The 122,985-nt window shown below is 37.9% G+C and overlaps 3 protein-coding genes across 3 annotated transcripts; 1 reads left to right on the top strand and 2 right to left on the bottom strand.

The window, feature by feature from the left end:
• Nucleotides 1–39,329: 39,329 nt before the first annotated feature.
• On the bottom strand, nt 39,330–61,174 carry LOC149081260 (alpha-soluble NSF attachment protein-like). The gene is made up of 10 exons (XM_089238099.1): nt 60,984–61,174; nt 55,957–56,036; nt 55,467–55,583; nt 53,815–53,861; nt 52,073–52,150; nt 50,865–50,920; nt 49,452–49,536; nt 47,005–47,109; nt 45,081–45,149; nt 39,330–43,097 (listed from the first exon to the last, which is right to left on the bottom strand). Exons 1-10 carry the CDS (start codon nt 61,073–61,075, stop codon nt 42,948–42,950), a joined length of 879 nt encoding a protein of 292 aa, XP_089094225.1. The 5' UTR covers nt 61,076–61,174; the 3' UTR covers nt 39,330–42,947.
• An 8,494-nt stretch (nt 61,175–69,668) lies between these two features.
• On the bottom strand, nt 69,669–92,829 carry LOC149081259 (E3 ubiquitin-protein ligase RNF115-like). The gene is made up of 10 exons (XM_089238098.1): nt 92,635–92,829; nt 89,352–89,419; nt 88,570–88,618; nt 84,720–84,865; nt 82,041–82,078; nt 80,249–80,273; nt 78,530–78,581; nt 78,292–78,385; nt 76,926–77,041; nt 69,669–72,626 (listed from the first exon to the last, which is right to left on the bottom strand). The coding sequence occupies exons 1-10, from the start codon at nt 92,722–92,724 to the stop codon at nt 72,360–72,362; spliced, it is 945 nt and encodes a 314-aa protein (XP_089094224.1). The 5' UTR covers nt 92,725–92,829; the 3' UTR covers nt 69,669–72,359.
• A 6,273-nt stretch (nt 92,830–99,102) lies between these two features.
• On the top strand, nt 99,103–106,343 carry LOC149081258 (uncharacterized). The gene is made up of 2 exons (XM_089238097.1): nt 99,103–99,417; nt 103,396–106,343. Exons 1-2 carry the CDS (start codon nt 99,333–99,335, stop codon nt 104,655–104,657), a joined length of 1,347 nt encoding a protein of 448 aa, XP_089094223.1. The 5' UTR covers nt 99,103–99,332; the 3' UTR covers nt 104,658–106,343.
• Nucleotides 106,344–122,985: the final 16,642 nt, after the last annotated feature.

Raw genomic sequence — 122,985 nt, 5'->3', positions numbered from 1 at the left:
GGCTCTAGTGATGACCGACCTCGGGGCATTTTTTCGATTACCATGGTCCATGCAAGGAGGAGGAAGGGGTAGCTGTGACAGGAATCCAGTCCTGGGGTCCAACCCCCCCCCCTATTTCTTAGAAATTTATGAGGGTTGTCGATGACGCTCTCACCTAAATCATAAATGCTCAACTCATGACCCACAGGTCAAATGTGGCTATTGAAGTCATCTAATATGGCCCGCGACCTCCGACCTAATTTGGTGAAAACGAACTGAGTAACACATTTCCAGATCACTTGAGTAACCCGTGGCATATTTGCAGATCACCGCGGCACAGTTCGACTACACTTGAGCGACCGCAAGCACGGTTCCAGCACACTCAAGTGATCTACAGTACGGTTCCAGAACATTTTAGTAACACGTAGTACATTTATAGATCACTGAAGTAACCTGCGAAGCTGTTCCACATCACTTAATTAAATGGCCCACGACAAGTTTTCAAATCAATAAAGTGACCCACACTCTCTTAAAGGTTGAACACCCTTGCCCTAAATTATCTTGATCAACATAATTTAACCCCTTTTAAACATCAGACGTCAACCCCTGAACCCCTGAATAACCCCGAGTCACTTCAGTGACACCCCTGAATCGTCGCGACACGTTGATCTGAACCCTACGACTTTTGATTACGCTCAATATAATTTCACCACCAAACTATCTTGCGACACCCTTGATCTAGTGAGGTCGGAGCCGGGGGTGCTGTGGGTGCTCAAGCACCCACGGTAATTTGTGGCATGGGATTCGAGCACCCCGGAATTAATTCCGAAATTAAAAAATTTCCGATATAACGCTAAAGACGAGCACCCACAGGTTCGAAACATTTCCTACGCCCCTGCCCTTGACTGATCTAGGTGACACCCTAAATTGCCGTGACATCTCTGGTTGCTGATCAACCGTGGCAACACCCTGATCAAAATTTATGATTGATCACTGATCCATCACCTAATCAGGTTGAAATAATTTATCCAGAGAAAAGATTAATTCAGAAAAAAAAATTTTCCACGGTTTTTAAATAACCCGAATTAATTTTGGATTTTCCCCATAATTAATAACTAAATTTGACTTGGCGTGAACTTGGCGAGTTTCTTCAAAAAACAAACCCGGTCCCTGGAGCAATTTTCTGTTTACTTCTTCTTCTAAGCTAGGAAATAATTACAACAGTGTTTACCGTGAATGTCTTTACTACTGTTTACTGAAAAAAGAAAAAAGAAAACCCCAGTTTTTCTACTATTCATTCATTTTAACTCTCCCCTTAAGGGCCAAACAACACTTGTCACGTGACAAGGACAAATTGTAGACTAGTGTGAAGATTTTGCTCTCTTTTTCCCCCTTTAAATAAGAATGCATGACAACGTGTTTAAAAAAAAGCCAAAAAAGGGGGAACTGACGTAAAAATTACAGTTTCTTATCCTCTTATGAACAGGGATAACCAGTAATGATAATAATAACAACAATAATAATAACAATAAACACCTTTTTCTTTTCATTTTAATTTGAGACTAGTTGCGAAAAACTAAAGCCTGAGAATCGGAGTAAAATATAGTACGGAAATATTACTTTAGGGATATTCACACCACACACACACATTGTTAGCGACCGAGATGCTTCTTGTTGCAGGCCAGATACATCTTGCTCGCGAGCACCGTGGTGCTCCTCGTAGTAAAGACAGTTACTTGATGCTTATGCCTAGTATTGTACTTACGAAGATGTCTTAATTTCACTCGTACAAATTTAGTTACTCCTTTAAGAATTTATATTATGCAGGTCTGGCCTACAGTTTCAGCATACAGTAAAAGTCCGTTACAACGAGTACGGCTTATAGCGAGAATTTCGATACAATGAGCGATTTTCAGGTGATTTTCAAAGAGCTAATGTTACAAAGAACATTCGTTTATATATAACGAGAAGTCCGTTTTAACGATATGTTTTCCCGTTATTGTGCGCTGTCGTTATAATGGACTTCTGTTGTAACATACTGTTAACCATAACAACCATAACTGTTAACCATAACAACCATAACTGTTGCAACATAACTGATAACCATAACAACCATAACTGTTGCAACATAACTTTTAACCATAACAACCATAACTGTTAACCATAACAACCATAACTGTTGCAACATAACTGTTAACCATAACAACCATAACTGTTAACCATAACAACCATAACTGTTGCAACATAACTGTTAACCATAACATATAACTGTTAACCATAACAACCATAACTGTTGCAACATAACTGTTAACCATAACAACCATAACTGTTAACCATAACAACCATAACTGTTAACCATAACTGTTAACCATAACAACCATAACAACCATAACTGTTAACCATAACAACCATAACTGTTAACCATAACAACCATAACTGTTAACCATAACAACCATAACTGTTGCAACATAACTGTTAACCATAACAACCATAACTGTTGCAACATAACTGTTAACCATAACAACCATAATTGTTGCAACATAACTGTTAACCATAACAACCATAACTGTTAACCATAACAACCATAACTGTTAACCATAACAACCATAACTGTTAACCATAACAACCATAACTGTTGCAACATAACTGTTGCAACATAACTGTTAACCATAACAACCATAACTGTTGCAACATAACTGTTAACCATAACAACCATAACTGTTGCAACATAACTGTTAACCATAACAACCATAACTGTTGCAACATAACTGTTAACCATAACAACCATAACTGTTGCAACATAACTGTTAACCATAACAACCATAACTGTTGCAACATAACTGTTAACCATAACAACCATAACTGTTGCAACATAACTGTTAACCATAACAACCATAACTGTTGCAACATAACTGTTAACCATAACAACCATAACTGTTGCAACATAACTGTTAACCATAACAACCATAACTGTTAACCATAACAACCATAACTGTTAACCATAACAACCATAACTGTTAACCATAACAACCATAACTGTTAACCATAACAACCATAACTGTTAACCATAACAACCATAACTGGTGCAACATGACTGTTAACCATAACAACCATAACTGTTAACCATAACAACCATAACTGTTAACCATAACAACCATAACTGGTGCAACATGACTGTTAACCATAACAACCATAACTGTTGCAACATGACTGTTAACCATAACAACCATAACTGTTGCAACATGACTGTTAACTATAACAACCATAACTGTTGCAACATGACTGTTAACCATAACAACCATAACTGTTGCAACATGACTGTTAACCATAACAACCATAACTGTTGTAACCATAACATTTCAACACTACTGATGCTGTCTGAAGAGCTTACAAATATTGTTACTTTGTCTAAGAAACTTATAAATATCGATGTTGGCTAAGGGGGGGGGGGGCTTATAATATTTTTGCTGTCTGAGGTGCTTATAGATATTTTTTCTGTCTGAGGAGCTTATATATATTGTTGCTGTCTAAGGCAGGCATCTTCAACACGTTGCTCGCGAGCACCACGGTGCTCCCAGAACCACCCACAGTGCTCGCCGCTCGTGTCCGATTTCGTGTTCGCGAGCACTTGATCAACATTCCAATCAAACACCTTGTACAGATGATATTCAAGGATGGAAATCGTCCTGATTTCATTCATTCGCATGTCCTACTTTCTGTAAGGGTGCTCTTCTTTTGAAAATGAGTACAGAGTGCTCGCAGCTAGAAAAAGGTTGAAGATCTCTGGTCTAAGGGATTCATAAATATGGTTGCTGTTTGATGAGCGTATATGAATATTTTTGTCGTATATGGGGAGGTTATAAGTACTGTCGCTGACCGAGGTCTTTTGATCAATCATCAAACTGCAAATGTTGCGTATTGAAATTATATTATTTTTATTTCAACATTGTTTGCTGACTAAGGAACTCATAAATATTGTTGCTGAATGTGGAGCTTATGAATATTTTTGCTGTCTGGGGAGCTAATAAATATTTTTACTGACTAAGGAGCATATAAATGTTATTGTTGTCTGATGAGCTTATAGATATTGTCACTGACAGAGGTCTTTACAAGCAACCAACAGACTGCAAATGCTGTTGCTTGTTGAAATGCTTTCAACGTTGTTACTGACTGAGGCGGTCATAAATATTGTTGCTATTTGAGGAGCATATATTGTTTCGGTCTGAGTTCATAAATATTGTTGTGGTCCGAGGAGCTCGTAAATATTGTGGTGGTCCGAGGAGCTTATAAATATTGTGGTGATCCGAGGAGCTTATAAATATTGTTGCTGTTTGATGAGCTCATGAATATTGTTGCCGTTTGATGACCTCATGAATACATTTGCTGTTTTATGAGCTTATGAACATCGTCGCTGTTTGGTGAGCTTATGAACATCGTCGCTGTTTGGTGAGCTGATGGATATTGTCGCTGTTTTATGAGCTTATGAATATTGTTGATGTTTGATGATCTTATACGTAAATATTTTTGCTGTTTTTGACGAGTTCATAAATATTGTTGCTGACGCAGATACTTCCACAAGTAGTTACTGGTCGAAGTCTTTGCAAGTAATGTAAGGAATGTAAGAGACTGGAGGAAAGTTTCACAAATAATCGTTCACTGATTGATGTCGTTGCTGACCGAGTTCTTGGCAAACATTGCAGTGCAGACTGAGTTACTTGCAAACCTCGTTGCTAATAGAGGTATCTGCAAGCGCGGTCGGTCGCAGAGCAGTTTCTTTCTTCCTAACTACTTATCAAAAGAATCCCCCTCCCCCTTGAGAAAATCCTGATTACGCTATTGCTCTGTTTCACCTGTTTAAAAAAAGTAGTGTCCATGATAGGCGTCTAAAAAAGGACATTTTTATCAATCCATATAGACATCGCCATTTCATGCGACTTAACAACACGGAGGACAGAAATTTAGTGATCCGTTTTTTAACAGCTACAGTATTTTCAAGATTATTACAATGCAAAACTATCCGAATCGGAAAAGAAGCAGCACAGCCAACACTTTTCTCACGCTCCACTTTGACTCAAATCACGTTCTCTCTCTCTCTCTCGATGGACGTTAAATCTAACAAATGACTTTTATTTTTTCCTTCTCGATTTGGTGACTTTTTCTTTTGTGACTTTTTCTGGTTCTCCCTCTTTTTTTTTTTTTTTTTTTTACTAATATTTCGTCATAATGGGATTGGAGGGGCGTGGCTTATCTCAAATCACGAAACGGGACACAACCAGAAATAGTTCTTACTTGAAAGCTAATACGAGTGCAGTTGACTGCACGCATTCGTAAAACTCCGAACGAACTTAATTATTCGCTGGCATTATTAAGCAGTAAATTCCTTCGTATACTTCTCAGAGAGACATTCGCACAAAAGTACGGCATTAGTGTATTTTTTATTATTAAAAGTCACGTGATTTTTCGATACTCCTGTTATAATCCAAAAATTACCATTGAAAATAATTTTCGCACAACAGAAATTTCTTATTTAACGCGATTTCACGAATTTAATTCCTGTCAAGAATTAATTCACTATCTTGTTATTGTGATTTGTGATAAATGTTTTCTTCGGAGAATTCGCTATTCGGGACTCTTTTCTTTTGGTGATTCTTAGATATCGGGATCACAGTTTTGTTGTTCTGATTGGTGAAACTATCTATTTACCATTTTGTTACCTATATGTGAAACATTTTTTGAAACTGTTGTCATTTCGAGAATTTGCTATTGGGGGTGGGGGGGGGGGTCACAAATTTGGCATCGTGATTTGTGAAACGAATTTCTTTGGAGAATTCACTTTATTGTTATTATGAATAGTGAATCAACTCATTGCTGAAAAATATTTCAATCATTACACTTCACTCACTTCACCTCTGAAATATAGATGACATCACTGAAAAATCAAACACAACACTACATACGCACTCAGACCGTTAAGTACACACACTTACACTTCCGGCTTAACTCACTACGTAGTAAATTTGCCATGGCGATAGACCTGAGTTATGCGCGGTTTGAAAGAAAAGTGAAACTCATTTGTTTAGGGAATTACTATCGGGATCATAAGGGCAATTTTTTTTATCGTGATTCGGGAAACTAATTTCTTTTGGGAACTCCCAATCTGCGCATCTTGTTACCGTGATTTGGGAAACTAATCTCTCTTGGATACTCTCAATTCTGCATCACTATCCTGCTATCGTGATTCGTGAAACTAATTTCTTTCGGGAACTCCCGATGCGCATGGCTGTTTTTTATTCCGATTTGTGAAACTAATTTCTTTGGAGAATCGGACTCACAATTTTGCATCTCAATAGAAATGAATTCTTCCAGCAGGATTACCCCGTCCACGCCGCTAGGTCAGAATTGTGCTGTACGGACTTGAGGACCGCAACTAGGGCAGAGGGGGAGGCCAGAAAATAGAGGTGTCAAATCAACCCTTTAACAGTTCTTTCAACAATACGCGGGGGCACCAAAATGCGCGCTTTCCCCTACTCAGTTGCTGCCGTGGGTTTGGGGACAGCGCGGATGATTTCTTGACTTCCTATCTCGCAGGATTTCAATCCTGTTGAACACGGCAGGGGCGCAATGCAGCTCATACTGTGGAGGGGGCACACGTAGCCACTCCCCATCACAATCTAAAAGCAAGGGTGCTCAACCTTTAGGAGAGCGCGGAACACTTGATTGGTTTCAAAACGTGTCACGGGCCACTAAAGTGATCTGTAAATGTGCCGCGCATCATTTAAGTGATCTAGGAATGTGTCGCGTTCCGCTCAAGTGATGTAGTTAACTAAAGTGATGTGTTTGTATACCGTGGGTCACTTGAGTGATCTGTTTCTGTTTATATACCGCGGGTCATTTAAGTGATTTGGCAATGTGCTGCGGGCCACTTAAATTATGCAAAACTACATGTACCACGACTTTCTTAAGTGATTTTTAAATGTACAACGGCTTTCTTAAGTGATATGATCTATGTGCCACCGGTCACTCAATCGATCTGAAAACGGATCGCTTAGTTCATTTTTGCATAATTAGATTTGTGTGCCATCAGCCACTTGAGTAATAATCTGCGAATGTACCACGTACCACTAGAGAGAACTGCAGGTGTGCCGCGGATCACTCAAGTGATTCGCAAATGTGCTCTGGATCGCTTTAGTTATCTGAATATGCACCGTGTTGCCAGCTTAAATGATCTGGAAATGTGCAGCGAGCCACTGAAGTAATCTGGAAATGTACAACGAGTGGTTTGGTTATTTGTCACGAGCCATGTCAGATGACTCCGAGGGGGCCACATTTTGCCCGCGGACCATAGGTTGTGCATATACCAGTATTGAGTATTACATATCACGTGCTTGCAATTCTCTCGGGGGGGGGGGGCGCACATTTTAGCTCTGATCACTTAACAAGGACTTGTAGATCCCATGCCTACAGACGACTTGAAGTTTCATTTTTTTACCCATGTTGTGAAGGGCGAACCAATGGAATATTCGATGGCTGGTCATGTAATGTTTCGGCTGATCGGTGTCTGTTATATTTTTGACTATTTCGGACATCCCTATCCGGAAGTCATTCATTAGCATTCAAAGCAGGAGAAGAATGGGAGTAATAATATTAATAATAATCGTAAAATAAGGGGGGGGGGGTACACTAACAATTGAAATTTATTTTACTATCAGCTGTAAAAGCTTATTACAAAGCTTCTTGATGTGTGCGTATATTATTTCCTTTTTCTCCTTTTTTTTTTCTCCCAAGATCTCTTAGGAACGTGCACGCAACGCACGTAAAATCCGAACTCCATTCCCATTTGCTGACCGTCATGAGAACGAAACGCTTGTCCCTTTTTCGCTTCCTTCTAAACTCAATCGAATACAAGTAGTCTCTCTCTTCAGGTCTTCTTCCAATTAAAAAAGCCCGGCCTGTCTGGTCCGTGGATCGTCGTCTGTGTGATAAAGATAATGACCTTACGAGGCGATGACACAATAATCTTAATCGCGTAATGGTTAATGGTAATCTTTCTCATGGTCTGTATCGGACAGTGTTTGCATGTGGGAAATGCGGCTGGAATTTTTTTTTTTACTCATGTATCAATCACATCGAGGGTTTTCCCGTAATCATGTGTTTTCAGCTGTTTTATATCGCATTAAAACAAACGTTTTAGGGGTAACGAGGGGAAGTTGAGAGTCTTTTGAGATGCCCAGTTTGTGTAGTACTCAACAATCGGTACATTTTGAATAATAGGGCTGATCAAAAGTTGAATTCAAACCCTTGATTTATTGCATCCGGTTATTATGCATAATAACTGACCATTTTGGTAAATTTGATAAATTTCCTTAAATGTATAACTTTTACCGGTGATTATGCATAATACTCAAGGGTACTTGGTAAGCATGATAATGGCAGCGTCAGGTGTGGAAAGTGAAGGGACGTGGGTTCGATTCCCCGCAAAGGCAGTTGAATTTTCTCTTTCCAAAATTCATCTTCGCAACAGCCAGTTGTTAAAAACCTTCGAAAGGAATTCAAGGTTTTTGCATTGTCCCTATGTAAAGTTATCTGGGGGATTAGGACTGGCATTTTTCGCTATAGCGGTATTCGTTAAAACGGGATTTGACTGTATTTAAGTTCCCCCAGTTCCCCAATTAAATATAGTCATACATGCAAGTAAGACAACCATAAGTATTCTTTATGGGCATTGTATAGTATTTTATCATGTGTATATATTGATTGTAATTTTTGTTAATTGCATTTTTAATTGGGTTGCTATATTTTTTTTTTTGGAAACATATGACATCCATATTTTTATTGGCATCTTTTTCTCAGCCACCTCGTGGGCATTTTGCCTGTTGTAGTGTTGTATTTGTATTTGTATCTTTATGCATTTGAGTGTTTCCTTTCGTGAAATACATTTTGTTCACTGCGATTTGTGGCACCCTCCATCCATTTTTGCAGGAATGAGTAAATTTCGCACAAATTACACCTTTTTGCTACAATCAGTAATATCCCGTATTTAGGTATCGCATATTTCCCCCGCATTTTCCTTGATAAGGTATGGTGAACCTAATTATGAAGGCACAATTTTTGAATCCATATGAATAGTTAGTAATATAAATTACAACCATTGAATGATTTTTCACGCAGTTAAGAATCGAATTATCAGGTCTGACTGCGGACCACCTATGCCAGAGAGATCTCCAACCTTTTTTCCAGTCGCGAGCACTGCCTGTACCCATCATCATCAAAAGAAGAGCACCCTTAAGGCCAGTTTGACATACGAATGTATGAAATCAGGATGGATTTGAGTCCTTGAATGCAATTAGTAAAAGGTGTTCAATCGGAACGTTGATCAAGTTGCGCGAAATCCGACACGAGCATCGAGCATTCTGGGTGCTTCAGGGGTGCACCGTGGTGCTCGCGAGCAACGGGTTGAATATGCCCGACCTGGGCCATCGTCGTCCGTGGTCGAGAAACGCCGTTTCAACGCATTTTGAATAGCTGTTCTTCTTTCGGACCATTCCGATGTCGGAATATTTTTTTCCAGCACGAATCAATTCAGAAACCCTATCTCTTCGAGAAAAGCTCTCCTAAATTACTTTCCTTATTAAGAGACGTCCTGTAAATACTGTATTGTTTGATCTCAATCGACCTTCTTCGGAATGAAAAGCACAAGAAAACTAATCAGATATGGGGGGGGGGATGATTCCACATGAAAAAGAATTCACTTCGGCCGGAAGACGGCCGATATGATCGTCTTGGACCGGTCAAGTCTCGTACATACCATGTTAAGAAAAAAACAACGAAGAAAGTCATGGTCATTAACGATCACCCTCCATTGTCTCCATCTTTTAAAAGGTTACCCCTTTCCTGTCTTTTCGGCCACAAATTACGCGATCGGAATATGTTAACATTACAGGGCATTTTTTTTTTTTTTTCACGAATGTCAATGTACTACTATGTACGCATACGCAGGAGGGGTGACGGATCAGTTTAGTTCATTCACTACACTTTACTCCGGTATATTTTGTGGTTGTGTTCACCCCTTTTCTTCATATTTCCCATTGTGTACGTGGGTACAAATGTCTTGCTCTTTCCACTCACCCTTCTCTTCCGGTGAATCACCCTGATCTTGGCCTTTTATTAATTCATCCTTCTCTCACTGTGGGAAAAAATGTATCGGGTTCGGTACAAGGTCGGGGATGTTTTGTGGTGATATCGTTTTACATGCACCACAGAGGGCGCACTTGTTTGTGTGTGTGTGTGTTTCTTGATTTGGTGACAAGTGACCCTAACTTCCATTTTTTGTATCTATCACATCTGGGTGCAACCCCTCCCCCCTCTCCCATCCTGAACTGAAGAAAGTGATGCTCGTATTCATCAGTGTTGATGCGAATTCCCTTCTCACACCACCGACCGGCGGAAATCGAATCGCTGTCTCTTCCTGTGCACACATTACCCACCACAAAGGATCGATGGAATCATTCTTTGAATATGTTTAGATCCTTTCAACTTCCTGGATTCCAGTTTGATAAGTTATTGTCTTGTAATGCGCATGCGCATTGCAAGCAAGACCTTTTTTTTCCCCAACTCTTTAAGCGGCATTGACGAGCTATCTCGCCACTTTGAAAGCCGTTTATTTTAGCATTGAGAAGCTTAGATATTTTGTAAAGTTAATTTCTCAGTGAAACACTTTTCCGTATACCTAGGGATACGTAATTTTCGTATTTACGAAATGAACGCGGTAAATGCAAAATTTGGCATTTTTGGAGTTAAATGTGAAAATTTGATTTTTACCACTTTTCCGCGAAATCATGATAATTTACACTTTGTGAATAGAAAAATAGTAATTTTGCTGAGCACTCGAATTCTAGAACTTCCGATTTACGTAGCCAACTAAAATACTTATGCGGAGGAATGCAATTTTTTTATTTCAAAATATTTTTACGGATGAATGCTAAATTTTTTATTTGGAAATATTTTTCTAGTGAATGCAAAATTTTTTAATTAAAAAATATTTTCCCGGATGAATGCAAAATTTTTTATTTGAATTTTTTTTTGGACGAATATTATGTGAGATTTCTGATTTGGAAATATAGTATTTTTTTTGCGAAATCTATGTATCTCTACCTGCAATTGTAATTTCAGAAACACAATTTCTCAGTATTATTTTAAATTGAAAAAATTATTTCAGAATTGGAATTTGAGAATCATTATAAATGTGGAAAAATTATGGAAGAAATAATTTCAAAATTATTTAAAATTTAGAAATTAAGAAATAAATTCAAGAACCATGAAAAATTTAGGAATGCAACAGTAGAAATGAGTTTCAGAACTATTTTACATTCAGAAAATGATGAAAGAAATTATTATGGGATAATTTTCAATTCAAAAATGATGAACGAAATAATTTCAGAATTAATGAAAAAAAATTCAAAATTTATGAAAAAAATAATTTCACAATTAATGAAAAAAATAATTTCACAATTAATGAAAAATAATAATTTCGGAATTAATGAAAAATAATAATTTCGGAATTAATGAAAAAATAATTCCAGATTCATTGAAAATTTAGAAATGATGAAATAAATTTAAGAACTCTCTATGAAAAATTTAGGAATGTGACAGTAGAAATAAGTTTCGGAACTATTTTACATTCAGAAAATAATGAAAGAAATCATTTTAGGGTTATTTTTGATTCAAAAATGATGGGAAAAAAATCATTCTAGAATTGATAAAAATTCAGAAATGGAAGAAATAACTTTAGAATTAGTGAAAGAAAGAAATTTCAGAATTATTTTACATTCTGAAAAAAAAAATGATGAAAGAAATCTACGTAAAAAAAAGAAATAATTTTTCAGAATTATGTCTATAATTCAGAAATTATAAAAGAAATCATTTCAGAATCATTGAAATTCCAAATTGATGGACAAGTTTCTTCAATATTTAATTTGAAATCCTCATTTGATTCAAGGCCCTGTGAGGGGTGCGTGCACCCTAGGCCTTAAGAACCACTGTACTGAAGTGCGCGGGATATACCATAGGTTCCTCGAGTATAATTTGAAATTCAAATTTCATTCTCAAGGGTGCTGCTAACGCCATGAATAAAATTCATGGGAGATTGAAAAAAAGAAACCGTGGTAAGAGCTTGGGGAAACGGGTGCCTATAGCAACAAGTGCACGGTGAGCTCCAATCCATTCAGGTTCTGGTTCCGACGTGATTTTTCTTACGGTTTCCCAGCGTACCACCAGTCAGTCATACGCTCATTCACCTACTTTCGAAGCACCCCATTCTTAAAAGAATAAAAAATACCCTGAGCAGGTGTAACACGCCAATCTCAGGTACGTATACACACGAATCTGTCTTATATAGTACTCGTTCTTCCCGTTGCGAGCACCGCCGACACGGTGATCACGTGCGGTGCGCTGACTGACTTCCCTTACGGCACCCCCTCCCCTTGCGAATATATATTCGAGTTGGAGATTTTCTTCTATGGAAAAAAAACCATGAGAGTAAGGGTGGTGCGAAGACAGTATTCTTATGGTGTGTGTGTGGCGTGGATATATTTTTTCTTGTCGACGCGATGGCGTGGGAAAAATATCCGCGAATCTCTCAGACTGAGAGGAAATAAAAATTACAGTATGAAAAAAAAAATGGTGCGGTGCACACTCTTCATACTGAAGCACCTTTAAGTGGTGTAAGAGCCGAGACGGACGGACATCTGTGCCTTGGCTGTGGTGGGGGGTCATTGAAGACGTTTGTGGTCGGTTGGCAGGCACAGGATTGGTCAATATAGGTTCAAACAGCATTCAATCTATTCTGAAATTATTTCTTTCATAAGTGTTCTGAAAATTTTCAATTCTGAAATTATTTTTTCATTAATTCTGAAATTGTTTCTTTCATGGTTTCTATAAATATATTTCCAAATTCTCACCTGTTTCTATAGTTATTTCCGAATTCTCACCAATTCCGAAATTGTTTCTTTCGTCGTTTCTATAGTTATTTCCGAATTCTCACCAATGCTGAAATTGTTTCTGAATTTCCATCAATTCTCATCGTTTAAAAATTATTTCTGAATTTTTATCATCACCGAAGACATTTATTTTCTCAATTCTGAAATTATTTATTTTATTAAAGCAAAAAAATTTTCTTAATTTTTATCAATTCTGAAATTATATTTCTGAATTCTCAATAAAATTTAACTTTATTTTTTCCTATCATAATGTCCAACTTCAAGGAAATTCCAGTGATAATAGAGCGGGATTTATATATATATATATCGCTATAAGAGAACTGGCACAAAAACAACACCCACAATAAAAATGTACAGATGGCGTTACATCAAAGCCAGGACCACCGCCAAAAATTCTATACACGTTATTTCCACTCGTAATAAAATGAAATATATATATATATATCTTTATAACAAAAATAATAGTAATAGCAGCATTCTTTCATTACGGTGTATGTAGCAAATATAAATAACATTATGAGCAATGGTCATATAAAATTGCATTCCAACAAGAAGAATAGCCTCCAGTGAATCAAACCCGGGACATTGATGGTTAATTTGTCTCGAGGTGGAACGTGGCATGACTCAAGACATTATTATTATTGTTGTTTAACTGTGTGAGTGGAATTTACCGCAGTATATTACGTATAAACCAACTATCTTGAGTTTGAAATATGTGTGTGTGCCTATTTATTCAGGAGTAACAAAAAGTCCATATTACGTATAAACCAACTATCTTGAGTTTGAAATATGTGTGTGTGCCTATTTATTCAGGAGTAACAAAAAGTCCCTTTGTTCGAGGCACGCGACTCGAGTAGATAGTATACCCAGTTATATGCGCATATGTAGGCCTATAAGCATATAGGCCTACGTATAACAATAAAATTGCAATGGTCAGTCATTCCCCCCCCCCCCTCAAATACCCATGTGCATGACGTTATTGTATAAGCGGCACCTCAGGTACCAACGTTGTTCGAAAAGCCTTGCTTTAAAAATTCATCAGGGAGGAAATATAGCCTTACGAGGTGCCTTTTTATCTTTTGTGAATGTAGTAAAATACAGTACACAGTAAAACCCTTCTTAACGGACACCCCCCCCCCCCAGATGCAGTCACCTCCATTTTTTTACGGCCAAATAGTAATTTTCCTTTTATAAATAAAAAAACATGCATTTCCAAACCACTGATTAACGGCCATCCCTCTTTTACGGACGAATATTTTTTTTGGTCCCGCCTGAGTCCGCAAAAGAAGGTTTTACTGTAGTATGCGACTGAATGTACGCAGTACGACCTCTCCCTGATTTAATAAAAAGATTAGAGCATACCATGATCCGTGGCCCTCGGAGTCATCTGATGTGACCCAACGACGACCTTAAACTTAATGTTGTAAAAATGACTTAAACAGCTTGTAACCAGCTTCCTTACGTGACCTGCGGCACATTTATAGATCACTTAAGTGACCCATGGCATACTTACAAGCCAATTAAGTGGCCTGGGGCACTGTTTTAGATTACTTAAGTGGCTCGCGGTACATTCTTACCTCAATTAAGTGACCTAAGGCACATTTTTCCAGATCATTCAAGTGGCCGTGGCACATTTTCAGGTTACTTAATTGACTCGTGGCATATTACACAGGCCACTTAATTGACTCGTGGCATATTACACAGGCCACTTGAGTGACCCGCGTCACATTAACAGACCACTTAAGTGGCTCGCAGTACATTTGCAGGTCACTTATGCGGCCCGCGACAAGCTTTCAAACAAATGAAATGGCCCGCACACTTCAAAAGTCTGAGCACCCTTGCCGTAGACCAAGGTTGCTCAACCTTCAGGAGAGTGTACGGGCTACTTAATTAGTTTGAAAACGCTTCGCGGGGCACGTAGGTGCTGTGGAAGTAAGCGCGCGTCACTCAAGTGATTTTTTAAATATTCCGTGGGTCACTTAAGTGATCTGGAACTGTTCCGCAGGTAACTTGAGCGATGTGAAACCGAACCGCAGGCCGTTGAGTGCTCTGGAACTGTTGCTAAAGTGATCTGCAAATACGTCGCGGGGTCAATCGAGTGATCGGTAAATGTCCCACGGACTGAAAACGTGCCGCTGGCCACTTGAGTGATGTGGATTTCTCGACGGGTCACTTAAGCGCTATGGAACTGTGCCGCGGGTCCCTCAATGATCTTCAAATACGCCGCAGGTCCCTTAATTGATCCGATAAACGTGCCGCTTAGTTCATTTTTACAAGATTTGGTTTAAGGTCGCGGGCTACGTCAGATGAAACCGAAGGGCCCACATTTGACCCGCGTGCCATAGGTTGAGCGTCTACATGCGGCCATGCCTGGAAACCGTGCGAATAGCTCGATTGAATCACGTACAGGCTAAAAAACACACACACTCTTTAGGACGGATTTTAAGTAAATTCAGTCATTAAAAGGGGGTCACACATAAATATAGAGCCATAAACCTCCTTTTCCTGGGGTTTTTTTTTCCTCTATTTTCCTCCCAACCGAAATTCCTACGGACATTAAAAAAAAGGGAAACACTCCCATTCCAGTGCTGAAATGTTCCAAGTGTTAATAATGTAAACTCATTTGTGTGCCTGAGTGGTGATGTCACGTCAAAAGCTCGTTACCCGAGAAGAGTTGTATACTTCTTTTTCCCCCCAGAGCACGAAATTCCCATTTAGCATTTCCCCCCTCGTGTTGAAATAAAAACATTCGCTCCACAAAAACACGTGTATGCCCATTAGGTTTTATTTAATGTCACGCGTGTTATAAAACAACCCCCGTGCGCAGGGTATAATTCCTATTAATGTAATAAGATTGATTAAATCACACACTCGCAACCGCTTATACGTTAATTCTATTGAAAGTATTTGCTCGTTTTGAATGAATAATTTAAGTGCGTTCGAGGTAAAAGAACGGCGTCAAGTCCCAATATCACATAACAAGCCTTTTTTTTTTTTAACATGCTAACTGTAGGGCCAACGATCAATCTTCATAAAAAATCGGAGGTTGGCAACCCTACTCTAAAGTCTAGAGACAAGGGATCGTCGAACTTTTAGACGCGGTGGGCCAAATTCAAGCTTCCCGCGGGTCACCAACTCATGTAATTTAGTGCCATCTTAATCTTAATACAGTCGAATCCCATTATAACGAACTCCAAGAAACCGGAGAAATCACCTCCTTATAACGAAATTTCGTTATAAAGGAATTCCAGGTATTTGTATTGTTTGAACTTATCTGGTGGATTAGAAAAGTGTTCGTTTAAACGGGATTTTCGTTATAACGGTATTTATAAAAAACGGGATTCGACTGTACAGTTGGGTCGGTCCACTTCATTGGTTTGGAAACGTGTGCCGGGCCATTGAGTTATCTAGAAATGTGCCTCGAGCCACTCAGGTGATTTGAAAGTGTACCACGAGCCACTTGAGTTATCTGGAAATGCGCCTGGAGCCAATTAGGTGATCTAAAGGTGTGCCGCAGGCCACTTGAGTTATATGGAAATGTGTCTCGAGCCACTCAGGTGATTTGAAAGTGTACCACGGGCCACTTGAGTTATCTGGAAATGCGCCTGGGGCCAATTAGGTAATCTGAAGGTGTGCCGCAGGCCACTTCAGTTATATGGAAATGTGCCTCGAGACACTCAGGTGATCTGAAAGTGTGCCTCGAGACACTCAGGTTATCTGGAAGTGTGCCGCGTCATCTAGAAATGTGTTATAGCCAATTTAAATGATATGGAAATATGCTAAGAATCACTTAAGTGATCTATGAAAATGCAGCAGGCTGCTTAAATGTTTGTTCTTGTGTCGTGGGCCGCTTAAATGATTTTTAAGTGCACGGCGAAACTTTCGTGGCCCACTTCGTTGGTTTGGTTACTTGTCGTAAGCCATATCAGATGATTCCAATGGTCACATATGGCCCACGGGTCATGGGTTGAGCATGTATGGGCTAGAATTTAAACCAGTAGGTCCCAACTTTTTTGAGTCAAGGAACCCCTTTTTTAAATTAATTTATGGCGGAGTCTCTTATATATATATAGGCCTCCTATCTATTATTTATTTATTTATTAAATTTACTGATTCATACTATTTTCCTGAAGTGGCCACAGAGCCCCAGGAAAAGTACACAGGTTGGAAAAACACTGCTTTGGACCAATAAGCTCTTCAATACGTGAAGAAAAGGGGGACTGGGAACCACCAGTCTTTGTCAACTGATTCGCAAATGATTCAACAATTCATTTATCCTATCAAAAAACAATGTTAGTTGCAACAATTCATTCAAGTTTTCAAATGTTAGTAGCAGCAATTCATTTAAGTTTTCAAACAATGCTAGTAGCAACAATTCATTTAAGTTTTCACACAATGTTAGCAACAACGATTCATTTACGTCTTCAAACAATGTTGGTAAGTTAGGAAAAATTCGTTTACGTTTTCAAACGATGCCAGGAACAGCAGTTATGTTGCAAAATAATGTTGGAAGCAACAATTACCCTTTCAAACAACTCTCGGGAACAGCTCAAGTCTTCTAAACAATGTCCGAAAAAATTGTTTTCAAACAATTTTTAAAGAAATTGTCACGGCTTCCGAACAATACGCAAAAAAAGTGATTTTCCGAACAATATTAAAAGCAATAGTCGTGGCAAGACTACGTTTCGTACACAATGTTAGTAACCAATTCATTTATATTTTCAAACAAATGTTTGTAGCAACAAATCGTTCACGTTTTCAAACAATGCCAAACACAGCAATTATGTTCTAAAAAATGCCACGAGCAACAGTTATGCTTTAAAACAGTACCACAAGCAACAATTACGTTTCAAAACAGTTGGCGAAGACAATGAACCTCTACGCGCAATACCGAATGGGGAAAAATGTTCTGTCCAAGAAGTGTTTGTTGATATTAATGATAAAGATTAGTATCAAATCATCTGGAAATGCCCATCGGGAATATTCAGCAAAATGAGACGAATGATCCATTAGGTCCATAAATCTCTGGATAATAATAAATACTCGTAAATCATACTTTTCCGAAAAACACCGCAGATGTCGCATGTTCTTAAACCCATGTGTGAACGTATTGTGTAATGTGTTCAGAGAAAAAAATGGCGCACATAGTTGAGAAAGGTCTATCACAAACGTGTCTTGACGTTCGTGCCTGGTGAAAGAGTTTGAGGGATTATTTCGAGTGGGGAGAGTTTTTTTACAATGTCCATCTTTTTGAAAGAACCCTGTTGTCTGCTTCCCTCCAATGTTACGCGTGTCCAAGAGTAACGTTACGATGGTCATTGAGATGTCTTCATTCGGCTTTTACGCAATGGCTTTACCTATGTGGCTGACCGTAGCTAATGCGATTGACAGGGGTGAGAGAGACACATTCATTGGCTCTAACACGGCACGCGCATGACTTGCCAGCTGGCTAAATAATGTTGAACCATTTCTATGCCAACAATATTTTTGTTTTTAGTGATGCCTAAAACGAAAATGTTTCACTTAAATTGAATTTTTAACAACTTTACAAAAACATCAACTATATCACGTATTTTAACAGTGTCAAATTCAACGATGCAAGCAATTTTTTCCCCCCCAAGGAAATAGTTTCGTTTTTGAACAATGTGGAATATATTGCTTTTGAGCGATATCCAAGGGAAGAACCGATCTGTTTTTAATAAAAACAAGAAAACAATATGTAATTGAGCAACGTTCCAGGAAACAGTTTTGCCAAAGGAAGCAATTTGGTATTGTGAAGATGGCCAAGCAAAGGCAATTTGGAAAAAGTGTCTCTTTGAGCAATGTCCGGATATAGCAATAATGTTTTCCAATCAAAAGGTAGATCGCTTTAGGTGGCACTTTTTTTTTTTTAATAACTTTATATTTTCATTTTCTTAATTTTTTTGTTTTTCTTGAAGCAAAAAAATTCATTTACGTTTTCAAGCAATGCCAGGAAAAGAAATTATATTTCAAATCAATGCCAGATGAAACAATTACGTTTTCAGATAGTGACAGAAGTAACAGTTACTTTTTGAAACAACAATGCATTAACACAATTGTGTTTTTAATCAACAATTACGTCTTTAAAAAATGTTCAAGCATTTCAGAGCTCTGAACAATAAGTAAAGCATCATTTGGGGTTAACGAATAATTCGCGAAAATATTGCTTTCTAAACAATGTTCAAAGAAATAGTCACAGCTCTCAAACAATACGTAGGATTTATTGTTTTCCATAAAATCTTTAAAGCAACAATCGTGGCTTAAAATCAATGTCCGAAAAAATCGTTTTTCCAGCGATTTCTATAGAAATAGTCACTTTGCTTCTCTCTTAAACGATACGTGAAAAAATTGTTTTCCAAACAATATTCAAAGTTAATTTGTTTTCTAAATAATGTATAGGGCAACAGTAGTGGCTTCCGAACAAATGCCTGAAAAAAAAAAATTTCCAGGCAATATTCAAGGCAAAAGTTTCTTTTTCCTAATGATGTTCCCGGCAAAAATTATTTTTTGTTGTACAATGTTCACGTTTTTAAAAAATGCAGCAAACAACTATTGCATTTTACAAACAATGCCGCAGATATTATCAATTGCGTTTGCAAACATTGTTAGTAGTAACGATCAATTTTCAAACAATGCCAGTAGCAAAAATATATTTTAAACAATGCCAGTAGCAACAATATATTTGAAACAATGCCAGTAGCAACAATATATTTTAAACAATGCCAGTAGCAACAATATATTTTAAACAATGCCAGTAGCAACAATATATTTTAAACAATGCCAGTAGCAACAATATATTTTAAACAATTCCAGGAGTAGCTAGTAGTAGTTATATTTGAAAGCAATGTGTGTGTGCCACACAAACAAGATATTTTTTTTCGAACAATGTTAGAAGTAACAGTTTTATTGAAAACAATACCATAAACAAAAATTTCGCGGAAAAAATATTTTCCAAACAATGCTCAAAGCAATAATCCCACCTTCCAAACAATGAGCGAAAAACTTAATTTCCCAAAAATGTTGAAGGCAACAGTCGTGGCTTCCAAACAATGCACGAAAAAATTGTTTTCCAAACAATACTCATGGTAACAGTCAATAACAATGTTCAAGGATAATTGGAAAAGAACAGCATAAATGTGGGGAAGAAGCGTTGTCCGTTAGATTTTGCTATTCTTTCCCCAACTTCCCACAGAATTTGGAATTCGAATATCTCAGTGAATATTGCACTTGGAAATATTGTGGTGTTTTTTTTCCTCAAAAGAGACAGGACAACAACTTTTTAATTGGGTTTTTGAGGGCAAAGTGTCCGTATAAAAAGTTAGTTTTCGTATTTTAATACAACCCTTTGCAACATGAATTACGTATATCTGAGGTCTACATGTTGATACTTCGTGTAATTTGAAGTATGCCTCTAGGATCAACGGTTCACCAGTAAAATGTTGTTTAGGGAGAAACTTAAGCCGGGATTACACTTTAAAAGTTTGATAAAGTCCCTTTTATAAAACTTGAAAAATCCAGCCAATAAAGCTCATAGGTTTCGTTACGTTTGAGCAAATGCAACCGATAATATTACTGATTGAATTTCTCAAATTTTATAAAAGAACTTTTAGAAAACTTTTATAGTGTATAATCCCGTCCTTACTCTACCCTGTATATATTCATTGTTAGGATCAATTATGTTCAACAACCCTCAAGAAATTTCAAAAAATTCGGTGAAGAGAAAACGAGGGAATGTACAGTATATATATGTCGAGAACTCTCGATGACACACATAAATCACATGACTACTGGTTGCAACGACGAAAACTCGTTATCTCAACGGCTAGACACTTCAATGAAATCCTAAATTTTCCGAGATTGAATCAATCAACTCAAAGTGATCGTCACATCTGCTCGTTTCAAACTGACTTATACATTATATATGTATGCGTATCGCTTTAGTAGCAGGTGTCAGTCTATTTTTCGCAGGTGATTCTTCGGGTAATTGTTGCGGCTCCGTAATCTTAACAGAAAAAAAAATAGGTGTTTTCTTTTCATCATCATTATTATTATTATTATAACTAGTATCTCAGCTCCTACTTCTTGATATTAACTAAGTAAAATGAACTGAGTCTTTTGGCGAGAAAAAAAGAAGAGCACACACACACAGGTGCAGGGTCTTGGCCCATCGGAAACAATCGATTTCATCTGCAACGAATTTTCTTGTTCTATTTAATCCTTCATCTTCTCAGAGAATCGTGCTCTTAATAAATTCTATCCAATGTATACGTGCTTTGGCTGTAAGTCAATTTGAATGGCTTCGATAGGGCAACAAAGAAAAAAAATCTTTTCTTTAGTTGTATATATAGCTAGCACTCTATATTACAGATGATATGATATAGATGATCTTTTTCCAGTTCCAGAAAATCCTGTTGTGTTTTTTTTCCGGAAACTTGGCCAAAAGTTTATGTTTTGATCGCCAAAAGTATCTCTTTTCCAGCTATTCCGCGTCAAACGGCAGTTTTGTTTGTATGTGGCAAGCTTTTTTGGAAAGTTGTCCGGTGGGAATCGAACTCTCAACCTTCGTCACTACAGCCCTTTACGCTAATCATTGTACCAAATACGGGTTGTTTTGCGCCCGAGTGGTGCAGTGGTAAGATGCTCATCTTCCACTATGAAGGTTGCCATCAAGGTCCACGTGTTCAAATCCGGCCAAAGAACATCAGAAACAAGTTCTTTACCTACCGAGGCTGGGGTGACCACCAATAGATGGCGCCTTCATTTCCTACTCAACTCCACTGGTTGGAAATTACCGTATGGTGATATAGACACACACATTTTTCTGACCTTCTCATCTTTATATACATATGATGAATATATAATATTCTTATAGATATAGTCAGAATTGATATGAATTTCTCTCCCTCGCTCTCGAGGAGTGCTATATATAGGCAGAGAGATCATATAGATTATCACTCAATAGAACGGGCACTGTACGGTCTTGAAGATGTACGGAATCTCTGGTTATATTTGTGAATTTATTGCGAACGAAGTTTGCGTGCTCCTAGAAACACGTTGGAGGTCTGCGTACACCCAGAAATTCATTGGAGGCATATGTGTTATCGTTGGAAATGTATATGATACGAGGCTTGAATGCTACAAGAAATGCTCACGAAGCTTGTTTGCTGCTAGAAATGTGTATATGTAAGAAACTTACTCAAAAAATATCTCAAGAAATGCTTATATATAAGAAGGTTGCCATCCCTAGAAATTCGTGAGTCTTACTTATCTCTAGAAATGGGTACGAAGCTTTCGTACTCTTAAAAATGCGTACAAGCTTCTGTGCTCTTAAAAACGTGTAAGAGAAGCTCAATCATTCCCAGAAATGCGTACAAATCTTGAAACGCCAAGAAATGCATAGGAATCACGCGTTCAGCTAGAAATGCGTAAAAAGTTTCATCTATAAAATATATATTGTGTAAAACGTATGCGTTTCGCAGGAAATTGAATCCCTAGAAATGCGAAAAAAGAATTTGCTCATCCCTATATAGAAATGCGTACACAGCTTTAACGCTCCAAGAAATACAAATACGTACGAGGCTCGCGTGCTCCAAAAAATGTATGAGACGTGAGAATGCTCCAAGAAATGCGCAAGAAGCTTTTAATTCTTAGAAATTCGTACTTGATACGCATTTCTAGAGAGATGTATATGTCAGCCCCACAAGGTGAAGGGACTTCAGCCTGTGATCCTGAGACGATTCTGATTTTTTTTTTCGTGCTATAAATTCACCGTGGGGGGGGGGGGGCAGCCAAGATTTCAGCCTAGGGTCCTTATTGCAGGATGTGGGAACCATAGACAAGGTCGTCTCCCCCCCCCCCCTAAATCTGTGGACGGCCACTTCATGACTATAGTGGAGCTACATAATAACACCTGATGCTATGATTTTTGAGTTTAAGTATGCAACTATGCTACTCATTAGCTGATACTACCAGTTAATGGGCTTCCAGTGGCCCGATGCTGAAAGTGAATATCATAGAACACCACAAGGAAACCCTTGCTGAACTCTAGCTTAGGACTTAGGAGTCAAGAGAGACTGACCTTATTCATAAAATTTTTTGGTTACTGTAAATCAGTGGTTTTCAGTCTTTTGAAGTCCGCGGCCCGGTTGATTTTTTTCGGTGATACACGCGAATAACAGAAAATAAATGAGGAAAAATGAAACTCATCGAAAAAATGAATCACTCATCGAAATGAAAATCACTCGCGGCCCGGTTTGACTGATGCCAGGTCCGGCGGTCGAGAAACACTTCTATAAATGAACTCCGTGGTACACGAGGAGTTGTATCAGTGGATCCAAATAAAAAAAACACATCAGCTAAATACAGTAAATAGACATGATCTCACTTCTAGATGAAAATGAGAGGAGCCCTGAATAAGACGGGGGGCACGAGAAGAAAGGATAGTCTGAGGGGGGCCACAGGCGAGAAAAGGTTAAGAAACACTGTTCTATAGAAGCCATCACGTGACGCCAATTCGTAGAAATTTCCCACCACTAACCTGGATTCATAAGAAAATAATAATAATAAATAAAAACGGGTTTCCTTCTTGCATTTTTTTTATTAAAAGGAAGAGAAGGCAAATAAAATATTACATATATGCATAATAATCAAATCACCGAGCGGAGAATGCGATGTAAAGCGTGACTCCTTGAGAGGTCCACCATCACAAGCCTCTCTCTCTTTCTCATTCTCCATCTTCAGGCAATAACTTGGGAGAAGAAAAATCCATTTCATTTCAAAGGGACAAAACAATAGAGAAATAAATCTTGTTGAGAGATAAGTTGGGGGGGGAGGGGGCACAGAATATAAGAGGGGGGGGGGGCATTTGTTTATTTGATATTAAAATAGCTTGAAGGGGGGGGGAAGGAAGGGAAGGATAGGGCAAATACACATAAGGCTATTTGTTGTGCTTGTCTGGCATGTCACAATTGATGTAAGGTGGTCGGTCACGAGCACCAGCAAACCTTCTTTTTCTTTTGGCTTGCTACTGTACCTTCCTGGGTGAGTAACAATCGGAATGAAATTAATGTATGGGTATATATATATATTGTACGGTGACGTCGTTGGCTTTGTGACGTCATGACTGTGATTGTTAATCAGTTTCTGATTATAAATGGGGTGATTAATGTCCGTGGGATTGGCTTCGGGGAGTGTTTGTGTGTGTCGTGGGAATTAAAACTTGCGATTCGAGGGCGTGGGGGGGGGGGTCGGACGAGATGTTGTGAGATTACGTTTATGTAGTTTGGGGGTTTTGATGAGATTGTGTGGCTCGATTGCAGGGCCGTCCTAAACAGTGCCGTATTAACGCATGGGCCCTACAAGGGAGCCTCAAGAGAAGAGGGGACCTCACAAAAATGAGATCCGGTTGAAATTTTCTAGGATTTACCAGGTAGGGCCTCCGAAAAACCACTTGGCCCGGGGGCCCCCGTGATACTCTTAAGACGGCCCTGGTCCTAAAGAGACACGTAGTTGCTCGGCGTGGAAGTAATCGCGGAAAATGTAAAGATAATCAATGATCATCACAAAAAACCCTTGTAAAGATAAATCGAAAATCCTTCACGGTTCGAATAATCTTCTCTAGTTCTTTATGCAATGGAACTTCTTCGTTAGTGGGCACTTCCCGTTAACGGACGCGTTCATGTGTCTCGTGGAATAGGGCAGCATTTCGTTAATATTGGCTGACAGTCAGGGCCGTAACTAGGTTGGGGGCAACCGGGGCACTGCCCTTGAGCCCGAGCCGAATGGGGCCCACAAAAGTTTACATTTGTTTTGCATAATAATAATAACCCTTTCAAGAGGAACCCCAAGGAAAAGTCTGCCCCGGGCACCCGAGAAGGCACACTACGGCCCTGCTGACAGTTAATAGTTGCCGACAGAATTTTCAGTGCATGATTTCCGTATGGGTGAGCGGGGCATTTGCCCCTAACTTTGGAGCCCCGAAATTCAAACTGAATAGATTTGATGCTAATCAAGAGGGTGAAGGCTGATTCTGGCTTTCTTCCTCACGTCGAATTCCGGCTCCAGGAAAGCCTCTGTCCCCAGAAAAGATGCTGGTTCCGCAGAGAGGTGGCGCCTTTTTTGAGGTAAATCCGTAAAAGCACGTGCTGAAATGGAAAAGGGGTCATTCAAGTATTACGTCAGCATCGATGGGGGGGGGGACTTTCCGATTTTCTGACTTTTGATGACAAGGGGGGAGGGGGTGTTTGGATGATGCTTACGTCATCAACCACCCTTTTTGAAGTTATGAAATATTCTTAATGGCATCTTGTTCGGTGCGCCAAAAACGGAAAAAAAAATTTTCAATAGTTATTGGGCACCTGAACTAACATTCTACCTATTCATAAGTCCCCTAAAAAGAGCCACTTTAATGGTCTTTAAATGTTTCGCGAATCCTTCAAGTGCTCTGGAAATGTTTCTGGGTCGCTTAAGTTCTCTGGAACTGTGCCACACATCACTCAAGTGATCCGTAATTACGCCACGGATCGCTTAGGTAATCTGGAAAATGTTCCGCGGGTAATTTGAGAGATGTGAAACCACACTGGGGGCCGCTTAAATGCTCTAAAACTGTGCCACATGTCACTCAAGGGATTTCTAAATGTGCCACGGATCGTTTAAGCGATTTGTAAAAATGTGCCGCTTAGTTTATTTTTACAAAATTAGGTTTGGGGGGGGGGTGCAAGCCACATTAGGTCTTCGGGTCCACATTTGGTCTTCGGCTCAAAGGTTTACCGTATATGGCTTAAAGTGTGGGTCGCAATGAAATTTTTAAAGAGAAATTTTGAGTTCTTATCCTTCAAATAGGATTGAAATTAACAGAAATAGATAAAAATAACATTTTATAAAATGTATTTTCTTTCGAAATTTTAATTTTTTTTTTAATATTTTTCTTTCTTTCTGGGGGGGGGCGCACGAGCCACTTATGCCCCCCCCTCCCACGTACGTTTCTGATCCCACCAATATGCGTTAGGAGGTAGGGGCAGTGTGACGAAATTTCGCTGACAAGGGGGGGGGAGGGGGGGTCAAAAATGGCTAAAAATTTGCTTACGTAATAATTGAACGGCACCAAATGTAAAAAAAAAAGTAAATTTTCTGCTTTTTTTCATTCTAGGCAATTATAAATTGACCCAAATTGGTGGCCTTTCACACAATTGTTTCACTTCTTTGAAAAAGAAAATTAATATTTTCATTTCAAAAAATTAAAATATCGAAAGAAAATGCCTTTTATAAATTCCGTTAATTTAAATGTTTTTTTGAAGGTTGGTAACAAAATTTGTCTCTTGCAAAGGTAAACCTTTCTCCCCCCCCACCTAATACTGAACAAATGAACAAACAAAAAGCCTAATGACGAAAAATATCTTGAAATTTCTGATCTTTACCCCCGAATTATTCTACCAACGGAGATAAAACGAAAGTGAAATTCTATTGTGTGTTGAGCGCCATCTATGGATGAATTTTCCAACTATCATCGGGATGGATATCGTCGGAAGAATACTAATAACTGTGAAATATAAATAGAGAAAATTTTTAAATAAAAGAGAAAACAATTGAAAAATAACATGAACATAAAATATCTGATCGCACAGCGAGGTAAGAGACACTTGATGCAGTCTCTATGTGTTGATTCATTTTGTGTGCAAAGTTATTTGTAAAATAAAATTTGCACATAGAGCTGGAAATGCGCATTTCCACAGTTGTTAGTGCTAATTATAACAGCATTATTAATCCAGTTGAGTTCATGCTTCCAATTGAATATAAGCTCTAAAGATTTTTATAGTTTCTACAAGGAAAGAAATGGTAAGTGAAACACTTAAAATAGTAGGTCCCTGTCTAATCCTTTGTACGGTATGAGAAACCTGGAAGTCTCTACGTTGAGACAATTGCTCTGATGCCTTTTTATTAATTTTTTCAAATAATTATTATAATCCGTTATTAATAATCAAATGATTATTATTATATTCTCAATAAATAAGATATAAAAGTCATAGCTAGTATGAAACGGGTTTAAATTGCCAAACGAAGGGCTAAGGCTAAAACCATCTGAGTTACTTTAGTGCAGCGATTCTCAACTGGTGCTCCGCGGAGCCCTTGGGACTCGTGCACTCTCCAGGGGCTGCGCGGCCGCTCCAGTAAAATTTAAAAAAAAACAGTAAAATTTAAAAAAATAATTATAAATATTTTCAAATAGTAAAAATAAATCTAACTTTGAGGAATAATTAAAAAATTGGCCTACGCCATAGAATTTTTTTACTTTAAAGGGCTCCGCGCGCGAGTCAAAAAAAGGTTGAGAACCGCTGCTGTAGTGTATATGTGTGCCGTCTACACGTCAACGGTCGATCAGTGTCGTCTTAAGAGCGTCATGGAACCCTGGGCCAAGTGATTTTCTGAGGCCCTACCTGGAAAATTCTCGAAAAATTCAACTATTTCTCGTTTTTCTGGAGCCCATCTTCTGGCCCATGCGTTAAGACGGCACTGCGGTCGATCAGCGCATCTGATCACTCTAGGGCGAAGAGATGCTAATAAATAGAGTGAGAAAGTCGCAAATGAAGGATCGCAAGAGTGATCGGCGGATAAATAATCGCAAGAGCAGGGAAAAAATTATTACTAGGGTGAAGAGACCCGCAGATAAATCTTGACAAAGAGCTGAAGGTGAATGAGTGCCCGGGTTATGAAGCCGCGGATAAATGAGCACAAAGGCAAGGAGCAGCCGGAACACGATCGCTAGGATAAGTTAATGATCGTTTGGGCAAGGAAATCGCAAATTAAACAGTCGCACCAGCCAGTGGAGCATAGATTAAGCAGAGCCTTAACAAGAGGGGGGCAACGGCCCCGTGTGGCAGTTTTAGGTAGCAACAAAAAGAACACTGTTTTATAGAATTATCGAATTTTAAAGTTGTTGAGGCGACAAAATAATGTTTGCCCGGAACAACTGAATCATGTTTGTCCCGGGCGGTAAAAATCCTAGTTACGGCCCTGGAATAAGTGTTAATAATTAGGGGAAGGAGCCTAAACCAAATCACTACGAAAACCCTGCACATAAATCATTACATGGAACCCCGAAAAAACATGACAAGGAGCCGCAAAAAACTATCACAAGGAGTCTCGGGTAAATCACGAGGAGCCTCAGGTAAATCACAAGATGGAGTCAGGGCCGCAACTGGGGGGGGGGGGGTAGCAGGCGAGTCTCGTGCCTCGGGCGCTAGACCCGAGGAAGCGCAAATTTCATCCTGAAACCATCTTCAACATTACAAGAAAGCGTCAAAATGCGCGCTTGCCCCGGGTGACCAAACATCTAGTTGCGGCCCTGGATGGAGTCTCACAAGGAGCCACAGAAGAACCACGACAAAAAGCTGAAGGAAAATCACGACAAGGTAGCTGCTAGGAAATGACCGCCAGAGTAAGGGAGTCGTGAATAAATGATCACAATGGCAAGGAACTATTGTGATCGCCAAGTGAGAGAGTCGAAAGTAAATAATCGATCGCGAGGGGGGAGTTGGGGGGTCTAGTCCCCCCCCCCCGAAACGAAATTTCTGGCTACGCCCCTGATCTATCGCAAGGGCAAAGGATCGAACCATAAATTCTCATCAGGAACGAGGTTATATAGTGTGCATACTATACAGCCCTGTCAGGAACTAGGGCAAGGATCGCAATAGCCACAGGTAAATGATCACCATGGTAAGACCAGCAGGAAAATGATCACAATTGCAAGGCAGCAATGGGATTTGCTCCCTTCTTGCAGGTAAAAAACCTGCGGTGGGGCTGTTTTTATTCTGCTCGCAACAATCGGACAACTGCCCCGGATTTCTTCTGCATTCAAACTTCAGTATTTAACAGGGCGTTAACTTCTGTATTCGATGAAATGATTTTTGTTCAGCGCGAGAAGAAACTATACATTGCCGTGCACACGCGCAGCTTAGAGGCAACGTTGCAAAAAAGAGCCACGGATAAATAATTGCACGGATAAGGGCAAAGCTGCTTTCCAGGGTGGGCGATGGGTGCGGTCGCATCGGGGCCCTGCGATTTGAGGGCTCCCTCGCTTGCGATAATACAAGTGAAAAAATATGCAAAAATCAAATACTTTTTTTTCGTTGTAGCCTAAAAACAAGGTGTCTGAGAATCAACACATTGATTCGATTCCGGAATCTTCATCAATTCTGGAATTATTTTTTTCCGTCGTCAATTCTGAATTTTCAGTGATATTCTGCGGTTTTTACTCCCATTAATTCTGAATTTTCGTTGGTGAGTATATATTGTTCGGCATTCCAGTATATTCTGTGTTAAAATGCGTGAATCTCCTTCCCCACAAAATATATGAAATCGGGGGTAATTAACCTCGAAATTGTTTCACATCTGGCCCCATGTTGGATAAGGGCAACCCTGGACAAGAGAATAGCGAGTGAGAAAGGATTTCTAGTTTCTAGTGCACGGGTGCCGTAAGTGATTGCTAGTGCGAGGGAGCCTAGGGTTTGGTCTAGGTCAATGTTTCTCAACCTTTATGTAAACAAGGACCATTAGAATGTCTGAAACGATGAGACACTTGTGTCCCGTATTACGGGACATTCCTGTAATTTTCGTTGTTCCGATTTTTTGTCCCGTTTTTCAACTATATTTGAATCTAATGTTTATCAAAGTCGTGAATACACACACACAGGGTTTTCATAATATAAATTATATTATGATAAAATGCTGTATAGCAAAAATGATAAATATTCATCTGACGTATTTGTCACGTTAAACGTTTTATCCTCAATTTTTTTGGAATTCTAATTGCGATTGGTGATTGTGGCTACTTCTAACAATGTTTTTGATGGCGATTGTCGACGTCCCGTATTTTACCGTTTTAGAGATCCTAGTTCCCCCTATTTTTCTCAATGAAATATGGTCATTAGACCATTTGAATTTTTTTTTTTTTTTCGTGAAATACATTTTTATTTACTGCCATTTGTAGCTGCTCTTTATTTTCACACCCTTCAGGAATTTTAGCAGTAATTAAAAAATTGCATTTAAAGCAATAAATTGCAACTTATGCCAAAATTTAGTGATATTCCGTAATTAGGATCGCTATTTTCTGCTATTTTTTGCTATTTTCTCCTCGATGGTGAACCTAAGTATGTAAGTATACTTTTGTTTGAGGGGCCGTTCAAGTATTACGTCATCATCGATGGGGGGGGGTTTCCGATTTGCTGACTTTTGATGACAAGGGGGGGTTGGATAATGGTTGGGATTACGTCATTAACCACACTTCATAAAAATATGTTAGGATTCAGAGGGCAGAGCTGATGACGAAATTTTGCTGACAAGGGGGGGGGGGGGGGGGGTCAGCGTTTTGCTGACTTTTGCTGACAAGGGGGGGGGGGTCAAAAATGGCTAAAAATTTGCTTACGTAATACTTGAACGGCCCCTGAACCCATATATGGATATTATCAATTACAACGGGTGAATAATTCTATCAAGTCTTCCTGCGGACCACCTATGCCAACGTCACGGACAGTAGGTTGAGAAACGCTGGTTCAGGTTGTTCAAACTCTCACCTGAGCTGTGAGTCTAATAGACCCCCCGTAATTATCGGGGTAGTTCGGGGAAAGCAAGTGATACATACAAGGGGAAATGCGCTATAACACACCCCCTCATTTTCGAGCAGCTGTCAAATCATGTAATGGTGTCGCATCGGAAAAGCAAAGGGTTCGATACCCTCCCCACGTGCTCAATTCCTTGCTAGAGCGAGTTCATTCAAGTGACATTAAAAAATTCACACTATGCTTTTCTGAGTTTGGGTATGTGTGCCAGAGTTGCCTCAAGAGTGCTGTTCTTCCGATACCGGGCTGATAAAGGTGCTCGCGACTCGGGAAAAAAAACATTGTTTTCTGCGAGCACTGAAGCAGGATCGGATCTGATTTCGAAGTCCGATGCGACGAGTGGTTAGTAATCTGATGGGTGGAAATCGCTGATCCCGTGAAAAGTCGCGCGCATCGATAACTATACGGACCGGAACAGATGTGGTCCCTTCCTTTCAAGTCCTTAATTCATTTATCTGTCGTGAACTGTCAGTGGGGGAGGTCGAACCCATTCCCCCTCGGCTTTGTCAGCCACTCATCTCGAATTTGTGACACGCGATGTTAATATTCATATGAATATACACACATTTGAATGGCGTATTTATGCACAAGCAGAACTGAAAAAGCTACAATTACCAAAGTACCAGACCAGAATTGAACGTTTTCGTCGGTTCCTGGCCTTTGCGGGCTGTCTTCCGACCTACAAATTGCCTGAGATTGGCATATGAAGGAAAGACAAGTTTGTGCTTGCGTATCAGCAGTGTAGTGAGTGTATGTTTAGAGAAATAAATTTTGATGTCAATCCCCCCAAGTGGCTAATTTACAGATCTTTGAATTCAGAGCAAACTAATCACGAGAAATATTTACTAAATTCTGAAGGAACATTTGCCATTAAAGGGGGCGAAAAGAGTAGCTGATGTTGTGCAAAAACCGAAAACCCCCCACGGATCATGTGACATAATCGAGAGATGCTAATCAGAGATTTAGGTTTACAGAGCATGAGTATAATTTTTTTTAAATATCAATCATTCATCAAATAGTACAATAATTATACACTTTTAATGGTCTCACTGTCTCTGAACACCCCCTCAGTAGTCAACCCTCTTGTGAGTTGTTACTAAATTGCAGACCTTGCTGTAATACTTTACGCATATATTCATAACTATACAAGTAAGACTAATGCCGTTAACATAATGAATATCACAAACTGAGTATAATTTCCAAAAATAGCAAAATTATAATAATTGCAATATGCAACTTTGATCACAATCCACAAATGCCCACAAAATAAAAATAGGTGTCGTATCTTATAAGTTTGGGAAAAGGAGGATCGCGATTCTGGAATTATTCCTTGCATTTGCTCTGGATTTTGTTCAGTTCTGGAATCATTCCTTGCATTCACTCTGAATTTGATGGACGCTGGAATTATTCTTTGCATTTATTCTGGGTATTATTCATTCTAAAATTATTCCTTGCGTTTATTCTGAATTTTGATGGACGCTCTGGAATTATTTCTTGCATTTATTCTGGATTTTGATCAATTCTGGAATTATATATATATATATGTATGTATATGTATGTATATGTATGTATATATGTGTATATATATATACATACACACACACACACACACACACACACACACCCCTTGTGTTTATTCTGAATTTTGATGGACGCTGGAATATTATTTCTTGCATTTATTCTGAATTTCCATGATTTTCATTTTCGGAATTTTTGATTCCCCTCTCCCACAGAATATATAAAACTCGGGACTAAAGGACCCCCGAAATTGCCAACACGCCTCGCTCCTGCTATTATTTTCGCACCGGGCCCCGCGACTGGTAAGGGCAGCCCTTTAGTGAGAACCACAGTGCTCGGGAGCATTTGCGTACGCAAAGGAGGGGGTTTTGCGGTTCTGATTCCCCCCCCCCCCCCGAGAAAATTCTGCGTACGCCTATGCTCGTGAGCACCATGAAGATGCGGTTGGAAACGTTTTCAATGATCCGACCAGCTTCGGATCGATGGATCATAGACTTAAGATATAAATAGTATAATAGTATTATTATACATTATTATTATTATTATTATTATTATTATTATTATTATTATTATTATTATTATTATTATTATTATTATATAATTATTATTATTAAGATATAATAGTATTATTGCTCTGTGCGATGGATAGTCGATATCCAACCGCAATTTCAGTGGACGCCGCTCCCCGCCCCCCTTCCGAGTTATTTCGGATCAAAGAAATCAAAGTCCCGTCAACCCGTAGCGATGACATTTTCCACTCGATAGCACCAGAGTCACCTGGAATTTGGCTCCCTGTCCGTCACGGGTCCAACGAAGGGTAACGTCAAGTCGAGAGTTTCTCCTTCATTAGTCAATTATCAGAACTCGCCCCATCACAGCATTCTCTTCCACTTTATGAAGGACCCTCTTGGGAATCCATTCCGTCAATGGAATCGCAGTTGGAACCTATTTTTGCTGGGTACATATTACGTGAGGATCGATGCTTTCGTATGTCTCGTATATATTTATTATTTCTGTGGATCCTTATGAAAAATAGAAAATGTCTCCCATACCGCGCGACATTCACTATGAATGACACTTTCCGACATTGGTGCATAAATGAAACTGCAGGGGGCGCTGGAATAAGTCTTCCTGATGTTATTCAGTGATCGTCATCATGTAAGTCCCTTTTTGTGTATATGGGGGTCCTCTCCCCACACCACCCATCACGGGAGTTCGTCGTCCCCGCTGGAGTTGTGGTCTTTCATGAAACTTTCCACGCTTTGCATTTATCGTAAAATAAAGTATAGTATGCGTCGTTCGAACGTTGCCATTCGTCAAATTTAGCTTTCACTACGCTTTAGCTATACAGGGCGTTTCAGAAATCTATGTACAGTACAAACTTTTCTAGGCTGGTGTTGTAGGAGAGGTGGCTGTGTCCGGGAGCGGGTGATGTGCCGGGAAGTGCTATTAACTACGTAAGTTCGTGGGATCGTCCCATATACGGAACAGACAGATTTTTCTCATATTATCCGGCTCCTTACGGAGGATATTTCTTAGGCTCTTGGGCAATCAAGTATTCAATTCCCAAATCGCGTTGCCCGGTGCAATCGCACCTGTCGCACACTCCTAAGGGCGGCTCACTTGATTTCCTCCCGTGACTCCTTTAGAACATACCAGCGTCGCAAGGAGGTGACATGGCCCCGTTGTCAAACATTACTACTACTACACATACCCTTCACCTGAAACTAGGTGTAGCAGTAAATAGAAATCAGTGTTACAATTGCCGATTTTACTGCTGAAATGCGGAAATTTAGTGGGGGATTTATGCCACATCAATAATTTTGAAAATTGTATAGAATTCCCGATTTTTGAAATATTGAGTTCGCTTAGAGATACGAAGCCCAGGAGATTAAATATGAAGTAATTTGCCGGACCTATACATTTGAGTTGGACATTCACCATATCGGTTAACTTGGACACGGTTTGTATGTTCCTCAGAGACAGGGAGATATCACGTGATCCAAAAAGCCTCATTGAAGAAAACTCCGGGAAGCGCCAGTTATTATAGCTAGTAAATCATAATCATGATACCATCATGCTGCACATTAATAGTTGTGACCACGAGACATTACACCCAGATCACGACCAGAAATATTTTTCCCGCCCGTTATACGTATATGAACGTTTTATTATGAACTTCTGTATTTAAAGTACGTTTTTTGCTTGTTTTAACTTCCTGTTTTCACCTTTTTTTTTTAACTGCGAGAATTCTCTATGAATTCTTCGATTAATTTCTTGCACGCAGCATCGTCATGTGATTTTAGGTTTCTTTTTAATACCCACGTTGGCAGTAGTTCTAACATGTTTCTTCAATTCAAATATCATATACGTGATGATGGGATATCGGAACAAAGCCGTGCTATACAGATAGGCGGCTTCTTCTCGGCCCAATATATATCAATTAAGGAAACAGGTATTTTCTGGATATTATGCCACGGTGAACTCGGAAAGAAAAGTCATCTGGTCTCCGCCGGGACTCGAACCGAGGCCCTCTTGCAAACCGGACAAGCATTTATACCACGACACACGACCCTGCCCTCCTAATACACGCATTGTGGCTTGAGGCGCTGAAGTAGAGGCCGATTGATTTCTGAGGCCTTACCAAACAAATTCTCGAAAATTTCCATTTCAAATTTCAATCATTCAGATCTCATTTTTGTGGGGCCCCTCTTCGCTTGAGGCCCCCATGCCTTAAGACGGCACTGTTAGTAGCCTCTATTAACTTCGGCAAATGACCCCCAAGTGGGACGGTAGACAGCTTTTTCTCAGCCCAATATATCCAAGGAAACAAATATTTTCTGGATTTTTATGCCGAGGTGAACTCGGAATTAAAGAAAGTGAAGAAATAAGGTGAACTAAGGAAGCCAGGATCTCCAGTGGTGTAGATGGTAGCATGCTTTTTGCCAGGAATGAGAGAGTGCCTGGGTTCGAGTCCCGGCGGAGACCAGATGGCTTTTCTTTCCGAGTTCAGCTCGGCATAATATCCAGAAAATATGTTTCCTTCAAAGCTATGTTTATTTTATTTTGCAATTCTATTCAAATACAAACATGCAAAATTTTTTTTGTCCATTTCACGTTCTTAAAATTCCTTCACAATCGCATAATCTACACCCTGCCATTAAAAAAAGCATGTGATGTTTCTTATTCCAAACATTTTTCAAGAATATGCAACGTATTTCAAGGCAACTAAAGATTTTTGGCCTTTTTTTTCCCCCACAAAAAACATCACTGTGGGCCAGTAGCGTCGGAGCCGGGGGTGATGTGGGTGCTGAAGCACCCACGGTAATTTGTGGCATGGATCCGAGCACTCCCAGAATTGATCCAGAAATTAAAATTTCCAATATAAAACTAAAGACGAGCACCCACATTTTCGAAACATTTCCGACGCCCCTGCTGTGGGCCATAGGCGGAGATAGACCCGAAAGTCTGAGAGGGGCAAGGTCATTATTGCTGGGGGGCACGATGACACCAATTCCTATATGCACATTAGATCAGTCGACTCTATCTTTGACGCTGGGGGGGAGGGGGGCTCCCGGGAGGGACAGAGCCTGGGTCGTGTCTGGTCTGTCGGGGGGGGGGGGGTGCCCATGCTGTGGGCCGGTTGAAAATCCTCTGGATTAATTAATCATTTCGTTGAATATTGTGGGCATGGTCCACACGTGGGTAAGCAGTGTTTTGGACCTGCTTAACAAATGGAATATAAAATTAGGCGTCAGCAAAATTTTAGGAGCAAGGCATATTTGTTTTTGAGGAAAACGGTTCAAAATAACGTTCTTTTCCGGGACTTGAAGACTATTCTCCATGTTGGTTGACACGATCACAAAAAAATTTCGAAAAATCAAAAATTTCGCATTTTCCTCCGACTTAAAAATTTAGTAATAACACTTGGGTAAGTTTAGGCGCTAGTACAAAATTTTTAATCGCCAAAGCGACCCGGCACTCTTGTGTAGGAGGTTTCAATATCTGAATCGATTCCTAGAGTCCCTCGTGCACCTAGAAGCACTCCTGGCTCAGATGCGTGATATTTCCTGAGACCCCCCCACCTGGTGAGACATGTTTCATTTCGAAAATTTTAACCAGATTTTTAGCCGTGCCCGGGTAAGCCCACGCGTTAAGCGGCTCATACGCCGCCAAGATTGACAGTGCTCCGGTTCAAGAACAATCGGGGTTTTTTCCACTGTACATTTACTAGAAAGGGACCCGCTCCTAGATACTATTGCCGGACCTGTCCTCAAGGAAAAGGAAAAAAAAATAACTGAAAGCCGCGAGTCACTTCAGCAGCAGTGTGACGGACAGCCGTAGTGTAGAGAGAGAGAGAGAGTGACCAACGCCCATTCATAAGTATTCATAAAGTCATTCATGAGAACGGGGAACTTCTTGACCCATTCAATGAGCTAGAGTTCATTTAACGTGCACCTGGTGGGAAATCAACAACTAATATGAAAAGACTTCTCCATTGACCCGATTGCTTCCAGAAAGGCATTCATCACCGACTTAATCTCTATTGTCGTGTGTATAGAGTCACCACAGTCAACTAGTGTATTATGTATGGCTATATCGCTTTGGACATTGGCTATGTTTGGACACGGGACGTGGACAACCCTTTTATCTCATTATGGAGTTTCGCACTTCTTTTCAATAGTCGTGCGAAAGATCGATGACTCTAAACACACCCTTGGCATGGCCGGCGGTGCTTGTAGTGTGTGTGTGTGTTTGAATTTTTCTTTTACAGAATGGGGGGTTCATTCCGTTTGATTGGCAGGGCCGTTGAATGTCCGCCATGTTTTAATGTCGACCGCCCTTCCGTTTGTCTAATGAAGTGCGAACGAACTTCTTGATGGCAATTTCGATACTTCTTTTTTTTTTTGCTTTATTGCATTTCGTGATTTCGAGCCTTCATTCAAACGCACAGGTAGGAATGGGTTAAAGCAGTGGTTCTCAAAGTGTGCGTCGCGGCTCCCGGGGGGCATCGAGACTCCAGCTGGAGATATTCATTTGTGTGCTCATTTAAGCTTTGAAGTGTTTCTTTTATAAGTGTGTGAAAGTATCTGATAAACTATTCTGGGAAGTCGAGGATGAACCATGAAGTAGTCAAGGGAGAAGGGAGCAGCAATGACCCGCGGGCCGAATGTAGCCCCGGAGGTCATCTAATGTGGCCCGCGACGTCAACCCCAATTTTTTAAAAATGAAATAAGCGGCACATTTTTTTTAAAGACAGTAAAGTGAGCCCGACACATTTACAGATCACTTAAATGACCTGCGGTGCAGTTCAACACCACTTAAGTGGACTGCGGCATGGTTCCAGAGCACTAAAGCGGCCCGTGGTATAGTTCCACATCACCCAAGAAGTCCGCAGCACATTTACAGATCACTTAAGCAGTTCTACATCAGTTAAGGGACCCGAGACACTGTTCCAGAGACCTTGAGAGACCCACAGTCAAGCAAGCACACTGCGGTTAAAGCCGCACACCAAAGAAAGTCTTAACGAGGGCGCACGCAATATTTCGTCTGTCAATTTTTAGAAAGGGCACGGAAGCAGGCGCGGATCTAGGTGGGAAGGGAGTGATCGCTCCACCCAAGAACCAAATGACACGGGTCAGGTGACATGATCAGTCCCGTGAAATACGGAACGATCCGATGAACCTGAACAATAAGTCGCCTCTCCCTGGACCCGTGGGAAGGAGAGGCACGATTATCCACCCCCCCCCCCAATACCTAGACATGGCGGGGCCCTTCATGGCGTTAAGCGGCACCTTAATCGTTAAGCAGTGCCGATCGTAGAAATTCTGCCACCTTAGGCGAATAATATTTTGCCGCCCTTAAGATATGACTATCTGAAAAGAGTTTTCTTTCTTCGTCCATGTTACCTTGATAGTGGTTCCCAAGGTGTTGGTCACGGACCCCTCTTCCCCCGTGGGAAGGAAGTAACGTTCATGATTTAAGGCGTCGCGAGAGAATTTTCTAAATAAAAACGTCCTGATGTGTTATGTGCGTGCGAGTAAATACAGGGTGATTATAAAAAAACTATCCCAACATATGGGCCCCTAACTATCATACCATTCACAGAAACTGAATGAAATTTTGGCATAAGGTATTTTGATGTATGCGCTCAAGAATGATATGGAAAACAACAGTGTCACTCTAACAGTTACGGTTACAGTGAGAAAATTTCGAAAATATCAAATGGCAACACCAAGTTTTTTTTGTATTGGAATGTGATCTCCATTGTGAAAAACCCTAAATAGCGTTCGAACGGCAACTGTAGCATGAAAATCACCTGCGGTAGATAGGCTGAAAGTGAGGACAACCAATAAAGACAGAGAAGCAGCATAAAATAAAGCATTTTATTGTGTTTCACAAATTTTCCACATGACCTTGTGGAGGACTAATCAGGCTGGGATCTCAGCCGAAGAAACGGTGTGACGAATGAAACGAACATTAATGCTCTGGTGCACAGGAAAGTCCTTTTTACTTTTTCCTTGCCTAGCTCCGGGGATTTTCGTGCTACATTCCAACGCTATTTAGTGTTTTTCAGTATGGAGATCGCATTCCAATACAAAAAACTTGGTGTTGCCATTTGATATTTTCGAAATTTTCTCACTGTAACTGTTAGTGACACTGTAGTTTTCCATATCATTCTTGAGCGCGTACATCAAAATACCTTATGCCAAAATTTCATTCAGTTTCTGTGAATGGTATGATAGTTAGGGGCCCATATGTCAGGATAGTTTTTTTATAATCACCCCATATATCAAATATACAGTCGATCCCACTTATAACGGTTTCTCACTTAGTACGACCTATTTTCGTTAAGATTTCCCATTCAAAGCATTTTCTCGTTTACAATGTTTACCCCTGCTCCAGGTTGAGCAATGGGATTGGGTCCCCAATAAAAACACACACACAACATATCTTAGTTACTACACAAGGTCATCTCAAAGGCCATTCATGCACAAAGAGGGCATTCCATTTCCCCCCCCCCCCCCGGACTGAGCCCAGGTAAGTTCATGCATAATAAGATGGCTTTCCAGTACACAATTCAATTTGAAACATGTGGATGATGTGGACTGTTGTGTTAACAGATGAATGTGTTGACAAATATTGGATACTCTTACATAGGAATATACACTGGGACGATTTACACAAAAAATTCCCAGACAACCTGTGTGTACCGTGTGTTTATTTTATACTTATTTTCGTCACTACATGACCACCATTCTCTTTCCGAATATCATAAATATCTATAAGAAGCAACATCAACAGCAACTTGAAATAATTTCTGGTTTTTCTAACAAGACGAAGTACATATATATCATGATAAACCATAAAATACAGTAAGTTCTCAAACAGCAAGATGAGACCTGGCTACGTCGGATGATTTTATTCAATTCTCTTAGGTAAACTCATCACCTAAGTGACTAAAGCTCGTCAATATGACTGAGCTTTCACAACTGGTTTGACCTTCTAGAAAAGAATAAATTCATTCGACGTGATATGACACATGTTGTGGCCAATTCTCATCTTATACTTCGTTATACATACAATTAAAAAAATAATAATCATATCACTCGACTAGATTTCAAAATCCGTTCAAAATGAGAATAGCGCTTGTAAATACATGGTGTAAAAATAATATCATAATCATATATCTAAGCAACACACATAAAAAAAAGTTAAAATAATAAAAAAATAGACAATCAAAAGGTATAAAATTAAAAAAAAAACATCACAGAATTGAATTGCGTGCATTTACGACACAAATTAATTGCAGCAAACATTGTATGTGTGTGTGTGAAAAATAATCATATATATATAACGTTCATAATATAATAGAAAATGAACTAGCTTATTTCTACAGCAACTGTAATGATAAACAAGACAAAAGCACTGATTTATAGAGAAAAATAGACTTGAAGTAAATAACAAATTTTGTGGATTTTTTGCCATGCTAATTTGGAGCTTCACAAAGTTTTATTGCTTTCAAAAGCGACAAAGGTTACACATGCCTCAAAATTTTCCTTTGACACCATCCAATTTGGCAAATGAAACAGATTGTGCTCTGTTTGCCGAGTGTGTGTGTTATGTAAAGTCCCATGGAGCACGCAAAAACATCTTAATTCTGTATAATCTCAATTTTCCTACATTGATATGCATTTCCTTCACAAATCAAAATGAAAAAGATTCTGTAATTAACAATAAGAAAAGAACTCATTCTGTGAAATAATTGCTCAAACTGCTTACTTTGTATACTTGTACTCCGATGCGAATTTAACAGTGGCGCACAGGCTTGCACCCAGGGCCTCAGACTTCTAAAGGGCCTCCAAAAAACACAAACTTCACATTTTTTGCTAATTTAAGGGGGGCCCAATATTTTTTTTTTTGCACCCAGGGCCTCGAACAGCTTTAATTTGCCACTGCTTGTACTCAATCATATCAATTTTGGTTCCAAGCCTTTGACTACCACAGCAGGGAAAGAACCTCCTGATAGATCAACTAATTTACTTTTTACTTATTTTTCTTTATTTATTATTATTTTTTTTGTGAAATTTTCATTCATATCATCAGTTCACATGCAAGACAGTGGTCTGTGGAATGAAAGCACAGCAGTAGTCTGAGCTGTGCAGTAGTCAAAGAGCCAATTCAATGGCAAAGAGGAGCTTCCAACCAGGGCTGTCCGTAGCTAAAAAGGACAGGGAAGGGGGGTAAAAATTCAGAAAAGACCAAAAATGAACCAAAGAACTAAATTTTCAGAAAAGGGATTCTATTAGAATGATGTTCACTAAATCCAAAAAAAATATGACATGAGACAAATGAATCACAATAAATGGATACCAGCTGAAGAAATGAAAATAAAATAAGTCAAAAAATGAGAATGTCAGTCTCTGGAATGCTAGAATAAAAATTGTCATTTTTGTTAACAGGAATGGTATCAACATCTGAATGATAGATAATTACTAAGAATTCATCATTTTACGAATTCGAAGAAAATCTGAACAATTCACTGAGTCAAGATACAGTAAGAAAGCTTGAATATTTCAATATCACTTACAGCATTTTTCAATCTTCCCCAATCTGAAGACCAACAAAATGGCTGAAACAGTCTAACAGACCGCTAACTTGTAGTTCCTTTAAGAACTGCTCTCCACTATTGTTGATTCTCCCCCACTACAGATTTCTTGTTCAATGTTACAAAATATCTGTGTGTAAATCAACCGCATCCTCTTATATAAGCCTCTCGGCTAGTGTTTCCCAAAGTGGGTGATGGAAGCTACGGATTTAACATAGGATCTTATGGGTTTACTTGAATTGGGGGACATTGAGAGAAAAATATTCTGATTAACTGGGCGGTGGAACAAAAAAATTGGGGGAAACTATGCTCTAGGCCAACAATAAACGAAGCCCAGAGTGTTCTGAAACAGCTGTAAGGAGTTTTTACCATACAGTGGAATTTTACATTGACTGTTATAATGCTGTATTTGGTTTGTAATCAATTTTGGGTGACGAAGATGTCTGCATGTGCTTTTATTTATTGCAGTATATGGGTGTAACCTTTCATTTGAACCCTGTGGATATCATTAATATTCATCACATACAAATGAACAATTTTCATTTAATTTCAATTTGATTGTAGTTTTCAAGCCTACCTGTAAACCACCTGTTCTTTCTTCGCAAACCACAAGTTCAAAAATACTGACTGAGAAAAAACGTTTAAAAATTGGAAATTTAATAAAAATTTACTATCACTGCCATTTGTGCTTGGCTACTGATAATTTTTCTGTGTCCAACTCTCATTTTTAAAACTAGCAAAAGTGTGAATTTAAGAAAATTAGTGATTTTATATGAAAAATTGTTGCTTTCGTGCCAGTTTTTAAGAGAAACTTAGTTTCAAATGCATTAAAAGTCATGAGGTCACAGCATCCATCAAAAGTTTTAAATTCTTGAGCAAATGGATAGGAAAGAATTTAATGATAATGAAGGAAATGTATGCACCCAAGTATACCTTCCATTTTTTTTCAAAAACAAAGCAGGTTAACTTCCAGAGATTTACTGAATGAAATCAGATTTAAGGTGAAACAATACTGTAATTATCAAGATAAACAAAATTGTTTATCAAGTGCATTTCTATTCCTTTACATTTTTTGTTGAACGATGATATCACATAATTTATCTTAACTAAAACCACATTTTTTGAGATTTGAAAATCTCATCAACTTTTACATTTTCAAGCGGTTCATAGTACAAAATTTTCAGGCTCTACAAGTCCAACACACTCAGTCAACGCAACATTTAGTGGGTAATAAAACATGTAAATCACTTAAAATAAGACTTTTCTTCGATTAAAACATAATCAACAAAATTAACCTATCAAATCGTAGTTACAACAATACAAAATAGTTTTACAAGCCTACAATAAAAACTGTTGCAATAGTTCCATACTTTTCCCCTTTTTCTTTTATGCGTCCTATGTGAAAATCACTGCTGAATAATTTCAGAAGTAAAGGACGAGATATCATATTAAGTTAATGTATCAGATATATATATATATCAGATAAAAGCATTGAGCCCTAATCAACTACACCATGTCAACAATATGGACCAAGGACTAAATGTTAGTCGATGGTCTGAAAACTATGTGGAAAGAAATGGCACAAACGCACTCACACGCAAACTCTCACGAACATTGATAATGACATCAGAGAAAAATATTATACATACACAACTGTGCAAAGGAGGAGAGAGGGAAAACACAGGAACTATATACTCCAGAAAATAAGCAGAATCAACATAAATCAGGGGTATCCTGCAGGGTCTTCTTGATTCGCAGCAGGATATTGGTGTACCAGGCATCCAGCCTGGAAATGGAGTCGTAATCCTTCACAGCATCCGTAAAACCATCAATGTCTTGCTCTTCAAGTTTCTCGAGAAGTGTCTGTAGGGATGAATAAGAGTATAAGACAACTGAGGGTAAAATCAAGTGCTTGTAAATGTATATGAATTAGCATTAATTATTTCATTTTGAAAATATTATCTTACATGGTGCACAGTAAAATGTATATGTCATATCTCCGCAGAAAGAAATTTTTTTTTGGGGGGAGGGGGGATTGATGTTTTGGGAGGTGAAACTGACAGAATAATAGACTTGACTATGTGATTCCATAAAATTCAGCTATTTTCTAATATTCCAGGAAAAAAGTGAATTATCAATAAGGCCCTGCTACAATCTACACTCGTTTTTATGAAACAACCTACAGACATGATGTGAATATAAGCAGCAACGTGTAAGCATTTTAAAAATGTCAGTCATTACTGTCACAAGTTGGAAAAGTTATTCATCAGATTTAAATAAAGACAACTTGTCTGCATGCTATCCAAGCACATCACAATATGTCTGACACAGAGCAGTATGTGAAATATTCAGTTTTTGGTATTGTTTAAGTGTACCATAACCAGAAAAATTGCACTTATCTTCTAAGCCAAGCATAACTCGAGTCTACCCCCATTAGGCAATTTACTACCATTCAGAGGTGAATTATTTGTGCTGGAAGTTTGTGCATGTGTGTGCTCAACAACCTACATGCATATCTAGTGTTGTGTGGCTAATGCTATCATCTATACTTAGTTGTAGTGTCTGTTGCTTGGAGTGGAGAATGATGACTGGGAGATTGAGTCACAAATCCGAACTAAAGTTGGAACACCAACTTCAGCCAACAACCACAGTGGGAATATTTGTTTTGTTAGATCCAGGACAGTAACCAGAATTTTTTTGTGAAGGAATGAACATGATTGTGCCGTCCCCTCCTGTAAAATTTGATGATTTTATAAAAATGTTTTCATTCCCACCTAAAATCCTCCCATTAATTTTTCCACTCGAGGCAGTAGCTCCCCCCCCCCCCCCCTGAAATATGAGATGACTGAAAAAAGTGAAAAAGATGACCAAATCTATTGTTCTATCAATTTAGTCCCCCAAATGAAATTTCTGGCTACGTGCCTGCCCCCCCCCCTTTTAGTTCAGGCCCTGTCCTCCAGCGATGGATAAAAAAAACCAGAATTTTTGAGATACGAGTCCACCTGACACTATAAATATACTATAGAGGGCTCCCCCCCCCCCCCCCTCCTGAGAAAAATTCTGGGCTGTGGACATTTAAAAAGTCTTAGCCAAGAGAAAAAAGAATAGGCTCCAGGAAAAGAAAACAACAAACAATTTTAACATTAACAAAGAAAAACTCATTTCATTACCCAATTCATCACAAACTATTTGATGCATTAGAAATGATTAAACAATATAAACACATCAATTCAGAGTACTACTGCCCAACTGACATACACTTTTATGACTGTTTTGCCATTAAAGAAAGACTTTCTGGATATTAATGCTGAGATGAACTTCAGAAAGAAAAAAAAATTGACAGTCTCCACTGTGTGTGAACCTAGGTTCTAAACCTTCCTTTTTCCTAGTCAGGAGCCCTGCCTATACCCACCATCAAAAGAACATCCTTATGGCAAGTTTGACCAAACGTATATGCATTAAATCGAGATGATTTTAATCATTCTTAAATGCGATTTGTACAAGGTGTTTAATTGGGGTGATCAAATACTTGAGAGCATGAAATCTGACACAAGCATCGAGCACTGGGTGCTTCAGGGAGCAACGTGATGCTTGCGAGATGCAGGTTGAAGATGCCTGTCCTAGACAAGGAATTGTGGATGCAATTCTCAGTGGATGTGATCAAAAATAAAGTTTATTCATCTCATTAAAAAGAATTTGGGATCTTGAATCATGCACATACATGTCATTTTCTGACTGCAGATGTGGTGGCCTGACTGTGCACAAGCTACCAATAACTTACTGGTTGAAAATTGTTTCACTCAAAATATTACTACAGTTATATGACCTCTCAAAAGAACATCATACCTTGACAAATTTACTTTCTCTAGAGTCACTAAATGAAGGACACATTTCCTCATACTTTTCAACGGCTTTCTGATAAAGAAAAAAAGAACATTAAATGTACATAAAAATATTACCAAAAATATAGAAGTTATGATTTTGTCTTCTAAAGTAAGAGTCAAACATTAACTTCAATACAGTACTCTCTCGATAATCTGGCCCTGTGCTAATCCAGCCCATCCAGTAATCTGACATTTTTTCTTCAAGCCCATAGAATAGGAAAACATGGTCTACAAAAAAAAAACTGACCAAGAACTGAAATTTATTTTTAAAAATTTTGTTTTTACATTATATTTAATGTAATGTAAAAACACAAATAACAAACTACAAAAAAGTGGAGACAAAATTTGACTATACTATAGGCGGGCCATTGCAAAAGAAACTTCATGCTGCTTACATGGATTATAGTAGCTGCTACTACTGTCCAAATAGGGCATTGCAAACTGAGTATGGAAGCCATAATTGATTATGACTTTTGATCTTCTACATAGTCTTGCAGGTTGATACCTATAATTTATGTGACAAAAAGTCTGGTTCTACCTCAGTGTCCAAATGTGCAAAAAATTTTTGAACGGAGAAAAAAGGTAACTGAAATCCTGAAAACTACAATTTTTTTTCTCATGTTATGATGTTGGTCTGTTAAGTGCTTTTGCAAAATTTGTAATATCCAAACGACATTGATAACATTATCCATGAGATTCTAAGAAGGGACATCTACTTTATTATTCAAACGGGCTTTTTCAACTAACTTCCAATAATAGTGATTTTGATAATCCGGCACAACCTGGTCTAATATGTGCCGAATTAGCACGAGAGTCTACTACAGTTTATATATTATTTAATTGAGCTTTTTTAACTAACTTCCTAGAGATTTTGGTAATCTGACATACCAGGTCTGATATGTGCCAGATAAGCAAGTCTAATGTATTACCTGCTTGAATTTGTGTAATTTAATCTGTCAAGTTCATTGTATTTTTCAGTGCTGTCTTAAATGCATGGCCCCACTCAGAAATGGCCCAGGGACGTGAAGATAATGAATGATATAGTAAAAGTATGGTAATTAAAAGGCAGAAACTTCTAGCCAGTAGCAGGCCCTATGATTGCACATATACATTTTTGGTAGCCATTTGTAGCACCACTGAAAAAAAATTTAAGAAATGGATGGAGGTTGTTGGCCAAGTTTTTAATGAAAAGATGCAACTTCTTTTCTTCTTTTTTCTCAAGGAAACAGATATTTTCTGGATATTATGTTGAGGTGAACTCAGAAAAGAAAAGTCACATGGTTTCTGGTGGGACTAGAACTCAGGCCCTCTAGCAAACTGGGCAAACATGCTACCATCTACACCACTAGAGACACTAAACAATGACATAATAGATGAGTATTTTCAAACTCCACACTCTGAAAAGGACTCCAATAACATGTCTGAATGTAAGGTGAGTGTGATGTTGAAATTCTACACCAACCAATAAATTATTGGAAGGTTTTTGATGAATAAATGTCACATCTTGAAGCTCCTTAGATTTTATGCATTTTCTGTGCAAATTTTTTTTTGATTGGGCTAACAAAAAAGAAATCCCTAAAAAATGAGACTGTGTCTAATAAATTTTGCAGGTAACTATATGAGATTTCAATATTTTTCTGAAAACTAGATTTACAAATAATAATAACAAAAATGACTACGTAAATAGACCTTTTCTGGATATTATGCAGAGGTTGGAAAGAAAAGTCATCTGGCTCCTCATTGGATCACTTTTCTTTTAGAGTTCACCTTGGCATAATATTCAAAAAAGGTCTATTTCCTTAATGTAATAAGTTGAGGAAAAAGCTGTCTCACTCTCAAGAACGATTAACTCAACAAAAAGACCATTAATATCATGTGGCACTCACTTGAGCCTCCAGAGTATCTACACACAATTGCAATAAAGAAGCACAGAAGAAGTATTCCTTGGCACTATATTTCAGAAGCGGACTGGCCAGAGCTGCTTCACCAACCTAGGCATATACAAGTAAAATACTTTTACAACCAAACAAACAGAACTGGAAGCAAAAGAAAACTACTGAAATTTGTAAATGATAATGATGTGTTTTTCAAAAAATCATGCCAAGTCTATTGCATAGTTGAACCAAAATTGTACACACTCAAAAGTTAGATTAGTGATAAATACTGTATTTTAACTTATATAAAGAAACCCTTTTTTGTCAAAAATTAGCTCCCAAAACTATAAAAGGAGTTTCTTATATATTAGTGATTCCCAACATGGGCATTAACGTCCCCCTGAAGGCGATGGAAAGTTCCAGGGGGGCAGTACAAGCAACGAGTATAACATAGGATCCTATGAGTTAGATTGCGTTGGGGGCGATGGGAGAAAAAAATTTCTGCAGAAGGGGGCAATGTGGGACAAAAAAGGTCTGGAAACTGTTATATATGGACAGTATTATAGATACTTCTTTTCCACACTTTTTTTTATTTCACAAATACAAACATATAATAAATGAATACCAATATATAATAAACAAAATGCATACACACACAATACAAACACTTTGTAGCCTCAAGGGGCTGAAAAGTCTTTCCAGCAGGCCAAAAGGGATTAGTTATTAAATATTTTTTGTATGTGCAGCAGCGTTATTATATTTATTAGATATGTGTCCAAATGTATATCCATTTGTATATATTTCTGAATTAAGTTCAGAATCAGGTTACTTATTGTTAAGCTCAATGTAATATAATTATCATGCATCATTTCTTTTTTTCATTATTGTACTCTATTCATTAGTTTTCATATACTCTTACAATACATTCATCAAAATGGCTTCATGATCTATGCTTCTAACGAAGCCAAATATTAAGATGATTTATGTTTTTATTATTATTAAGTTGATTTTCAGAGTCAAAAATTTTTAATATCTTAGGGGCAATGTAAAAAAGCTCTCTTTTAATATGTTTTATTAGGTTTTGGCATTTGATAAACTTGATTATATCTATTTGTAGTTTTATTGATTATATCTATTTGTAGTTTTCTTTTGATTTTTTAATTATTTTTCATTTAATTGTGAAAATTTGTGAAACTCAGAGAATGTCATTGTATTTTGGAACTCTCTCTGAGAAAAACTTTTTGTACTAACTAAAATATTTGAGATCTTATTCTGTCATATATATTATCTTTTTCCAAATTTTAAGCCTAAAAAATCAGGGGGGGGGTCCTTATACATGTTAAAATATGATAACTACAATTAAAAAGATGGGAAGGTAATACATACGGTTACTCAAAAACGTGGCAGAAAGTTTTTCTAAACCTTCAAAATATTTTTCAAAAATATAATTTCTCTGGCATAACATCATATTGAATAGAAGGCAATCAAGTGTGTTTATTTGGTGGTATCAAAAACAAGTCTGATATGCTATGCCCAAAGCAGAACATACATAAATTTGTGAGGTACATCGCAGAACAATCTCAGGAAAAGTTTTCTAAAAAAATAATTCTTCCATGTAGAAAACACTATAATGAGGGATTTTTACAGCAGAACATTGTCAATCAGCTGAGGGCTGATTGCAGGGCAATGCAAAACATTCTGCTTTGGGGTAGGCTATCTCAGATGAAATTATGTTGATATGATGATGGTGCAAAAACAATATTCACTCATTGTTGACAAGAGATATGAGAATCTGCATTTTTCATTCATAAAATATTGTCAATGAATGATATTCAGCTGTATTTTATATCTGTGCAAAAGATGGAGGTCAGTGAATCAGTGTTAAGTTTTCCCACATTGGAACACAGGGCAGTAAATTACATCTTGTTGCAAAACGATTGTCATTTGAGTTGATCGTTGCATAACATTGCATTTATAATGCACCACAGCTTTGTATACTTTTGAATTTTTCAAAAATTAATCAGAAATGAGAGAAACTCGAGGCTTGATTCGTTTCTCAGTATACCAGAAACAATGTACCCTTATACTCCAATTTATGTCCTTGAATTTGCATCACCCCACATTTATCATCTTTCCTTGTCCTAAAATTTTTTTTTTTCTCAATTAGAATTATTTTGAGCAAAGCTTGTAAGCTTTTGATATTGTGTTTTAAAAGAGAAATGCTTCGCCAAGAGAGTAACCCCAATGAAAATATAAATAGGTAAAAAAAATAAATAAAACCTGCAAATTTACTTCCCATCTCCTCCTGAGAAAGCACAAAACATTACCCCTGAGAAAGTTTACTTTAACTTGCATCATTAATTTGTTCCAAGACTGATGATGTAAGTCAAAGTATCACTGTATTAAAAGCAAAATTTATAAATAACATTCACAAAGTTACATTTAACACAAATTAATACCTGTTCATATATATTGATGGCTTTTTCATACTGTTCCAGCTGTCCAGCATACTTTGCGACACTCAACATACATTTATTTGCAGAGCTATAATGAAAAAAAAAATCACATAAAAAAAGTCATTGAATACATTGGGAAAATCGATGAAAAACACGTCCACTACAAATATTCGGGTGGATATAGCAAAGCAGATGATTTAGAGCATGATATATCAGGTGAGCTGTTACCTAATCGCACACTTAATTTTGCAGTCAAGCCTCTATTGTAAAAGTTTGAAGAGTTAGTTGAATTGAAGTTCTAACTACTATCTCTGAAACTGTTTACTTTAATGTTCAATATAGAATCTTCCTTTATCAATGCATGTTTTGCAACATTCATGCAGCTGCTTTAATGTCCCAGAAATTTATTCAAGTGTTCATCTTCAAGAGACTTACAGCCATTCTTGAACTTTGTTCACCATGCAAAAACTCTAGTACACCTTGAAAACAATCTGAATCACATTCTATCTCACCATTTATTATGTTTCAAGGCCAATTTTTCCAGTTTTTAAAAAATATGATTTAATTATGGTTGTTTGAACCAACCACAAAACTCTGACAATGGCAATATTGTGACTATATCTTCACATATACTGAGGATAAACAACGGTTTTCCAGTAATCAAAAATAAAATTAGAGTATTCTAATTCTGGCGGCAACCAGTGAATGGCTGTGCTACTATACTGGAGAAAAAATCAGTTTGAGAACTTTTTGAACAGATTGTGTGTGTACCCACTCCCACTCTATTTGTTTTCTTAACACTCAGGAGCTCTCCTTTGCTCTCTTTTCTATAAAGTCACTGCAGATAAAAGTAGTCTGCCCAGTTACTTTGAATCACATCTGTTGCAGATATCTCCTGACAGATAGGCCTATGGTGATTCCAGGTCCTAGTACATGATGTTAACATACACTATATATATGGAAGAGTAGATAAATTTTACCTAATAATACTCAGAAAATCACCAATTCACTGGCAATTTTCTGAACATACACTATACCCTCTCCCTTCTCTCGTCCCAGAATCAATGTAAGAAATCTCCACAGAAGAAAGCTTCTTCATATTTTTGTGAAAGACAACTCATGATATGTTACATGGTGTTAGAGTAATATACAAAATTGCCTAAACTCTTCCCTATGGAAAAGTGGCAAGAAACAAAAATGAAGAAAATAAAGATAGTACCAGATTTTCACCATTGTCAAACATATTCTGATTTCATTTACAGCAGAACTAATTAGCCCGATATAAAATATGAAGGGACATGAACAGTATAATTTAATTACCTTGTTATATTGTTAAATTTTCTCTTCAAAATGAGACTGAAAAAATTTCCATGATCAGAAACAAATTCAGGGAATCATGAAATTCACAACACTCACCTATTTGACTCTTCTCCCCGGAAAAAGTCAGCTGCTTGCTCATAGTGGGTCATTGCCTAGGTAAATAAATATACAGATTACTATTCAAGAAGCTAGAATTGTTTCTCCCCTCAATAAATGAGCAACAATTGTGTCACAGACTAACACTAAGTAAGTACAATTGGTGTTTGGTTAAGACACTATACAGCAGGGTTGTCAACCTATGGGTCACAGGCACTTCAAAGATGGGTAGAGATATATATATGTGTGGGGGGGGGGGCATAATTGGCTTGCGCCTCCACCCGACAGACCAAAAAGTTGAAAAAATTAAAATATTTTTGAAAAAAAATTAAAACATAAAAAACACCCTTTTTTAGGTTATTTTAATCAATTTCAGTTAATTTAAATGCTTTTTGAGGGTTGGTACCCCCCCCCCCCAAAGGTTGATCTTGCCTATGATCCTCGAAATGGGTCATACAAATCCACTCACACCCCTATTCAAGATGCACTTATTGCGCCCCTGGTTTTGCTAATTTCATAAACCAAACGGAGTCCCAATATATATTCCTTTTAGTAAGTTCTGTACATGGTCTTTGCCAGATCTTTTTAATCATTGTTGTTCTATAGGATATCTGCATGCTAAAAAGTAAAGCGAGTTTCTACAAAGCCAAATCTTCCACATTTTTCAAATATTCAGTAAAGATCATAGGTTGTCTTGTTTGCCCTGTCACTCAGAGAAAATTTTGAAAAACTGTCTTATATCAGCTAGGATCAACCGTCTAGCATTAACCTTTGTCATCCTATTTATGAATGTTTTCAACCTGATAGTCTCACACATGAACAGAAACGGATTTCTCCGATAGGTATTTGTGCTGATGTGTGAAGATTATAAGAACTATAAGCTCTCAATGCAGTTGAGAAAAAAAGTGCAAAAAAACTTTTTTCAACTCGTATCTATAAGGAAGTGGCCATGACAAGTTGGTCACCGACTGAATACAGAGGTGGCCGTGAACCAGGGTTTATTATTATATCTATAGAGCCTACTGTCTATTCCAGGTGAAACTGACCACGAAGAGAAATTGGTTATGGAATAGAAATGGCTGCCTATGGAAGTTTTACTGTATTTGATATTTTCAAATGCATCTCGTGTTTGCATCAAATATGAAAAATTCACGACGGACAAATTATAACATTTTGTGTGAAGGATACTTATCATTGAAGTAGCTCACCTTTTCGATATCTGCTAATTCAGACTCATAAATTTCAGCAATTGTCATGTGATGCTTAGCTGCGATGGTGAATCGGCCCTAAAATTAATAAATTTATCTCTTGATCAAATTAAAATTTATTATCTTCAAAATAAAAAATACAGTGGAGTGCAACAATAAAGTTAATGACTAAAACTGAAATTTACAGTGAGCTCTTTGCTATAATTTTGAGATTACCAAACTTTCCACCTGAGACTTAAATTACAATTTCTGATATAACATGTGCATTGATTGAGAAAAATCACTGTCTTAATTACTACTTCCAATAATATAATTTCCTCCCCTAAAATAAATTGTGATATCCCTGGCAGATCTTGTGGAATCCTGATTGGGAATGTTCTAGATTACCTGATTATATTCACAGCATGAAAGAAAGTTATACAAAATTGATACCCATAAGCAAGTGTAATTGAGTATATCTAATTGACCTGAATAAGTGATTTTTGATATGAATGCATACATGCCAGTCTTGGAACCAAGCTTCTCCATAGTGGCAATGTTCATCGGCGGGGAAAAGGGAGCTGTCTCCCCACCGCCAGGAAAAAAAATTCGAATTTTTTTTTTCTCATTACCTTGTTTTTACTTGAAACAATTTTCTCCAACTTCTTTAGAAAAAAATTGAATCTGACATTGTGTATTAAACTAGAAGTAAAACCCCTCTTAACGAACATTCTTCAGACGTGATCACCCCTCTTTTATGGCCAAATAATAATTTCCCAGTGTATAATAACAGTATGCTTTTCAAACCCCCGATAAACAGTCACCCCTCTTTTACGGTTGAATTTTTTTGTCCCACCCGTATCCACAAAAGATAGGTTTTACTGTACTTGACACTTTCCGAGTTTTCTTCATATACTGGGAGCATTAAAAAAGCAACAAACCATTGTTTGGGAACAAGGTAATCAAAGTAGTCATTCCAGAAGTGATTGTTGTTGGACAGGTTTTTGATCCTATAGAGCATTTGCCTAACTCCGACGAACTTTTAAAGTAGCCTGTAGTTTAAGCTGGTGCTTTTTTAGTATGCATACAAAATTTGGCATAGATTGGTATGAAATTATAAATTTGTATAGAAAACATACACACAGACAATCAATTTTATATACATAGATGTAGAGTTTTCGTTTTACAGTGCCATCTTTGAGTGAAATTTGAACTTTATTTTATTTATCAAAAAGAACTGTAGGCCATGATAAGTTAGTTATCTTAGTGTAAACTGCACCTTTTTATGTCAAATGTTGTTATTAATTTGATATTTATTCCTTGAAGACGCAGTCTTTATGAGACATTTCATAGAAATTCTCGAACAAAGGAAATTTAAAAAAAAACCAGACTTCACGGTTCGCTGTAGTTACATATTTTATCGTAGAAATCTGTAGAAACCACGGAAATTCCGTAATCGATGGCAAAGTATGTATGAATGAATGACATTTTTAGAATGTTGATGGGGAAAATCCTTGTAATTTCCTACATATAAACCATATTGTATGTTAAAATCTGAACCTTTTAGCACATTATATGGACCGCTGCAAATTATCTGCATTTGGTTTTGAAACAAAATAAGTCACAAAATTTTAATGATAACAGATGGCGTACAGATAGGAGTGAAAGAATGTGTATTATACACAGGAAATTATAATATATAGCCTAGAAGAATACTTATATAAATAAAAATATAGGTATATTTAAACTGAAATAACATTTACCATGTCCGTATAAAATTCAATCGCCTTCTGGATGCATTTTATTGCCTCTGAAAAGAATAAAATTAAAAGTACAATGGTCATTCTCTTTTATAAATATTATACATATTGAAATGTGAGCATACAATACTCAAATTACTGTATAATATATAAGTACTACATAGTATTTCTGAAAAAAAAAATGAAAAGTTGAGTTCTTGGAGGAACAAAAAGAGAGACAAAGAGGGTCTCAAGAAGGAAATTCTATAATTTTCAGCGCCTTCAGATTACCCGGAAACTCAAACTTTCAGGGCTTGGATTTTTGAGACTCTACTGTATTTCATTGTTTTAAGTGAGTGATCTCTCATTCATGGCATTGTTTTAGTGTCACAGATATGTGCGTGTGGTATTTTTGTAACATTTCTTTGAGAAACGGTTGATAGCTTGGAAAGACTATTTAAATGTCTCTGTGGTAAGCGTGAGACATTCAACCATCAAAAAGGTGTTATTAAAGAGCTGAAAGAGACACATGAAAAGGAGATCCCTCTTGTATGCTCACAAGTTATACACATTTATTCAAAGATAAGGGTTTTTTTAATCAGAATTAAAAGTTTGAATAGGCATACAATATAAAAATGCATTTGGAAAGAGATAAAAACTAAGAAAAAGATTAAATCCAAGAAATAGTTGGTAAGTAGTTTTAATGTGTTTTGATATTAGCATTCAAAATGATAACTTTAAGCATTTCATATTACAGGTTTTTTTTATATATTTGCTTCCCATGTTTTTATGTTGCAGTTGTATTGGTGATAATAAAGTCCAAGGCTTCTAAAAGTTAAACCTAACTCAAATGAAAACAAAAAGATAATCACAAATCACTAGAAAGTTCAGAAGATAATGGAAATTATCTGTATCAAGTTGGCTTTCAATCAGCCCAATTAAAATTAACTAACGCTGTATGTAATTCAACTGAAATAGATCTAAGAAAAATATTCTTAGTGAAAGTCACCTCATAAGCAGGTGTAAAACTTCTTTGTTTAAATAGTTGAACGAAGCCAATACACAGATATGGATGGCAATAACTGAAAAGGTAATTTTAGAAAGAATTCAGTAAAATGGGCAGTAAACATTGTAATCAACATGATAGCAAAGCGGGCACGGTAGCAATGACAGCAGCCTGTACAGACTCCAGCACATCATGTGATCTTGCATGCATTCGATCAACAGTGATCTTGCATATTAGCTTCTTCCCCCCCCCCCCCGACAGAAAAAGTTGGCACTCCCATTATAAAGTTATAAAACAAAATAATTTGATTTAACTATTCATTGATTATAAATAAAATCATGAATAAACCATAGTATTCTCCTGGCTTCTTCTGTGGTTTCCATCTTTGAGGCGCGAATGCAAGCCAATCTCTATGTTCAAAAGTCTCGCCACAGAGAGCAACAGGCCCACAAACATTACAAATATTCAATCATTACACTTCACTCATAATTTGAAAAAAAGATGACAGATAGCAGCACTATAACAAGCACAAAACAGAGAAACAAACTTCACATTAGTTTTCTTACACACACACGCATATTCCAACATGTACCAATTTGTCAAATTCCATAGAGGAATGTGTACGAGGTGCATGTAGGGTTAAGCAGTAGTAGTAGTGTTCCTGGCTTACCATGGGGATCAGACTTTTTATAACAATTCCCAGCATCAATAAAACAAGTAGCTGCTTCGTGTTGATTTTCCGTCTTCAGTCTTAAGTTGGCTGCCTCTTTGAAAGCACCACCAGCAGCTGCAAACAATTCAAAAGAGAAAAAAATGAGTAATCGGAACATAGAGTTGAAGATTGTTACATACATAATAGACCCCTGATTAATCTCTTAGGATGCGCACAGAGTGATTCAACCAAAGGGGTATGGGAATGTAGAATACAGATTAGCGATGTAAACAGTTACATTGTTTTGTTTTTTCATAGTCGCAATTCTCGTACCTCTTCATCCTAGTATGTGCGCAGCCTTAAAGTTAAAAAACATGCGACAATAAGTACTGGAAGCAGAAAGATTTGATCATGATCGAATGCATCTTGGTGGGCGGCTTCAAAATTGAACATTAAGAGGAACACTTAGTTAATTCAAGAAACAGAGTACAAAGTTTTACATGCATACCACTCCACTTCTTTGCCATTTTAAACATATTTGCGGCTCGGGTATACATCTCGCAAGCTTCTTCAACTTTTGAAGATGACCTGTATTTATAAAAGAAAAGAATGTAATTGCTACATCTCAATTTTTCACGTAAGCTAATGACAAACATATAATTTTATCATGAACAACAAATGCAATATAATGCTCGCATAGGTAATTTCACAAATTTTAGCACAAAAAAATTCTGATGGCAACAACAAATTTTCAACCATTGATGTACATTGAACATTGAAGGACTGGACACACCCCACTTCCCATCTCAAGGAGATATCAAACTGTTTCCCAACGATGAGTGTATGTGCATTCTGAATTTTATTAAATAAGTAAGCATATGTATATATCTACATAAATTTGTATAATGGAATAACACGTCTGGCTACAAACATATGAATCAACAAAATAATTATGAGATGAATCATCATCAAAGAATCGAAATCGAAATGAATATTGTAGCATCCTTAGTATGTCTAGACTCGATAACCAAAGTTTCGTTGGTGGCGGTCTGTCCGCGTGCGTTTGATGTCAGAAGATGCAGTCATGTAGGACATACTATGACAAATTGAGGTCATGTCTACGTCACATGGAGTCCAAGTCAGCCAATGTTAACACATCCAAGTATTTTAGCTCATTCCAAGCACACACTGCTGTTTCATAAGCACCGTACATCTTAATTCTCTTGGGCAAATAGGAGGATTTCATCATTCCTGAAGCTACATCAGCGGCCTAGTTTGATTATGGGTGGCATTGATCCACCGTGTTTAAGTGTTTGTTTCGCCCATAGAAGTTTGCCATTTAACATCATATCATTTTCTTGAATTTCCAGTATTTCTACGTGGCCACAAAGTGTAGACTCTCCCTGGTATCAGCTTTATCAGCCTTGGAAGGCTGAAATTCGCCCTGCTTCTTCTGTAGTCTATCCTTCTTGTCGTGCAGCAAATACAGGTTACGGTCTAAAAACCAAATCAAATTTGATTCAATTGATGTACAATGAAACCTGTCTTAATGGTCAGCCCCTTTCATGGCCAAGTAATAATTAAGTTTTATTTTGAAAGCTTCAATGGGAACACCTCCTTTCCCTTTCTCTTATGAACACCTCGGTTAATTCCCAATACACAGTATACCTTTTTGTCTATGCCAAAGCAGTGATTTGTTGCCAATGTGACGGTCACACAACCAAGGCCTCAACTGAATATCACAAGAATCGAGAATTTAAGAAACTCAAAATCACTAATTTAATTTCCAGAGTATTTAACATTTAGAATTTAAAAAATTTAGCATACTGTATTGCCACAACTTGTCAGTCTTTATTTCCATCAGTAAGAGTATTTGGATCACATCTGCATGCCCGATGTCAGCTCACAAATTCCTTCTAACTGTTCCTTTACCTCAGGGAGCCTTACGTGATGAAGCGAACTTGATTAGAGTTCAGAAATGTTTAGCGAATTGAAGAATTACCCCACAGCTAAGACATCCCGAATCCCCAGGTAGAGCCAACCCGGCAAGACTATGGCTTAGGATGACTATGAATGAAGTAGCATTGTAGCATAATAGTGACTAGCAACGAAAAAAATTGTATTGTTTTGTTCCACACCTCACGTACTGAAGAGAAAGAGACACTCAACGAGCTGCAGGATTCAAATAACAGTAATTGTTTTCACCTCAAGATGGGGGACTTTTGTTATCTACTTATATATTGGTTTGCTTTTCTCCCCTTTTTTTTCTCTCCCTCTTCTGCGGAGGCATCATCATCATCACACTTTTACATATCAGAACCCTCCAGTCGTCTTCTCTATACTCTTTTACTACTGCGCAGACGTCGCTTCCTCCACCCCCTATTCATTTTTTTCCCTAGTCAAAATTCTTGGAACTTGTATCTCTTCGCTTCACTAAAACTGCAGCCTAACAATCTGAGTGTGTATATACTGCTGTGTGTAAATTCTTAGTGGTGTCTATCTAAGTTGTGGGCTATGATACACGACATTTTATGATTAAAAATGAAAACATTGCTCAGATAAATACTCCAAAAACATTAATACTGTGCTGCATTTAACTGTTAATGGTTTACTCAATATTCAGACATACATAGTTAAGGCATTATGTATTCGCTCATACCAAAAAAAAATATATATAATAAAAAAACTTGTTCACTCATCACCAAAAGAAAGAAAAGAGAGAAAGAAGAGAAAGCAGCTTGAAATCTCCATTTTAGAACCTGCACACAAAGTAACTCGCATGGTTACAGGTCTCAACTGACCGTTTTAAACTAAAATGAAAGTAATTAAACACAGTGCCTTAGCACTGAAATGCGAATCAATAGAGTCATGATTTTTCTGCCAGTGTCTGTGGTCTCAAGAGATGGGCGAGGGAGGTAACTCACTTTCTTTATTCGAAGAAAACCAATCTGATTGGTTGGACAAAACGCCTGACTATCGGGCCACACGCTTCATGATAGGTTCAAGGATTAACAAAAGAATTAATATGTCATGAGAATATTTACATATATCTAAAGGGTGTTTTCGATTCGAATGTGAGAACATTTGGATTTTGACAGTGATTCAAATGTCTTTTTTTTTATGCCGGAGATATTTAAAAAAAACAAAGCATGTTATGCCGTGGGGTCTTGCTTTCATATGATGGTGTCAATTCTGTTGATGTGTCCCAGAAAATTATATTCAGCATAAATAAAATGAGTGCGTTGCGGGATATCTTAACATGTTCCTATATTCTTTCCCATGTTATCTTCTGATTAATTTATTTGAAGTGGGATTTTTAGAATGAATACTTTAAACAGGGAGGGAATTGCGATCATGGCCATAGGAGGAGATAGACTTGAAGTCTGGGGGGGGGGCAAGATGATGATGATGTCAATTCGTATATACGAGTTTTTTTTCAAAAAAAATACGTTAAATTCGGAAGAATGATAAAAAGTGCTTTATTCAAAGTATGCTCCATTGCTTGGTTATTTGTTATACATTTCCCCATCTTTCCTGAAATTTGTGAATACCATGGCAGTAAAAATCTTCTCCTTTTGCTGCGAACCATTCATCGAGTTATTTTTTCACATCTTCGTACGAACCAAAGCGTTGCTCAGAAAGTGCGTGACCCATCAATGCAAACAAGTGGTAATCGGAAGGAGCCAAGTCTGGTGAGTAAGCCGCATAGGGTAGAACTTCCAGCTGAGTGCTTCCAACGTGCCGCAAACCGCTTTTGCCGAATGTGATGGAGCATTGCACATTGAACATTGTCAAGGAGCATTTCATGTTGTCATGGGGCATTGCGATTGGAAACAGCTTGTTGACTAACGTCCAATTGCTCTGCGAGTTGATTTTGTGTCTGTGTAGTATCATCTTCGTCCACCAATGCTTCCAATTCCACATCTTTTTTTTTTTTTGCGGTTTTCCATGTTCCTTGTCTGCAACATCAAAGTCGCCACTTTTGAAACACCGAAACCATCATTCACACGTATCTTGCGATGGAGCATGTTCACCATAAGCTTCTCAAAGTAATCGGTATGATTCAGCAGCTGTTTTCTTCAAATTAAAACAAAAAAATTAATGCTGTCCGCGAATGCTCTTTGTTCAGTATAACTTTCGACATATTGAACACAACAATATAACACTATGCACACATTTTTCCAATTTATCATTCGTGCACATCTGACACTTGTTGATGACACAACAAAATGGCGCAGTGTCAAATCTTTATAGCACAGACTGCATTGGTGCATCATCTGTTTTCTGAAATCCGCATTTCATACTTGAACACAGTTCTCGTTTTCACTGGTATATACATTAGATCAGTCGACCCCCCCCCCGTATCTCCACCCATGATCATGGCATCTATATCACAAATTCTGAGTGAAATGTGATGTTTGAATATTTGTACTGCTGTAGGCTTGTTCGAGCACCTCAAAGTTGGGAACCACAGGAAACCAACTTCAGCTCACCACTAATGTAGTGGCTATGGAGTTTAAATGTGAGTCTGTTATTCTGACCATTCAACCATCACAGTTGAAGCAGCAGTATTATACTGTATATTATTGCAAACTGCCCATGGCGATAGGACCAGAGTTTTGTGCTCGGTTGGAAAGAAAATACATTAGAAACATTAATATAATGATGCTCCGTCAATGAAGAAAAAATGTAGAAGGATTGTCTTTCATTAGGAATCGAGAGGCAGCAGTTTAACATTCAAGTATAGACATTTCTAAACGAAACTTGAAAAAAACATCTTCATAGAGGAATTTATCATTATATTGAGTATCATTGTAGAGAGGTTTCACTGTATGCCGTTATCAGGAATTTACAGTCACCTGATTTATGACCAAAAAATTTTCACCTCTCTGGTGTCCGTAAAAGAGGGCTTCTACTGTCATGGCCCCACAAGGTAGTAGGCTACTGTAGGGCCCAGAATGATTCTCATCATTTTTTTTGTTTTCCCCAAAAATTCACCACCAGTGAGAGTCCCTGAAAAATCTGGCAAGGGGAGGACCTGCCAAAGATCTTAGTCTCATCAAGGACCCTCATGCAGGATGTCGGGGGGGGGGGGGGCACTGTTTGCTATATTAGATGCAAATCCAGTCTTTGGTATTCATTTTTATCTCTCCCCCCCCCCCCCAACCAGAAAGGAAAAGTTATTTTCTGCACGCCCCCACCCCACGCTAACCCAATCTACGCGATCCCACAACAAACCTGTAGCCCACCGGTTCGTTTCAGTAATCTCCCTTCAAAAGGGCGATGTCACCCACATTGGGAAACACTGTACTAATCAATACCTAGGCACATAATATGGGTGGGGGGGACGGACTAAGAAGGCCCCAGCCCAGGATGAATCTCGTTTTTTCCTATACTTATAAACTACAAATAGAGGGATTAACCCCCCCCCCCGCGAAAAATCCAAGCCAAAGCCACCCCCCCCCTTCCGAATCGATATTAGGTACTGGGGGGTGGAGGCAGGCAATAGACAGCCAGTCAACAAGAGGAACTCACTTGAAAAATGATCCCAGGAATCCTTGACCGGATTTGAGCTTTTTCTCGGCGTCGGCGACGAGTTGCATCGCTTTCTGCTCGTTGTCCGCCATCTTCAAAAAATTAATTAATACAACGAGCGAACTGACGAGATGTTCCAACCGAAAATGACAGAGGTCACTGATCAAAACAAAACAGAAATGACTTGACTCGACTGAGCGAATGAAGTGAAGACTCCCTCCGAGTCAGGAGATTACGGGTGAAGCTGAAACTGATGACAAGTTCAGTACATTTTGTATTAGCAGTAATGCTGCTGCCATCTGGTATCAGAATTAGAATTGGCTCATGTAGTGGTGATCTTTTCTTGAGACCAGAATTGTTCAGTTCCCTGCGAGCAAAGGTCACAAACTGAACTCAATTGCAAGTTCAGTCTTTTCCTCAACGAATAAGGGGGTCATTCAAGTATTACGTCAGCATCGAAGTGGGAGGAGTTTCGGATTTGCTCACTTTTGATGACAGGGGGGTGGTGTTTGAAGGTTGCTTACGTTATCAATCACCCCTTTTAGAAGATATGAAATATTCTAAGCTGCCGACGAAATTCTGCTGGGGGGGGGGGGGGGTCAGTGTTTCGCTGACTTTTGCTGATAAGGGGAGGGGGTCAAAAATGGATGAAAATCTGCTTACGTAATACTTGAATGGTCCCTAAGAAAGAGCCCAAAAATAAAGAAACCGGAAAGGCAGCAGGCCACAAAAAAAAAGTTTGAATCGCTATTGATGGTGCTGTTATCGGTGATCGAGATGACTTTTGCGGTGACGTTTCTTTTTTCAAAACTGCAGAATTTTTAATTCACTTCAGTTCCTTACGATTACAGCGCACAAACTGAAGTAGATGGCATGTTCGGTGTTTGAGAAATGAAGAGCCTTTGAAGAAGTAGAAAACATTGGCTGTTTATGAGGCTTTTTGCATCATGTGATATTTTGAGGACCATACACGGCAACCAATATGGTGACATCCTGTGCGATTCATGAAAGAAACAAATCCAAATTAAAGAAAAATAGAAATGAATCGTTTTTTTCTTTTCAATGGGAGCTAGAAATTTCGAAATTTCTTTTTAACTCCAAGTTATCGATCTGACTCTTTTTCCTTCAAAAAATGCTTGATTAAAGCTGCGGTTCTTCGATATGATTTACATGGACCCATAATTAATTTAAAAACATCCTAAACTATATGGATTGATGCAATTGGATAATATAAGACAATACGGAGCAGGGCCGCGACTAGATGCCTGGTCACCCTGGGCAAGAGCGCATTTAGGCGCCCCCTCTGGTCTAGCGCCAAGGGGACGAGACCCGACTAGTTGCAGCCCTCATAAGGGGACAAATTATATCACGAAAATTTATGGTGAACCAAATAAAGACACCTTTTCTTCATTTCGCTCACCTTACTGACAAAAACCTGGCTAAGTCATTTGAAATAAAGTGAGGCTTTAGGTCCCGAGGACAAGACGCAAGCATTCAACGTTGCTGATTATTTATAACGACCTGGTAAATGAGTAACCGAAAATCTTATATCTGATAGGTGTAAGTTTGGACTGAACTGTTGATTCTCTAACTGAAAATTATCTGACATAATAACGAATGTACCCGTGTGTTTACAATCACAATATTGTGTCTGAATATAAACAGTCCATACTATGCATTATCATCATGCATAATTAATAAAATTCAATCTACTGTTCCTCACACATAAAGTGTTTTTTCTTATGTCTAAACGCTTGTTCGCCATTGAGGAATTGTACTTCAATTTTCACATTTAGGAAATGGAGAAGCAAAAAATTCGAAATTAAACAATTTGATTGTCATAGCTTTCGCTGTAATATATACCCATTAACACTTTAAGAGTCATTTAGAAATCATAAAATCAACCTTCAAAATGCCATTTTTTTTTCAATGAAGTTCGATTTCTTCCGAATTTCAGCAGGTGTAAATTCCTGTTTGTAAATACATGTAGTTAACTGTTGTGTAAAATCAATGTGTTGTCCTTCAAATTGCTTCGCGTTTTGCCATCATGAGTGCTTCTGAGAGACATTACTCGTAACACTATCAATGTGTGCTCACTATTTATCTATTACTTGTTTACTATTGTAACAGTCAAACTTGGTTATAATGACATAAAATATTTCCCAAAAAATTTTGTCGTTGCAATCAAAGTTGACGTTTTGAAGGCCCTGTCAAGAGCCAAAAACACAATAAGATTGTACTCAAATACACCATAATTCAACAAGAAAAATACAGGAAATCTGGGCATTACCGATTCTCGCCAAAAATGTAACCAATTATCGATAACGTTGCCAATTATTGCATTCAAACACACCCCTCAATGGATAATAAACAACAAGCCTGCAATGAAATACATTTCATAAGAGGGAAAAAGAAAATTGAGTACAGAAAAAATTCAAAATTTGGAAAAACGGGACATTTTTATAAGAAAGAGTATCCAAATTACGGGAAAATATGAAAACGTCCTGTATACAGGACATACAAGTTTGAACATTGAACACCTAAATTTTTTTTTCTCTGATTAGAACAAGAGACAAATATTCCTGCAATGCAATGAACTCTAGTTCAATTAATTTCTTGGCAAAACGCCCTAAAAATGGATGTAAAAGTGTTATATCCAGGATCATTGTGTTTTCATCAACATTATAAACTAACAAGAATAATCCAATTTATCAACTTTATTCTCTGTGAGAATCATCAGTAACTGATGTTGTCATTATAACCAAGTTTGACAGTATTTCTTTTTGTCGATAACTTCAATATAACAAGAGTTCTCAACTCTTCGGACGTTTTATTTAACTTCCAAAGAACAAAATACAATTCGTTGAAATTAAACCGTCTCGTACAATTAGCAAATGTACCGTCAGAAGAAGGGGGGGAAGAAACTTCCCATGAGAAAGATACAAAAAAACTTTCAATATAATAATAATATAACGCATTTTCATAAATTTACATACACCAATATCTGCAGAAAAATTGACACAACTGAAAGAGAAAAATTTTTTTAACATTCCTGTACAACACACATAGCTGCGTGAAAATAAAAGTGATATGTAACATGGGCAATAATAGACATATTGCATATAATAACCGATGCAATGTGTTTCGAGAAAGCATTATTCAAATACTTATAAAATTATCAAAATGGAATCTCTACACATTTTGATTTATCGGAAACAATTTTGTTACATATGAATCAAAAATACAGTAGAACCTCACTATAACGGACAGCTAAAATTTTTTTTTAATTTTCCATCTGAGTTTAAAACTTATTTGAAAAGCATTTCCAAACAAGCGATTAAACGTTGATCCTTATTTTGTATAAATATGGATGCACTGCATGACTCGTACCCCCTCCGCAGCTAGAAAAATTAAGATTAATGCAGTATATACGTACACATCTTTTTCAATTCAACTTATGTGTTGAAGGCTGTTTTTTATATACAATAAACGCTTTTTGTACCTAATTACTGTACTTTCATTGATGTACACAAGGGGTGGCCAACAGCTGGCCTGTGAAGTGATTTTGTGTGTTGTAGAAGGAATGTGGCGGTTGAAGACAAACACTTCCTGCCACAATTCAAAGATATTATTAAACATTTATTAAACAATTAAACACAAATGAACAGAACCTACAAACGAGTGGACAGCGTGACTATCTCGTTTGAGCGGTCAAACCCAAGTCCAGTTCCACCATCGCGCAGGCACGCTCTTTTCCCTATCAAGAGGACAGCGCCCTCCAGTGGTGGACACTGTTGCCACATGTGCAGCCTGCGACAAGGTAAAAGTACCGTGAAAAAATTAAATTTGTGATCATTATTTGAACTATCCTACAGCAGATTTCTTGATTAAAAAACTGATTACAAACTTCTTATTTCTTGTGACGAAATAAATTTAATAACTAATATTAATTCAATTAATAATGGAGCGGCTTATACACCAAAGTTGCACCACTGATATGGCCTGCGACGCTATAGCTGGCCATTATGTTGCCGCGAACAGAAAGAAGTTGGTCAACCCTGATGTACACCAAGGGTGCCAAACCCTTTAGGACAGTGCGAGCTATCTTACTGATTGAAAACTCATTGCGGGACACTTAATTAAGTGATCTAGAACACTGAAGCAGGTTACTTGAGTGATCTGTAAATATGCTGTGAGCCACTCAAGTGATCTGGAGTTGTGCCACAGACCACTTAAATGATCTGTAAATGGGTCACAGGTCGCTTAAGCTCTGGAACACAGTGATCTGGAGACAGGCCACAGGCCACTTAAATGATCTTTAAATGTGCTGAAGTCTTAAATGCTGTGGAACTGTGCTGCAGCTACTCAAGTGCCCCGGAACCATGCCATGGTGATTGGTAAATATGCTATGGGCCATTTGAGATATCTACAATGTGCAGCAAGCGACTCGAGTGATTTACAATTATGCCAAGAGCCACTTAAACGATGTGTGAATATGTCACAGGCCACTCGAGTAATGTAGAACTGCAACCGTGGGTCACACAAGTGGTCTGGAAATGTGACACTTGGTTCACTTTTACAATATTAGATTTGAGGTTGCAGGCAACATCAGATGACACAGAGTTGGCTACATTTGGCCAGCGGGCCATGAGTTGAGCATGTATGATGCACACCCTGTAGCATTGCAATCATTATAAGAATTATTTGTCATAAACCAAACTTGCATTATAGCAGACAACCTTCAGCCTCTATAAGTCCGTTATAACAAGGTTCTACTGTAATCTCTTCCAGAGATGATTTAACCCTTTATATACTGCATTATGCAAAAATTTCAATAATTATGTAAATTGTTTCGGTAGGTTCTTTTTATATTAACTAAAGCCTAAAAAGGAACTTTTTCTTTTCAAACCGAGCACAACTCAGGTCTATTGCCATAGGCAATTTACTACCTAGGGAGTTGTGCCGGAAGTGTGTGTGTGCCTAACAATCTGAGTGCATATCTAGTGTTATGTCTGATTTTTCAGTGCTGTCATCTATATTTCAGAAGTGAAGTGTAATTGATTGAATATTTGTAATGTTTGTAGGCATGTTGCTCTCTGTGGCAAGACTTTTTAACGGGGAGATTGGCTCGCATTTGCACCTTGAAGTTGAGAACCACAGAAAACAAATTTCAGCCAAACATCCTGAAAAGAAACCAAATTTTATTAATTGTAATTTTTTGCACAGAATAAATCCCAATGATGGCAGTAAAGTCTTTGTGCCCGGTGCTCACCCGGGCACGGCCCTCACAAAAATGAGATCGGATTAAAATTTTCGAGAGCACAAGCATGTAAATCTACCTAGTAGACTCAGAAAAATCACTTGGCCTAGGCAGGTCCCTCCATGATGCTCTTAAGACGGCCCTGAATCGTGATACAAGGATTTAAAAAGCGCAGAGAACAGCATAAATTTTGTAGTGCACAATGGTTGTGCTGCGCCTCTTGATGCAACGATGATTCACTTTCAGTTTGTTTTTTATTATTCCTTGTCTGTGGAACATCGTTGTATCGAAATTTCCCTTTACTACTTCAACAAATTTTTAGAAAAAACCCTGCGTGTTCAAATTATAACAGAATTGCAGTTCATCATTCTTGATATGCAATCTATACCATACATGGTCAATCCATGGCCAGCGGAGTCATCTGTAGTGGCCCGCAACTTTAAACCTTATTTTATTAAACAAAATTAACTGAGAGGCCCATTTCTAGATCGATTAAGTGGCCTGTGGCACTGTTCCAGATCCCGTAAGTAGCCCGCAACACGTGGTAACTTAAGTGACCTGTGGCACATTTACATACAACTTTAGTGACCCACAGCACATTACCATTTCACTTAAGTGACCCGCAGCACACTTACAGATTACTTGGGTGAACTGGGATGCTGTTCCAGATCACTCAAGCAGACTGTGGCACATTTACATATTACTCAAGTGACCAGCAGAGCATGATTTAAGTTCACTTCAGCAATCTGTGGTGCAGTTCCAGATCACTCAAGTAGCTCGAGGCACATGCACAGTTAATTTGAGTGACCATCAACACCTATCTTAAAACCAATGAATCGCCTGCGACACATTCCCATATCAATGAAGTGGCCTGTACTCTCCAAAAAGTTGAGCACCCTTCATTTACACCAAGGGTGCTCAATCTTTAGGAGAGTGCGGGCCATTTCAGTGGTTTGAAAACATGCTGCAGGCTACTAGAGTGGTCTGGAACAGCACCACAGGTCACTTACACAATCTGGAAATGAGTCAATGTCAACTTGGATCTGAAAATGCCACAGGTCACTTGAGTGATTGGTAAATATTTTACGGATCACTGAAATGATCTGTGAATATGTACCGCTGGTCTCTAAAATCATCTGGAAATGTGCTGTGGATCACTTAAGTGGTGTGACATTGTCCACGGGTGTCACCTAACTCATCTGTAAACGTACCACTTAGTTCAATTCTCCAAAATTGAGTTTGAAGTCGCAGGCCACATCAGGTGAATCAGAAGGCAGCATTTGGCTCGTAGGTCTTGGGATAAACATGTATCATACCAAAGATTTTCAATCTGTCTCGAATTGCAAGCACTGCTTATGCTCATCATAAAATAAAGAGCACCTTTATGGCAACATAAACATGCACACATATGCCTGAAATCTGCATAATCGTAATTCATTAATGTATAATTTTACCAGTCATTTAATTGAAGCATTGATCAAGTGCTTGCGAGCATGAAATCAGACATAAGCATTGGGCACTTTTGGTGCTTCAAGGAGTACCAGAGGGGTTTACAATGTACTGATGGTTTTTACAAGTACCAACAATCCATGTAAGGGATGTTAGAGTTCCCCATTGGTAGATAAAGGGTTAAGTTATTATCGTCATGACACAGTGAACATAATACACGTATAATTCACGCTGCAATAAGAAAGCGTTTTATCTGCCTTTCAAAAAATGTAGTTTGAACCCATAGAAAAATCAATTGACTACAATGGCGATGTCAGTGATGCAATTCAAATATGCATTCTGTGTTCTTTCATTTTCACATGTGAATGCTTTTTCCTCATCTAGAAAACAAAACAAAAACCTTTCACACGCAACTCAGATAACGTCAAAAGGAAAGCATCACAATAAGAGACAGCAAATATCTCTAAGTTTTCAATAACAAACTAAATGTCCATTCCATCGGAAGTCAAAATATCGCAAATTATCCTTCATCAAAACTTCATAAAGACTAATTTTCATCGCCATCTATATATATATTTTTAAACTCTCTCAAGAGAAATTCACGTTCACGATTAAGAGAGCGTCTGAGTATTTTTTGTTCAAACAACGCACATTAAAAAATATAATATTTTTTTCCTCCCGATATTTATACACATTTTCAGCGCAAAACAGCTGATGGGAGGGAGAAAAAATTTACAGCATGATAAATTCATGTAATATATATATATCTATACACTCGCAACATACAACATTTCGAGAAAATACCATAACAATTGCTGAGCAAAAAATAAACAATTGATCAATCGGAAAGAAAATCCCGAATTTTCTTGCAGTCGAAGCAGCGAAAACAACAACACACCTTGTATATCATAACCCAATCATCAATGGAACGATAAAGCAAAAGAATACAAAAAAACCACATTCATAATAATATACATAGGGGAAACAACGTCAGTAAACCCAAGATAGGAAGAGAACAACAGCTAGAGTACCTTCTTCAGGTTCCAGAAGAAGAGAAACTTGATATAGTTTCAAAACTCATCTAGCTGTTGTTCTTTTTGTATTTTTGGTTTAGTGATGTTGTTTCCCTATGTAAATTATCTCCCCCAAAAGGTGATTTATTTATAGCACGTATAATAACATAGAAAGCCATTTTAATTTTAATCACTCTGAGAGAGTGGGGGGAAGAAACGTTCCTTGTTTCTTGAAAAAAAATTGTTACAAATTCCTTGAAAAAATTGATAGTACCCAATATCTATCTATCCTATTAGATAGGCCTCCCCTACATATTAAGACGACCCTGCATGCAGGCATGCTCTTTCGCCCTCCCCCTCCTAAAATAGGGTTTCGACATTGATCTACGGTAGATGCACAGACCAACAAAAATAAATCAATCCCTGTGACTCTATGCTAGGCCCCATGTCAAATCTCTTGGGGGCTGGAGAAATGCCCAAACACAGGGCGCTGACTGGGAGATCAGTATATTGGGACCTAAAATTTTCTACACGTGATTGCAGAATTGAAATCTGAGGAATGCGATGAAATCAGAGAATTTTGTGACAGGTTCATTAAGTCCAAAAAACGAAAAAGAAAAAATATTCGGGACAGTTTGTCATGAGGAAAATCCATGCTTGGCTCTCCATGGAAATTTTGCTGGCACCTAAATTTTTTTTTAGATTTGTCAAGCCCTGCTCAAACATATTGTAGATGGGCCGCAAAAAATTACAGTCCCGACTAAGGAGAATCATTACTTTATTAGTGAACCCATCACACATATGCCTCTCTTCTTCTTCGCAATTAACAAACTGCATTACTCCACGATGGGTATCATGTACTATCCAGGGCTTGAGAGTTGCCATGGCAACTAGAAAATATAAGTAATAATATTTTATTAGTAAATCAATATTTAAGGATGAAACAATAAATCACACGGAAACTGATTGAAACTCTTTTGTTTTCGGTCCATAATCGTTACAGGATAAAGGAATATCAAGGTGTTACAAGTTATAGCACAGAGAGTTTCCGCTTTTTTTTTTCTTCACAAGAATTAGAACTTGATGGAAACACATTCACAAAAGTTTGCATTTGAAAAATCAACAAGGCTTTCGAACTAATGGAAACAATTTCCATCAATTTTATAGACCATCCCTTACGAATGACTCTTGACTAACTAATGTTCTAGGGAAGTCACTCGCACACTCTAAGCTGGGGGGGAGGGGGGTCAAACACGTGGCCTGCGGGCTGCATGCTGCCCTTGAAGAAACTATTGGTGGCCCAAGAAGTCCCAACAAGATCCAAAAAAAATATGTTTTTTTATTAAATAAAAAAATTTGAAGCATGTCAAAAAACTATAAATCCGAATGAATCGGCAGTGAGAGCCACTACATATATGAAATCAGCTACAGAAAATTCCAAGTTTTTTATCAATGGTTCCTCTGTCAAAAAATGGATGATAAATGCTGCAGAAAATGTCTGTCTTGAATATATGCGAGCATTTCATAATATTTTTTATACCGAGACATATTATAGTCGAATGAATAACAGTAATAGGTGATAATTTGAGTGCGTCGGAAGTGACCATATACTCAAATGTGCAACGTTTTTCAATAGCCCGCAATGAAATTTCAGGTCTTGAAAACATGGCTCAAATGACCATTTATTCAAACTAGCAATGACAGTATGAATATAAATGAATAATTTTTAGAAATGTTTTCTATTCACAAAATCACAAAAGGTTACGATGTCTATGGCATCGTGGAAAAATGTATCAAATAATGCAGTGAGGAAAAATATCAATTTCCGACGAACAAACTTGTAGTACCAAGAAAGAGTGATATGCCAGTAATGGCTGTCAAAAATAGAAATTTTGGTTCGAGATTTACTGCAAAATCAGAAAAAAAGAAAAATGCATCAGAAAATTCTTAAACTATGATTTTGTCATTGCGTCATTTATCAGCAGGGCCTTTTTGCTGCAAAGAAAGAGTTGAAAATAAGCAACATTGTTCTCAAGCCTACAAAGAGCACTTTGAACTTCACCTGATCCAGAGGCATCAAGCAGCGCTTATTCAAGCAATTTCTTAAAGACTTGGAGAGTGAATTTGACTGGATACCTCATTACAAAGAAATATATGTTCGTTGTCTTGTCATAAAGTTCCAACTTTTTTAAACAAGGTAAAGATGTTCTTGGAAAAATCAAGATGTTTTGTTTCATAATGATAAGACACGAATGAGATCAGGGCTGTAGCTAGGCCGGGACAACTGGAGTCCCCGAGCCTAATTGGAGGCCTCCCAAATAATGTGCACTTATTTCACTTTTTTTTCCCCTTTTAAGGCCCCCCCCTGAGAAAATGTCTGCCCCGGGGTCCAGAAAAGGCAAGCTGCGGCCCTGAGTGCAATACACAGAATTCTTGCACTTCCTTTCGATTCCCATTGAATGATTTTTTCAAATGTTTTTAGTTAATTTCTAATTACAATCAACAAATTTTAAATTACAAATTAAGATTTTTTTTAATTACTAATTTTTAATAATTGGCGACCCACTTGAGAAGATGGCCCAGGGCCCGACTAAGTTTGATGCCCCTCTCTAAGCACTGATAGACTGAAATAACGCCCCCTCCCCTTTCTTCCCACCAGAAAATAATTCTCATTGCTTTTGGGTCCCTGTACTATACATTTTTTAACGTGCTCATATGAAATCCTACCAGAAATATAATAGACTTATATCTTTAGTCACATACATAAATAATAATTATAAAGCGCTACTATAATAATCTTCAACGAGACAAAATTATAAATCATAAAAAATATCATTTAGATGTGAAATACAAATATATAAACACATTTCCAAGAATTACATTCTCTTAGTTTCACACTAAGGTTGTTTCCGAAATTTCACGGAATCTTAGGAAGAAATTATTTAGTTCTATTATTAGGACATATAACTCAACAACCAGAAGTTTGGCATGACGAAAAATTCTCATAAAAAGCAGTGTTATTCACGTTTATAGTTGCATTGGAATAACTGCATAATAACATCTGAAGGGAAAAACAATTCACCTACGATGACTTTTAGCTCGGGAGAATCATTGGCCATAGAAAATGTGCTTGTTAATCAATATAAAGCTTCCTCAACAATACACCAGTCTTGTTTTTTTAACAAACACACTAATTAATAAATATTCATAACACATATAACTCAATAGAAGAATACCTTTGTATCGCAGCAACAGATTCCATGATTTGAAAATCACGTCTTCAATGTAAATTATGCTCATATCAGTGATCCAGAAAAATGTAACGCTCACAGAACTTGAAATATAGATCGAGTTCGAGAAACGTAACAACGTAATACTTGAAAATCATTCAATCTATCAAATTGTAGCGGGGGGGGGGGGGGGAAATTATTATTAGGCATCAAGATAATTTAGTATTCAACAACCTGAGCAGAATCGATAGAGGTTGATAACAGGAACAAAAGAAAATGACTGAAACTAATATAAACCGTATGTATAATAATAATATATGATATAGTACATTCACGATCTGATAAATACACAAGTTCACAGTCTCGCAAATTTTTCATTATCATTATTTTTTTTGGTATATTTTACTGCATTTTGTTTCCTTTCCTACGCTTGTCTATGCCTGCTAAATCTGCGGGTATAGTAACTGAGGCTGGATTCCGGAGCAGGACTCGATGAGCTGGAAGACTCCTGACTACTACTGGCAACTCCATCCACAGCGACTTCATTGCTGTTCCTTCTGCTTGAGCGAGTGCTGTCTCTTTGAGCAGTATCATCCTGTGTGACTGCAGCGGCAGCAGTAGTGGTAGTAGTAGCAGTTTCTTGCGTAGTTTCGACGTTCATCTGTTTCCGACATATTGGGCAAGTCGCATGCTGTAAAAATGAGAAATAATCTTTTTTTCCCAAGATGTTAAAATGAAATCACTATAATTCAGTCAATTACTTCACTACATAAAGTTAAATAGTTTTGATTACACAACATAACTGGGCTTCGGAAAATAGAGTTCCAAATGAAAAAGAATTGCATAATATAGGTTCAACTGTTAAAAATGCCGCAAAACACTTAAGTTACGCTTTCAAAAATTAAAGAGCTGCACCACTTATTCCCAGAAATAAGGCATGAACACGTTGCTTTTTAACGACTAGTACACACCCAGACCCCCCCCCCCCCACATGCAATTTCCATCTACTTAATTTTTTTTGACAAATATCAGGGCATTGGATGATAGCCTACATGGCCAAGAGGAAAATTAAATCTGATTAAAAGTTTCACAAGTAAACATACAAATTTGTAAATAGGCATTTCTAGCCAGGTGTGAGCTCAGAAAAATCACTTCACCTGGAGTCCCCATAATGCTCTCAAGACAAACCCTGGCCATGAGTAGAAGTACCCCCCGGTCAAGGATAACCTATTTCGTTTGAACTAGTAAGCATTAGGTGCATCTACAACACATCAAGCAGTGCATCTTATTGATCTATAGAACTTCTGTTAATGAGCAAAAATTTTGACTCAGTTAACGAGTAATGATTTGCATTATGAGCAAAAATTTTGCTAGTATTCTTCCACACATTCTCCAGTCAGCATGTCTCACTCGAAAAATGAACACACATGCAAGCGTGACTGTTTACAATATGAAACTAGATGTAGTAAGTATTGCAACCACGCATATGTGCCACTTGAAATTTTTTTAAACTCTGCTTGAAGAAAACTGTGAACTGATTGCATTATTGAACGTGACTTTGAGGGACTAACTTATGGATGCTCAATAGGAGCCAATATCTGTCTGAGAGATTGCATCCTTGAAGAGGGCCATGGGATTGCAGATGCATAAGGATGACATTTAAAAATTAGTTTTAGAACAAGGCCAGCAGTTGATCGTAGATGAATGGATGGATCTCCATTGTGTGCAACAGCAAGAGCTTATGAACAGTATCTCATCTGAGAAAGAGAGAAGTCTTTCACTTCAGAGATGTGTAAAATGTGGGACATTGTGAAATTTTGTATAAAATAACCACCTAAACAAAGCTGTAGAAGTGCGAGCAGGAAGCAATGCAATTGTTGACACACACAATATAATAAATTCTTTTCTAGTCACACAAAAGAATACGTTTGCAAACAACACAGTCTGTACAATCAAATATGATAGTCATCTCTGTCGTCATTTAGAGTAAGTTAATTTATAAGCATTCATCATCATAAACAACAATCACCATTTTCAACCACTGCTGGATGAAGGTTTCCTCTAAATTTTTCCATTTTGCTCTGTCTGATATTTTAGCAATCCAGTTGACTCCAGCCACTTTTCTGATCTCGTTGATACATCTTACGCGGGGATGTCTTCTCTGAAATTTAACACCACAGGGGTACCAATCTAGAACACTTGTGGTTCATCTGTCGTCCTGTCTTCTTGCAATATGTGCAGCCCATTTCCATTTTAGACGCTTAATTCTTTCCATGATATCATACACCTTTGTGTAGTTCCTTATCCAAGTGATTCGTTTTGCCTAGCATACATCTTTCCATGCTCCTTTGTGTTGTCTGTAGCCCTTGTATCATCTTGCTTGTGAGTGAACATGTTTCAGCTCCTGACCATAAGTCAGTGCTGGTAGCACACACTGGTTAAAAACTTTTATTTTCAGCCATAATGGCACATGACTCTTCAGAATTACACAGTTTTTGCCAAAAGTGCTCAATCCAATCCTCATCCTTCTGTTTATTCCTCTAATGATTCCATTGTCCATGCTAATTTCTTGTCCCAGGTATACATAGCTTTCTACTTCTTCTATCTCTGTGTTGTTGAGCAAGATTTTCCTCTTCAAAGCACAGGAGTTGAAGATAACTTTAATCTTTTGCAGGTTCACTTTCAAGCTCACCTGAATACTCACTTTTGCAAGTTCTTGTATCATTTCTTCTAGTTTGCCTGGATTACTGCTAATAACAACAATGTTGTCAGCAAAACACAAATGGTTGAGAAATTCTCCATTTATTTTAATTCTTTTCTTATACCAATCCAGTTTTCTGAATGCTTTTACTAAAAAAGCGGTAAAGAGTTTTGGTGAGATAGTATCACTGTGTCTGACTCCTTTTCCGAGTGTAACCTTTGCTTTTCCTTTATCCAAACAAATTGTTGCAGTTGCTTTGTCATATATTTTCTTGATGATATTGATGTAAGTCTTCTCTACCCTAATTACATCTAGAGCTTTTACAACAGCAGATGTAAAGGCAGAGTCAAACGCTTTCTTAAAATCAATGAGGGCCATACTAATGGTAATTTGTATTCCTTGTGTCTCTATAAGTTCCCTGATTGTTTGGATGTGATCCATTGTACTGAATCCACTTCGAAATCCTGCCTGTTCTTTTGGTTGAGCTTCGTCCAATTTGGATTCAAGCCTACATGTTAGCACCTTGGTGAAGATTTTATAAACTACTCATTGGTCGATAACTCTTGATATCCTCTTTTTTGCCCTTTTTGTAAAGAACCATCATTGCATTATTCCAATCTTTAGGCACATCCGATTTTGTGAGACAATTTGTGAACAAAGCAGCTAGCATACTGGCGAATTCTTCTCCTGCTTATTTAATAATGTCTATTGAAATCCCATATTCACCTGGGTATTTCCCTTTTTTCATGCATTTTATGGCCTTGTAGACTTCTTCTTTGAGCACAAGTGCTACTTGTACAAATTCTGATCCATTTTCTTTTCTTCCTGCTCCCTTTCCTCTGTTCTAATTCCTTTCTTCTTGTTTGTATAGAGTATTATAAAATTCTTCTGCAATAGTAATAATTTCATTTCTATCTTTTGTGATGGTTCCATCTTCCCTTTTCAGTACAAAAATTTCCATTCTACCAACACAGTTCTCGTTTTGCTGATTTTAAGCTTCTATTATCTTCTAGTGCTCTCTTTACAATTTCGCAATTAAACTTCCTGACATCTGTAATCCACTTTCGTACTGTCTGTCTTAAAAAGTTCTGAATATTCATCATGATTTAGGGTCATTCATCCTAATCTGAAATTCTCTCCAGTCTTCCATACGTTTTCTTCTGTTACTTTCTACATCAGTTTGATTTCTTTTTTCCAGCGACTTCTTTTGCTATTTCTTTAGGGTAGTAGTTAAAGTTCTGTTCATCGTGATGATAACTTGTCCATCTTCAGTGGTCTTATATAGGAAATCAAATCGGTTCTTTAGCTATAATTGGAATTTATATAGATGTTCGTGAAGTTTTGCCATATCGATGACCGTTTTGTATTTTTGATAAGTTTCGCTTAACCATGGGGGAACCTGGAGAAGCCCTTCCAGTTGGGCTTCTCCAGGTCCATTTTCTTTGAGGTTTCTTCTTAAAAAACAAATTCATGATGCATTCTGCTCTCTGCAAATTCAACGAGCCTGTTTTCTCTCGTTTTGTACACAGTAACCATGACTTCTAACTGAACTTTCGCCATTTCTTCTCTCTCCAATTCTAGCATTGAAGTAACCCATTACTGTTTTGGCCAGCCAGATCTCCAGACCTTAACCCTATAGAGCATGTCTGGGACGCTCTGGGGAGGGCAATTGCAACTCGCAGCCCCCCCTCCGGTAACCATCCAGGGAATGAAAACAACATTGCTGAACGAGTGGGACCAATTGCCACAGGAAATGATAAACTGCCCTATGCAAGTATGAAATCATGCTGCGAGACCTATATATCTGTAAGAGGAGACCATATCCCCTATTAACCCTTTTTTTTTTTGTTTATTCTGCAAACGCTGTTTCATACCTTCCGACTCCAACGAGTGTTACACACGATCATGCATGAGTATTACACAATTATTGAATGGTTATTTGTTTTGTATTGTATCAATGTATGTAAAGATCAAATTTCATTAAAATCGGTACAGTAGTTCTAGAGATAATCGACCAAGTCTGCAAATTCTCTTAATTTCTTACACCAGGGTATTTCCTATGGGGAAAGGTTGACTTGATGTACAAGCGATTAGGATAACAAGCACATTCATGGAACGAATTAAGCTTGTTAACTGAAGTTCCACTGTACTATTAACTGCACTTGCATCTCATTGCATCACTTTTCTGTAGAATCTTTCTTATTGATCTGGTGCATCATGTCCTACCTCAAATGACACAAGTTGAATCATGACTTACATTGTTCAATAGGAGCTAAATTGTAAACTCACCATTTCTAACCATGGCACAATGCATTCCTCATGAAAAAAATGATCGCAAGGCAGGCATTTTGCTTTCTCCCTGAGGTTGAAATCTTCCATGCATATTGTGCACTGGACGCCATTGTCTGAAGAGGAGGAAAACACATGAGACGAACTGAATATGATATTTATATTCAAAAGATTTCAAATAAATTCCCCCCTCTTTTTTTCAACAAAATTTAAGTGAAAGGATTTGGAATGTTAAGGGTATTAAAATTTTGGTTCATCAAGGCTACGATATGAAACTTTTAAACATTATCATTGTTCATATAATCAATTGCATTTGAATTTGATCACACTAATCCATTCAAAAATCCAGTAATGATTTCTTTTGAGAAAATAGTAGTGCTTTCATTTATCACTAGCTATAATACCTGGTTGCTGCCCAAGTTTTCTTCATAGGCGAAGTGACAAACCATTGCAAAGGGGATAAACTTGTTTGGAAACCACAGTAGCAAAAGTAAACATTTCGAGTCATTGTTTAGGGCCATGAACTACTGTTGCCCAACAGTTTTTTGCCCATTTCGAGCATTTGCCCAGGTCTGACAAACTTTTAAATAAGCCTATCTATTATTCAAGTCTATATGAAAAATTTAGCAAAGATCGGTCTAAAATTGTAGATTTGCAATCACAGGCAGGTTTTTGGTTTGGCCTAACTTCTCTCATTCTGTTATAATTTTCTTGATGACTCACTCCTCTAATTTGCCACCCCTCCGAACTTTCCGCACGGGGCTATAGAGAGCTACCAGGTGGGGCTGTAAGGTTATCCTTTCCACCTTTCCACACTCCTGTGTCTCTAAAATTCTCTCTTTTGGTTGCTCAAATGCTTAAATATTATCTACATCATTCTTTTGGTTGCTCACTGGACCAGTCTCTTGATCTTTAGACAGAGGCATGGTTTAAAGTAGCCGCAGGTGGCAAATTTATGGTTTTGCTACCTGGAGGCTATATAAACTTTGCTGCTCTTCTCCCATTCTGCAAATTTTCCACCTCTCTGAACTCGCCACCCTGGGCTATAGCTGCTAAGCCCTCCCCCACATTAAACATGCCTTTGGCTGACCTCTGTCTTCCATATCTTGAATTGAAAAATTGCAGATGCCTGAATTTTTATCTTCAATAGACTATACTGGAGAGCCACAGATAGATGTTGACTGAGACAAGAGAATCACAGGGCAAAAAAGTTTGAGAACCACTAGTTTGAGGGGATAAACAAGTTATTTGGGTCTTTTACCTATAACAGATTCCCAGGTTAATCTCTCAACCCCTGTGAAGGGAGCAGAAAAATCAATTAGAACTTGGAAGGAAAAGAAGACAAAATATTGGCATCAATACTCACCTACGTGAGTTCTTCGCACATTTATGATTGGCAGAGAATCTATTTGATCCTTGGGGAGTGGTGGTGGACCAGTGACTTCAGCTTCGTTCAGAATCTATTAAATGCGCAAATTCAAACACTTGCAATATCTTTATATTTCAAAGCAGTAAAAAATCATAGCGGGGGAAAGCACATAAACCAATCGTTTCTCAGTGACAACAGATGAAAAGACTGAACAAAAGCGAATCACACAGCATACCTGAGTAATTATTGCATCCCATTCATTTCCTAATGCATAGTCACCCAGATTTCTATGAAAAGGACCAGATACACATACATTCACTTACATATATGTGGCTATTACATTTTTTTAACAACATAATGAAAACATTAAAGTGTCAAGATAATATCTCAATATAGTGATAACTAAAATTTTATAAATACTGATTTTTTAATTTTGATCAACAATAAATCCATGTTGTTCTTGATTCTACACAGAAAATACTGTATATACTCATTAATAAGTAGTTTTGATGAAAAAATTGTTCCTTAATTTCGGGGGTAAGCTTCGAGGATCAATGCAGAATATATTATTATCGGAAAGAAAATATCGACCCCCCCCCCCTTTAACAAATCATATAGCTACGTGGCCACAGCATGGCTTGCTTGAAGATCCAGGAAATCGTTAGGCTACTTTAGATGGCGTCACTAATCAGTTACATGATTTTTGTAGCTATATGTTCAAACCTCGAAGAATTGATGACGTTAAAGCCAAAGTAAAAAAAATCGAACACGTCATTTGTTTTGATACATGTGGACTTATGTCAATTTCACAACCCTTAGATTTGAGCATCAACAAGCCTTCTAAAGATTATTTATGGACTGAATGGATGAGTTCCGAAGATAAACAGCAAAAAAAGTGGTGCCTTAAAGTAACCCAACATTGGCCTAGTGTGGTAGTGGGTTTATGAGGTGTGGAATGTTTTTTCACCGAAATCATCATTATCAAAACCTTTAAATGTGTTGCAGCTGTAATGCAATAGGCGGAACTGAAGAAGACATTCTCTTCGAAAGTGTCGACGTTTTCATTGTAACTTTTATTGCATGAAAATATGCACATCCCCCTCCTTTAAAATGAGCTGATTTTTGGAGGGTTGGCTTATACATGCGTTTTAATTTATTAGGGTTTTGGTGGTCCTGAAATGAGAGGGGTCGGATTATACACAAGTATATACGATATACTGTATATCTACATTTTTCATCAATACACCCTAGTGTAATTGCAAGGTTCACGGCTATCTATAGACTTGATTAATCATCAAAAAATTATGAAACTTTAGGAACTGTTAATGAAGAGATGGGGAAGAATTTTCATGTCCCTTAATTAACATTCTCACAACATCATGGATTCATGTTATAGACCAATAGAAACTTCTGAATTTCATCATATGAAGTCTGTCTTTTACATACTTTATATTATAAATAAAAATTTTAATGCTGTAGACTCACAAATCCCACAAATGTCAGACCAGGATGTGCCAGATTACTGGAAGCATTACGAAGAAAGCATTGGTGGACACAGTTGCCAGTAATTTCTGTAAGTACTGCAGTGTCATATGCATACACAGGAAGTAAAAGGGGTGAATTGCATTCTATATTTATGAATAATCGAGGGGCGGGGGGCTTCTCAAATGATATGAGCCCCCAGTTCCAGTGCCTATACTGGAAGGTATTTGAAAAAGCCCATCAAAATATGGGCTATAAACTTCTGAGCGCAGATATGCGTTGGCATGTTTTCCTATTCTACACTCACAGGAAGCCTACCTAAAAATGCCAGGCCAGGCTGAATTAGCACATTGCCACATAATAGAGTCTACCATATTTCTTACGTATGACCTACAACCAGCAATAGTGTATAAATAATTCTAGTAAAGCTTTACACAATAACATCATAAATAAATATAGGAAAAAAACTTACGCAAGCTGGTGGAATCGCCCAAGACCTGTATAAAAAAATATAAATTAAATTATTGCCATAATTTTCCCTGTTTATAACCAGTGACAGAATACAATCCTCACATGCGAATTCACTTATTCCAAGAAAAAATTTCATAACAAAGTGTGAATAATTTTTTAATTTCCCTTGTATAATCTGCAGATTTTAGACAGGAAATTATGTTATAATATCATAATACAGGACTTTATTTAAATATTTATTTTTTCGGGTTCACAGTTTTCCCTCATGACCAATTACATACTTTCTTTTGCCTAATCTCATACTGCATCATTCTGAGATTGAGTTTTTGTATTTACCACTAAAACCTGTTGTGTAAATATGTATATTACCATTATGCAAATATAAAATGTTATGTCACTGTTGCCATATATGGCATCATACCGTGTATGCAGAATTTTCTGGGAGGGGGGGTTCAATTTTTTTCCTTCTCAGGGGGTTACGTTTTTTCCTGCAAAATAACACTATAATCTCGGTCTTGGCTTGAGGGGGGGGGGGTTAGAACTCCAGCATTCCCCCCCCCCTGCATACACCAATGTCCAGGGGTACATAGGAAAGTCTAGCTTTATCCTGGAATAACTCTCAAACCATTGATCCTAGAAGTATACTTCCAACTGGAAAAAGTATCCATATAATGCGTAGACCTCAGTATATAGGTCCTGCAGCTCTTTCCATCTCACTGAGATATTGAAATGTTCATGGAAGATGGATGTGTCTGGAAATTTTTTTAAATATCTTCAAAATAATAAATGAAAATATCACATATAAATTCACATGTAATCAATACTTGCTAATGGGTGGATCATAGTATTTGATTTTAAAAAAATCAACTATGAAGTCAACAATCTTCTGAAAGTTCTTGATTCCATCCGAAGACGAACACTCTGATGTCCATGTACATTAAATAGCGTCTCTTGGCACTGTGGACATAGCCTAGAAGTATGCTTCTAGGATCAACAGTTTGGGAGTTTTCCCAATATAAAGGGATGTATGTGCCTATATCCTGGCATCCATGCACCGTGTAAAAGGAATGTATTTTCAATGCCTTGCTTCTACCTCTTTTCTACATTCTTTAAATAAATTTAAATAAATAACGTGATCAGCACATATTCCCAAGAGATCGTTACAATCTGTCCAGGGAATTTGTTAGTATTAGTAGACATCCATGCCCGACTTGGGATTCGAACCTATACCTGCGCAGTCAGGAGCTTTCTCCATAACCAGGCAGTGCAGTGGTTACTTGTTATTACTTGTTTTATTTATTACTTGTTAATCGTAGCATGGCTATGCAGTCTGGTACTGTCATGCTTTGTTTAAAAAATAATTCAACATTGTTTTCACACGTCCTTATAATGTATGTAAGTTTTTCTGAATGACAAAAGAAAATTGCAGTTTGAGCCATACCACACTTTACAAACCTCATCAGGGTTTAAACATTGAATTACATAAACAGAGAAATAGTTATCATACAATAGTTCATAATAAAATTTTAGTCAAGGGGTTTTAAACGCTACTAAGAAAGAAAATAAATTTAAATTTTTTAAAGATGTCTCAAAAGCCAACCATAGGCCACGATTCAAACTTCTGTGATTGACACATTTGAAAAAAAAATTTTATAAACGATAATATAATTTTCATCAATGGAAGAATATCGTATTAATACATCATTTAGTAACTCATATTAGAAAGTTTCTGGTTTTAGTACAGTCAATACCACAGTTGAAAAAAAAATATTATTACTTAAGATAATACCTACCCCCTTCTTCTAAAACCTCCGCCAAAATTGGAAGAACCCTACAAAAGAAAATGAAGAGATTATGGGAAAATTAAACGTGAATCATGAATTGTTTTATAGCAAGAAATTCTGCAATTTACTGGAACATGTTAGAACCCATATGGGAAAATACTGATACAACTAAAAGTTTGGAAATAAAATACAGTCGAGCCTGCTATCCAACGAAATTGGATATTACCAGGTACTGGTTATGGCAAACTTTTTTTCATCCCAGTGAACCAGCAATACCAAAATAGTGTTAAAAATACCACTTATCATTACATTTATGAACATTGGATGTAAATAAGTTTTTGTCAAGAACTAATTTTTGTAATAAGATCAAGTTCCCTAAAATTCAAAATATTTTAAAAATGAATTCTGAATGTAAAGGGCTACTGTACTATTCCAAGAAAGGCTATAAGTATGATCTGTCAGAACAACCATCAGATCTCCAGCAATAGACAGTGCTCTGGTTCTGTTCATTTTTAAAACCGAACAAATAAAGTGAAATCAATATCACCCCAGTCATCATTTATATCGCTGTTTCTCAGTCTTTGTAACTGACCATTGATGGCAGTTGGCAGCACTACACATAACAAGCATTACACAGAACATGTACCAACTCGTTAGAAATTCTGTAGAGGAATGTGTACAAGGTGCATGTATGATTAAGTAGTAGTAGTCTTTGTAACCTTTCACGACCATCGAAATGTCTGATATAGTTCGACCAACTTCCTCGTAACAATAATTCTTAGAGTTTCTGTAACCCCGGCTCCTCAGAATAGTCTAATAAAGACTCACTTCAAAGCACTGAACAGGCACACACCAATATCAACAGCTTGCCTTTGACATAAGTTGGTAACACCCCCTAAGAGCCAAGGTTTAAGCTAGATAAAACATTCCTTTAGCAAAAAATCGAAAATGGGAAAAAAAGCTTTATCAAAATGCTAATGATTGATGGATGGATGTCTACTCATTTCGTACCTCCTGCATGTATTTTTGCGAAAGTAGATACTACTTCTTTCACATTCTAAGATTTTCTTTTGCATTTTGTGAAAAATGAGACCGTAGCCTCAACCCTGCTACGAGCCACACGATGCCCACTTTGAAAACTACCGAATTACAGTATATGGGTCTCATTTTTTATTAAAACCTATATGAATATCATTAATATTGTTCCGGATAATTTTCCACAAAACTTCGAGATTGCAAAACAAGAAGCGGTTCGACGGACAAACACAGATTTATTTACAGAACAGCAATTTACACGTATTTGCAGCCTAATCAGAGAGCTAACAACTTTCTCGTAAAGTTTAAACACAACTGACTGTTCGTCGAAACTGTCTCTATTCGAGTCTCTTTGAGCCTGTCTAGCCTGCCATCTTGTGAGCGCCGCACTATTTATAACCCTGGAGAAACTTCGAAAAAAAGAACATTCCACAAAATTCTATCTTACAGTTTCCTAGTCGGCGGCGCCACCGTACGGTCTGTCTGGAAGGGAATTGAACCATTCTTCGGAAGGGCGGGGCTTTCTAGAATGTTCTTCTAGCCCTCTGCCAATCGGACCTTTTTCCATTTAACCGAAACCGATATCAACCGATTTCGATATTTCTGAGAGCAATCGATCAAATCGGTATGTATATAATAATACTGCTATATATATCATGAGCCCAAGTAGATGTAGGTACCCTCTCTGTTTACTCCTGTCACTGTTATTGGTGGTCACACCTCCTGGGGAAACGCCCCTGCACACAACTTTATTTTTATGTATTGACACATTCTCCTACTTCGATGGAAAATTCTGATAAATCAGAATTTTTCGCCAAGGCGGGAGGGTATGTTGCATTAAAATTGATGGATGAATTTTTACATTTATTTATATTTATTTTTTGATTTTCTGCCATTTTGTACATATGCATTTTTGGAGACGTTCGAACCAGGCACAGGTGGCCGCGCAGCTATTCTTTGCTCTAATAGCTTCAATGTAACACAATATCCTCTTCTCATTTCGTTACATCTATTGCCTACAGATTGTAACAATATTCACACACACAACACACGTGAATAATTTTCATTTTGATTATAATAAAATTTTCACGTTTTTATAAGGACCACCTCTAGTCAGCGGACCACAGGTTGAGAAAAGCTGCTCTTCAAGTGGATTCTTACCATAAAACTCAAGTACATACCAATACCAAGTATCGGTTTTAACCAGTGCTGGACAAATCCCAGGTGGACTTGAAAATCAGTATTGGTGCCTGAAATTCTGTATATGTGATTGCCAAATCAGAGTCTAGGAATGGCTAAAAATTTTCTGATTTCATAATAAATTGTCTCTCAACATGGGAAGGGGCCATTAAGTCACAGAAAAGGCAAAAAAACATTATTTAAGACAATTTTTCTTACAGATTTTTTTTTCTTCAGATTTTTAAGAAAAAAAAACCATGCTTGGCTCCTATGAAATTTGCCTGGGGCATAAATTTTTTCCTCAATTTGTTAACCCTTAGTTTCAACAAATATTTTTCAAATTCCTCTGCAGCCGAGCTGGACTGTAATTTCACAAATACATAAAATGTTGGAGGGGGAAAAAAAGTGGACCACTTTTCTCTCACTGCAATAAAAAAAGAAAATTTATTAATGAATTCACGCAAGCGATCATACCTATCATCGAATTCCAATTCCGAATCCCTCGGAGCATTGTGATCCTCTCTGTCTAGCCACTGTGACACAACATCCGCACGAGGTCCAAAAGTGATGTCGAGTAATGTCCGTCGGATTGTCCTCCTCATCAAGTTATACAAGTTTGCCTTAAAAAATGTAAAAATATAGAAAGCATGAGATTCAGCATATAACGACAATGGACTGATCCACCATTAAGAAAAATATATAAAACATTTCAGGTGTGCAAATATACATATAATTTTTTTTTTTTTACTTTAACAAGCATTTCAGCCAACTATGAAAAGTCGTCAACACTAAAAGCTTAAACCAGGCATCTTAATGTGATGTCAATAGGCCAGAGCTTGGCAAATTGAAAATTAATTTAAGCACCAGCAAAATTTCTTAAAAGCAGCGCTTTTTCTTTTTTCCTTGAAAAACGAGTTGTTTGTAATTTGGGAAATGGTGGTACTAATATCGGATATCATCGTATTCTAGTGCTTGACAAATTCCAGGTGTCTGTCAGGTTGTTGTCATGACGACTAAAATCTGTATTGGTGCCTGAAATTTTCTATATATATCATCCCCCTCATGCCAGAAGCATGAATGTGTAAATTTTCACTTCTTGGGTTTATCAGCAGGTAGGATCCCTTATTATGCTATCTGTTTCATCAGGGAAGTTAATTTTTAAACCCTATTGAAATCCATGTTGCAAAGCACTTTACGAAAATGACACTTGTAGAGTGACACGGGTAGAGTAAACATTCAACGTCATTTCCCACGTTTTAGAAATTTGTTCGTTCAAGCTTCTGGAACGATTGAGATGCTATGATTAAATCAGTCATTCAATATGAGTTTGGGGCCGTTAAGTCTCTGAAAAGTCAAAAAACATTATTAAGAACTGTTTTTCTAGGGGGGGGGGACTAAGCTTGTCAAAAAGAAAAGTCATCACGTCTCTGCCGGGACATGATTATTTAATATGACTTTTCTTTCCGAGTTTACAGAGTTCATAATATCTCAAGGAAAATAACTGTTTCCTTGATATTTCGGGCTGAGAAAAAAGCCATCTCTATCCCACTCTAAACTGTCCTACCTGGGCCATTTCCTGAAGTTAATAGAGGCTACTAATGCCTCTACTTCAGCAGCTCATGTCCCAGGGAGTGAAATAAGGAAGGCAGGGTCATGTCTCCAGAGGTGTAGATGGTAGCATGCTTGTCTGGTATGCAAGAGGGCCTGGGTTCGTGTCCTGGAGGAGACGTGATGACTTTTCTTTCTGGGTTCACCTCAGCATAATATCCGGAAAATAGTTGTTTCCTTGACATATCGGGCTGAGAAAAAAGCCATCTATCTCACTCAATTTTTCAGAAGTCTGGGAGATAAAGTAGAAATCTGTGAACCTCTCGGAAAATCCGGAGACTTGTCGGAAACATGTTTTGCCTCGTTGAAAATGAAGATCAGCTAAAAAAGCTGCTGATCACTTTCGCTTTACAAGAAATTTAAGAAACAACTTGTCATCAAATAAAAGTAAAAAAATGTTATATTTCCCAATGACTGAAAAAGCGAAACAAAATTTTTGAAAATTTCAATTTTGACAAAATGAAATACGGCAGACTCTCGCTAATCAAGCACACATCAGGCCAAGGTGTGAAGTATGGAAATCACCAGATTACTGGAAGTCCATTGAAAGGGCCTATTCAAATAATATAAACTTCTGCGCACAGACATACAGTGGCATTCCAGTTTCCCCCTCTTCTATATTTGAAGAAAACTCACGTAAAACTGCTGAATCACTAGATTGGGGTGGATTAGCCCACGGCTGGATTATCAAGAATCTACTGTGGTGCGATTTTAGGTTTGGTACATGAATCAATTAACATGAAAACATTTAAAACCTCTGGAACGATTGATACCAGTCACTCACTACATTTCCCCTGAGTGGTGCAGTGGTAAAATGCTCATCTACCACCATGAAGGCTACAGTTAGGTCTGTGAGTTCGATCTCAGAGAACATAGATAACAAGCTCTTTCCCTACCAAACCTGAGGTGACCACCGATACTGCCACCATTTCTGACCCAACTCGATCGTTAATAAATTGCTGTGACAATATGGCAAGTTAGTGTGCATTAAAGTAGTGGTATTCACTCACTACTAAATTAAAATCAGGCAAAAATATATCAGTTGATGGTATTTTGGTGCTTTATGAACAAACAAAAATTTGCAAATGTAAAACTTCGCAAACACGATACAGATGCATACATCTATGACTCATCTTAAATGATGAGGAGCTTCACAAAAACGCTACTCATGTCACTAGATAACTTCGAAAACATGCAGAAAATGTAATCTAGGGAGACAATAAATAGAAGAAACGTCATTACACTCACACGCCATCAGAATTAATTAAACAGCACAACACACGATGCATTACATGCAACAAAATTCAAAACCTCCTAACCAACTAGCGGAAACAAAAGGCAATAGGAGTCAATTCAGTTCAAACACCAAGCATGCGATTTTCTGGGGTTTTTTAATTTATTCGCAAATAAATTGCAAACTCCAACTCCACAAACAAAATCACTCACAATCGACGAGTATGTCCATTGGAGTATAAAAGTAGGACTACCAAAATAGGCAGCAAGGAACTGTAAAACAGCCAAAAGAAACTGCTGTCACGATTTATAAAAAAGAAGAACAAAACAATGACATCTTAATCCTGTCGCACAATCAACATTTTTGAAGCTTCTCTTCTTTTTTTTTTTTTAAATTAAAAAGTTACAGATTTGAACAGAGCAATATGAAAACACAATGTAAATACAAAAATGTAGTGATAAGCGTTTCCTTTCCCCCAACTCTGAGAATAATAATGAAACAAGGTGAGGAAGAGAAATACTCTATATTTTCTGTTATTTATACTTTACGCATATCTCTTTATTACCTCGAGTCTCCCTCCTTCTGTTATACAACTTTGAACGAAAGCTGACTCCATCTACTGGCAGTTGATGTAACTTGTTGGGAGGGATGGGAAACATGTCTTCTCTTTACTAAGAACTATTACAGGACAGTGTGGACTCAAAGGAAAAATAAGAGGGTTTCAAGGGGACATAAGGTAATTCGTAATAAAGGGCATCAAGTTGGGCAAGATATCTTGTCATTGCCGCTGTAAGATACTTTCATCAGGAGTTCTCAACCTGTACTCCATCCAAGTTTCGATGTCTCGAAAGCTGATGTCTCTCTCCCAAACCATGGGTGGGTCTTGGGCAGTGTGACCCGTGCAGGCTGCTGCTGAACCAGACATGCACCTAGTCCATATTCCTCAGCGGGATGTCTAACAAATTGGTACATGTTGGAATGAGTGTGTGTATGTGTAGTGAACCTGACGTGAAGTTTGTTTCTGTGTAATGCTGCCACCTGCCACCAATTTTTTCTAACTATGGGTGAAGTGTGGTGATTGAATAACTGTGACCTGTGCAGCAGTAGCATAGGACACCAAAGTTGAAAGGGCAAAAAAAAAAATACTTTGTCAACCAAAAAACTTGGTCGGGATGCCAAAAATAGGTCCCATCAGGATAGAGATTTTTTAGCCGCCCTGTCCCACCTTCCTGTGTGATTTAAACCTGTCTTTCCACTTCCAAAGAAGTTTCCATCTGCTTCCCTGCTGTTCACATAAGCCTTCAAAGCATTTCCATACTTCCTATCTGTGACATCTTTGGGCGTTAGAGAGTTAACTAATAAACTAAAATAATCTACAATGTTTTGAATAGGCTATGGCTTACATAGAGACCATTTGCATAGATAACATTTTAAAATAAGTTCAAATCCTATTTTAAAAAAAATTCCTCCTCCCATACATACCTCGACAAGAGGAGGAGGCGCAGCTTCAATATCAAGATCGGATTCATCACTATAAGACAAAAAATAAACAGTATAACAAACATAACACCGATTTGCATCATACTAATCTTAAATAATGGGAAAAAACAGGGACAGGGGAAGGCAAAAAGTCCCTGGTGGTCGCAAAAATCAATGGTTGCAAATGAAATCCGAAATATAGGTGTTTCAAAGAATGGGAAGAGAAACAAAAACCTAGCTCCTGCAGTTATGCTTACAGCATAAAAAAATTCAAATTCAACACCCACTTTCACGTGTTGTAAAGTAATCGGCACAGTGAAAACACACAATGCAAAATGCAAAGAAACATGTGGAAACAATCATTGCAGATCACATTACAGCCGCTGGAAGTTGCCCACCGAATGGTTAGCACACCAACCCTTTTGGCGAGTTCTTTATCTGCATCCTACGCCAACATTTATGGTGCTATAGATACTGTTTCAATGCCCTACAGTTATGGTTTGTCACTACGTATATCACTTAGCAGTGCACAAAAGTGAATGTTGCCATCTGAACTTTCTGGTTTCAGAAAATTGTTTGTTGCTGTGGACTGTAACCACAAGGGCTAGGGTTTTGTTTTCCTGTCAGTTTTTAAATGCATACATGGAAACACTTATATTTGAAATTGCATTTGTTAATTTTTCCAGCCGCTAGGAGCACCTACATCGGCAAAATTATTTTATGTCCACCCTGTATATAAGCGACATATTAATGGATTGATTTTAAACTTTGGAAACACAATTCACCTTCCAGAATCTTCGGAAACGTGTACCTCTTCAATGAATCCGTTATTACATCTTGCACATGTCAATTCCTGGAATGTAATAAATAATAATGATTATTCATTGACAGGAAAACGAATAAAAAATGCATGATATAAATTTTCAAACATCGATTGAGAATTTTGTAACTACTTAATATGTTGCAGAGAATGTCTAGAGGTGATACAAGCAAAGCCGGGGGGGTGGGGGGTGTCAATATACACCATAGGCGTGAAGTTATTCAGAAGTATGGAGAGGGATCAAAAATATTGGAAGGGGCTCAAACCTTCTATCCACAAGTATTATGGTGATGGGGCAAATATTGGCACTTTTCGTGATTAAACAAAAATGTTTCTTAAGTCAACGGTTTCAGATATATCTGCTTTCGTTGAGACAGAGCAGTGAGCATGTATTTGGTACCGCCTGTACAGTGTTAGTTGAGGCAGAGGCATAAGCAGGATAACGGGTATGTGTATACATATATAGGCTGTGCCTAAAATACAAAAGCCATAAAATGCCAATTTTTTGGGGGGGAGGAGGGGCTGAAAATTTGTGGGCCCTGGGCAGGTATTCTGTTTTCCCATGCGAGAAAGACACTAATTTGTGCATACATATGAAATTGGCTTCGAAATACTGTTGGCAAATATTACTACTACTAAACCATACATGCACCTCATCCATGTTCCTCTGCGGAACTTCTAACAAATTGGTAAATGGTGGAATGTGCGTGTACGTGTTGTAAACCTAACCGAAGTTTGTTTCTGTGAAATGCTTGTCATAGTGCTGCCATCTGTTTTTTCAACTATGAGTGAAGTGTAATATAATATATATATATATATATATAAAATTCACTTTCTGTCTGTGTGGGGGAGAGTGTGTTCTCTATACAAATCTACAATTTTAGACTGATCGTCGCCAAATTTTACATATATACCAAACAGGATAAAAAAAAACCAAACCGGATTGAACAATAGGCTACTTTAAAAGTTCATAAGAGCAGCACAAATACCGAAAACAATCACTTTCGGAATGTTTTGTATTCTAGTTACAGTGGTTCCCAAAAACTTGCTTCAGACATGCATTTATGCCTCTAAAATCGTGTCTCGCTTCTCTGATGCTGCCAATATTATGTATAATAGTTCATTCCTTTACAATGGTTGGTCACTTTTTCAAATCTCCCAGTAATTGAAGAAAACCCGGGCAGCACTAGGTATTATAGCCAGTGCTTGAATAATTGTATTGTTGTACGCCAGTTGCTCTCTGTGACAAGACTTTTTTAACAGGGCAATCGACTAGCAGTTGAGAACCACAGACAACCAACTTCAGCTGCAAACACAGTGGTGGTCAGCTGAAGTCGGCGGCAAATATTACAGCAGTCCAAGTTAATTTTGCAATCATTTAATGGTTTGTTATACAACATAAGGTCATGAATAAAATGTTTCTTTTGTGATTTTGATGGCAACTTCCATGGAGGATATTAGGACTGCTTTAATATTCATCAAAGCTATTACAAGACACCTTTCATTCACAAGTATCATCTTATAATGGAAGTGGGGACATTGCTCCTAACAAATTCCCAGAGATCCAGCTACACCAGAGAATCCTCAGGGTAAAAAAATCCTCTCTTCCATCATAATCATGTCAAAGCCAGACAGGTATACAGGTATACATCCCAGTATACCGAACATGCGAGTGACCTAGAGAGAAAGGGACAGTTAGTGAAGGATCAAAAGAGCAACCTAGATCATGTGAAAGAATGTGACCAATAGTGACCTGGAGCATGTGCAGCAATGTGAATGACCTGGAGAGTGACTTAGAGAGAGGGGAATCATTTTCAGTGAGCAACTAAGAGTGATCTAGAGAATGCGCAAGAATGTGAATAATCAACAGAGTAACCTAGATCATGTACAGGAATGTGAGTGACCAATAATGATCTAGAGAAGTTATTTATAGAGAAGGAAATCACATTTTCAGTGAGCAACAAAAAAAAAGTGAACTAAAGAATGTGAATGACCAATAGTGACCTAGAGCATGTACAGGAATGCAAGTAACCAATAGAATGACCTAGAGAACATAGGCAGAGATAGACTTGAAAGTCTGGGGGGGGGGGGTATGTTCATTATTGCTGGGGGCATATATACATTAGATCAGCCGACTGACCTTTGATGCTGGGGGCAATGACCCCCCCACCCATATCTCCACCCATGCTAGAGAGTGATTTACAGAGAGGGGAATTACTTTCAGTGAGCAACCAAAAGTGACCTAGAGCATGTGTAAGAATGTGAATGATCAATACAAGTAGAGTAATCTAGATCATGTACCAGAATTTGAGTGACCTAGAGAACGAGTGATTTAGAGAGAGAAGAATCATTTTCAGTGAGCAACAAAAAGAGTGACCTAAAGCATGTGCAAGAATGTGAATGACCAACAGTGACTTAGATCACGTACAGGAAATGCAAGTTACCAATAATGATCTAGAATAATTTAGAGAGAAGGGAATAATTTCAGTGAGCAACCAAAAGTGTGTGACCTATAGAGTTTGTAAGCAAGTGACCAAAAGAGCAACTTAGAGACACATATTTACTTGGGTGGAGAGTAAGTAGGCCATAGTTCAGGGTGACAAATTTGAGGAACGAGTAGGTGAAGAAAATTAGACAAGTAGGGCAACAAAATTTGTGTAGCCCCACAGGTAGAAAAACTATAAATCCACCTTTGCCTGGGACCCTCATACAAGTCAGGCCCCCTGACATGGCCCCACAAAAATAAGGCTCACAGGGGGGGCTCCAACCCTTCCCCTCTCCAAGGACAATCCTTAAAAATCTGTCTTTCACCCTATAAATTTATCATACAGGAACCCACGAAAAATCTGGCCTGTGCCCCCCCCCTTAAAGATCCCAGCCCAAGGGGCCTTGCCCATAGACGTAGAAAATACCGCGGATTCATAAAAACAAACCACACACACATCATCATCATTCAATAGGATTAAATCAATTCACAACCCATCTATACTAATGGACACTTGAGATCAGTGATTGTCAATGGTGTACATGAAATAAAAGGTTCAAAATTTAATGATACATGTCAAAATTTGTGCGTTGACAATAAATGAATGTTCAGCTGATAATCATTTCCATAGATTGTGTAGAGTGTGATGGCAATTGACACGCTTTTCGAATACTGATGAAGCCATCTACCCTAAACCATGTGCAATTTATTATCATCATCATCACCACCATCACCGTCCGCAATGTCCGCTAAACGTACTTACTGGATGAACAACGTCCACTTCCATGAGGCAATAATGACAAAAGTACTTTGGTACAGATTGAGGCAATTCCAGTTGCAACCCTTCCGCCATTATTATTTATTACGTCCGATAATTCACAACAACATAACAACAACAACAACAACCCCCCCTCTCTCGTTTATGCCAAATGATTCCTACTAAAATTTTTCGGAGAATAACTTTACGACTTTTGCAGCGACTTTTCGGAAAGATCGCGTAAGATATTACGATTAAGTCGTAAGTACACGTTTTGATCGAACTACGAACTTGAACTTGATAGAAACCGGATCTTTACTGATTCTTTGCTGATTTATGGTCATTCTGTTTGATCGTTTTAAACTATGTTTCAAACTCATCATCCTTTTTTTTAATTCTTAGTAGCAAAAAAGTGACTACTATTTTAAAGTCAGGAAAGTTATCGAATTTATAGATGACCATATGAACCGTAGTTTACGGGACATTTCAACATTTTTCGGTTATTTTCATTTTGGAAACAGCGACGTTTTCCATCGGTTTTTTTTCCCGTTTTCCATCACAGCTAACGAGAGCTGACCATATTTTCTCCAGAAAAATATGGGAAATTAGGATTTCAAACACGAGGAATTCACGCCAAAATTCGCGAAAATTGGACATCGCCAATTTTTGCCAAAAAAGATGCTGGAAGTAAGCAGAGCTGCCAACTATCGTTAAAATAACTGAAAAATTGCCGACGGTGGGGGATGAAGCACTTCTGCAAAACACAACTCCAGTTATCACAAATCCAACTGCAACGGTATCGTTGTAGATGTCGGACCAACGTCGATGCAACGTCGAAACGTCAAATGACTACCGAGCGTCGTAAAGAGGTCGGAAATTTCTACGTGTCCGATACCGAACGGTATAGTAAAAATGTATTCATTCGGTAAATGCCAAAATATCTTTATTTTTTTCTCTAAAATAGTTTTACTGTCATTTTCACAGCATTTTGTTTCGAAGGAGAATATCTTAAACGATAATTTGTTTCTTTTGAAATAATCTAAATTTTTCGCCCATCATAACGTCGCACTTGCCATTTATAACGACCGACAAACGACCAAGAACGGTATAGGCCCTCTCTCTCTCACGACGCGTTCCCCCCCCCCCGCCTTTCCTGTCAGTGAGCGTTAACAAATACGGCCATTTTGTTAGAAGGTGGTTTTACAAGCTGCGAAGGCCGGCGATTTTTTATTGTTTATTAACGAAACAGTTGACGCCGAAGACAGCGTTTAGAGAAAAGGTAAGCATTATTTTACTATTGCTATCGAACTAGAGATTAAATTTTCCAAGATACTGTCAATGTTTGTTTGTTTTTTACCGTCGTTTTTTTGTTATTTATGTTCATAAATCCGTTCCGTCCTGCCGGGCTGTGATCTTTGACGGGCCCTTAGGTCAGGTTAAAATGGGCCCCTCTGTAGTGAAATTACAATGTGAAAAAAAGGTAAATAAGGGTTATGTCACGGCACGAACCGTACGTGCCGGAACCTTGGAGCTGAGGCTATGTGAGCTCCTATGGCCCACATCCTGCAGGGTTAGGGCCTCTTAAACTAAGATCTTCTCGGGCCCTTCTATAGTAAATTCATAGCATGGAAAAATCAAAAATGACGGTATTTGCCCTGTTGGCCCCACCCTTGTGATGAGCCATGTTGAGCTCTCCCTATAAATTTTGTGCTGAGCCCCCAACCCACATTATTCACGAATATACACAATACCACACATCCCACTCCTCCTGCGTACGGGACGACTAGGTATACTTTCAGCCCCCCTCAATATTTTTTAAATTATTTAATCCATTTGGATTAAAATGAGTTCTACGAAATATGAAAAAAAGTTCAACATGACAAATATTGAAATGAATATTCTATATATTTAAGGAAATAGATATCTTTTCTGGATATTATGCCGAGGTGAATTCGGAAAGAAAAGCTACCTGGTCTCCGACGAGAATCGAACCCGGGGTCCTCACGTAAATCCGTGCATGTGCGCTCCCGCATACACTACTGGAGACTTGACCTAACTTTCCTTATTTCACGCACTGTGGCGTGAGGTAAATATTCTATTTACAGTCATAATTATCACAATATAAATGAATTTGGAAGATAATGGATGATAAAAATTCAAGTTGGCTTGGTTGAAAATACGTGAAAAATTTCATATTTTCACAAGTAAAGTCGGATGGCCAAAATCACGTGAGAATACAGGAATTTCCCAGGAAATATGGGATGCATGGCCACTTTCATCGTGACTACCACTAAACCGCACATGCACTACGTAAACATTGTTCTGAGGAAATGTCGCAGTTCTGGTGCATGTCGGAATGTGCTGTGTGTGTTGTGTACCCAGTGTCTGCTTCTCACATGAGGAAACGAGACATGTGCCCCAGGCCTACAAATTTCCAAAGGCCCAAAGAAAATGCTGCCTTTGATTTCACCCTGCGTACGACTCTACCCCAAAGAACACTGGGGGACCAAAAATTCATATTTATGATTTTATAAAGATGTTTTTGTTTCCGTAAAAATTCCCACCCTCCAAGTTCACCACCATGTGCAACTACCTTCTTTGCACTCCTTCCCCTTTCCCTCCAGTCCTGTGACCAACCTGCGGTTTAGTTGAAATTTCGTTGAGAGACATGGAACCAGAGGCGTTGGAAGCCATTTGGACCCTTGGGTGCCCAGCTTAACTTTTTTGATTTCCATTTCTGCATTAATTTTGGGCTTGCTCTGGCACGTGATGCAAAATAACATGGGTACTCGAACCCCTTCGGCTCTGACGCAATTGCAGGGAGTCATAGTCGTTTGGAAATTTCTGCGGAAGAGATTCCTTGTGCACCCCTGCCCCTTTCCCGGGGCCACAACTAGAAATAAAAATGCACTCTGTCACCCGGAGCCAGTATCTATTTTGGCGCCCACCTCTCCACTATTTTCAACGGAAAAAAGGGTAAACCTCTCAGCGCCTTTCCTGTTCCAGCAGCAGGGGTCACCGGATTCTCCTGCCCTTCCCTAATGGCAGCTATGCAAAACCCTTCGTGTCCCCCTCCAAAGGTCGATCCTTCGAACGTCCCTGTTTCGCGCCTTGGAATCTTCTGCTGGTTTCGGACGTCTAAAAAGTTCAGGCCGTCCACGTAATTTGAAAATGTTCGCGCTATTCATCATCTAAAATGGTTTTCATATGTGACAGTGGCGTGCCAATAGTAGAAGGGACTTCTCATGAGGGAAAGAGGGTTCTTTTTGTAGTCACCCGTTTTAAACAAGGCCTTAGAATTTTTATGACGGAATTTACAAGCAATATATCACAAATTATTTACACACGCTGAGGAATTTCGAAAAATTAACAGAAGTTTACCGTGTCATGTATGGATATAGCCATTATAAAGGCTAAAAAGATCAGGGGTCAGATGATGGACAACATAGGTACATAACATATCTTTACGAAGTGCTTCAGGGACTATTAGTTTGTTATTAAAAAACAGCAACCCATCAGCTATGTATATCTGATCTCGTAGCTTGTAGTACTGTTTGGCAGTGCTTGAACATCTGTCAGTGGGCCAACCATTCTCATTATAATGAATTATCTCTTGAAGGGTTGGGTCAAGCTCAGTACATTTTTGGAATTGTTTCAGTTTCCTCTCACTAATAGGCAGTGATCTGGAAATTTCATGTACAACATTCAACATTTCTGGATCGTCTACACACGTGTCTTTAATGTAAGCCCTTGACAATGCATCAGCAATATGCATTCGACAGCCTGGCAAGTATTCAACAGTGAAATCATACTTAAGTAATTTGAGAAGCATTCTTTGTAATAGAGTTGAGATCTTGCCGATGGGCTTATGAACTATTGAAATCAATGGTTTGTGGTCACTTTTGACAAGTACTTTGTGGCCATAAATCAAGTTGTGAAATTTTTCAAAAGCAAAGACTATGGCAAGTAATTCTTTCTCAATCTGGGCATAGTTTTTTTCAGTTTCTGACAGGCTCCTGGATGCAAAAGAAACTGGATGATCTTCTTGCAATAAGCAAACACCGAGCCCATCTTTGGAACTGTCGCACTGAATAACAATAGGCAAGGAGTCGTTAAATACTTTCAACACAGGAGTTGAACTGATCAATCTTTTCAGATTCACGAAGCGTCGATCTTGCTCATGGTTCCACTGAAACTCAATGTCTTTCTTTAGCAGTCCCCTTAGAGGAGATGTCACAACAGACACGTTTGGAATGAACTTTGCTAAAAAATTAACCATACCACGCAATCTCTGTATGTCATTCTTGTTGGATGGTTTTTCAAACTTCATAATTGCCTTCACGTGGCTTGGATCAGCTTTTATTCCATCCTTACAAATTAAGAGGCCCATATACTTGACTTCATTAACCCTAAATTGAAACTTATCAGGGTTGAATTTCACATTGCTTGTTTTTGCCCTTTCTAAGACTTTCAGCAAGATTTGATCATGTTCTTTCTTGTCATTGCCTGCTACTATCAAGTCATCGAAATAGATCTCAACCCCATTTATGTCACCAAACAGTTTTTTATTGGCTTTCTGAAAAACCTCTGGAGCAGAGCTAATTACGAATGGCAACCTGTTAAATTTAAACCGCCCAAAAGGCGAATTGAAAGTGCATAGTTCTGAACTGGACTCGTCCAAAGGTATCTGCCAAAATCCTTTTTTCAAGTCAAGCACAGAATAAAACTGTTTACCTTCTAACTTGCTGATAATTTCATCAGCTGATGGGATAATGTGATGTTCCCGCTTTATGGCTTTGTTGAGATTTCTGGGGTCAAGACAAATTCGTAATTTCCCATTTGGTTTTTCTATTATTACTAGGCTATTGACCCAATCAGTTGGTTTGTGAACTGGCGATATAACACCGGATTGTACCAGCTCGTCTAATGTTTTGCCCAATTTTTTATATAGCGACTGGAGTACTCTTCTGGGGGCATTTATTACAGGCACTACTTCATTCTTTACAACTATGTTATGAGGCTCTCCCGGAAATTTTCCCAAACCAGTAAATACACCTTCATATGTTTCAATGGCCTTTACTTTAGAATCAATAGTTACAAGATCTATCAACTGTATAAGATTCAATTGTTTGCATGCTTCTAAACCTAGAATAGGTTTGGCCTGAACATCTACAATTACAAAAGGGAGTTTCAGCTTAGAACATTTTTTAGTATTACAAGATAATGAAATGACTCCTTCGGGAGTTAATTTGTGATTGCCATACGAAACTAGAACAACATCAGTTGGCGATAAGTTCTGTTTACATTCGACATTTAGAGATTTGAATACTTTGAGTGGAATGATGTTGACTTGTGCCCCAGTATCAAGCTTGAATTCCACTACTTTTCCTTCAACTGATATATCCTTGAGCTATTCATTTCTGGAACTGATCATATTAATTTCTAAGACACTGTCAATGTATAAACTTTCGATGTCGTTGTTGCTGTATGGAAAGTAGTTGTCTCTGTGGGGGACCTCATCAATCCGTCTATGATTACCAGCAGATTGTGGCTTAGGAAAACAATTTTCATTGCACATTACCGCAAAGTGATTTTTCTTTTTGCACAGATTGCCCAACTTATTGAATGCAGGACAATGCCCTCTCTTGTGTTTTCGACCACAGGAATTACAGTTTTTCTCGGGCATGAATATACTTTTACCTCTGGACCTTATAGCATCAACTTCAGGACCCACATGAGGCTCATGGATTTTCTCCATCTGTCGTCGGCTAATCTCACAAGCACGTATGCTATCAACTGCTTTGCTTACTGTAAGATCCGGTTCTCGAAGCAGTCTTTCTTGCAGATTAGAATCACGGATGCCCAAGACAATCCTATCCCGAATTAAGCTGTTTTCTTGCTCTCCAAAGTCACATGAGGCTGCCAAAGTTTTCAGTTCGGTAAGGTAAACATCTATACCTCATCGGTAAGGTATACATCTATATCTTCCTACACTGCATACAGACGTTAATCAAAAGATTACTCGAGTGGGGAGAATTTGTAAACGCCCAATATATTTGAATGACTATGTAACCTAAAAGCTTAAGAGAGGGATGTCATGTATGGATATAGCCATTATAAAGGCTAAAGAGGTCAGGGGTCAGATGATGGACAACACAGATACATAACATACCGACATTGAAATTTCATACATTTCTTCCGCAAAGAAATATCATTCGATGACGTATGATCTTGTTGCGTAAGGAAAATAGATAGCTTTCAAATTCCGATTATGTAAATTATTTGAGACATGTTAAGTACTTGGAGCTGCGAATTAATGTCAGTTGATGTGCATAGAAATCAAAACATGTTTTATAGAATCACCTGAACTATCGCAAGACATCAGAAAAATAAAGAAATAACTATCGCATCATCAGGTGTGTACGACACTGATTGGTAGCGTTTGGGTTCTCGGAGAAGCGCATTAGAGAAAGCAAGCAGTCTAATTCAAGTTTGACGTCATAGGAAGTAATCGTTCAAAAAAAAGGGAAGCCAAAGTTCTCTTTTAGCCAAAGGTCGAAAGGTTAAAGTCATGTGGAACCGTTTTTGCGTCTCTATATTTTTTCTCTTTCCCTTCAAACAAAAACTCGCTCCCGTTACCAAATAAAGTTGTTACGCGTTCTTTGTTTATAATGTTATCATCTGGAGATCTGACACTTTGAAAGATGTCTACCGCAAGTTACCTTAAAGTTTGCGTCGTTCTGGTACGATTTCTTTCGATTATCGGGAATCCTATTGTACCTGAGACTGGTAAGTTAGCTAGTTTTAGTTTGAACTTTTTAAGTATATAGTCAAAAAAGTGTAATGTGTTTCTGATATCAGTTTTCTTATAGTATAGCATCTTAAAATGTTGTCTAAATAAATTTGAAGACAGCGGAACAATTCCCGAATTGTTCAAACAAAAAAGAGGAGATATGTACAGGGCGATAATGGAAAAAGTTAGCCTGTACAGAGTATTCTTCAGTAGTAAACAATAACTAAATCGACATCAAATTTTTTTGCATATGCAAGTACAAGGGATGCGCTCAAAGATTCTAGTATTAAAAGAAAAGATATGGAGTTACTCAACAAAGAGAGAGGGAGCTTCATGCCAATCAGTTGTGAGTTCACAAATTTTTTCCCGTCTTATCTTTTCGAAGATATCATTTCTGATGGTCCTCAGACATGTTCTGTGACAGCGAGTAGATATCGTTACACGCTCTAGAACAGTCAGAGACGTCGGAAGTGATTTGACTCTTAGGGTGCTTGGCTAGGATGCTTACGGGAAATTTTGATTTCCAAATTAATTCTGAAGGTGCTTGAAGGTGCTTAGATGCTTGGGCCTATGCTACAAAAAAAAAAATACTGTGGGCGCCACACCGTACCCCGGCTCCGACGCCACAGCGAACAATTGGTCTCAATTTTTAGAAGACCGCTGTCAAGTTTTTTTTTAGTTATGTGCATAGCGATTTCGGTATCAATCTGACTATTAGTTGTAGAACACGCTGAGCAAACAAACATATTTTACGCTCGCCTTGTAGAAAGTGATTGTTATTATTGTTAGAGTCCACACTCACGACCCTAGCGTATCACATCTCAAATCATAAGCGGATGACTTCTCGAACCGGAAGGGGGGGGGGGTGAATCACCGATGGCTTCCACCCTTGTTGTCAATAATGCAACTTTTTCGCTGAAGGGGGGAATGCGCTGTATCAGCTGATGCCTCACACCGTGCATATACTTTTATATGAGATCGAAATTAACAAATGAATGAAATAAAATGATCCTCATATTCGATATTTTTACTGACACAATGGTTTCTTTTTCAGAAATTTCGAATTCTTTAATCTTTTGCGGTCCTTTGATCGCATCGGGGAAAAAAATGATACTTCATTGTTATTACGGCCTCTTACGATTACAGGAAGGCCCCTTGTGAATTCGGTTTCTCAGCAGCACTTATGAGCAATGCAAAGAACTCGAGAGTCAGCTTGCAGGAGCCTTCCTTATTGTGGGGGGGGGCACTGTAAAGTACGAACTGTACCAACGAAGAAGTATTGAAAAACCTCCGGACAGCTAAGGGTTAATCATCAGAAACACAAATATCTATGGGGAATAAAATTTTACAATGTTTTTGGCTCTAAAAAAACTATTCTTTGAAAACTATTCAACATCACGATGTTGTGCATTCATTAATAATTACTTATTTACTTGTTATTTTTATCGTTAACGTATCTCTTCAGAATCATTTTATTGAAAGTGTTTCCGTCCTCCAATCACCAAAAATTAAACGAAGATGTTTTTCTTTGTTGTAGCAAATAAATTTAATCTTGAAACTCATAACATTATTTCCTTCTTCCATTTCGTCTAATGAGTCATATTCGGCTTCCAGGTCACAGGAATTCTTGGAATCGAACGTTATGTCTATAATGATAGCATCTGATGGAAAGGATAATACTAAATTTTATCCAATAGATAGTTGGAGCGTAACTTTCAGCCACGCTTCGCCAACACGCAATGACGTAAATTCGGAATTAGGAAGGATATCTAGGTCAGGGCATAAACATGTGTTTCGTTATTATTTTTTTTTTAATGTCTTAATAAATAGACCGATGAAACTCAACGAGCGAAAGAAGAGACCACTACTCAGTCCGTGTCTAGAGTTTTATGGGTGACAGAGGTCAACCTTGTGAGTTACGATGCTGCGAGCGAGATTTTTAATTTCAGTTATTTCAAATAATGATAAGATTATAAATTGGCGATAGAATATCTTTTGTGAAACGTTTTCACATATGTTAAAGAATAATTGTATGCAAGGTTGGTATGAAATAAGTTGGTCTGTTCGTAGCATGACTGCGGCTGAATCGAAACTAAAATTTTTACTCATGTTACTTGAATGAAGTTATTAATTATGTAACAAAAATAATCATAGAATATAATGGTACTTATAGAGGGCACTTTCACTTCTATATGCAAAGGAAACGGGAACAATGTTGAAAAAAAAATTTACTTTTTACTTTCCCGGTGTTGCATTTTGGTGTCACCAAATTATGTGATATTGCTTGTGACTTTCACAGCCTCTTACGGGCAGTGATCTGTTGCGATGCACATGCAGCACAGGCCGAGCACGACCAGGCTCTGTCGCTTGATTTTAGCTCATTGCTCCGGAGGGCACGGTCGTGCCAGGGAAAGTTCTGAAAGACAAGAAGGGAAGGAGGGAGATTGGGGGGGGGGGAAGCTTTCGTAGGGTACAATGTATATTCGTTAAATGTTATACATACATACAATCGTTACGCTCGCCGATACAGTCGTTGCGGCAATATACATTCATTCGAGATTCAAAACTACAATTCATAATGTGTAAATGCAAAATTACAAAAAGAAAAATCGGGAGCCCTACCATGGGACCCAAATGTCGTTAGTGACTCTGCGCAAGTTCCAGATCCTATCATTCTGCGTCCGACTGGATCTCTGTGTATACTTGTCTTGTTGTCAGTCTAACTAATCTCCGGGGAGCCACTGGGGTATCCGGGACCACAATTTTTTCATCATCATTCGGGCTCTCCATTAGCTTGGCCTTCTCTGGATGGTCGTTCAGGAAGGTGATGAGGTTTACTAGCCGTTTGGTTAGTTTCGGTTTTTTGAGTATCCATTTCATCCAGGCAGCGGTCCAGCGTTCAGCAGGGGCCCTGAAGTGTAGAAGCACTGAGTATGAGCAGGCCGTAGCATAGGACATTTTAGTCCCAATCCAACCACATCTACACTTGTTATTTGAATCCACACTTTGAAACGGCGAAGGTTCGCTGCAAAGGGTTCGTGTCCGGTGATAAGCATGATGATTTCTCTTTTCCACCTGTTATTCTTGGTTTTCACCTTAGAGATCACGTCGTGTGCCGTTCGTTCGGATTGTCCCAAGCCAGCTGCCATTCCTCTATCGTGTTCCTCCACATTAGCGACGCACATACAGCGTGATATTGTGTTAAACCCTTTCCGCTGTTTTATAAATTTCCTTCATCCGCATCATAACTGGCAAAGTGGTAAATAACAAAACCCTCTGTAATGGCCACATCTTTTATTCAACAAGATTTGTTTTGATTTTGCACAGGTAATAGTGTTCCCCCCCCCCCCACCTCCCTCAACTCCAAAAATAATGAGCCGAGGAAGAGAAATACTCTGTCTTTTTTTATTATTCATACTGTTCACATACACCTACATTACCCCCATAGCCCCGACATCCTGGAGCAGGGCCCCTAAGCTGGGATCTTTCGCGTCCCCCCAGACCAGACAAGGGCTCCATCCCTTGGGGGGGGGGGGGGAAGTGCAATGATTACCCCAAAGGGAAAAGAGGAAAATTTTTCTCAAATGTCTTCTCTATCATTTTATTATCAAATGAACAGAAACTGACTCTACCTACTGACAATTGATCTCGCGGGTTTTGAAATGAAAAACATTTTCTTCGGAGAATCGAAGTTGCAAAGTATCTAGGCTCGTCATTGCCGAAATAAGAGGGTTTTAAAGAAGCGAGATATCTCGAAATTGCCGAAATACAAAGCAAGTTAGGTGACATATCTCGTAATTACCGTACATGAGGTATTTTTCATAACCAAAAACAACATGGATGTAGGTTTGGATTAAGTGAAATCGTAGTTTATGGAGTAATTCTGTGTGTGCTATATTTTTAGAGAAATTTACATTGAGCACATTGCTAAATTTCAATTTCTTATACTCATTCTTACTTAATCTTTTGGGCAGATGAAAATGAAGTCAGCAATCAACTGATCCGGACCGATGAAAACAAAAACGTCGCCAAGGTCAAGGAATACGTGCGGCATGCCAGGACCGAAGACGGTGTGATCGATCTGAACAGATTAATCAGAAAGAACATCGTCGACCCTTCAAATATAGCGGACTTCAACGTGTCTAGCAGCAGTTTCCTTACCGATATCAACGGACGGTTCTCGAACGTCTACCTTTATGGTTTGAAAGGGTTCAGCTTGAACAGGGTCGCGGTAAACCTTTCACACATGGAGCTGTCGGCAGAGATGTCGGTACCAGCTTTGAGCGTGGGTGGGGACTACGTCCTGGACGGGACGTTGACCTTTGTGCAGGTGTCCGGCGATGGACAGTTCTGGATGAACCTCACCCACGTCACCATTAATGGAAATTCCTTGTTCCATGCAAAAAAGGACGGTGGTTTAGAAATGGGAGAAATCAAGCTCCACAGCGACGTGGGAGACATACAGCTCAATTTCGAGAACCTGATGGGAGGTGGGACCTGGAGTAAGTTCTCGAACTCCATCTTAAACCAGCTCAGTGAACTGATCCTGGACGAACTGAAACATTCGCTGCTGAGTGAACTGGGTTCCTTCTTGAGAGACCAATTCAACGACAATATTCTGCATAACGTGCCACCGGGATTCATCGATCCGAACTCCGAAAGCATCATCGACGAAATTCTGAAGAAGGCCGCGGAAATGATGGTCGAAAACCATCTGGACCCACTACCAATGCCGGATTTCTCGAAGGCTTACGAGCACACGATGTTCTTCATCACCACCAGAGGTGAAGTCAACCTTACAGGGGGTGCCCTCCACGGTCTGGCGTCACTGAAGAGGAAAGGTGACGTCGTAGCGTCGCTAGAGAACAACTCACTAGTATTTCAAGCCGACTTTGGATTCGACAACCTCACGGCGAGTTACGCGTGGGCGGCGGACCTCTTTGGCATAGCCCCTGAAGGCCTACTAGACGTCCAGGTGAATTTCATGGAAGGGTTCATGAAACTGAAACAGGACCTCAGAGAAGGGAGCGAACTAACTCTGGATACATTCAACGTGACGAAGGTTGGGCAAATTTGGCTCAACATAGATGGTTTGGGGACTTGGGACTACGTGATGGAAGTGTTCGCCAACTTGATTACGAACGGGTTGAAGATGCAGTTAGCTGATGCTATCACTGGCCCAGTGAAGAGCAGCATCCAAGAACAGATTAGTGCCCGTGATCTACGCATTTCTTAGCATTAGTACGGATAAAATGGCTGTCGGGATCGCATGATTGATTGAACAAACATGACTCATGGTGCTTTCAATAAATTGTACATTGAACAAAATCGGTGGAATGAAGGTTGTTGCTACTTCTCAGGAAAAAAAAAAGGAAAGCATTCCTTTAATATAACACATGGAATCAAACGTGTGAAAAATTCCAATTCTAAATATTTATATACTGAAAATTCATGTGACGATTTTTTGTAGCTCATCAAGTGTTAAATGCTATCAGCAGCATATAATGGGAAGATAGAGTGTCGTCCAAGACACACGCTAATGGATTTGCTGGAAGGTCGTCCATTCCATCTATACTTTGAAATTCAAATTACTTGATATTTTAGTTGAATTATATGTGAATATTGTCGTTTCCTCCCACATAACTACATCATTCAGTGGTTTTCTTTTTTTCTTTGCTCAGAATCACCATCACATGGAATTTTATCTCCCCATTCAGCCTGTACCATTGGGTTGAATTTCCCCCCCCCCCCCCCCATACCAAGAAGGTTTTTTTCTCAAACCCCAACAACCACGACCTACTGTGTGTTTTAATTGAATATCAATTCATATCAGAAACATATGCTGTAAAATCACTCCCCGGACTTTCCGAGTTACGAACCGAAGAAGATTTGGCATTCTTGAGAATTTACTTTGGTGATGTTTGGCAAAAATGTTTCAACCAGACCTGCCTCCCTCCTTTCTGTTTCTTTTATATCTCTTCTGAATCTGAATTTTCTGCATACTGGTCTTCCTGTATACTGTATTCGTTTTCATGTAGAGCGTTTGTTTATAACCCATATCTCTTTTTGATTGTCTGTCTCATATGATGAGGGGAGTGCTTGACTGTTGAGGAGGGACTTATTCGAACCGGAGCATCGGCTATATTTTTTTTTCGGGAAAAAAATGTCTTTCGGGACACTGAGCTAAAATCACTTCGGTGACAGAGCCTGGTTTACTCTGCTCACCCCACCCGCCTCCGCTCTTTCTGATCCTAAATTGGTGATTTGATGCTAAATATTGGCAGGGTTTCTACTCCCGGAATTCTCAAGTAACAAACCAAAAGATTTAGCGCTCTTGGCTATGGATCGACGTTGGTTACATTTGACAAAAATTCTGCTTCTCTCCTTCATGTTTCTGATTTTAAATTAGCGAATTGACACTAAACTGGGGAGGGGAGGATTCGACTTTCGGACAATGCTCGGAACGGATCCTGCTCGCTAGTCGAGGAGTGGCTGTTAATGAGTACCTGACTACTCTTCAAGAACGAAAGAACTTTTACATTTTTTTCCGCATTTTTTTCCTTCCACTTCTGTTTTACATACGAACATGCACCATTCTTTATGCATAGATGATATTCTCTACACTTAGTGACACAAGATTCACTGAAAACTTGTTGTTTATGTGACTAACGATACTGGTCAGTACGTACATAAACAGCCAGTTTTCAATATATCTGGAATTGAAAGAGAGTTTTTCGGGTCAGGGCCTTCGTTAACGATTCCTTACCAGTTCATTTTCTTCTCAACGTTTCCCTAACGCCAGTGGTTGGCTTCTCCAAATGGTCCAAGAGAAACTGTCTTTCAATAAAGTCCTATTATCAATCAGTCATCGAGAACTGTAAATCAATGTAAATTCAAGGTAAATAAATCTGTATTTAGTTTATTTCATTATGTACTCTTTTTTTAATCAAGCGTTTAGTTTATTTCGAATGCATGTACAGTATGCCAGAGCTGGACAAATCGCAAAATAACCTAGGCACGAGAACAGCTTTTTAGGTGCAAAAAAAAATTTTTACCTGAAGAAAATGGTACAAAAATAATGCTTCTTTTTCCTTTTCCAGGGCATAGTGACTCTTTCATATATGTTGGAAAATAGGCTGCTATAAATTCAAAATATTTTGTGCTGCAATTTAGTAGCTACACAAAGAAAATTTTAGGTGCCAATATAAATTTTTCAGTCTCCTGGGATTTTTCCAGCCCTTCAGTATGTATACTTTATACTGGGATAAATACATACGCCATTAGATACTTCGTCATCCGGGGCAAGCACGAATTCTGACCCGTGTAGAAAGAGCAGATAAAGGATGAATTCAGTGCCCCTCTAGTAGAGCGCCCAAAGCACCAGAGTCACCTACTCCCCACTCCCCTAGTTGCGGCCCTAACTGTATACACTGTACGTTTAAAATACAGTACGTTAAAATACAGTATAAAAATACAGTACGTTAAAATACAGTATAAAAATACAGTACGTTAAAATACAGTATAAAATCAATAGTGAGTGGTTGACCATATTAGTGCGAGACAAAGACGGTTGGTGAAATTGCATGGTCAAATTGAAAACAGTGATGCAATCTACCAGCAAATTTTCTGTATTTTGATGAACTGTGCGTACTCTGTACATACGGTACCTTGATCTATCACTGTATGCAGGGACGGACTAATATCTGAATTTTTTGTCATCAAAAATTTTTGTTACCTTCCTATGATCAAGTTCTGAAAAAACTTGGATTATAGGGGTGTGAAAAGTATAACTAACTATCACTAACGCACCGGGCGCAAATTTTCAGGTGCCGCAATTTTTCCGAAAGAAACCCTTTCCTTTCTTGGCAAATAATTTGGAAATTTTTGATTAAAATTTAGTTTTTTCCCCATAAACTATTAATGATTTTGAAAGGAGGCATTCAGTTTAAAGCCCCTATAATATCATTTTTAGTGTTATTAGGTATGGGATTGGCTTATTTCAAAGAGGAAAAGAATGCACATGAAGCTGGTCACATTCTTTACCACTCAAAAAAGTCGGGCCTTTCTTTCTGCCTTGAAGAATAACAGGGCTACTATATTAACCATGGGGGGAAAAAAACACAACATGCTTAAGGCATCAAACGGAAAGGGACATCACAAAAGAAACCTAGTAATTTTGTCCTCTTGAAATCCTTTCCTCAGTTGCCATCTGGTCTGGAGGAACATACCAATAGTGAGCATAGCCTGTAGTGTGGACATCTCTAGATGATGACTGCCCCGGAGCGAGGCAATTTCCACTGTCCATCGGAATGTTAATTGCATGACTTCCTGGGAACAACTCAATCAAACCACATCAATAATTTAAAAAATTAAATTGAATTCTCGATTTTTAAAATATGGAATTCACTAGGAGATACGAAGCCCAGAAAATTAAAAATATGAATAATTTGCCGGATCTACTTTTGAGTTTGATATCCATGTAATAACATTGATTTCAACTTTTTATTTATATCTTCTCAAGCATGAAAATTAAGTTCTCCGTATTGTCTTTTGATATTTATTTGCATAAATTCATATAGTTTAGGATGTTTTTAAAATTAGTTATGGGCCCCGTAAAGTGCATCGAAAAAATTCCACAGCTTTAATTAAGCATTTTTGGAAGCTCAAACAGGCAGAAATAGATAACTTGAAGTTCAGGGGGAGGGAATCGAAATACCCTGCGCCCCTTAAAAAATGGAAAAAAATATTCGTTTCTATGTTTCTTTAAATCTAGATTTGTTTATTTATGAAGTCGCCATATTGGTTAACTTAGACACGGTTTGCATGTCCCTCAAAGAAAGAGGAAGATATCACGTGTTTCTAACAGCCTCATTGAAGAAAACCCGGGCAGCGCCGGGTATTATAGCTAGTATATATATATATATATAAAATTGATTTTCTGTGTGTCTGTGTGTGTGTGTGTATGTTCTCTATACAAATCTACAATTTTAGATCGATCGTCGCCAAATTTTGCATATATACCAAATGGGACCCGACTTGAACGATAGGCTACTTTAAAATTTCGTCAGCACAGGGCAAATGCCCCAAACGGGCAAAAAACTGTCCGGCAACAATGATTTTTGGGCCTCAACAATCACTTTCCGAATGTTTACTTTGGTTACCGTGGTTCCCTAGCGATGCGTTTCAGACGTGTATATGCCTTTACAACGGTTTGTCACTTCTTTAATCCTGTTAGTATATGTATAATAGTTTATGCCTTTATAATGGTTTGCCACATTTTCAATATACTCTCAGTAATGAGGCTTTTTGAATAGACGTCATAATCATCATCAGCATCGCTTTGAGAGTCAGGAAAAGGGTGATCCTCATAGAAATCAGTGCTAAAATTGTCGATTTTACTGTAGAAATGCGGAAATTAGTGGGATTTTTCGCCCCGTCAATAATTTTAAAAATTGCATTGAATTCTCGATTTTTGAAATATTGAGTTCGCTTAGAGATATACGAAGCCCAGGAGATTAAATATGAAGTAATTAGCCAAACCTATACTTTTGAGTTGGATATTCGAGCAATATCATTGATTTCATTTATATCTTCTCAAGTATGAAAATTAATGTCTCCATATTGTCTCTTTTGATATTTATTTGCATAAATTCATGTGGGTTAGGATATTTTAAAATTAGTTATGAGCCCGTGAAAAGTGCATCGAAAAAATTCCACAGCTTTAACTAAGGATTTTTGATTTTTGGAAGCTGGAACAGACAGATGGATAACTTGAAGTTCAGGGGGGGGGGGGGGAATCGAAATACCTAGCGCCCCTTAAAAAAAAGAAAAATATACGTTCATTTCTACGTTTCTGTGTAAATATAGATTTGTTTATTTCATGAATCGCGTAGGTCGCCATATTGGTTAACTTGGACACGGTTTGTATGTCCCTCAAGAAAAAGAGAGGGAGATATCACGTGATCCAAAAAAGCCTCATTAAAGAAAACCCGGGCAGCGCCGGGTATTATAGCTAGTATGTATATATAATTAATATGCATTGTTGCAATAATTTATTTCAAAGTATTGCATTAATATCTGTGTTTTTGATCATATTAAAGACATTGTAATCTGTATTTTTATAACTATTTGTGTAATTACTAGAGTAGATGAAGTTCATTATTTTTGGTGCGGTGTAACAAAAACTTTTTTAAAATGATGTTTTGTTACTTTTAAGCACTTGATAAATATTTGTATACTTTTATATATATTCGATGTTCTATTTTCATTTTTTACTAACCATTCTTCGTTTTTGATGATAAATTTATAAATTCTGTACATGTAATTCTGCCTGTGTCAATATGTGGCACTGTACTCTTTTATTATTTATAGGAACATTTATTAGTTCCTTTAATTTATTATACAGATTGTCTAAGTTACGTATGTTTTCCTAATACAGTCCTCCCCAGACACACATTCCATAATTTATATTTGAATAAACCCATGCATAGAAGAAAAACTTTAAAATAGGCAAAAAAAGGCATTTATGGCATTTTGCCTGAACTTCCGGGTTCTGGTAATCAAACACGATCTATTGAGAGGGAATTGCATTTCAATTAATTTGACAAAATTTATAAATGATTAATATTAATTAGTGTGGTCCACCTGCTTATACTTCATCGTGGCTCGAATCATATTGAACAGGCATATAATTATGACATACCTTATAGTGTTTCATCATCTTTATCAAATGTCTGTTGCAATTCGATAACTTTGATCATTTTTATAATCTTTTATTGCTGTTTTTGTTTAATTAATCTACATAATAGAAGAAAAGGAATCAAATACTGGGATTCCCAAAAATGAAGAAAAACATTCTGAAACACGCGTTAGAACTGTATTTGAAAATGTAGATTAATTTTAAATTACTACTACAGTATATTCCACTTATAACGTTCCCACTTAGAAAGTTTCCAAGCTTAGTACGACTTATTTTCGTAATCCTAACTTTAGCTAACACTTATCGAAATTTCCCGTTTAAAGCGTTTTCCCTCCTACAACGTTTTTTATGACGAGTTTTTGGAAAACGCTATAAATATGACTCACTGTATATGAAATCTTCAATGTTATTACTTGTTTAAAACCAAGATTTTCTTGCCACAAATAAAATCCATGGTTGCAATCTCAATATTTGAATATTCAAATTCGAAATTCAAAAAGACGCCCTGGTATAGGTTGTCGAATATTAACAACACTAGCTGCAATCAGCCTAAAAACCTCAGATATAATTTATTTAATAGTAGGTACATTGTCTTGTCAGAGAACGAATTATCGGGGCTGCAAGCAACGTAGGTTATATAATAAATTTTCGGACCTTTGCACCCTTAAATGTTTTTACGCATGAACTGTTCATGAAACAAAATGTCTCTAATATCGGTACTGTACCGAATGAGTAATTAGATTGAGAGAAAAAAATCAGGGAGAGGTCTTACTTTTTTTTTCCGAAGTTCAGTAGTAAAAATTGTCAAAATTGAAAATTTCACAATTTAGACATTGTATATCTATCTTCCGGAATATATGTGAGTGAATGATTTAGATGGTGGTGTTTGAAAATTTTGAAGAAGTTCTCAAGCCTCCCTAGGGAAACATGACAGTTCAGAGGAACTGTCATGTCAAGGAACCCCCCCCCCCACTAAATTTCCGTATTTATGCAGTTAAATCGGCAATTTTAATAGTGATTTCTATGAGGATCACCCTTTTCCTGACCCTCAAAGCGATGATGGTGATGATTATGACGTCTATTCAAAAAGCCTCATTACTGAGAGTATTGAAAATGTGGCAAACCATTATAAAGGCATAAACTATTATACATAACTGGCAGCATTAAAGAAGTGACAAACCATTGTAAAGACATAAACACGTCTGAAACTCATCGCTAGGGAACCACGGTAACCAAAGTAAACGTTCGGAAAGTGATTGTTGAGGCCCAAAAAACCATTGTTGCCCGACAGTTTTTTGCCCGTTTGGGGCATTTGCCCTGCTCTGACGAAATTTTAAAGTAGCCTATCGTTCAAGTCGGGTCCCACTTGGTATATATGAAAAATTTGGCGACGATTGATCTAAAATTGTAGATTTGTATAGAGAACATACACACACACACAAACACAGAAAATCAATTTTATATATATAGACTAGCTGATACCCGGCGACGTTGCCCGCCCCGTAAAAAATTTATATATGTATAGCTTATTAATTACTTCTTAATCAAAAAAATTTCTGCATCAAGTAAGAAAAAATTACTTTTATATTTAAATATTTTAATTAAAATCTTCAGGCAATCGCTTGTGGATACACAATATTTTTTCTTTTTCCATCTCGTGTATAGATGTACAAATTTTTGCTATTACCAACACGCGAACAGATGACGAAAAGGTGTGAAAAACAGGGCTCAAGTAAGTTGATACCTGCCACTGCTAACAACTGGCCTTGCACTTTGTTGATTGTCATGGCAAAAGCTAAACGAATCGGGAACTGTAATCGCTTGAAAGTGAATGACATTTCTTCGGTGATGATTGGCATACGTGGAATGAAGACTTCTTTTTCTTTGTAACATCCAGTTAGAATCGTCGCTTCAATGATGCAATTGTGCAATTTCTTCACGCAGAGTCTGTTGCCATAGCAGAGTATCGGTGTCTCCAAATTTCTTAAAAGCATTACAAGTGCTCCGACTTTGAGGGTCAAGTTGTGTGGTGGCACACCCGGAATATCCAAAGAGTTCAGAAATTCTGCAGGATACAGAACTGTCTGCGCTGTGTCTGTGACAGTGTCAACCGATTTGTAAGATGTGGAGTCTCCCGGAATAATTTTTAGGATTTTTCCGTTGATCTTGTTCACACGGTCATTTTTCGGTGCCAGAATCGCACTCTCACAAAGCCACTCACGGTTTCGGTGATTTTGTTGAATGTTTGGGAAGACTTTGTCTGCAAGTTCTTGAACTGAGTTTATATATATAATAACTGGCAAAATCCATTTGGGAACGTTATCAGTCCAGTGCTTGGGTCTACGGGAATTCTTCCATTGCCAAGTTTGATCAACTGATGTGAAAATGATAGCAGTGCTGAGTCATTTTGCAGTTGGACTCGCATGTTGGTGGATAATGATAATTTTTTAGCTTCGTGCCAGAGTGTTGATGTGCTAACAAACTCGAGGCGACCACCGATAGACAGCACCTTCACTTCCAACCCATCTCACTAATGGCAGTAAATTGCAATGTAGCGATATGGCCAGAGTTGGTGTTTGGTGAAGTAGAGTGCTGATGATTTGAGGCAAGCATTGAGTTCATCAGCTAGCGTTGAACATTTTTATTCCCTGTTTTATCGTCGTAGTTGTTGTTCTCTGTTGTTAGTGACGTCATATGTCCAGCTTCTGCAGCAAATATTATTCAAACTCCTTTTAAGCACTTTTTAAATTGAAACTATACCTCAACGATGGGTGGTTGATGAGATAAAGGCCACATCAACCACCCATTAGCACTTACAGAACACCCTGTATACATGCAAGCAAAAATATCTGGCGCTTCCCGGGTTTTTTTTAATTACTGGGAGGATTGGAAAAGTGACAAACCATTATAAAGGAATAAACTGTTATGATGGCAGTGTTAAAGATGTGACAAACTATTGTAAAGGCATATACATGTCTGAAATGCATTGTTGGGAACCATGGTAACCAAAGTGAACGTTCCGAAAGTAATTGCTGAGGCCCCAAAACTATTGTTGCCCGACAGTTTTTCGCCCATTTCGGGCATTTGCCCAGCTCTGACGAAGTTTTAAAGTAGCCTACGGTTCAATCCCGGACCTGTTTGGTATATGTACAAAATCTGGCGACGATCGATCTAAAACTGTAGATTTGTATAAAGAGCATACATACATACATACATACATACATACATACATACTTTCACATTTATATATAAGATAGATATAGTGAAATGCATCTAATGAAGAAAAGAGCTGTTGCTGATGAAGAAAATTATATAATAAAAATCATATAGACTTGCTTGAAGGACCATACACCACCCTTGGGGCTACCTACATAGTGCATGTAATATGTGTGTTCTGTGTCGTTGTCTTTGTGTAACTTATATTTGTATTTGTATATTGTATATTTCTATCTTGTAATTTGTTGTTTGTTTGTTTAAATAAAAAAATAAATAAAAAAGCCTTTTTTGTGTTTCTGCCATAAATGTCTGTTTTGACATAGTTCTAAGTTTATTGGTGCATTTCAGAGGTCGTAATATGCAAAACTTGGATATTTTGAGCATTAAGAACCAAAAGAAACGCTTTTTTTATATAATTTTCCAACTCTCAGTATTAATTTTCATCAGAAAGTTCTCCCCCCCCCCCTCCTTTCCAGCTCCATTTAAACGCGAATTAAGTGATCTTAAAGATAGGGAACTTGGTGTTGGTATGAGTTGACTTTACTTTGACCGGACGGTGTTAGCAGGGCCTTGCCCCAAATCCTGCAGCAGGGCCCCCAGGCTGGAACCTTTGGTGGGCCTCCTTATCAGATGCTTCACGCTCCCCAAAGTAGTGAATTTATTGCATGAAATAACAAGAAAAGGGTAAGAATCGGCCCGACTGGAGCCCTGTCAGACCCACCCTTGTGGGGGGCAACAGGTGTTAGACGCGATGTTTTCGATGAACTCAGCCCACGCTAGAAAAGCAGAGGAAAATTATAATTTTTTACTTCTCCACATGCTTCATATTATATTTCTCGCTCAGGCATTGGAACTGCATTGTATATATATGTATATATATATATCTGGCGATGCCTACCAAGACGGCATCAGTTGACGTCATGACTCACCCAAGGCAGAGTAGGAGAAAACAGAGCTCTGGGGGGGGGGAAGCATGCTGTTTTGATCGGGGCAGCTTAAGCAAGGGTGCAAGGGGTGCAGTGCCCCCCTCGGAAGGCCGGTTGTAAGGGGCAGCAGCCTGGACCTGTTTAGACACAAGTTTTAAAATTTTTATGATAAAAATTACAAAATGCCACGCACTTTCACTCTTTTTTTTTTAGTCATACCGTGACAACGAAGATGTTGAGGAAAACAGACAGGGCCTTGGCAATATCTCCGTCATTAAGCATAAGCTATGTAGGAGGTATTGGCCTAGGGCCGTAACACCAGAAACAAGGATGGATTCTCTTACACAGGGCAAGAGCGCATTTTGGTGCCCCCACCCAATAATTTTTCGGGAGCCGTCAAATAAAGGCAACGAAATAAATCACATTCTTACCTTATACAGGGCCTGGAGTCTCGTTTTTCTGAGGCACCCTTCTCTTGAGGCACGGCCCGAGGTGGGGGAGTCATGCGTTAAGACGGCACTGCCTAAGGTTCACACCAGGCGTCCTCCTTTTCAGTTTTGAATCTGGTAACCCTATCTGAAGACCACACATAATCCGTATTTTCACTTATTTGTTCGATCATCCACATTGTCCGAATTTTTTTGTGGAAAGAAATGATTTTTCTGTCTACATAAAAGCGATTATTGCAAATGTACGAATTTTTCGAGATTATATGGCAGCACCAACAGTATATAAATCAAGCCTCCATCGAGCTTATATTACTGGAGAGAGTATGACGTCCGCGGTCTTCGCCTCGGCAGTGCTGATAACGGTGTCCCCCAACATCTTTCGCCGGAAGCACGTGACTCAGTGAAAACAAACACGATCCCCCCCCCGTTATTTTCCTATGGCATAAATAGGAGTTAAAAACAATAAATGAAAAAATAATTTCAGCATCGATGAGATAATTCCAAAATTAATGAAAGAGATAATTTCATCATCGATGAGATAATTCCAAAATTAATGAAAGAGATAATTTCATCATCGATGAGATAATTCCAAAATTTATGAAAGAGATAATTTCATCGTCGATGAGATAATTCCAAAATTAATGAAAGAGATAATTTCATCGTCGATGAGATAATTCCAGAATTACTGAAAGAGATAATTTCATCATTAATGAAAGAGATAATTTCATCATTAATGAAAGAGATAATTTCATCATTAATGAAAGAGATAATTTCATCATTAATGAAAGAGATAATTTCATCATTAATGAAAGAGATAATTTCATCATTAATGAAAGAGATAATTTCATCATTAATGAAAGAGATAATTTCATCATCGATGAGATAATTCCAAAATTAATGAAAGAGATAATTTCATCATTAGTGAAAGAAAATATTCTAGAATTAATGTAAGAAAATATTCTAGAATTAATGTAAGAAAATATTCTAGAATTAATGTAAGAAAATATTCTAGAATTAATGTAAGAAAATATTCTAGAATTAATGTAAGAAAATATTCTAGAATTAATGTAAGAAAATATTCTAGAATTAATGTAAGAAAATATTCTAGAATTAATGTAAGAAATAATTTCAGCATTGATAAAAGTGATAATTCCGAAATTAATGAAAGAGATAATTCCGAAATTAATGAAAGAGATAATTCCGAAATTAATGAAAGAGATAATTCCGAAATTAATGAAAGAGATAATTCCGAAATTAATGAAAGAGATAATTCCGAAATTAATGAAAGAGATAATTCCGAAATTAATGAAAGAGATAATTCCGAAATTAATGAAAGAGATAATTCCGAAATTAATGAAAGAGATAATTCCGAAATTAATGAAAGAGATAATTCCGAAATTAATGAAAGAGATAATTTCAGCATTAATGAAAAAGATAATAATAAAATTAATGAAAGATAATTCCAGAATGAAGGAAAGATAATTTCAGAATCAATGAAATATAATTTCAGAATCAATGAAATATAATTTCAGAATCAATGAAAGAAATAGTTCCAACATTAATGAAAGAAATAATTTCGGCATTAATGAAAGAAACAAATCCAGAATTGATGAAAGCAATTATTCCAGAAGTAATGAAAGAAATAATAATTAATAAAAGAAATAATAATTAATAAAAGAAATAATAATTAATAAAAGAAATAATAATTAATAAAAGAAATAATAATTAATAAAAGAAATAATTCCAGAAGTAATGAAAGAAATAATAATTAATAAAGGAAATAATTCCAGAAGTAATGAAAGAAATAATAATTAATAAAGGAAATAATTCCAGAATTAATGAAAGAAAATTCAAAAAATAATGAAGGAAAACTCCAGAATTAATGGAGGAAAATTCCAGAATTAATGAAGGGAAAATTCAAAAAATGATGAAAGAAATTATTCCAGTATTCATGAAATAAATAATTTATCTTTTTTCACCTTTAAATTTCACCTCTATCTTTTTTTAAATCTTTTTTAAACCCAATATTTAGAGATTGAACTGTACATTTCTAAAGGCAAATGCGGGAGTTTTCACAGAGTCACGTGATTCCCTTGCATTTGATGTCGCTGCCATCGCGGCGGCTGGATGCTCCCTCCAGTAATATAAGCTCGATGCAAGCCTCAGAATCTCTGTCGTCTGCTGCAGGGTACTTGTTTTAGACGTCTCCTTGTGTCCTGAAAAAATTACTGAACTGGAAGTTCAAACTGTCAGTTCTGTTTGTGAACTTAGCTTGTAGGGAACCGAACAAAACCAACTTCTTATCTGTCGTCTGCTCATTAAGAGATTCTTCGTTTTGGACGACTCCTTATTCTCAAATAAAATAACGGAACTTTTAGTTTGAATTTCCAGTTCAGTTTATGAGTTTTTTCTATAAGGAACTGAGCGGAATAAAGAATATAGTTTTTTTCTTTAAACTTCTTCATCACCACATGAGTCACTTTTAAATTTGAAATTAGATGGCAGCACATTACTATAAAGTGAAAAGTGGAAATTCACTTCTTACGATCTTACCTGTCGTCACTGAGCTATAAGTAATGAGAGGGAAATGAGCGAAATGAGAAGGGGCGCCGAAACGCTTTAAATATACACTACTAGAAAAATATGTTTAAGATGCTTATTTAAAAAAATAACTATAAATATGTATGAAAAATGAAATGACCGAGATGTGAATGTGATAATTCGGAGGTTTGTGTATATATAATATTACGGTTATTTTTCGAAAAGAAATGTGAATAAGAAAAAAAATGTATGGGCAGTGCATATACGTACAGTACATAGCGATTTGGGTCAGATAAAAATACACGCTCTCTCTCGAGCTCTTTTCGTTTACCCCTGCAGGAGATATTGGGGGAGATGCAATTTCTTTCTCTTTTCTTGTGCAGTAAAAAATAAAAATAATGGAGGAATCGCCCTTGGTCACTCAATGTTTCTACTCACGAGAGCAAAAATGTTTTCCTGTGAGGAGTATTACAGGAATTGAAGGTGTCTTCTGATGTGAGAAAGATTTTTATCCAGAGGCCTTTCATGCCTCTTTTTTCCCGACTTATATTACTTTTATTAAAAACGCAGAATCGAATCGCCAATACAGTATAGTATTTCGAAAAAAAATAATAAATAAATATTTAAAAAAAAGACCAATGAATGAATTAAAACCGATGATCTGCTGACCATTTAAATAGAGATCCTGCACGTGGGACTCGTTACTACCTGTCACACGAGAAAGAAAAATGTGCTCACACGAGAAAACCCATGCACTTTACCGCCACCGATCACTGGCCAGTCTACCGACTCGCCAAACTTTCCTATTAGTTGAACCAGGGGCAGCTCGGTGGACTGGGTGTGCTCTAGAAGGGTGTCTAATGCGAGGTGGAAGGGCAAAAAAAAATTAGGAAAAATTATTTGTGCCCGCTGTAAGAGGAGCGCCAAGTCTGAGGTAGACAGGGCGAAAAAAAGTTAGGAGAAGTGATTTCTGCCCTCTCTAGGAGGAGCGTTAAGCCCGAAGTAAAAGGGCGAAAAAATGGGAAAATGATTTCTGCCCGCTCCAGAAGGAGCGCCAAGGTAAAAGGGAAAAAATAAAATCGACATGATGTGTGTGTTATGACATAAAATATCGCTGTTCCTTTGAGCGCATCAAAATGAAGCGATTGAAACAAAAGTTTTTTTTTAATTGGGGAGGTCAGGGGTCCCAAAAATGGGTTCCGCTCGAGTAGAGATTTTGTCTCGAGCCGCCCCTGAGTACAACGTATGTGTGTGTGTCGAAAATTATAACAAACAGTTTATACACAAGTGAACATCTTTTCGGAGTTTCATGGATCTTGTTCCAGATACCCGGTGAGTAATTGTTGGAAACGTACGTTGGAAATTGATTTTTTTAAACCGCTTTGCAAACCATATTCACAATCATGACCCTCATCCCGCTATTCTGTTTCTGAAACTAAGAAAAAGTTTGAGGTGCAAAATATGTATTGCTTTATTTCATTGGTATCGTTGTCCCTAAGATATGCTTCACAGCATTGTTTTGCACCTTGATAAGGTACTAGGTGTAAGAGCGATGATATGTCTCACCAAATAGATTTATTAATTAAATAGTGTGACAGTTTATTAAAACATGCAATTTTCCCACTATGTTATACATTATTTGGAAATACGAATCATAGTGAGAACTTAATCTAGATGCCTGTAAACTGTAAGGTAAGCTTATATATTACTTACGATTTGAGGCGCAGTGTTAAATATTTGGGAAACATATTGGATACAAAACATATTGGAAAACATTTGGATTCGCACCGCGAAACAAGAAAAAACGTTCTAGAACTAAAAGTTCTTAGGAAATGGAAAGATAACATCTGAAAGAGAGAAATGCGAGATTTTCCAGGAGCAGATTGAGTGGTCTTTTGTTGCCATTAAAAGATGCAGGAAGAACAGTTGGAAGTTACGATTAGCTAAGCAAATTCGAAATAATAGAACCATAGACCGAACTCCTTTTTCAGAACAGTTCGCTCTGTACAAGTCTCACAAACATCAATCGTCTCGGTAAGTTTGATAAATTTAGCAACATTTATCACTTTTACCGGTGATTATGCATAATCCTTTTAGACCATGTATGAACAAACGTGTGGGTTGCTTCTTTTCACTTTAGATATTATTTTTTTATCCTCAGGGATTTTCAGCTCAAACTTCAAGAATTGTGCGTTATCGCCGAAATTAAAGCCCAAGTCCCTGAGGTTAAAAAAAAATCTGCAGAGAGAAAAAAAACAACCCCTTCCCAGTGCCGTCTTAACGCGTGGGCGCGGCCCGGAAGCCTCAAGAGTAGAAGGGCCTCACGAAAATGAGATCTATAGTCCGTTTCAAGTTAACTTTGCAGTGAAGAGGAAGCTACGAGGGAACCTCATCACTCGTTGCTATGGCAACAAAAGCCTCTTAACCAATGTATCGATACGCGGCCTCGGTAAGGTATGGACGATTTGTAGGGTATCGCACCAAAATGTCGTTGTGGTTGCTATAGATTTTTAGATAATGGTAAAAAATATTTTTTCTAATTTAAAAATTTGAAACGAAGAAACATCGGTTCAAAACGATACTTTTTCATTATTTTTTCAAAATCATTAAAAAACTTGAAATACTCTGTATAAATGATCATCATAAAACTACGATTTATGGGAACTTTATTTTGCGGCGAAGGAATACACTCTCTACCTTTCTCTCCACTGCAAAGTTAACCTGAAACGAACTATAGTTAAAATTTTCTAGAATTTAATAGGTAGGGCCTCAGAAAAACCACTTGGCCCGGGGGGGGGGGGCATGATGCTCTTAAGACGGCTCTGCCCCTTCCCAGGGCCGTAGCGTACTTTTTCGGGAAGTCTTTTCTTGGAGTCTCCTTGAAATAGTTATGCTCAGAAAAAGGAGTTATAAACGCGCGCCCCTCCCATTCGGCTCGGGCACAGAGTAAGAATAATATCTTTAGTCTATGGGCTCGGGGCACCGCCCAAGTTGCCTCAGAATAGTTACAGGCCTGCCCAAGTTGCAGGGCCCTGTGCTTTAGCTGGTGTTTGCTTGCCCCTTCTGTTTCTTAGTACTGGGTCTGAAAGGGATAATTTCAAATGAAGTTCACATGAGAGTCTTATAAATATGAAAGAAATCATACGTAATTTCACTTTAATTTAATCACTTTTATTATCAGCTTTGATGCGTGCACTACATGAATTTTACCATAAAATTCAATTAAAATAAGTATGAAAAATATAGATCCTTTGTGATGAGTATCCTGCATAAATGTGTGACGTTTTGCTTTTTTAATGTTTTTAAATCTCATAATTAAATCAAACAAGTTGGGATTTTATGCTTGTTTACTAGTTAAATAGCAGTAATCCCATTCTAGAAGAAGTTTTTCCGACTTCTTCGTCCCTTAATATCCAACCAAGAGGTGGGGGGAGCGATGGGGACGATCACCACACCTAGAGTCTGATATGGTAGAATGAATCTGTTCCGTATTTTACGGGACAGTAATGACTAGCGAAAATTGCTTCCTCTGACACATCAGTCTGGATTCGCGCCTGGGGGGGGGGCGCTGACTACTGTTTTTGCACCGGGCGTTAAGGTTAAAAGTGGGGGGGGGGCAAAAAGGTGGGTTTGAAAGAAAAGACCCCCCCCTCCCCCCGCTACGGCCTTGCATGTGTGCTCAATGACAATGGATACAACCAAAGCCTCCTAGAGAGACTGCTTCCCCTGCTTCATGTTTTATACACTGTCCCGTTTTGCTGCATTTGTGTTTTCAGTAGTTGTTTGGCCTATTATTTCCCCTCGCATCACGTTATACATCATCCCGCTTTACTGCATTAGTGTTTTCGGTATATGTTTGTGGCCTATTATTTCCCTCGTATCATGTTATACACCGTCCCTCTTTGCTGCATTCATGCTTTAGTATATGTTGTGCCTTTTATTTTTCCCCTGTATCATGTTTCATTCACTGTCCCGTTTTGCTGCATTTGTGTTTTAGTATATGTTGTGCCTATTATTTTACCCCGCATAATGTTTTATACACCGTCTGGCTTAAAAATTGTTTCAATGGTGTCGTATTTCCTTTTGCATATATTATTGTCTTTTACAGTTTTATTGAAAAGTTGAGTACATAATAGTCTTATAAAGAATAAAATTTTAAAAAAATCACTTGGAAAGTTTATATTTTTTCCTACAGCTGTGGGAATTTCCCTTTGAATAAGCTGAAGAATTTGAAATGTGATTGGGTTTAATAAAAATTGTTTGAATTGTGTTTTTCCTTTTCATATAACTTACAATTTTATTGAAAAGTCAAGTATATTTTCTTCCTATAAATAAGTTCAAAAAAACCTCTTGGAAAGGTTAACATTAATCTTTTCCCCTGATTTTGTGAGAAATATTCAACAAAACTTCTAAGTGCAAAAGATTAAAAATATGTGTTTTATTTCTGGATTAAATATTATATATTACTCATTAATATTGCACCAGCTGTTAAGAACTTATTTCACACGTCTGATTTTATTTAAAAATTCATATAAACTACTAGTTGTAGATGCGAGTATACGCGGTAGGACCCGGACTGTGACATCACGAAAACATGTTTCAGGCTTGTAGTATCTAGGAGGCTTTGATACAACGCCATCGTTTAAATGCACAGTACTTCCTAATACGCGATGGACCGTAATGCGCAATAAATCGAGATGTGAATAAAATAATTCCCGTGCTTGCGTCATTCGCGCTCATCGTTTTCCGAACGGAGGATACGACGACCAAACTGCATGTTAGGATGCAAAAAGTTTCGATATTCATTAATCAACGGAAGCACATTTCTCCCCTTCCGACAATTTTTCCATAGGATAACGTAAAATGAAACATTAATCCAGTGACCGATTAGCCTCTCCAAGATCATGGCATAGGCGGGCCTCAGCTTCAAAGGCGGAGCAGACTGATCTAATGCATATAAATAGGAACCGACATGTCCCATCATCCAGACTTTCAAATCTATCTCCGCCTATGTACCACGACTGTTCCTGAACAAACAAGAGCTCCGAAATTGAGCCGACAAACGGCCAACCGATGATCATTTATACGCGTTTTCCGTTCAAATATCGGGTTGGAGGTTCGTTCTCTTTGGGAAGAGGCATTTCTGAATGGAAACCCACAAATAAATTTCCCAACTACAACAGTAATTTTTCCAAACAGAACCACTAAAAAAGGCAGAAACAAAAATTCTGGGAATTTCGAGGGATATTGGCGAATGCGTGTGGGGTAAAAACTCTAATGAAGACAAACGTTTCAAAGTGGAGATAAAAATTTCCCAAGGGAAAAACTACGGAAACCTGGAGGTAGACCGGCCCACATTTGCATCTCGAAGTTGGAAACCACATGAAACCAACTTCAGCTGATCACTGACTCAAACCAGTTCACCATAATCACTCATGCACTTTCATTCAAACATAGCTCCAGTCTATCACCTCGCCATGGGCAATTTACAGCTGACTGGGTTGTACCTAACAGTTTGAGCATGTGTACGATGTTACGAGTTCTTAGTGCTGCCATATTTCAAATTTTGAGTGAAGTGTTACGATTGAATATTTGTAATGTTCTAGGGCTGTTGCTCACTGTGACGAGACTTTAATATATAGAGATGGGCTCGCAACTACTACTTAACCATACACATTCCTCTTACGTGTGTATGTATACGCATGGCCCTAATGCATTTATGTTGTAAGCATT

Source organism: Pholcus phalangioides, unplaced genomic scaffold (assembly GCF_987345545.1).
Source record: "Pholcus phalangioides strain wild (caught in Gottingen) unplaced genomic scaffold, Ppha-v1.0 ptg000010l_1, whole genome shotgun sequence".
NCBI classification, from domain to species: Eukaryota; Metazoa; Arthropoda; class Arachnida; order Araneae; family Pholcidae; genus Pholcus; species Pholcus phalangioides.
The sequence above is the reverse complement of the archived record's forward strand: the minus strand, read 5'-3'. Positions and strand labels throughout refer to the sequence as shown.

Coding starts and splice junctions, on each gene's coding strand:
- LOC149081260 (XM_089238099.1), bottom strand. CDS start 61,075: ATGGCGGACAACGAGCAGAAAGCGATGCAACTCGTCGCCGACGCCGAG. Junction 53,862..55,466: donor TAAAAAGTCTGATCCCCATG/GTAAGCCAGGAA, acceptor TATTCTTTTCAG/AGGCAATAAAATGCATCCAG. Junction 49,537..50,864: donor CGGGGAGAAGAGTCAAATAG/GTGAGTGTTGTG, acceptor TTTTCATTATAG/CTCTGCAAATAAATGTATGT.
- LOC149081259 (XM_089238098.1), bottom strand. CDS start 92,724: ATGGCGGAAGGGTTGCAACTGGAATTGCCTCAATCTGTACCAAAGTAC. Junction 84,866..88,569: donor CGCCTCCTCCTCTTGTCGAG/GTATGTATGGGA, acceptor ACATTTTTTAAG/GCAAACTTGTATAACTTGAT. Junction 78,386..78,529: donor GGGATGCAATAATTACTCAG/GTATGCTGTGTG, acceptor CGCATTTAATAG/ATTCTGAACGAAGCTGAAGT.
- LOC149081258 (XM_089238097.1), top strand. CDS start 99,333: ATGTCTACCGCAAGTTACCTTAAAGTTTGCGTCGTTCTGGTACGATTT. Junction 99,418..103,395: donor TCCTATTGTACCTGAGACTG/GTAAGTTAGCTA, acceptor TCTTTTGGGCAG/ATGAAAATGAAGTCAGCAAT.